Source organism: Carex rostrata, chromosome 15 (assembly GCF_964058835.1).
Source record: "Carex rostrata chromosome 15, lpCarRost1.2, whole genome shotgun sequence".
In the NCBI taxonomy this organism is placed as follows: Eukaryota; Viridiplantae; Streptophyta; class Magnoliopsida; order Poales; family Cyperaceae; genus Carex; species Carex rostrata.
Genome location: NC_135932.1, coordinates 7,293,601 through 7,435,587, shown reverse-complemented (window position 1 = coordinate 7,435,587; position 141,987 = coordinate 7,293,601). Strand labels below are relative to the sequence as shown.

The window sequence follows — 141,987 nt, the reverse complement described above, 5'->3', positions numbered from 1 at the left end:
GTTATAACGTTTTAGGACTTTTGTACAACTGGATTTTACCGTTCTGTCACATCCTTAAAACGTTATAACGTTTCATGTTGTTTCTGAGTTTGATCAAGCTGTCACTTCAGTGTTTCTGACACGTTTAAAACGTTACAACGTTTTATAAACGTTACTAACGTTTTACCTCTGTTAAAACAGCCTCAAACTTACTTTACCAAGTACAAAGTATTACAATTTGCATTCTTGACAAATATCTTCATGATTTCTTCTGTCCAAGCATTTTACATTGCAATTCCAATTCTTCTTGAACCTACATAATCTTAAAGTAGAAGAAATCGTAAAATTCAATAATTGTATATTTTTGCAAATTAGTCAAATAGACGTAAAAGATTATTGTACGAACAACAATCTCCCCCTTTTGGCGATTTGCAAAAACATACAATGCAAGTAAGTGCATAATCCGAGAAATTTTTTTTATTTTTTTATTTTGCATATCTAGCATTCGGTATACCAATTTCTCCCCCTTTTTTGAAAATTGACGAAATGGAGAAAAATTAGCACTCATAGAAGGTGCTCCCCCTCAAAATATGCACTCCCCCTCAATTTAGCAATATAATACCGATAAATCACAAATAAAATAAAATTGAGTATTTACTCTAACATTATACATGACAATTGACAAGTCCATTTCAATTCCCAATTTTTAAAAACAATGATTGTCAATCGACAAATTAATTCATGCATATCATAATGCATATAAAAATATACATATGTCAATTCATTTCATGCATTTCAACATATCATAGCCGGTTATCTAGAAAATTAAAAAATACGGCTATTTTCCACCAATATGCCGATGATACAGTTCTTATTGCTAATTCAGAGCCTACTACTATTATTTCTCTTAAAATCCTATTCAGGTTGTTCACTGCTGTTTCCGGATTGGCCATCAATTATGACAAGAGTACCTGGATACCGATTAATATAGCAACTGATCACCTGTCGGTAATTACTGCTGTCCTTGGATGTTCTATATCCGAATTCCCAATAATTTATTTGGGTTTACCCTTGACTTTGAAAAAACCGAACAAGGATCTATTCTTACCTCTGATCAAAAAGATAGAATCTAAGTTGGCGGGCTGGAAGAGTAAGCTCATCTCAAGAGGTGGTAGATTGCAATTGATGAATTTGGTTGTAAGTTCAATACCGATCTATTTTATGTCTTCTTTCCTTTTACCAATTTGGGTGATTAAAAGAATTGACAAGATACGAAGGGATTTCTTGTGGGGCAAAACAGATAGCAGAAGGTGGATACCATTAATTAATTGGGAAGTTGCTTGTCTTCCAAAAGAGTTCGGAGGTATGGGTGCTGCTAATCTAAATTTTAGAAACAAAGCTCTACTCCTGAGATGGTGGTGGAGACTATACAAAATGCCAGACTGCCTGTAGGCACACACCGTACAGCACCTCTATAATTTAACACCTGATACGCTATCTCACCATATTTGGAAGAAGCAAGGTTCGTTTTTCTGGACACAACTTCACAAAATCAGACCACTATTTGATATGTCGGTTAGTTGGGTCATAGCTGATGGTACATCGATATCATATTGGTTTGACTCATGGACTTACCCGACTAAGGCTTCGCAAACTACACCTGACAATACCACTCGGAAATACTCTCTTCAAATGGCAAACCATACTGGTATTAGCTAGGTACAGCCGGTACTGGTACCAGGTCAGGTACATGATCAAATTCAATGGCTATGGACTAATGACAAGGAATACACAGCCAAATCCTTCTATAAGCAGGTCATAACTGCTGGTACAGTGAAATGGGAATTCCGATTCATTTGGAAGCTCAAAATACCGCCTACAGTCCGTGTATTTGGGTACCTACTCTTGCATGGAAGGCTGTTAACCCATGATGTAATGATTAACAGAGGTTTGAGTTGTGATACACAGTGTGAGGTATGTCATCAGTGTCCCCTTGAAACTGCGAAGCACCTCTTCTTTCAATGCGGTCATGCGAGGCAGGTATGGAGGTTATTGAGTTCGATGCTAGGCTTTAACTTATTACAAACCGGAGACACAGTTCAAGCAGTTGTATCTAACTCAGGAAGGGCATGCCATAGAAGAATTCCTCACTCACAATGGGGAACTTTGTTCTTTGCAGTTTGCTGGTTCATTTGGCGCAGTCGAAATAGGAAATTTTTTGATGGCATTAAGTCAGACCCCCACTGGATAGCTCATCAATCCATCAAAGAATCAAAGCTGTGGAGAAAATTTTGTTGATCCTATTGAAGTAGGCGCTGCTTGGATATTTTTAAAGCTAGCAGTAGATGTTGTTTTTTATTTTGTTGTACTGAAGTTTTTTGTAAACTCCTGATAGCCACTATCAGTACTTTCAAAAAAGAAAGTAAATTTAGGTCATATGAGTATTGGAGTTGTGTTATGCGTTTTAAAACATATCTAAGCTTCAGCCAAAACCTAAATGATCAAAATACCTCTCTTTTGACATATTTTTTTTATAAATAAAATATGAAATGATGTTTAAACATATTTTCTCAAACATAAATCACATAAATGACATGTCTCATGTATTTTCACATGTTTTAAACATATAAACGAACATGCACATGCACAAATGTTCCAAACATATGTCCAAATCATGTCTAAACCAAACGAGAATCTATCAAATGACCAAATGAACCTTACATAAGCCCTCTTTTAGCCCCAATTACTCAGTTTACACTAAAATAGGCGTAAATCCCGGAATGAAAGATGTATTCAGCATGTACCCAAAAGGTCTACTGATGTAATTAATGGTGGGGTTTGTGCCCGTCGGGAATTAAATGTCCCCACAATCAAACAATAAAGCTCCGACAAGCTGATTATGAATCGTAGGTCTATCACAAGGGTGAAACTGAAGGAATGTCGAGAGAAGTTTTCGAAACGAACGTTCCCCTCGCACTAAGGGATCAGCCCATATATCTGATTCGCCCTTTCTTTTTTTAGTGCGGCTCTCAGCGACCCACAACCTCATACCGAATATCTAGATATTTCTATGCCTCTCCTTATCCATTTTTAGATATTTCTTATGAACATTCTAGATATTTTCCTACAACATTCTAGATATTTCACAAAATACAAAACTAAATTTATTAATTCAACAGTTCCAACCACCCTCTTCTCTTTCCATATGGACACACTATTAGTGTGCTACAAAGATTTTTAATTGCAGTGTTGTATTAAGGTTGTAACTGCCCTATTCTCTAGCCATGTGGGGCCATTACTTGAGTATTGCAAACACCTTCGAATGGAGTGTTGTATTAGGGATGGAATCACCTTCTTCTCTTGTCATTTGAGACACTAATAGTGTGTTGCAAAGTCCTTCAATTGGAGAGTTGTATTAGGATTTCAATGACCCTCTTCCCTTGCCATATGGTGACACTACTAGTGTGCTGCAATACCTTCAATTGGAGTGTTGTAATTAGGGTTGCAACTACCATATTCCCTTGCTATATGGAGACGCTACCAGAATGCTATGAAGACCTTCAATTGGAGTGTCGTATTAGGGTTACCACTACCCTCTTATGTTGCCATCTGGAGACACTACTAGAGTGTTGCAAAGACTTTCAATTGGAGTGTTGTATTACGGTTGCAACTACCCTCTTCGCATGTCATATAGAGGCTTTACTGGAGTGCTCCAAATACCTTCAATTGGAGTGTTGTATTAGGTTTGTAAATACCCTATTATCTTGCCATATAAAGACACTACTAGAGTGCTCAAAACACCTTCGATTGGAGAGTTGTATTAGGGTTGTAAATACTCTATTATCTTGCAATCTGGAGACAATACTAGAGTGCTCCCAACACCTTCAATAGGATGGCTGTATTAGGGTTGTTAACACCCAATTATCTTGCAATCTAGAAACACTACTAGAGTGCTCCAAACACATTCAATTGGAGTTTTGTATTGGGGTTTGCAAATGCCATATTATTTTGCGATATAGAGACACTACAATAGTGCTCCAAACACCTTCAATTGGAGTGTTGTATTAGTGTTGTAAATGTCATATTATCTTGCAATCTAGATACACTACTAGAGTGCTCCAAATATCTTCAATTAGAGTATTGTATTAGAGCGGTAAAGGCCCTATTATCTTGTCATATAGAGACACTACTGGAGTGCTCCAAACACCTTTAATAAGAGTGTTGTATTAGGGTTGTAAATGCCCTATTATCTTGTCATCTGGAGATACTACTACAGTGCTCCAAACACCTTCAATTGGAGTGTTGTATTAGGGATGTAAATCCCTTATTATCTTGCCATCTGGAAACACTACTAGAGTGCTCCAAACACCTTCAATTGGAGTATTACATTAGGGTTGTAAATGCCCTATTATCTTGCAATCTGGAGCCACTACTAGAGTGCTCCAAACACCTTCAATTGGAGTCTTGCAATAGGGTTGTAAATGCCCTATTATCTTACCATATAGAGACACTATTAGAGTGCTCCAAACACCTTCAATTGGTGTGTTGTATTAGGGTTGTAAATGCCCTATTATCTTGCCATTTGGAGACAGTACTAGAATTCTCCAAACACCTTCAATTGGAGTGTTGTATTAGGGTTTTAAATGCCCTATTATATTGCCATCATGAGACACAACAGGAGTGCTCCAGACAAATTCAATTGGAGTGTTGTATTAGGGTTGTAAATGCCCTATTATCTTGCAAACTAGAGACACTACTAGAGTGCTCCAAACACCTACAATTGAAGTGTTATATTTGGGTTGTAAATGCCCTATTATCTTGCCATATAAAGACACAAATAGAGTGCTCCAGACACCTTCAATTGGAGTATTGTATTAGGGTTGTAAATGCCCTATTATCTTGCCATTTGGAGACAGTACAAGAATTCTCCAAACACCTTCAATTGGAGTGCTGTATTAGTGTTGTAAATGCCCTATTATCTTGCCATATAGAGACACTACTAGAGTTCTCCAAACACCGTCAATTGGAGTGTTGTATTAGGGTTTTAACTGCCCTATTATATTGCCATCATGGGACACAACAGGAGTGCTCCAGACACATTCAATTGAAGTGTTGTATTAGGGATGTAAATGCCTTATTATCTTGCGAACTGGAGACACTACTAGAGTACTCCAAACACCTACAATTGAAGTGTTGTATGTGGGTTCTAAATGCCCTATTATCTTGCCATATAGAGACACAACTAGAGTGCTCTAAACACCTTCAATTGGAGTGTTGTATTTGAGTTGTAAATGCCCTATTATCTTGCCATATAGAAATACTACTATAGTGCTCCAAACACCTTCAATTGGAGTGTTGTATTAGTGTTGTAAATGCCATATTATCTTGCCATCATGAGACACAACAGGAGTGCTCCAGACACATTCAATTGGACTATTGTATTTGGGTTGTAAATGCCCTATTATCTTGCAAACTAGAGACACTACTAGAGTGCTCCAAACACCTACAATTGAAGTGTTGTATTTGGGTTGTAAATGCCCTATTATCTTGCCATATAAAGACACAAATAGAATGCTCCAAACACCTTTAATTGGAGTGTTGTATTAGGGTTGTAAATGCCCTATTATCTTGCCATTTGGAGACAGTACTAGAATTCTCCAAACACCTTCAATTGGAGTGTTGTATTAGTGTGGTGAATGCCCTATTATCTTGCCATATAGAGACACTACTAGAGTTCTCCAAACACCTTCAATTGGATACTTGTATTAGGGTTTTAAATGTCCTATTATATTGCCATCATGAGACACAACATGAGTGCTCCACACACATTCAATTGAAGTGTTGTATTAGGGTTGTAAATGCCATATTATCTTGCAAACTGGAGACACTACTAGAGTGCTCCTAACACCTACAATTGAAGTGTTGTATGTGGGTTGTAAATGCCCTATTACTTGCCATATAGAGACACAACTAGAGTGCTCGAAACACCTTCAATTGGAGTGTTGTATTTGAGTTGTAAATGCCCTATTGTCTTGCCATATACAAATACTACTAGAGTGCTCCAAACACCTTCAATTGGAGTGTTGTATTAGAGTTTTGTATTAGGGTTGTGTAAATATCTTTAATTAGAGTATTGTATTAGAGCAGTAAAGGCCCTATTATCTTGCCATATAGAGACACTACTGGAGTGCTCCAAACACGTTTAATATGAGTGTTGTATTAGGGTTGTAAATGCCCTATTATCTTGTCATCTGGAGATACTACTAGAGTGCTCCAAACACCTTCAATTGGAGTTGTATTAGGGATGTAAATCCCTTATTATCTTGCCATCTGGAGACACAAGTAGAGTGCTCCAAACACCTTCAATTGCAGTATTATATTAGGGTTGTAAATGCCCTATTATCTTGCAATCTGGAGCCACTACTAGAATGCTCCAAACACCTTCAATTGGAGTCTTGCATTAGGGTTGTAAATGCCCTATTATCTTACCATATGACACTATTATAGTGCTCCAAACACCTTCAATTGGAGTGTTGTATTAGGGTTGTAAATGCCATATTATCTTGCCATTTGGAGACAGTACTAGAATTCTCCAAACACCTTCAATTGGAGTGTTGTATTAGGTTTTAAATGCCCTATTATATTGCCATCATGAGACACAACAGGAGTGTTCCAGGCACATTCAATTGGAGTGTTGTATTAGGGTTGTAAATGCCCTATTATCTTGCAAACTAGAGACACTACTAGAGTGCTCCAAACACCTACAATTGAAGTGTTGTATTTGGGTTATAAATGCCCTATTATCTTGCCATATAAAGACACAAATAGAGTGCTCCAAACACCTTCAATTGGAGTGTTGTATTAGTGTTGTAAATGCCCTATTATCTTGTCATATAGAGACACTACTAGAGTTCTCCAAACCTTCAATTGGAGTGTTGTATTAGGGTTTTAAATGCCCTATTACATTGCCATCATGAGACAATAGGAATGCTCCAGACACATTCCATTGGAGTGTTGTATTAGGGTTGTAAATGCCCTATTATCTTGCAAACTAGAGACACTACTAGAGTCCTCCAAACACCTACAATTGAAATGTTGTATTTGGGTGGTAAATGCCCTATTATCTTGCCATATAGTGACAGAACTAGAATGCTCCAAACACCTTCAATTGGAGTGTTGTATTAGGGTTGTAAATGCCCTATTATCTTGCCATATAGAGACACTACTAGAGTTCTCCAAACACCTATTAGGGTTGTAAATGCCCTTCAATTGGAGTGTTGCATTAGGGTTATAAATGTCCTATTATCTTGCCATATAGAGACACTACTAGACCTTCAATTGGAGTGTTGTATTAGGATTTCAAATGCCCTATTATATTGCCATCATGAGACACAACAGGAGTGCTCCAGATACATTCAATTGGAGTATTATATTAGGGTTGTAAATGCCCTATTATCTTGTAAACTGGACACACTACTAGAGTGCTCCAAACACCTACAATTTAAGTGTTGTATTTGGGTTGTAAATGCCCTATTATCTAGCCATATAGAGAGACATAAGTAGAATGCTCCAAACACCTTCAATTGGAGTGTTGTATTTTGGTTGTAAATGCCCTATTATCTTGCGATAATGAGAAACTACAAGAGTGCTCCAGACACATTCAATTGGAGTGTGGTATTAGGATTGTAAATGCCCTATTATGTTGCTATGTGGAGATAGTACTAGAGTGCACCAAACACCTACAATTGGAGTGTTGTATTTGGGTCGTAAATGCCTTATTATCTTGCCATATAGAGACATTACTAGAGTGCTCCAAACACCATCAATTCGAATGATGTATTAGGTTTGTAAATGCCCTATTATTTTGAGATATGGAGACACTACTTGAGTGCTCCCAACACCTTCAATTGGAATGTTATAATAGGGTTGTCAATGCCCTACTATCTTGCAATCTGGAGACACTACAATAGAGCAAACACCTTCAATTTGAGTGTTGTATTAGGGTTGTAAATGCCCTATTATCTTGCAAGATAGAGACACTGCTAGAGTGGTCTAAACACCTTTAATTGGAGTGTTGTAATAGGGTTGTTAACACCCAATTATCTTGCAATCTAGAGACACTACTAGAGTGCTCCAAACACATTCAATTGGAGTTTTGTTTTGGGGTTTGCAAATGCCATATTATTTTGCGATATAAAGACACAAATAGAGTGCTCCAAACACCTTCAATTGGAGTGTTGTATTAGTGTTGTAAATGCCCTATTATCTTGCCATATAGAGACACTACTAGAGTGCTCCAAACACCTTCAATTGGAGTGTTGTATTAGGGTTGTAAATGCCCTATTATCTTGCAAGATAGAGACACTGCTAGAGTGGTCTAAACACCTTTAATTGGAGTGTTGTAATGGGGTTGTTAACACCCAATTATCTTGCAATCTAGAGACACTACTATATTGCTCCAAACACATTCAATTGGAGTGTTGTATTAGGATTGTAAATGCCCTATTATCTTGTCATATAGAGACACTACTAGAGTGCTCCAAACACCTACAATTGGAGTGTTGTATTTGGGTTGTAAATGCATCCCTATTATCGGGACAGATAGAGACACTAATAGAGTGCTCCAAACTACTTCAGTTGGAGTATTGTATTAGGCTTGTAAATGGCCAATTATCTTGCAATCTGGAGACCCTACTAGAGTTCCCCAAACACCTTCAATTAGAATGTTGTACTTGGGTTGAAAATGTCATATTATCTTTCCATGTAAATACACTACTAGAGTGCTCGCAACACTTTCAATTGGAGCATGTAATTTGTGTTGTAAAAGACCTATTATCTTGCCATATAGAGACACTACTAGAGTGCTCCAAATACGTTCAATTGGAGTGTTGTATTAGGGTTGTAAATGTCCTATTATCTTTTCATATATAGACACTACTAGAGTGCCCCCAAACACCTTTAATTGGATTGTTGTATTAGGGTTGTAAACAACATTTTATCTTGCAATAGAGAGACACTACTACGGTGCTCCAAACACATTCAATTGGAGTGCTGTATTAGGGTTGTTAATGCTCTATTATCTTGCCATATAGAGCCACTACTAGAGTGCTCCAAATACCTTCAATAGGAGTGTTGTAATAGGGTTGTAAATGCCCTATTATCTTGCCATGTAGAAATACTACTAGAGTGCTCCCAACACCTTCAATTGGAGCATTGTATTTGTGTTGTAAATGCCCTATTATATTGCCATATAGAGACACTACTAGCGTTCTGGAAACACCTTCAATTGGAGTGTTGTATTAGGGTTGTAAATGTCCTATTATTTTGCCATATAGAGACACTACTAGAGTGCTCCATAAACCTTCAATTGGAGCATTGTATTTGGGTTCATGCCCTATTATCTGGCCATATAGAGACACTACTAGAGTTCTCCCAACACGTTCAATTGGAGTGTTGTATTAGAGTTGTAAATGTCCTATTATCTTGCTATACAGAGACACTACTAGAGTGCTCCAAACACCATCAATTGGAGTGTTGTATTGTAAAAGCCCTATTATCTAGCAATATGGAGACAATACTAGAGTGCTCCAAACACATTCAATTGGAGTGTTGTATTGGCGTTGTAAATGTCCTAATATCTTGCCATACAGACACACTACAAGTGTCCTCCAAACACCTTCAATTGGAGTGTTGTATTAGGATTGTAAAAGCCCTATTATCTAGCAATATGGGGACACTACTAGAGTGCCCCAAACACTTTCAACTGGAGTGTTGTAACAGGATTATTAATGCCCTATTATCTTGCAAGCTGGAGAAACTAGGAGAGAGCTCCAAACACCTTCAACTAGAGAGTTGTATTAGGGTTGTAAATGTCCCATTATCTTGCTATTTGGAGAGTTGTATTACTGTTGTAAATGCCCTATTATCTTGCTATATAGAGACACTACAAGAGTGCTCCAAACTACTTCAGTTGAAGTATTGTATTAGGCTATTAAATGCCCAATTATCTTGTAATCTGGAGACACTACTAGAGTGCCCCAAACACCTTCAATTGGAGTGTTGTATTAGGGTTTTTAACTCCTTTTTATCTTGCTATATAGAGATACTACTAGACTGCTCCAAACACCTTCAATTGAAGTGTTGTGTTAGGGTTTTAAATGCCCTATTATCTTGCCATATAAAGAAACTACTAGAGTGCTCCAAATACGTTCAATTGGAGTGTTGCATTCGAGTTGAAATGTCCTATTATCTTGCCATATAGAAACAATATTGGAGTGCTCCAAACACATTCAATTGAAGTGTTGTATTAGGGTTGTAAATGCCCTATTTTCTGGCCATATAGAGACACTACTAGAGTGCTCCAAACACGTTCAATTGGAGTGTTGTATTAGGGTTGTAAATATCATATTATCTTTCCATATAAGGACACCACTAGAGTGCCCCAAACACCTTCAATTGGAGTGTTGTATTAGGATTGTAAACAACCTTTTATCTTGCTATAAAGAGACACTACTAGAGTGCTCCAAACACATTCAATTGGAGTGTTGTAATAGGGTTATTAAAGCCCTATTATCTAGCGATATAGAGACACTACTAGAGTGCTCCATACACATTCAACTGGAGTGTTGTATTAGGATTTTAAATGCCCTATTATCTTGCCATCATGAGACACTACAGGAGTGCTCCAGACACATTCAACTGGAGTGTTGTATTAGGGTTGTAAATGCCCTATTATCTTGCCAACTGGAGACACTACTAGGGTGCTCCAAACACCTACAATTGGAGTGTTGTATTTGGGTTGTAAATGCCCTATTATCTTGCAATATAGAGACACTACTAGAGTGCTCCAAACGACTTCAATTGGAGTGTTGTACTAGGGTTGTAAATGCCCTATTATCTTGCCATCATGAGACACTACAAGAGTGCTCCAGACACATTCAATTGGAGTGTGGAATTAGTATTGTAAAAGCCCTATTATGTTTCTATCTGGAGACACTACTAGAGTGCTCCCAACACCTTCAATTGGAGCGTTGTATTAGGGTTGTAAATGCCCTATTATCTTGCAATATGGAGACACTACTTGAGTGCTCCCAACAGCTTCAATTGGAGTGAGGTATTAGGGTTGTAAATGCCCTATTATCTTGCAATCTACAGACACATTAGAGTGCTGCAAACAACTTCAATTGGAGCATTGTATTTGTCATGTAAATGCCCTATTATCTTACCATATAGAGACACTACTAGAGTGCTCCCAACACTTCAATTTGAGTGTTATATTACGGTTGTAAATGTCCAATTATCTTGCCATCTAGAGATACTATTAGAATGCTCCATATACTTTCACTTGTAATATTGTATTAGGAATGTAAATACCCTATGATCTTGCCATATAAAGACACTACGAGAATGCTCCGAACACCTTCAATTGGAGTGTTGTATTAGAGTTGTAAATGCCCTATTATCTAGCCATCTAGAGTGCTACAAATAACTTCAATTGGAGTGTTGTATTTGGGTCGTAAATGCCTTATTATTTTGCCATATAGAGACACTACAAGAGTGCTCCAAACACCACGTTGAGTGCTTTATTAGGGTTGTAAGTACCTTATTATTTTTCAATCTAGAGACACTACTTGGGTGCACCCAACACCTTCAATTGGAGTGTTTTATGAGGGTTGTAAATGCTATTATCTTGTCATATAGAAACACTATTAGTGTGCTCCAAACACGTTCAATTGGAGTGTTGTATTATGGTTGTAAATATCCTATTATCTTACCATATAGAGACACTATTGGAGTGCTCCAAACACCTTCAATCGGAGTGTGGTATTAGGGTTGTAAATGTCCTATTATCTAGCCATTTGGAGACACTACGAGAGAGCTCCAAACACCTTCAATTGGAGTGTTGTATTAGGGTTTTAAATGCCCTATTATCTTGCCATCATGAGACACAATAAGAGTGCTCCAGACACATTCAATTGGAGTGTTTTATTAGGGTTCAAAATGCCCTATTATCTTGCCATCTGGAGACACTACTAGCGTGTTCCAAACGCCTAAAATTGGAGTGTTGTATTTGGGTTGTAAATGCCCTATTATCTGACCATATAGAGACACTACTAAAGTGCTCCAAACATCTTCCATTAGAGTGTTGTAATGGGGTTGTTAATGACCTATTATCTTGCAATCTGGAGACACTACGAGAGACCTTCAAACACCTTCAATTGCAATGTTGTATTAGGGTTGTAAATGCCCTATTATCTTACCATATAGAGACACTACTAGAGTGCTCCCAACACTTCAATTTGAGTGTTATATTACGGTTGTAAATGTCCAATTATCTTGCCACATATAGACATTACAAGAGTGCCCCAAATACCTTCAAATGGAGTGTTGTATTAGGGTTGTTAATGCCCGATTATCTTGCCATAGAGAGACACTACTAGAGTGCTCCAAACACCTTCAATTGGAGTGTTGTATTAGGGTTGTCAACGCTCAATTGTCTTGCCATATGGAGACACTTATAGAGTGCTCCAAACATCTCCAATTGGAGTGTTGTATTAGAGTTGTAAATGCCCTATTATCTTGCCATATAGGCACACTACTAGAGTGCTCCAAACTACTTCAGTTGGAGTATTGTATTAGGCTTGTAAATGCCCAATTATCTTGCAATCTAGAGACACTACTAGAAAGCCCCAAACACCTTCAATTGGAGTGTTGTATTAGGGTTCTAAATGCCCATTTATCTTGCTAAATAGTGACACCACTAGTGTGCTCCAAACACCTTTAATTGGAGTGGTATAATAGGGTTGTTAATGCCCTAATCTTCCAATGTGGAGACAACGAGAGCTGCAAATACCTTCAATTGGAATGTTGTCTTCCATTTGAAAATGCCCTATTATCTTGCTAGATAGAGACACTGCTAGAGTGGTCTAAACACCTTTAATTGGCGTATTGTAATAGTGTTGTTAACTCCCAATTACCTTGCAATCTAAAGACACTACTAGAGTGCTCCAAACACATTCAATTAGAGTGTTGTATTTGCGTTGTAAATGTCATATTATTTTGCGATATAGAGACACTACTAGAGTGCTCCAAACACCTTCAAATGGAGTGTTGTATTAGGGTTGTAAATGTTCAACTATCTTGCCATTTGTAGACACTACTAGAGTGCTCCAAACACCTTGAATTTCAGTGTTGTATTAAGGTTGTAAACGCTCAATTGTCTTGCCATATGGAGACACTTATAGAGTGCTCCAAACACCTCCAATTGGAGTGGTTGTATTAGGGTTGTAAATGCTCAATTGTCTTGCCATATGGACACACATATAGAGTGCTCTAAACACCTTCAATTGGAGTGTTGTATTAGGCTTGTAAATGCCCAATTATCTTGCGATCTGGAGACACTACTAGAGAGCCCCCAAACATCTTCAATTGGAGTGTTGTATTAGGGTTCTAAACGCCCATTTATCTTGCTATATAGAGACACCACTAGAGTGCTCCAAACACCTTTAATTGGAGTGGTATATATAATAGGGTTGTTAATGCCCTAATCTTCCAATGTGGAGACACAACGAGAGAGCTGCAAATACCTTCAATTGGAATGTTGTCTTCCAGTTGAAAATGCCCTATTATCTTGCTAGATAGAGACACTGCTAGAGTGGTCTAAACACCTTTAATTGGAGTGTTGTAATAGTGTTGTTAACGCCCAATTACCTTGCAATCTAAAGACACTACTAGAGTGCTCCAAACACATTCAATTAGAGTGTTGTATTTGCGTTGTAAATGTCATATTATTTTGCGATATAGAGACACTACAATAGTACACCAAACACCTTCAATTGGAGTATTGTATTAGTGTTGTAAATTCCCTGTTAACTTGCCCTATAGAGACACTACTAGAGTGCTCCAAACACCTTGAATTTGAGTGTTGTATTAGGGTTTTAAATACCCTATTATCTTGCCATATGGAGACACTTATAGAGTGCCCCAAACTCCTACAATTGGAGTGTTGTATTTGGGTTGTCAATGCCCTATTATCTTGCCATATAGAGACACTACTAGAGTGCTCCAAACTACTTCAGTTGGAGTATTGTATTCGGCTTGTAAATGCCCAATTATCTTGCAATCTGGAGACACTACTAGAGTGCCCCCGAACACCTTCAATTTGAATGTTGTACTAGGGTTGAAAATGTCCTATTATCTTGCCATGTAAAGACACTACTAGAGTGCTCCCAACACTTTCAATTGGAGCATTGTATTTGTGTTGTAAATGCCGTAAATAAAGACAGTACTAGAGTGCTCCAAATACGTTCAATTAGAGTGTTGTATTAGGGTTGTAAATGTCATATTATCTTGCCATGTTGAAACACTACTAGAGTGCTCCTAACTCCTTCAATTGAAGTGTTGTATTAGGGTTGTAAATGCCCTATTATCTTGCCATGTAGAGACACTACTAGAGTGCTCCCAACACCTTCAATTGGAGCATTGTATTTCTGTTGTAAATGCCCTATTATATTCCCATATAGAGACACTACTAGAGTGCTCGAAAAACCTTCAATTGGAGGGTTGTATTAGGGTTGTAAATGTCCTATTATTTTCCCATATAGGGACACTACTAGAGTGTCTCCAAACACCTTCAATTGGAGCATTGTATTTGGGTTGCTCATGCCCTATTATCTAGCCATACTACTAGAGTGCTCCAAACACGTTCAATTGGAGTGTTGTATTAGGGTTGTAATTGTCCTATTTTTTTGCTATACAGAGACACTACTAGAGTGCTCCAAATACCATCAATTGGAGTGTTGTAATAGGGTTGTAAAAGCCCTATTATCTAGCAATATGGAGACACTACTAGAGTGCTCCGAACACGTTCAATTGGAGTGTTGTATTAGGGTTGTAAATGCCCTATTATCTTGCCATGTAAAGACACTACTAGAGTGCTCTCAACACCTTCCTTTGGAGCATTGTATTTGTGTTGAAATGCCCTATTGTATTGCCATATAGAGATACTATCAGAGTGCTCGAAACACCTTCAATTGGAGTGTCGTATTAGGGTTGTAAATGTCCTATTATTTTGCCATATAGAGACAGTGGTAGAGTGCTCCAAACACCTTCAATAGGTGTGTTGTAGTAGGGCTATAAATGCCATATTATTTTGCGATATATAGACTCTACTAGAGTGCCGCAAACACCTTCAATTAGAGTGTTGTATTTGGGTTGTAAATACCCTATCATCTTGCCAAATAGAGAAATTAGAAAATTGCCCCAAACACCTTCAAATGGAGCGTTGTATTAAGGTCGTTAATGCCCTATTATCTTGCAATTAGGAGACACTACTAGAGTGCTCCAAACACCTTCCATTGGAGTGTTGTAATGGGGTTGTTAGTGACCTATTATCTTGCAATCAAGAGACACCACGAGAGACCTTCAAACACCCTCAATTGGAGTGTTGTATTAGGGTTGTAAATGCCCTATTATCTTACCATATAGAGACACTGCTAGAGTGCTCCAAACATCTTCAATTGGAGTGCTGTATTAGGGTTGTAAATGTCCTGTTATCTTGCCATATATAGACTTTACAAGAGTGCCCCAAACACTTTCAAATGGAGTGTTGTATTAGGGTTGTTAATGCCCGATTATCTTGCTATATAGAGACACTACTAGAGTGCTCCAAACACCTTCAATTGTAGTGTTGTATTAGGGTTGTAAATGTTCAACCATCTTGCCATTTGTTGACACTACTAGAGTGCTCCAAACACCTTGAATTTGAGTGTTGTATTAGGGTTGTAAACGCTCAATTGTCTTGCCATATGGAGACACTTATAGAGTGCTCCAAACACCTCCAATTGGAGTGTTGTATTAGAGTTGTAAATTCCCTATTATCTTGCCATATAGACACACTACTAGAGTGCTCCAAACTACTTCAGTTGGAGTATTGTATTCGGCTTGTAAATGCCCAATTATCTTGCAATCTGGAGACACTACTAGAGTGCCCCGAACACCTTCAATTCGAATGTTGTACTAGGGTTGAAAATGCCCTATTATCTTGCCATGTAAAGACACTACTAGAGTGCTCCCAAACACCTTCAATTGGAGTGTTGTATTAGGGTTGTAAACTCCCTTTTTTCTTGCTATATAGAGATACTGCTAGAGTGCTCCAAACACCTTCAATTGGAGTGTTGTGATAGGGATGTAAATACCCTTTTATCTTGCCATATAAAGACACTACTGGAATGCTCCAAATACGTTCAATTAGAGTGTTGTGTTCCAGTTGAAAATGACCTATTATCTTGCCATTTCGAGACACTACTGGAGTGCTCCAAACACCTTCACTTGGACTGTTATATTGTTGTTGTAAATGCCCTATTATCTTGTCATGTAGGGACACTACTAGAGTGCTCCCAACACCTTCAATTGGATAATTGTATTTGGGTTGTAAATGTCCTATTATCTTTCCATATATAGACACTACTAGAGTGCCCCAAACACCTTCAATTGGAGTGTTATATTAGGGTTGTAAACAACCTTTTATCTTGCAATAGAGAGACACTACTATGGTGCTCCAAACACATTCAATTGGAGTGTTGTATTAGGGTTGTTAATGCTCTATGATCTTGCCATATAGAGCCACTACTAGAGTGCTCCAAACACCTTCAATAGGAGTGTTGTAATAGGGTTGTTAATGCCCTATTATCTTGCGATATAGAGACACTGCTAGAGTACTCCAAACACCTTCAATTGGAGTGTGGTATTAGGGTTGTAAATGCCTTATTATCTTGCCATTTCGAGACACTACTGGAGTGTTCCAAACACCTTCAATTGGACTGTTGTATTAGGGTTGTAAATGTCATATTATCTTGCTATATAGAGACACTACTTGAGTGCTACCAAAACCTTCAATTCGAGTGTTGTAATAGGGTTGTTAATGCCCATTTATGTTGCAATCTGGAGACACTACGAGAGCGCTCCAAACACCTTCAATTGGAGTGTTGTGTTGGTCTTGTAAATGTCGTATTATCTTGAAATCTAGAGACAATACAAGAGTGCTCCAAACACCTTCAATTGGAGTGTTGTTATAAGGTTGTTAATGCCTATTATCTTGCCATATAAAGAAGCTACTAGAGTGCGCCAAATACGTTCAATTGGAGTGTTGTATTCGAGTTGTAAATGTCCTATTATCTTGCCATATAGAAACACTACTAGAGTGCTCCAAACACCTTCAACTCGAGTGTTGTATTAGGGTTGTAAATGCCTTATTATCTTTCCATCATGAGACACTTCAAGAGTGCTCCATATAGGGGTGCAAACGGGTTGGATATTATCCGACCGTATCCGACTCCGTATCCGAAAATTTAATACGGATATCCGATATCCGAATATCCGTGCGGATACGGATACGGATATGGTTTTGAATTTTAATTATCCGTATCCGAATAGTAGATATATATTATATAATTTAATATGAATTATGAAAAAAATTATGTTATTCACTATTATAAAAAGCGGATATCCGTATCCGTATCCGGTTAATATCCGATCTGTATCCGTATCCGTCTAATATCTGATCTGTATCCGTATCCGGAAAATAAAAATGGATACGGATATGGTTTTACCACTATCCGATCCGTATCCGATCCGTTAGCACCCCTAGCCTCCGTACTCATTCAATTGGAGTGTGGTATTAGGATTGTAAATGACTTATTATGTTGCTATCTGGAGACACTAGACTGCTCCAAACACCTTCAATTGGAGTGTTGTATTTGGGTTGTAAATGCTCTATTATCTTGCCATATAGAGACACTACTAAACTGTTCCAAACACCATCAATTCGAATGATGTATTAGGGTTGTAAATGCCCTATTATCTTGCAATATGGAGACACTACTTGAGTGCTCCCAACACCTCTAATTGGAGTGTTGTATTAGGGTTGTAAATGTCTTATTATCTTGCAATCTAGAGACACATTAGAGTGCTCCAAACAACTTCAATTGGAGAATTGTATTTGTGTTGTAAATGCCCTATTATCTTGAAATCTAGAGACACTACTAGAGTGCTCCAAACACCTTCATTTGGAGTGTTGTATTAGGGTTGTAAAAGCTGTATTATCATTCAATGTAGAGACACTACTAGAGTGCTCCGAACACATTCAATTGGAGTATTGTATTAGGGTTGTAAATGTCATATTATTTTGCGATATAGAGACACTACAATAGTGCTCCAAACACCTTCAATTGGAATGTTGTATTAGGGTTTCAAATGCCCTATTATCTTGCCATATAGAGACACTACTAGGGTGCTCCAAACACCTTCAATTGGAGTGTTGTATAGGAGTTGAAAATACCATATTATTTTGCGATATAGAGACACTACTAGAGTACTCCAAATAACTTTAATTTGAGTGTTGTATTAGGGTTGTAAATGCCCTATTATCTTTTCATATAGAGACACTACTAGTGTGCTCCAAAAACTTTCAATTGGAGTGTTGTATTACTGTTGTAAATGTCCTATTATCTTGTCATATAGAGACACTACTATAGTGCCCCGAACACCTTCAATTGGAGTATTGTAGGTTGTAAATGCCTTATTATCTTGCAATCTGGAGACACTACTGATAGGGTGGAAATATTTGCTAATAATATTTATAAACCTAATGTCTATTTTACTGTTGATTCACAAGCGCATGAATCTATCGTATAGTATAGATTGGGGTGTCGATCCGCAGGGATGGTGTATTAAGAGATCTAAGATGTAAACTAAGGTCTAGGTTATCGGTTCCTTGAAGTTAGTTGATTGTGTTTGGTTGTTTGGTTGTTTGATTGTTGTTTTCTCAGTTGTAATGTTGGATTACAACAAAGAAATAGTAGTAGATTAAGTGTTTAGAAGATGGGGCTTCTAGGGAATTAGACATTCTATCATTCAAACTTGTTTAATCTAGGTTCTGGTTGTCATTACAATAGCGCACGGTCTGTCACCAACCGCATGTTACTGCTAATACCTGTCAATTGTAGAGTTACTCTGTAGCATGCGACTCTATCACCATCCGCACACGTTTTGGGTAAACCGTACAAAGTCTGGTTTTCAACTCCAGTCAGAATCGCACACAGTTTGATCAGATCCGCACACGCCATGTACTGGTATCTCTACGATCTGAGAGCTGCTAATCCTATTCTAGTGTTGATCTCCGGTCAGTCTCACAACACCCTAACTGAGTAAGTACCTGTCGGGTACTCGGCACAATTGCATGTAAATTAATGATAAGTCATAATTACTAATATTACAAAAGAATCAAGTTCAATTGGTCGGTCCTTCCTCTAACCTTTGGTAATAGCAACAATTAAGATTACCCCACTATTAGTAATGGAATGTGACATTCGTCTGCTAAACCATTTCCCAATATGTCCCTTAACTCTGGAGACACTACTAGAGTGCTCCAAACACCTTCAATTGAAATGTTATATTAGGGTTGTAAATGACCTATTATCTTACCATCTGGAGACACTACTAGAGTGCTCCAAACACCTTCAATTGGAGTGTTGTATTAGGGCTGTAAATGCCCAACTATCTGGCCATATAAAGAAACTATTAAAGTGCTCCAATTACTTCAATTGGAGTATTTTATTAGAGTTGTAAATGCGTTATTATCTCTCAATCTGGAGACACTACTAGAGTGCTCCAAACACCTTCAATTGGAGTCTTGTATTAGGGTTGTAAATGCTCCATTATCTTGCCAATTGGAGACACTACTATCGTTCTCCAAACACCTTCAATTGGAGTGTTGTATTAGGGTTGTAAATGCCATATTATTTTGTGATATAGAGACACTACTAGAGTGCTACAAACACCTTTAATTGGAGCATTGTATTTGTGTTGTAAATACCCTATGATCTTGCCATATATAGACATTACAATATTACCCCAAACACCTTCAATTGGAGTGTTGTATTTGGGTTGTAAATGTCTCATTATCTTGCCATTTGGAGACACTACTAGAGTGCTCCAAACGCCTTCAATGTGAGTGTTGTATTAGGGTGGTAAATGTTCTATTATCTTGCCGTATGGAGACACTACTAGAGTGCTGCAAACACCTTCAATTGGAGTGTTGTATTAGGGTTGCAAATGCTCATTTATCTTGCCATCTGGAGACACTACTAGAGTGCTCCAAACACCTTAAATTGAAATGTTGTATTAGGGTTGTAAATGACCTATTATCTTGCCATCTGGAGACACTACTAGAGTGCTCCAAACACCTTCAATTGGAGTGTTGTATTAGGGTTGTAAATGCCCTCCTATCTGGCCATATAGAGACACTACTAGAGTGCTCCAAACTACTTCAATTGGAGTATTGTATTAGGGTTGTAAATGCCCTATTATCTTCCAATCTGGAGACTCTACTAGAGTGCTCCGAACACCTTCAATTGGAGTGTTGTATTAGGGTTGTAAATGCCATATTATTTTGCGATATAAAGACACTGCTAGAGTCCTGCAAACACCTTCAATTGGAGCATTGTATTTGTGTTGTAAATACCCTATGATCTTGCCATATATGGACATCACAGGAGTGCCCCAAACACCTTCAATTGAAGTGTTGTATTTGGGTTGTAAATGCCCCCATTATCTTGCCATTTGGAGACACTACTAGAGTGCTCCAAACGCTTTCAATGTGAATATTGTATTTGGGTGGGAAATGCTGTATTATCTTGCCATATGGAAATAGTACAAGAGTGCTCCAAACACCTTCAATTGGAGTGTTGTATTAGGGTTGCAAATGCTGAATTATCTTGCCATCTGTAGACACCACTAGAGTGCTCCAAACACCTTCAATTGGAGTGTTGTATTTGTTAGGTAGTAATCTAGCAGTCAATCATAATTGTACTTTGATCTTGAATTGGATGATTAATATATATATCATTTTGTTCCATGAGTTTTATTGACTTTATGAATCATTTTAAGTTTATGACTAAAATTGTTAAACTTCCTAATATAGATGATAAATACTCTAAATAGTCACTAATCGTGGTAATTAGGAGGAACACTAATTAGCCATTGTAAGGTTAGTATGTGGATTAAATGATGGTTAAGTTTCACAGACCATAGACAAAGAGTTGTCATTTAATCACATAGATATGTGTTAAGAACATGGTATTTGACTGACCCGGAATGAGACGTTATATGGTAATGTGCTTGTGTCATTAACAGTTTCATTCGTGTTACGTTCTACAGTATGAGGTGTTGTCTTTCCTACATGATAAATGTCTATTCGTAAGTGTTATGAAACGCTATTTGTAAAAGGTAGTTATAAAGGTGACATTTCAGTACACATGACTTGTGCGGAGGAAGAGATGCTCACCAAAAGTACTATCGTCCCTCGTATTATTATACGAGTGATAGTAACACTGGGCCCCTTGATAGGAGTAGGATTATACGTATACGGTATGATTAATAGAGATTAATCATATAAAATAATCTACTCAAAGATCAAGAAAAGATTAGGTTTGCAGGGATGACACATACCTACCATGAACCTGATCTATTTCTATGAGACGATGGAATTAACACAAATAAATTAATAAGTTTACTGAAGGATCGTGATATTGTACTAGACAACATCATCTGTGTAATTGGGGGTCACAGTGCACTGCCAGGTGCCAACTATGATCTATAGAAATTAAAACAACTTTTAATTCTATTGCCAACATAACACATATCCTATCGGGTCACACCATATAGGAACCAGATCACAGAATTTTATTATTAATTATAAACAGTTATAATTAATAAATAAGATGGCAAAATATTAATTATAAATGTTATAATTAATATAGAAATATCATAGAGATGATAGGCTTAAATAGATTAAAATTACAAGCGTGTATGACACGTTGTGTAATTATTGTTACAACCGCAAATGAAATATAATTGTTCAGAAAAATTATATATATGGAATAGTATATTTGGGCCTTAATTATTTTTAGAATATAATTAAGAAAGCCCAAGAGTTAAAGCCCAAGTCTGATGCTATTCATTCTGGGCCTTTCTAGGCCTTATACTATTCAGTCTGGGCCATTATGGGCCCTTATACTATTCACATTGGGCCCAAATCAAAGCCCAAAATGTCCAAGCCCAATAACCATTTATTATGTGTCTTTATGGGCCCAGAACTATTCATTTTAGACCCTGTAAATACATTATTAGGCCAAGGGCAGTTTGGTCTTTTCACCCCAAGCCAAAACCGACTTTACACCCTTGGAACCACCATATACACCTGACATCTCCATATTATATCTAAATTACAGCCCTAATTTACACTGAAACCTGTGCTTTATAGCCTATAAATGTGGACTTTTTACTTATATTTCGATGAAATGTGCTACTGCTATGCTTTGTTTGGTATTTTGCAGGAAAAATGGCGAAAAACTGGATCTGACTACTTTTCATACGGCCCGTATGACATTTTGTACGGCCCGTACAGGATCTGCCCAACTACACATAAGGTTCCACAACAGAGGCACAAAGTCTCCAAGACAAAGCACAGGCATACGGCCCGTACGGGGTCCCCTACGGCCTGTATGGGGTCCCATACGGCCCGTAGGGCGCTAATTCGGAAAATCCAGCTGGAATCTGAAATGAGCATAATTTAAGGAGGCCGAAAAGGAAGCCCCTGGGGGCGCGATCTGGGGCATTAAATGAGATATTTCCTCACCAAAAAAAGGAGATTCACCACTGGAACTTGGACAAGCTTTCTTGGAGCAAAAGACAAGGGGGGAGAAGGAGAAGAGAAGTGAAAAACGCGAGTTTGCAACGAATCTTCAGATTTCTCCACTGTTTTGTCATGAACTCTTTTATTTTATGTTATTTGTGTTATCTTATGAACATGAGTAGCTAATTTACTTTGTTTCTAGGGGTAAGATGTAGTTTCTAGTTTGGTTTTGTTTGCATTCTACTTGGATTTTGTGTTGAATGCTTTGTTTTTACTTTGTTGAGTAGTATTTTGATTGCTTTATTTGTGCTTGCTTGAATTGATTAGTCATCCCGTTAGATGAATGCGCACATTTAAGTGTTAGGAGCCAAGTCTATGACATTTAATCCAACCGAATAAAGTATATGAAGTAGGGTTAAACCAAGGAGTACCCGAAAGGTGAAACTTTCCTTGAGGCGAAAGTCCTTGGATACTTTTAGTAAACCAACAAGTAACTTAGATAAATTAGGCCAAAATGCGAAAGTTGAGGTTTAATGCATCTAAGAGGGAAGTATTTGAGTCCGGTAATCGGGTACTAGGCCAAAATGCGAAAGTTGAGGTTAGGTATCTAGATCTAGTCGATAGAAACCCTAAACATTAGTATCAACACAGAAAACAGTAGCTGCAGCATTAACTCGGGGTCCCCTACGGGCCGTATGGGAAGCCATACGGGCCGTATGGGAAGCCATACGGGCCGTATGGGAAGCCATACGGGCCGTATGCCTCGGGGCTGAACAGAAATGAAATCTGAACCCTGGAAACGCCTTTTTTATTAATTGAAAACAACTTTAATTCTTTTTATTGCTTTTTAAACTTGTCATAAATCATTAGAATTGTTAGAACTAAACCAAATCAATTTCTCTCACTTCTAGAATTTTAAGTAACTTTAGGATAAGTCCGGTTATTTTCTTCCGTCCCTGTGGATCGATACCTGAGCATACTCATCGATAGGATAGTACACTTGCTATCTGATTTGACAGAGTGTAACAAAGGTTTAAAAGGTATAGCTTGCTATACTGAAACTTTGTAGCATATATTCTGTGTGAACAAGTTTTTGGCGCCGTTGCCGGGGACGGCAACGAAAATTCTAGACTTTTTCTTATTTTTGCTTGATTCTTGATTTTAATTTTAATTTTAATTTTTTTTTTTTATTATTATTTCTTTTTCCATCTTTGCAGGTACATACTGGAAGAGTCACAGCTCAAGAAGAACTACCATCTCAGAAGCAAAGGGCAAACTTCCAACACATTCGTTCCAGCACCACCACATCTGTCACCTCTCCATACGGCCCGTACAAGATACATACGGACCGTACAAGCCGACAACAGAGGCCAGACAGACCCAGAACAAGACGCCATGGATCTAATGTACAACATGGCGACAAACCAACAGTGGTTTGGCTGTGACAGTTCTCGAGCTGGAGGAGGCGGTCGATCCAAAGTTGATCAGATCACAACTCTATTTGCTAAAGCTGCCAAGCTGGAGGAGGCCATGCAAGAGGCTTTAGCCAAAATGAGCGTGAAGGCAGTCAGAAACCATCAACCACAGCCATGTGACATGTGTGGGGATAGGAGGCACTCTTACGAGTATTGCCCACTGGCGGAATGGGATGAGGAACCCGAATAGGTCAACTATCTCGGCAACTACAATTGCAATTTCTACAACAATGCACCATTCGACACTTCAAACAACTGCACATTCCAATCCGATCCACCCGAACCGTACATCGCTCCCGCTGTGAGTGATTTCATGCATGAGCAGGGAAAAATGAACCAAATGATCTTCGAGCAATTGCAGGCTCTCAATGCCCAACTGGCCGGTTCAGTTGCTCAGAACAGAAGGAATGAACAAATGGGTCATCAAGCTGCCTCTGCACAACCACCTCCTGGAAGACTGCCCAGTCAACCAGAAATGAACCCCAGAGGAGAGGTAAAATCCATAACCTTGCTGAGTGGGACAAACTATGAAGGACCCTCCATGCCTGGTACGGGCCGTACCAAATCTATACGGGTCGTACCAAACCCTGACCATGCAGAACCAGCTCAACCAGTAACCTCATCTGACTCCACAACACCTTGCACAGACCGTACTAACCCAACACAGGTCGTGCCAAAGCCATCTGAAGAGATCCATGACCGTGCAGATCCAACGCGGCTAGTAGTGAATGTTGAAGATTCTTCCGATGCGGGCCGTACCAACCCAGCACAGGCCGTACAGAGAGAGCCTGAGAACCAGAGAAGGAAGGGGGACACTTTGCTTATGCTAGACCTTTTAAAAGAGGCTGAGAATCAGAGAAGGATGTGGGCCAAGAAACCACCTGGCATGCCCAGTGGGACACAGTACCAAGGACCAGCCATACCTGTCGAGCCAGAAACAGACCATACGGTCCGTACGAATCCCATACGGCCCGTATCGACCTCCCCTGAGATTCCCGAGCAGTCAGAACCTGATCCAATTGAAGTTGTGAATGAGAAGACAGACCATACGGTCCGTACCAATCCCGTACGGCCCGTATCGACCTCCCCTGAGATTCCCGAGCAGTCAGAACCTGATCCAATTGAAGTTGTGAATGAGAAGACAGACCATACGGTCCGTACCAATCCTGTACGGCCCGTACAAAATGAAGCTGACAGACAGAAAAAGAAGGTGGTCGAGAAACTACCACCCTACCAGCCACCTGTTCCTTTCCCTCAGAGGCTAGTTGAACCAGAAACATGCTGTGCAGTCAACGTGGAGGATCGATTGGCTAAGGGACAACTCCGTGAGGGATACAGGAGCTCAGTTAAAAATTACTCTGATTATTTATCTGAGTTGCAGGATGAAACAAGCGAGTTTGAGACGATCTGCATGGCAGACATGACGCCTATCTGTCTGGAAGAATTGCCATACGGACCGTACCCAGATCATACGGACCGTACACCAGAGGAATCTCAAACAGAGAAGCTGGAGATTGAGAAGGAACCAAAAGCTCAGGCTGGAGCTGAGGCATACGGTCCGCACAATATTCATACGGACCGTACAACCAGCCAGACAGAGCAGATCACTCCCGAATTAAAACCTCTCCCAGCTAACTTCAGGTATGAGTTTCTAGACCCAAATAAATCCTGTCCTGTGATCTTGAATGCAGATCTCAGCCCTGATCGGACTGCCACGCTCTTGGGGAAATTGAAAGCTCACATAAGCGCGATCGGGTGCTCAATCAAGGACTTGAAAGATATGGGGTGGATTTTTCTTTTGCAAGTGTTTGACAACACGACACTTTGCTCAGATCCGCCCCCGAATCGCACTACTGCACTCTTGGAGGATTTGAAAACTCAGCAAACTGTGATCGGGAACTTAATCAAGGAGCTGATGGGCACAAACCTAGCCACATGCATGCACAGGACCTTACCAGCGAATGATCACAGGCACACGGACCGTGCAGACCAGCATACGAGCCGTGCATAACCAACCCGGTCTATGCTTTCTCTCCCTTGGCACGTTAAAAAGGAAAGAATGGTGTATCCCTTCAACACATTCGACATGGCGCTCCACCAAAAACCATCCGACCCACCTCCCACCAATCGGTGAGGCGCCCCTGCCTCTTCCCTCACTCCATGTCTGGTTAGTTTTCATATTTTCTTCTATTTTATTTTTCTTGTGTGAATTCAAGCATTGAGGACAATGCTTCATTCAAGCTTGGGGGGGTGGAATAGAAGAAAACTGTATCTGCATTTAGGTCATGTTTATTTTTCAAACTTTTTAGGATTTATAACCTTGATTTTTACTTGACCTTGATTAGAATTTGTGATTTTGAACTTAATTGCTTGAACTTGCAAATTTGTCAAGATGTTTTACGAGGTTATGAAAAATAGAGTCTTGCATAATTGGACTTCATTGTCTGAAAATGCATAAAGTATAAAACTCATGTTTATTTTTCAAAAATTTGTGTGATTGTTAGAATTAAGTACTTGTTTGAAAAATTTTGGTAGTGATTTGGATGACTTTGAAAGATTAGAAATAACTCCATGTTTGATCAAAGAATTGCATAGGATGGGATGTTTTGAGACTTTGAGAAAAAAATGAAAACTTGAATTGTATTGAAAAAAGCATTTTGAAACTGAACCGTGCCTTATAAAATAGGGAATTGGGGATTTTAAATAATAGAAAGATTGGGATATCCATGGGTATGAAAGAATACCTTGGATGTGTGTATTCATGATATATGCAAATGAAATAAATGAAAAGATGGAGAAAATAAGAGTACTGGCAATAAGTCCTACTGGGCGCCTTTGAGCTCGTCTCCCAAAGAAAAAAAAGAGTACTGGCACAATCCGACGGGATGCCTTTGAGCTCGAAAAGTTTCAAAAATATTTGCAGTTATCAACACATGAAATCCGCGACTTTCTAACCTAAGCTTGTTTCAAGCTTGGGGGGGCGAAAAAGGAAAAATCACCACAAACGAGGGCATAATTTCAATGTAAGAATGAAAGATTGATCAATTCAAGTAATTAGTTTTTTGCAAATATTAAAGCATCTCAAAATATGAAGTTTGATTAATCGATTAGTGGGGTGAATCAAAATTCATCAAGGAAAATCTAAATTGTATCCAAAAAGATTCTCATGGTTCTTGATAAGAGCAGTTCATGTAAATTTTCATATTTAGGAATTTATTTTCATTTAGGTAATCCAAAGACCAACCCTATACCCATGTTGGGATTTTTGCTTGAGGACAAGCAAAGTTCAACACCTATAAATAGGGGTGGAGGGTGATGGTAAAGGTATACCATTCCATTTCTAAGTTTGAGTGGAAACCTGACTAAACGTCTGCGGAAGTGAGGTTCCTGACATTCTCGGAATCCCTCTCAAATAGTGATTATGTGAGGTTATAAATATATACGTATAGACATATATATTTGAGTGGTAAGCGATTGTAATCTTGCGTAGTTAGCGGTAACTCTGCTTTTACACATAAGCTGTGAATCAGAGTATTTGCCAAGCGCGAGACAACTTGTTTAGCTGGGTGTTGCGAGAATAGTATTTATGCCAGAAGAAATACTTGCTCTCTGATCATTTCTGGTGTACTACTGATAGAGGCACTAGACATCCGGTACTGTTGTCCGAGGAGTAGCAGCAGCAGCAGCGAGGCAAGTGCAGCGGCAGTTCCAATTAGAATTTGGAACCAAGGTATAATGTTATATTAATTTATTTAATTGTTAAATAAATTTAGTTTTAGAAATCAATCATGGAATTAGATCCTCGGCTTGAGTTAGACGTAAAAATTTTTGTTTATCGGTCTTGTTCCGCACTTAAGCCAGTACAAGGGTAGCACCCAAACCCAACAGTATTAGGTTATAAATGCTCAATTATCTTGCCATCTGAAGACACTACTAGAGTGCTCCAAACACCTTCAATTGGAGTGTTGTATTAGGATTGTAAATGCCCTATTATCTTGCAATCTAGAGACACTACGAGAAAGCTCTAAACACCTTCAATTTGAGTGTTGTATTAGTTTTGTAAATATCTTATTATCTTGCAATCTAGAGACACTACTATAGTGCTCCAAACGCCTTCAATTGGAGTGTTGTATTAGAGTTGTAAATACCATATTATTTTGCGATATAGACACACTACTAGAATACTCCAAACACCTTCAATTTAGAGTGTTGTATTAGGGTTGTAAATACTCTATTATCTTGCCATATAGAGACACTACTAGAGTGCTCCAAACAACTTCAATTGGAGCATTGTATTTGTGTTGTAAATGCCCTATTATCTTGCTATATAGAGACACTACTAGAGTGCACCAAACACCGTCAATTGAAGTGTTGTATTAGAGTTGTAAATGTCCTATTATCTTGCCATATAGAGACAATACTATAGTGCCCCAAACACCTTCAATTGGAGTATTGTATTAGGGTTGTAAACGATATTTTATCTTGCTATATAGAGACACTACTAAAGTGCTCCAAACATCTTCAATTGGAGTGTTGTAATAGGGTTGTTAATGCCCTATTATCTTGCAATCTAGAGACAATAAGAGAGAGCTCCAAACATCTTCAATTGGAGTGTTGTAATAGGGTTGTTAATGCCCTATTATCTTGCAATCTGGAGACAATAAGAGAGAGCTCCAAACACCTTCAACTGGAGTGTTGTATTTGGGTTGTAAATGGCCTATTATCTTGCCACATCGAGACAATGCTAGAGTGCTCCAAACATCTTCAATTGGAGTGATGTATTAGGGTTGTAAATGTCATATTATCTTGCCATTTGGAGACAGTACTAGAGTGCTCCAAACACCTTCAATTGGATTGTTGTATTAGAGTTGTAAATACCCTATGATCTTACCACATATATAGACATTAGAATAGTGCCCCAAACACCATCAAATAGAGTGTTTTATTAGGGTTGTAAATGCCCAATTATCTTGCTATTTGGAGACACTACTAGAGTGCTCCAAACACCTTCAATTGGAGTATTGTATTCAGATTGTAAATGTCCAATTATCTAGCAATCTCGAGACACTACTTGAGTGCTCCAAACACCTTGAATTGGAGTGTTGTATTGGGGTTGCAAATGTCTTATTATCTTGCAATCTGGAGACACTACTTGAGTGCCCTAAATACCTTCAATTGGAGTGTTGTATTAGAATTGTAAACGCCTTTTATCTTGCAATATAGAGATATTACTAGAGTGCTCCAAACACCTTCAATTGAAGTGTTGTAATAGGGTTATTAATGCCCTATTATCTTGCAATCTAGAGACACTACTAGAGTGCTCCAAACACCTTCAATTGGAGTGTTGTATTAGGAATCTAAATGCCATATTATTTTGCGATATAGAGACACTACTAGAGTGCTACAGACACCTTCAATTAGAGTGTTGTATTAGGGTTGTAAATACCCTTTGATGTTGACATATAGAGACATTAGAAGAGTACCCAAACACCTTCAATTGGAGTGTTGTATTAGGGTTGCAAATGCTCATTTATCTTGCCATCTGGAGACACTACTAGAGTGCTCCAAACACCTTAAATTGAAATGTTGTATTAGGGTTGTAAATGCTCTATTATCTTACCATATATACACTACTAGAGTGCTCCAAACACCTTCAATTGGAGTGTTGTATTAGGGTTGTAAATGTCTTATTATCTTGCAATATGGAGACACTGGTGGAGTGCCCCAAAGACCTTCAATTGCGGTGTTGTATTTGGGTTGTAAACGCCATTTTATCTTGCTATATAGAAACACTACTAGAGTGCTCTAAACACCTTCAATTGGAGTGTTCTTTAAGGTTGTAAATGCCTTATTATCTTGCAATATGGAGACACTGCTAGAGTTTCCAAAAGACCTTCAACTGGGTGTTGTATTTGGATTGTAAATGTCATTTTATCTTGCTATATAGAGACACTGCTAGAGTTTTCCAAACAGCTTCAGTTAGAGTGTTGTATTAGGGTTGTAAATGTCATATTATATTGCCATCTGGTGACATTACTAGAGTGCTCCAAACACATTCAATTGGAGTGTTGTATTAGGGTTGTAAATACCCTATGATCTTGCAATATATTGACATTACGAGAGTGCCCCAAACACCTTCAATTGGGGTGTTGTGTTAGGGTTGTAAATGCCCCATTATCTTGCCATTTGGAGACACTACTAGAGTGCTCCAAACACCTTCAATGTGAGTGTTGTATCAGGGTTGTAAATGCCCTATTATCTTGCCATATGGAGACACTACTAGAGTGCTCCAAACACCTTCAATTGGAGTGTTGTATTAGGGTTGTAAATACCATATTATTTTGCGATATAGAGACACTACTAGAGTACTCCGAACACCTTCAATTGGAGTGTTGTATTAGGGTTATAAATACCATATTATTTTGCGATATAGAGACACTACTAGAGTACTGCAAACACCTTCAATTGGAGTGTTGTATTATGGTTGTAAATGCCCTATTATCTTTGTTATATATAGACACTACTAGAGTGCTCCAAAGACCTTCAATTGGAGCATTGTATTTGTGTTGTAAATGTCCCATTATCTTGCCATATACACTACTAGAGTGCTCCAAACACTTCAAATGGAGTGTTGTATTAGGGTTGTAAATGCTCTTTTATCTTACCATATAGAGACACTACTAGAGTGCTCCAAACACCTTCAATTGGAGTGTTGTATTTGGGTTGTAAATAACCTAGAGGCTCTCTGTTTACTGTTTACACCTGTACCATAATTACAATTAGTGCCACCAACTCAAAACTTTTAAAAACCCGAAGAACCTAGACTAGTAAATATTGTTAAATATTGAATACACTATCCCTATAGATCGACACCCCAATTATACTACGCGGTATGATCATACGCTTGTGATCCGAACAAAAGTAGAGTTAGGATATAAAATGTATATTAATTTATGCTAAAAGTTAGTAGTTCATTTTGGACTCATCAATATAGAATTGAGATCGCCTATAACATAGAGCTAGGGAGTAGAGTCAAGAGTAGTACAAAATTTGTTCACATATATACGCGAATACAGCATGATGCGTGTCCCCATATTCAAAACCCAAAACCCATGACCTGTTGTGATGTTCTATTTTTACAAAAACAAAATAAAAAGATTTTTCCAATATTACAACATTTACATCATCATATCAAAGTACCCAGAGTCCACCAGTACTACCTACAGAAGCAATTATTTCACAATGAGGAAGAGAAGCTGTGAGATACGGTCAGTGGCACGAGATATATTACATTTGATTTCAGAGATGAAAGCAAGGTTCGCTCGAGTAAAATGAAGGTAACGGTTTAGCATCGGAACTGTCGCACCTCCACTACCGTAGTTATTCTAGCTGAAGATAGTCATGTTGATTCTGGGGGTGATTCGGGGCTCGCCGCCTGAAGCCTCTTGTGAAAAAGGTTGTGTGTTGTGAAATCGGGCAGGTGAGAAGCATCAGGGATGGTGGGATCATCCAGTGAGAGGCTATTTGCACATGCAGTGAGAACAGAAGGGTTCGACTGATCATTATTTGGACGGACGGCAAGGGGGCGGAGTATCGTGGTAGTGGCTCGGAACATAGCTAGTTGTGGGTGTGTTGGGGGCTGCGTCTTCTCCTATACTGATGCCCGAATGGGCCGGATGGGGATTGGAGCAGGTCTGGAAGTGGGGCCCGGGTAGGTAGGAGTTGTAGGTGCTATAGTGGGAGCGGTACGAATGGGCACTGGTGCTAGCAGGGTAGTGAGGCCGAAGTAATGGGGAAATTGATATTGGCGATGTGTGGAGTGGAACGTTGGGTAGCCTATGGTGGGGTAGAGGTAGTAGGAGTAGCAGTTGGTGGTCAAGTGGGGGGCATGCTCGGCAGGAGTTGGGAGTTGTGATGGGACCAATAGAAGGTGCTAGCTGAGGTAATGGGGCAGAAGGCGGGCGAGGTGGGGACGAGGTTTGAGTGGTGCTAGCAGGTGGGGAGTAATGCGGAGAGATAGAAGCGGAAAGCGGTCGTGGGACCAGCATCGGGCAGTTCATCCATGCTCCGCGGCAGAAGTCGTATAGGATTGACAATTCCAGACGACCGACATAGCATGGGACAGTGAAAAGTTGAAGAGTTCTCTACTTTCTTTCATTTTGATAAAAATCTACAGGCATTTACATTGATTCAAAGAGCTACAAGCAGTTGGTACATGATAGTAGACAACAAGTGTCTTTGAAAGCTTTCAGCTGTAAAAACAAATAAAAAACACACAGAGATATGTGCATCTTGTGAATATAAATTTGATAATCCTTGCTTGATTGGAATTAGAGAAGCCTAATGATTGTTTCATCTGTGCGCTTATTTGTCTTGTTTCTTCTGATAAACTAAACTGAAGTACAGTCAAGAAGGCACTGGATCAAATCGGATCAAGAACTGAATCAACCAAACTGGGACAATCACCGTTCAGAGGAATGTGCAGTTGAGAAGGCACTAAATCAAACTAAACCAGGAACTAAATCAACCGGACCGGGACAGTCACCTCTCAGAGGAACAGCCAGTGTGAAAGTCAGAAAAAAAAGCTTGAAAAGAGACAACATCGTAATAGCAAAACACGTACCTTATTCATATATAACTATAATAGATAGTACGAGAATGGAACGAATTGATAGCACCTTCAGTTGAACTCGGATCAAGAGGGCTTAAAAGAAATAGCAAAATAGGAGATTGAGGAGTGGGATCCAAAAACACTGGAGGGAGAGAGGGAGGGTGGCACGGAGAGGGGGGTGCGGATTTTAACAGCAACTTTTTGACTCAAGACAGCATTAAGGTGAGATATTTTTTCTATTTGGACCATTATGTCCATGTTTTATAAAGGAAACTAATAAAAAAGCATTTAATGAAGCATCACCCTTCAATGGAAATATTTTCTTCAAATAAATTTACAGACGTAGGGATAAAATGCAGAATGTTGTATTACCTATTATTGTTAAAAAAAACGGATATTATTTCTGGAATTTTGTTTGAAATTGAACATTATTTTTTACATTAAAAAATCAGACATCACCTCCGTAATCGGACATTCATTTTATATTACATATTAGATGCTACAAGAAATGAAGAATCATTTTATATGACATATAATGGAAATAGAGGCAACAAATGGGGAATCAAGAATCACGTTACATAATCCCATTTTAGTTTTTTTTTAATTATTAATTAGTGAATTAATTAGTGATAGATAGTAAATATTTATCAAAATTTGTTGTATAACTTAAAAATATCTATTATGTACTTTATTTATTTCTATTCAATGACGTTTACATACTTATATAAAAAAAGTCACAAATTGAACTTTAAAAGCACTTAGTTCTCTCAATAAAATTTGAATTATTGTTCGAACTTCTAACTTTTCTCTATAAATCTTTGCTTTCATACTATACATTGTATTAAAGATAGCTTTAAGCTCATATTTCTTTCAGTGTAAAGAAGAAAATTTATTTGGACTGTATTCCAGATCGAGTCATATGGTTCACACTCTCGATATCTAGTTGTCGAAGAGAATGATGACCGAGATATCGACAGATGCTTCATGACTATGTGATAAGTTACGTACTTCAATTATCTAAATTTCTTCATCAGTCTTTTTACTCTTAATTTTAAAAGGACAATTGATCTCTATCACATTGTAAAGCTATATATTTCTCTGGTTTTGAACCACAAATAGATAATGTGTAGTCGAGTAAAATAATATAACACCAATAAATAGATCTTCTCGAATTTCGAGATATTGGAAAATGCTTCATGACTATGTGACAAGTTACGTACTTCAATTATCTAAATTTCTTTATCAATCTTTTTACTCTTAATTTTAAAAGGACAATTGACCTCTGTCACATTGTAAAGCTACATATTTCTTTGGTTTTGAACCACAAATAAATAATGTGTATCCATTAGTCGAGTAAAATAATATAACACCAATAAATAGATCTTCTCGAATTTCAAGATATTGGCAGATGTTTCATGACTATGTGACAAGTTACGTACTTCAATTATCTAAATTTCTTCATCAGTATTTTTACTCTTAATTTTAAAATGACAATTGACCTCTATCACATTGTAAAGCTACATATTTATCTGATTTTGAACTACAAATAGATAATGTGTATCCTTTAGTCGAGTAAAATGATATAACACCAATAAATAGATCTTCCCCAACTTCATACTTGAAATTGAATAATTCAAGTTTTTCAGCCTCTTTTTCGAATAGAATTGCTGACATCAATATCCATCTATAAACAAAAAAGTATATAAATAAATAAAGTAAAAAAAAAATCAGATTACTTTTTAAAATATTGTAGAAAATTATTTTTTCTTATTGTGAAAAATTAGATGGCCACTTCAAGCATCAAAACTTAATAAAAATTACTTAAAAAATAAAAGTTCCGTCAACGTTGATGAGAAAACTAACATTTGTTACTTTAGAAAATAAAATTAATTAAATATTTGTAAATTACCTTTGATTTAAGAGTTGAATGGCAAGTTATTTTAGAGTTAAATATTTGTAAATTACTTTTAAATTATTAATTTGTTTTCTTTCTGGATTTGTTTTGAAGCATGAACTTTTTTGTTCAGCCTAAAAAGCTAACTAGGATTGGTCTATTAAAGAAAGAATTATCAATTGATTATACACAATGAATGAAGTATCTATTAGAGAAAGAGTAAATGGTCATTTTTTAAAATTTCTCTCACCTCTTTGCTGTTTTGAGCAAAAATTTTGCTGTTAAAATCTGCAACGGGGGGGCGGGAATCGCCTTATTTTTCTCGACTCTCAAAGCGGCGCGTTCTTTTTTCAAGCTCGAGTTCTCTACTTTCTGCTGATAGTCTTTGAGCGAGTTTAGCATCACAGCAACATTTGTTCACTGGCCCAAAATTGTTGTCGGACCCCGGTTGGGCTTAGTGACACTGGCCCACTATGAATTTCATTACTTTGCAAATTTGCGGTAGTATCCTACGATAATTTACCATTTTACCATACTCTACCCTGAATCCCGAACAACAGCCCGGACAATCCCAGTAGCATTCTCAGTCAGCGCCTCACCATGAAATCCCAGGCCCCGATACGCCAGAGATCCGATCAGCACGCCACCGCCGTCTCCGGCGTGGCCTCGTCGGAATCCGCCTCCCTGGATCCGCTCTTCCACGTCCTCCGCGTCGTCCCCTTCTCCTTCCTTCGGGCTCCGCGCATCCGCCTGAAGGTCCCCACCTCTATCTCCCTTCCCTCGCCGATGACCGTCTTTTCCCTCATACTCCTCACCTACTTCGCCGTCGTCTCCGGTATCGTCTATGACGTGATCGTCGAGCCACCTGGCATCGGCAGCGTTCAGGATCCGATAACCCACACTGTCAAACCTGTAGTGTTTCTACCGGGTCGGGTTAACGGACAGTACATCATTGAGGGGCTGTCGTCTGGATTCATGTTCGTGCTCGGTGGCCTTGGGATTATCTTCATGGATCTCGCTCTGGATCGGAGCCGGGCGCATAGTGTGCGTGTTTCCCTTGCTTCATTTGGGATTGCTGCCGTCGTCATCTCCTATGTCATGTCCATGCTTTTCATCCGCATTAAGATCCCTGGCTACCTCTGGTGAGGTCTGATTACTCTTCCTTTCTTTTGATCTGTTCGCAAGATCTGTTTGTATTGGTAATGACAGTCAGTCTAATAGCTTTTGTTTTTTATATCTATTATTTCTTTTCAAAATTTTCCCCATGAGAGGGGCTTGTTATGCTGAGTTGAATAACTATCTGAGATTACTAGATCTGGAAGTAGAATTCTTTTTGTTGTTTTGAGTAATTATCCATGGTTATATTATAAGACCTGCTTTTGGTGTCTGGATCAGAACTTGAATTGCCACTAGAAATGTTGCTTTGTTGAGTGATTTTTGGTGAATTATGCAATTCACTTCCATTTTGGAACAACCTAATTTATTTATATTTTATTACACATTAACTGCCATGTACTGTGCTGTGGTTATGCCTAAGATTGAAGCCTCTCCAACCTTGCATCATCCATCTATTGTAGTCAGTAAGAATATTCTGATTGTTTATTTTTAATATTTTAAACCACTAAAACCTGTTTGGACTGCTGTATTCTTTGGTAGGTTTATACGTAATAAGGTATTTTACATTGTTGCACTGGTTCAGATGGTGAAAATAACCTCATGGTTATATAGTAGGTCAGGATTGGTTGGAAGTTGACTAATTACTAGAGCACTTCTAGTGTGACCTAGTTCAGGGTCGGAACTGTCTCTTGGAATGAGCAGAGGGAGAAAGGGGGGGGGGGGGGGGGGGGGGGGGGGGGTGGTGTGTGTGTGTGGCGGCCTCGGAGTTTTGGTTACAAGTCAGCTTAATTTCAAAATAGTTGACCTATTTTCTCTTTAATCAACTTATTTCTTTGAAATTTCTGCAATAAGCAATGCACAACCTTAATCACTCCGCATTTGACTTGATTCCGGTCTGGCCATTATTAATTATATATCTAAATTGGAATGAAGGGACTTATTTATTCCTTGATTTGTCACCAGTTTTTTTTTCTTTTGTTTCATGCAATATGGGATCGTCATAACCAAAACCAATTCTGTATATCAATTATCATTTAACTTTAACCTGAAATCACTAAAATAAATAAAAAGATATTATTTTATTTAAGTAATATCGTGTTTCATGTTTTGGGAGCTACTTTGTAGTTTTTACAGTCACCAGCTTAGTCTTTACCATTGATGGGTTAATCTCTTTACTTCTTAATCTATGTGAAATAAATATTCAAATAACATCTGCTCATTGGTTTTGAAAACAAAAATGGCATATCATGTATACCTCAAATAAACAGTTTATCTTTTAAATAAAATGATCATATCTATTGCACCTAATGAAATTGTGCAAAAGAACAAGATTATTGGAAATTTGAGGGTTAATTTAGTCATTCTATTATTATCAGTCTTACTTGGTAAGGATGAACAATTAGTATGCAAGGGATCGGGGTGACTGTTGAAAGTTTCTATTGTATCTGTTTCATTTCTTAACATGATTTCCCATTTGTTAAAGGTGTGGGGTTCGGTTGGGATTATGTTATTATTAAAACTAGAATCTCATGATGTTAACATACCAGAGCTAAAGAGCGTGATGATTAATAAAACAAGGCATCACTGGGGTATAAACTGTTGTAATCAGTGTTGTGGTTTAGTGAATCTTGTTTAAATTGCATAGGAGACATGGAAAGTTCAAATTCATAAAATCTAGCACAGATATCTACAAATGTTTATGGCTGTAAAGCAGTAGTAATAAAGATACTAATAATATTAATCTACTGAAGAATACTGCCCCCAATAAAGCCATTCATATTTTGGTTTGGCTCCCACATATTCAAGTTTTTATGTTGGATTAGGTGAAAGTATCTCGCAATTTTTGTTGCCTAAAATTTGGATTTGTGATATAAGTTTTTGTTCATTGGTGCTGCATGTGTCATAGCAGGTAATTATGCAGCTGGGTATTAAGGCTCGGTTAAGTTTGTACTAGTACAAGCTCAATGCTTGGAAATTATTTGAACGGAGTATATTATCTTCAAGGATATGACCATCTCCCTAAATTTTGAAGGTGGGATGGAATTTTAGATTGATAAACGTTAAATTTTACGTCCCCAAAATTACATAGTACAGTAGTTGAGGAATTGTCTAGGTATCACTGTTTCATCCTATCCCCTCTTTTCCAAATGGCATTCTAATTTTTGTGATTTTGGTTATTGAGCAAGTCATCAAGATCGGAAATTTGATCATATGGCCACAAATCTTCTGCTCCCTGCCAGTAACTTTTTGGGTCCGCAAATTACCAATGTGTTTCAGGCCAGTGTTAAAATTCGTTGAAATTTTTAAAGCTTACTTAGAATAATGATTGCAAATGAAACTTGTTATTGTTGAATAATTTGCAAGTAGAACTAGGGTGTTTAAGTTCATCAAGTCCTTTGGTGAACTCAAATCTAAAACCCATCAAATTGGCTTCAAATGAAGAATCCGAACCATTGAAACCCGTCTATATTATGAGTGATGCGTCTACATGAGAAAATTTTAAACATTCGAATTAATTTATTATAAAATCAAGTGGTCAAACTTAGAAGATTAATAAATTAATTTTAATGTATTCATTTTTTGATTTTTTTTTTTTACTGATTGACTTTATACTAAATTAATTCGAATATTTAAAATTTTCATATGTAGACGCATCACTCATAATATAGACGGGTTTTAACGGTTCGGATTCGTCATTTGAAGCCAATTTGATGGGTTTTAGATTTGAGTTCACCAAAGGACTTAATGAACTCAGGGGCGGAAGGTAATGGTTTCAAAAGGAGGCTTAGCTACCCCCATCTGTTGAAAATTTGTAATTTTGTCCATTGAATTTTATAATTTTTATATGTATTAATACTTTTAGCTCCCTCTATAAAATAAAATTACACTACTATTTGTTTTCTAGCCCCCGTCATCTCAATATTCTAGTTCCACACCTGAATGAACTTAAACACCCTAGTTCTACTCTGCAAATACTAAATAGATTGTTGATTGAAATGTGGCATGTAAAAAGAGATTTTAAGTGCTATTTTGCTCTAAAACGCAAGTCCAGGACGTGTCATTATGGGAACCCGAATTACTTGAAACTTGAAAGACCAGCTTTTTTCACCTGCTTCCTTGTCTGCTTTCATCAAATTTACACCAAACACGTATTAACTCTTAACATAAAGCAAACTGGGGGTGGGACCTGTTTGTTAGCAGTGAATCTATTTTGCATCTTGTCTTGTCTGCCTGTGCTGCCGCAGGGTAATTAGCTCACATGCTTCAGCTGCTTAATATAATTTATCCCGGCAAAAGCGTCTGTTTACCAACTTAGGCCCAAGCTAGTTATATGTGGGCATGTGGCACTGGTGATTGGTAGCTGAATTTTGTTGATCATTTCAGTAATGCGTCAGGGAAGGCCGGAGGGGTCCGTTTAATATGGTAGAAAAATATAGGAAAATTGAGAAAAGTAGCAAATATTGTTCGATCAATGTTGTTTGATTTATTAGAAAATAAAGAATGTGAAGAAAAATAGCTTATTTTTTCAAATATTGTTTCCTCCAAATTTCTGTAGGAAAACACCAGAAACATGATTCCTAAAAAAAAAATATTCAAATTTTTTGGTTTCCTTTCTTTTTCCACACATCAAACGGGTCCATAGTAACATTTCTCAAACCTTGTTTAAGAGTAGGAAAAAACAATACTTGCGTATTTAATTCCAAAAGAACCAATGACCATGACCCTCAAAGGCCTCATTATCCAGTGCCTGGTGGCAGTGGATATATACTTGTAAAAGGTCCCTGTGGGTTGTGAGGAATTTTTTTTTTTTTTTTGATAGAAATTAATAAAAAGGTAGAGAGAAAAATATAAAGAGTATGGATGTTTTAATATTGATAAAAAAAACAGTACAAATTCTACTGATTTAAACAATCAAAAGAGTTTAATAGATAAGAATTCTACCTATGTAAATTCCAAAAAAATAAAAATAAAAACACACTTTAGCTCAGTAAGAGTTAAACCGTTTTAAAATCCAACGATATTCTATAAAATAGAAAAAAAATATATGTTAAAACCGGTGAAATTCTTACATATCTAAACTCTTTTGAATTTTAAGATCACTAAAATTTATGTCGATCTTTCTATCAATTTTAAAACCTTGGTGCTCTTTATGTTTCTCTCTCTAACTTTTTTATTAATTTTTACCCAAAAAATTTTTCCGGGTTGTGAGGTGCCTGGGAGTGTGCTTTCCATCAAAACTAAATCCAGCTAATCTATTTCAGGAGAGACAATATGCACTTAAAGGGCACGCCTGAAAAGGATAAATGGTCCTATTGCATCTTGCACTAGCAGAGAGATTTAAGTCAATAGCGGTCTTGTTTGACAGTTCGAGAATATATATATATATATATATTAAAGCGAGAATATGAGTTGACCTTTTCAAAAGGGACACAAAAGAGTACGTTTCGTGCTATCTTTTAAAATTGGTCACTATGAAAAGATGATGTTGAATCCAGCTTGGTAGTGTAAGAAACCAACACATCGTGCAAGTATTGGTCACAGTTCATCCATTCAAAATAGGCAACAAAAGCTAAGTATATTAAACCACAAACTAGAACAGAGTTCATTGGGAGCATTTAAGGCCCGCCACAATTCTTTTTTTTAACAAAAAAAAAAAAAAGGAAGGAAAATAAAATAAAATTTAAACAAAGGATCTTTCTCTTCTGCTGCTTCCCTTTTGCCTCCCACTAAATCCTTCCACTATGGAGCATGATCTTTGCACCATGCCTTCATCATGGGTTGTAAAGCCCAAACACACATTGGTTTAAGCTAGCTACATGATTGCAAACAGCTCCTCGTATCAGATTTCAAGAAAAAATACTCTGCTTACCTGTCCGTAATCCTAAGGTCAGAAACGCTTTACCCCAGCCCAAGGAGCAAAGGGAAAGTTTAGACAGGTAAGATAAGTATTTTATCTCTAACAAAAACGCAAAAATCTCTGTTTTTCCCCTGTCATTTGTCTGAATTTCGAGCACCGAGCTTCTTCACCTCAACCTTAAGCGATTTCAGATACCTCACCGCTTCATCGAGCACAGCAGGAGTGTCCATTTGGTCGCCACCGGGAATGATTCCCTTCAATGTTCGCACCATTTTCTTCATTCTCTCCTTTTTTTTCTCCTTACTGCCCGAATTTGTTGCTTTAGACGAAGAACATGAGGAATCAGGTGAGCTCCCATCCCACGAACCTGGTGTCCGTCCGGTGCTCACTACATCATCTTCTTCTCCGTCCTCTGAGCTCAACAGTGCATCGATTTCTGCGGTATCCTCTTTATGCGGTACTGAGTACCCCTCCTCTTGGTTGTAATCCCTACTCTTGCCGGCTTCATATGCATTAGCCCCGTACATGTCAAAGCTTGAGGAACCAAACTTTTGGGCTAGAGAGGGGTGAAACATGACCCGGCTTTTGTGGTAGGTCTGATCAAAGATTACAAAATTCTTCGGGTATATCTCAGAGGACTGGAACTCGACTTGGTTGATCGGAGCGGGAAAGTCATGCTGCATCCTTCCTGCCATGGGATCATTGTAAGCCGGGATTGGCGGGGCACCTCCGTTGGAGTAGTAAGCCCCGCCCATGGGGTCAAAACCGTAATTCCCCATGTCATAACCATGTGGAGGGGGGTTCCCTCCAAAATATCTCGGGTCTCCTTGCATTTGATTGACCTTTTTGTGGTACAAGAGAAGAATGCGATGAAATGGGATTGTTCTTGGTATGGAAGTTAGCAAATGTCTTGGCTTGAAGCAGAGCTGTAATTTTATTTTTTTTGTTTTTGTTGAAAGCTGTTCCTTGTTCGGTCAAGTGTATTCCCCTAATTCCTACTAGTGTTGTTAAGTTGGGTAAATCTACGTAACAGGTTTGAGGAGCTGACGGAAGTATTCGTCCTGAAATTGTAAAGAATTTTAAGTTAGAGAGATCGAAACAACCATGAGTATCCATCAAAGAGAGCTCAATTTTGTCAAAGATTATATATAGAGCTCAACCAATATACACTTTTATGTTTAGTCTTTAGACAAACAGGGTACACAATAGTTCATAATATAATAATTATATCCAATGACTTGATAGCTTTAGAAAAGTAATCTAGTTTTATTATTCACACATGGTTTTCATCATTCGGGCGGGTGCGTATCCTCTGAGATATCTCAACTTTTGCGTGACCGACGTGTCCGGTGCCTATTCGGGGGTGATGTATGGGTCAGTATTATGGGTGCTTTGAGATTCGTGCAGAGAGTATTTAAACGGTTGGGATTTTCCAAAAAGTCGCGCAAAGTTTGAGATATCTCAGAGGATACGAATTCCATTCGGGCAAGGTGAAGCATGAGTAAATGTTTGCTCCTTTTTAGTAACAATGCTTGGAAATTAAATTGACTATTTAGAATTAAAAATATGTCATTGCTCATGCTGGCCCTATAGCTGGGTCCCATGATTCATTTTGCATAGTTATATGGTGACTTGCTAAGAATAAAAAATAATCCATAAAAAAAAGCTAATTAAACTCTTTCTGGCTCTTTAGTACAATTTCTTACATGTACAAACTTGAAAATCATAAACCTGAGTTAAAAACTGTAAAAAGCAATTAAACCAAAATCTTTTAGCAACATATGGACATGTCCCCTAATTAAATTTACACAATGACAGATGATTCTTTCCAGTTTATATACATTAATAGCCAATGACATCCTGTACTATATTGCCAATGTAATTAGAAACATAGAAAACTTGATACATTAAAAAAAAAAAAACAATAATCTTTAAGTCTACTTTCCTAAATTTACTGGAGTATAGTAATTGTTTTACTTTTTTGGCATGAATAATGAAGATAATTTAGCATATTGAACTCCATTGAAGTTTGAAAGCAGTAGAAAGTTTATGGTAGATTTTAGAACTTAAAAACTAAACATGGATGCATGGCCCAAATAAAATCAATAAATTTGAATTCATTTATCAAATCCTCATAAGAAAACTATAGTTTCTTTATGGATATGTCCTTGTGTCTCTTTACGAGTAAATTTAACATTTCAACCAACAACCAACAAAAAACCAGTTCAACCAACAGAAGCAGAGGATTTGCAGAAACAGAATACACTAACAATACAACCTATGCTTATAATTGCAAGAGAGCCAAGAGAAAAAAAATGTAATAGCATGCGAATGAATGAGTACCTGACAAACTTGCATAGGTTGGCAGCAAGCGATAACTCTCTTTCTCATAAAGATTTCTTGAATCGTCTCCAATGCATGTAACTTGCTCTCGTATACGCCAATGTACATTATCAATCCCCACACACCAAAATATATATACCCAAGCAATTCCCGCAGCAGATGAAACTAGTCACCAAATTACCTGTCATGAAATCAAACCACAAACCAACCAATAAGATGAATAATTAGCATGACTCGTAAAGTATCAATCAGGCAAGAGAGAAGAATGAGATATTTGTACACGATCAAAAGAAAGGAAAGGACAGAGAGAGAGAGAGAGGTGGGGGCTCACAGGATAACACGAAAGAAAACGGATAGGGGGACACTGTGCCTGTACCAATCCATGGTACCCCCGAGGTAAGAGAGAGGAGGGGGAGAATTGAACAGGAGAATTGGAATAGTTGGAGGCAGGGTACACGATCCCTTTATAAAGCCCCCACCCGCACCCAGACGAATCGAAACACACACACACTCAAACACTCTCACAGACTTACAGATGCAGAGAGAGAGAAGAGATGAGAGAGGAGAGAGGAGAGAGGAGAGAGAGAGGGAGGATTTGGCTTTCCCTCCTTTTCGTGCATAGTTAGATAATTAAGAGGGTGTGGGGAAATGGGGCGTGGGCACTCAATGGGGTTTGAGGGGGGGTCATTTGGGTCGAGGGGCGTGGGAGGGGTGCACTCGATGGGGTTTTGGTGCGCGTGCCAAGCGCGGCCAGCACGAGCGAATGCAAATGCCAAATCCCCCATCGGATACGGATAGTGGAGAGATCACTGTCGTTGGAGAGAGCATCAGAGCCGTTGGATGTGGGACGCGCGTGCAGGGGAGAATCGAACCCCGTGGCGGGCCCCGCGTGATTCGGCCCGAGTGGGCGTGCTGCGATCGGATAGAGAGAGAAGCGAGGAGAGAGTATCAGAGCAGAGAAGAGGGGAGGAGGAGGAGGCCATCATCGCCGTCATTATATCATCCTCGTGTCGAGGTAAAGCGAGAACCTGTGAGACTGGGAAAGGTGGCCTCCCTGTTCTTCTGTGCTAATGCTCTCTGTTGTCTCTCGTGTGTTTACTTGTTATAAATTGAATTAATGGAAGATCACCCGCCCCACTCAAGTATACAAAAGTTTTACAGTAGAAACATTGGTTCTCATGCTTTTGAGGAACATCGATGTTTTGTGAAGTTTTAAATGACAATGATTTGGTAGACATTTCATGCTAGAAAAATTATTACTGACAACGTAGGACCAGCTGTGAGATAAAATTTAGCTGTTATCAAGATCCTACATGTGGGGTTCTGTTCCTGTTACCTTCTTTCTAGTCTACATAGGTTTCAATTCATGCTCCCCTTCTCTCTACTCTCTACTCTCTAGTCTAGGCTACTGCGGTTGGTTGCTTCTAGGCTTGCTCCCCTTTGTCTTTGTCAGAGTATCTCAAGAAAAGACAAATGGGCCGTGTTCAGGCTATTCATAGGACCTTTCTTTCAGTTTCGTTTGGGCTGAAAATCACGCGCCGGCTACTCAGTCATAGCCCAAAGCCTAAGTAGGCCTACATTAACGAAGGCCCTTTATTAGCTTTATTTCAACGTCAATCAAAGATTGTGAGCTAGAGCTACTTGATTTGTAATTTTAATTGTTTATGGAAGGTCATAAATATTAATGTGCTTGTGAACTGTCAAGTGTTATTCTAATAATAATAATATTTCTTTTCAGTTGAACATGTTGTTTGTAATTTTAATATTTTATTTTACAGACGCAAGCCAGTCGTTGATTTAATCATTTTGTTTGTGTAGCGATCTTACTTACCAATTTAATTTATTGAAACTGACACACAAACATCAACAATTAATTTACAAATAAAAATTATTACAATATTTTCTGTGTCTAGCAAAATTTTGAAAATGAAATATTGCCGTTGAACAAAACTCATTACTAAGATTATATATTAATTAAACTGTTAACCTAATCTGCAGATTATATAAAACATGTAGGAATATATATTGTCGTCAAACAAAATTCATTGCTCAGCTTATAATTTGATATAAATTGAAATTTATTCAATTGTTTTAAGTCAGCTTGACCGAAAAAGGCGGTCATGTGAATTCATATACCAACTTGTGAGATTGACTGATATGTTTCCGGTAGCACTACGGCTGGGCTGAAGTGTTACCGCCTATTGAAAGCATATTAGTCAATCTCCCAACTTGTTCACATCTGATAGAAACAGATAATCAAATTTAGAACGAACCGTTCTAAATTAGCAAAAAAAATATTTACAATATAATAAGAATATATAATTATATATTAATAAAAAGGTGAATTACCTACTAGTTTTCATAAATTAATAAAAAAAAGTATAAAAAAACATTTCGAATGTAAAATAGAGAGAATCCACAAAAGGTACTAGGTAGATAAGTAATTCATATTTGCAAATAATCTAAATTTAATAATTATTTATATAATTTATCTCTTATTTTATTTTTTAAGTCATGACTTTGTATTATTTGAATATCATTTTTTAATTTAAAAAAGATATTATCTTTCACTCTAGTGATTTTATAGACAAACAACTAATTGATACAGTAGGATATCCTATGATAGATAAAAGTTGACTACATACACGAAATAAAAAATAATTTATAAGTCAAATTGTTGTTGAGTAGAAAATGACCATTAAAATAATACATATTTATTTTGACTATTAAACAAAATTTACATATTGGACATATTAGACATCACTGATAAAATGTTTTGTATGTACTGACAATACTAACCTCATCAAAGAACGAATATATCAGACAATATTTTTTTTCTCGATTTTAACAATTATTTTTCACTTCTTAATGCTTCAAGACATCTAGTTATCAATCATTTATTTTAATTTGAAACTTATAATTTATTTAATAATTATTATTTTTAATGATTCACGCCTGTAGGCAAAGGTTTACAATACTCTCTTGTCAAATGATCTCATACATTTTCATTAAGACCCTTCTTTCTGCCCCAATATCAGAATTAATGAAATTAAATATTCTATTTTAGTCGAGTAATTTCTCTATACAGTTATGCAAGGGGGGTGTGGACAAAGATGAATATGATGCTTGGTATCAGTTTCTTGCAAAATGGGAATACAGTACAGACCTCTTTTCATAAATCATGGAGAGAGTGCCGGCGAAGATTCTCAAGGGATAAATGGAGTTCTTATATATTTGCGGTGTGCTGGTTTATGTGGAGGGCACGAAATAAACTGATTTTTGAAGGAGGCGCAACAGACTCAAGATGGCCGGCACAACATGCTTTGAAGGAAGCTAAATTATGGATGAAGCATTGTTAAACAAGTGGTGGATATTGTTGCTGAGTTCGTGTAATTTAAGATGTTTTTAGGGGTGTTTGTGAACTTTTCCAGTTTTCTGTTTTGAAAATGCATAGTTACTGGTATGGGGGATGTATGGACAGGGAAGAAGAGAAACTGAGTTTTAAATATTGATGATGTAATTTTAGGTATTTTTAGGGATGTTTTTGTATTTTTTGCATTTTTGAGTTGGGTGCTGTATAGGTTGGAGGTTCGGTACCAGTACCGAGTTGTATAATTTCCTGATAATTACTGTTGGGTTTTCAAAAAAAAATTCTCTATACATCGATCAAAGATTTTGGTGTTGGTGTTTTGGCAAAGAAATTAATTTTAATTTCAAGTAATAAAAATATAATTTAGTTTTCTCCAACATTTTATTAATACAATTTTTTTAACTTTTAATTCTATTTTTTTGTTTTAGATTTAGATATTGCTAGTAGACTCAAATGAATATTTCCGTATTTAAATAATTCACATGTTATGATTATTCATTCTAATTTCATGTCTTCACGCACTTCTCATTTTTTTTTTTATTATCAACAAGTTTTTTTTTAGATATAATATAAAGAGTAGAACTAGGGTGTTCTTAAGCTCACCAAAGTGTTTGGTGAGCTTGACTCCAAAACCCATCAAATCGATTTCAAATGATGAATCCGAACCGTTGGAACCCGCCTATCTTACGTGTGATATGTCTACATGTGAAATTTTGAAACATTCGAAGTAGTTTAGTATAAAGTCAAGCGGTCAAAATTAGAAGGTTAATAAATTAATTTTAGTGCATTCATTTTTTGAACATTTTTTGACCGCTTGACTTTATTCTAAACTAATTCGAATGTTTAAAAATTTCACATGTAGACGCATCACACGTAAGATAGGTGAGTTCCAACGGTTCGGATTCGTCATTTGAAACCGATTTGATGGGTTTTGAAGTCAAGCTCACCAAACACTTTGGTGAGCTTAAGAACACCCTAGTTCTACTCTAATATAAATACAAACTTTAAAAAGTTATTGGTCAGATTTATCAATCCTAGTTCGGATTTTGGATCAATCCTCTTTTTGGATGTTCGTTGGATCAAAACCGACCTCATAATCAAAATTCAGTCTTTATCTATCTAATATATCTCTTATTAAAAAAAATTAGGCATTACTTGGTATTTATTGAATAACAATTTTGAATTTTTGAAAAAAAAAAAAAACTTTTCCTAATTCTAGTGATTTCGTAGCATTTAGTTTCAACTCTAACATTTTTTATCAGCTTCTTATTAATGCTTCAAGTTATCTATTTTTCAATTTTTTTTTAACTTTCAAACTTTTAATTTAATTAATAGTTCCATTTTAATCAATTAATTACTCAATACACCTATAAATGATTTTGGTGTTTTAACGATAAATTGATTTCAAGTGATAAAAATATAATTTAATTTTCTCCAACATTTTACTGGTACAATTTTTTTAACTTTCAATTTTATTTTTTCGTTTTACATTTAGATGTTGCTAGTATACTCAAATGAAAACTTTCATGTTTAAATAATTCACATTGCATGATTATTCATTCTAATTTCATGTCTTTATCGTACTTTTCATTTTATAATTCACTGGCAATTTAAAAAAATAAAAAACAATCTAATTAACAAAATTGGACGGAATATATCAGTGTTTGGACTTCAGATCAATTCTTTTAATTTGGATGTTCGTTGGAACCTAATAATCATGTAGATGTTTTATTATCAATTTATCATACTTAATTTTCATTTAAAAATCTTCCCAATCGTTTTTTCTAACATCATTAAGCGATAAAAGAAAAAATATATATATCGAGGTTGGGTTTCCTGGAACTATCAATCTAAGGGCTTGTTCGGGCGAATCACTGTTCACGTGGGAAAAAAAAAATCAGTTCAACATTGTTCCCGTGGTGAAATTATCTCCAAAACACTGTTCACGTGTTCGCCTACCTTACGAGTGATGCGTCTACATGTGAAAATTTTAAATATTCGAATTAATTTAGTATAAAGTCAAGTGATCAAAAAACGTTCAAAAAATTAATGCACTAAAATTAATTTATTAACCTTCTAATTTTGACCAATTGACTTTATACTAAATTAATTCAAATGTTTAAAATTTTCACATATTGACGCATCACTCGTAAGGTAGGCGGGTTCCAACGGTTCAGATTCGTCATTTGAAACCGATTTAATGGGTTTTGGAGTTAAGCTCACCAAACACTTTGGTGAGCTTAAGAACACCCTAGTTCTACTCGATTTGATTAGTATTTTTTTTAGTAAGGAATACTAGATTTCATATAGATTTTCAGTTCAAATTCTTTTATTGAAGATATTTTGTTATCTTTATTATAATTCTAATTTTCAAGGTAATTATAAGGACTATTGTTGTACCATAACAAACGGGGGACGGTAGTGAGAGAAAAAAAGGCAGAAGGTTCATCTATAAAATTAAAATTTTACAATTTTATTCATTAAATTTTGTATTTTTTATATTCATTAAATTTTGTAAATTTTTATATGCTTCTGTCAAACACCTGCGGGTTTCTCTAAAAATAAATAAATTTAGCTCCTTTGAAAATAAAATTACAATACACTAGATTTTTCTGCCTCCAATCTTAATTTTATAATTGTGCCTCTCGCTCACAAAAATAATTAATAATAACTTTATATTTATAAATTGTATTTATATAGAGAATTAAATTCACATGCTCATCTTTGCAATGGAGTTATTATTTATAAACCACTTGCGCAAAACACACATTGACATTACAAAAGCTTGTTTTATTTGTTTTATTTTACTTGTAAAGATGATGAAAATATTTTTTTTGGTATAATTAAATCATCAGAATTGAGGAACATAGAAGGCAATTTTCATTAAAAAAAAAAATTTCTTCAAAATAATAAGCGAAAATTCAAGAGAAAGAAGAGTTGTTAAAGGGATAATAGGTATTAATTTTGACAACCTTCATTTTCTAATTGTTTTCTTTATTAACTTTTGTATTAATTGTGATAGATATATGTGAGAGAGAGAGAGTATAAGGATATAATAGGTATTCAGAGAGAAAAATTTCTCTCAGCTATCAAAATTACAATTAATGAGCTCAATATAGCGCTCCCCATAAAACAATAAAATAATATCATTTTATATATTAAAATACAACAAAGTTTGTCTGAAAATTTCTATAAAATTTTTATTAAAACAATAAAATTTCTCATTAACAATATTTTTAAACTGGCCTGATGGGTTTTTCAGTTCCAGAGAGAAACAAAATAATTTTCCAAGGAGGAACAAAACAATTTTCCAGTCTCATATGGTAGAGGCGAGTTATACCCCTGTCAATTGCTAATTAGTAGTGGAGACCTTGTGGAAAGACACCAGTCTAGTCAGGTCTTTCAGGAAAAAGAATTGGTGGTTATTGGTGCTCAATTGAGAGAGTCTGCATCATCTGCATTAACATATTTTGGTTGTTTGATTTTAAACAGAGTTAATATCTGACTATAGTCTATAATTAAGATGTCTTTTTATATTAATGTAAATCTAATCTACACGGATTTTAAAGAAGATCGGACAGTTAAGAACTAAAAAAAATCTGTTTTTGAGTCAATGCAGATGGTACGAATTTCAATTGAAAGGCATCCGTGATTCTTTACATCAGTCTTATTGTGGCCACCCAAATTAATGCTGTTCTGGTTGGATTGAAGAACCCAAATCCATTTTGAGAGCCGAGGTGTATTATCTATAGAATCCCATTATATTTCAGTGCGTATGCTTTTTTTTTTTAAATTAATGGAGCAGTTAATTACCTTACATGTGTCGTGATTTTTTCACAAAAAGTTCTGCTTTATTCTCTTGATGTGATTGATTACCCATTTCGGTATGATCCATATTAATTATTTAGTTATTAACGATTTAAGCTAACAAAAAACAAAGTTTTGAACTGACCAATAATTTTTATAAACCATATGCCATTTCAATGGTCTTTATTATTTCTCGAAATCTATCATTAATAGTAACAATTTGTTAAATTTTTACAAAAGATCATTTTAAAAAAAAATTCGACATAATGGCTGCAATTTGAAGTTCGAACTTCGAAACAAAGCATAGTGATAAATTTGTGATTCGGGAATAATTCGGGTATAATTTAGAAATGATTCAGAATTATCCAGATAAGAAATCTCAATTCTACAAGCGAGTAAAAAAAACAAAAACAAAAAAGTGTTTTGAAAAAAATTCGGAAAAAATTAGCGAATAATTCGTAAAATTCAAAAAAAGTTTCGTAAAATTCGTAAATTATTCAAATTTAATTTGATTAAAGTTTAGTTAACCGAATGATTTAATGTTCGGTTTGATATATAAAAAAATTAATTATTCGAATTTAATTCGCTGAGTCATGTCTATGAAACCAGGAGGCGTGTGAAACGGGACAACCGCATCTTCTCACACTACAAACTTTGTCCTTCTAGACTCCCCATTTATTCCCAAATCACATCCTCCGAGATACCTCATATTTTGCGTGATTTTATGGAAATCTCAACTGTTCAAATGTGTTCTACACGAATCTCAAAGCACAAATAATACTGGACCCCGTACTATCCCCGAATAAAAACCGGACACGTCGGTCACGCAAAATATGAGGTACCTCAGAGGATTGCATTCATTTATTCTCTTGTTTGTTTTTTCTCATCTCTGAGAAATTTTAGACAAACCCCATCACCGCTGAACTGTTTGTTTGTTCTCCTTCTAGACTCCCCATTTATTCCCAAATCGCATCCTCTGAGATACCTCATATTTTGCGTGATTTTATGGAAAATCTCAACTAATCTCAAAGCACAAATAGCACTGGACCCCATGCTATCCCCGAATAGGTACCGGACACGTCGGTCATGCAAAATATGAGATATCTCAGAGGATCGCATTCATTTATTCCCCAGTTTGTTTTTTCTCATCTCTGAAAAATTTTAGACAAACCCCATCACCGCTGAACTGGTTCCCACTTCTACCGCCTACTTTTCCAGGCTTTGCTCCATTTTTACAATTGCCTTCTCTTCGTGTCAGTGCTATGGTACTTCCACGTGTACCCTCTCGTCCCAATTCCGCGCTTTCCTTCCATCGCAATTCACAAATTATCAAAATCAACCTTATTACTTCGAAACACGAACTGTTCATTTCCCTCCCGATCGATCCGCCATGAGGTTGTACGTCTATGTACTGGAAGCTAGTGATCTGGCACCGTGGAAGGCCGCGACTGCTACTTTGTATGTTAAGATCAAGGTGGGGAAGCATAAGAGCCGCACCAGAGCTGTGGGACCCACTGACAATCCTTCTTGGAAGGAAGAATTTGTGTTCAGGCTCGATGAGGACGAGTCTGAGAATGCCGTTTTACAGGTGCTTTTCTGGAATTTTTCTATAATTTTATCTATGAGATTCTCCTAATATATTATATATATAAATTTTTTAATGTTGACACCATAACTTGCTATTTTTGAAACATTTGTTTGGAATTATTTATTTCCAACAATATTTAATAGGGATGTGGTCGTACTGTTAAGAGTTCCCTCCAAATTTGAAATTTGAAATCATAATTATAAATAATTATTAGATAAGTTGACAAGAAGAAGATTCTTACTGGAACAAAAAGTTGGTCTGATGGGATGAGTAACTGTTTTGTATTCATTAATAAAACCCTCTGCTCTTACTTTGGTGTGGAAAATGTTCTTCTTGCTGCATGTTCGGATAGTTACTGTTGTAACTGTAGATTGGTCTACACGACTACACTTGCTTGTAATTGTTTTATTTTGAAAAGATATCCTGTGGAATATCTTCTCCCCGTTGTGCTGAAAACATCTTGTTGCCCGTTGTGCTGAAACAAAGCTATTAACTCGTACATTTCACCAACGGTAAACTACAGTTTCAAACATTTTTAAAAATTGCCAAGCAAGAATGCCATACATTCATAGCACTAAGTCCAACTTTTTAAACTACATTAGAATTATCGTATATTATAAGTTAATTTTCTACAACATTTCTACCGCAATTTATCGATTCCCTCAACATGCTTAATCATATAGAAAATGTGAAAATACAGATTAGTGTGTTCCAGCAGTTTGAAGCTACCAATAAGGAGCTACTTGGCCGCTCAAAGGTACCCCTGGGGAGCATTTTTCTGGACGGGAAGCAGTCCATGCCACCAACTTGGTTCTCTCTTCAACCCAAACACCATGATTCTAATTTGGTGATCAAGGATTGTGGTGCGCATTTACATCTAGCTATTAACAATTAATTTTTAATGCAGATATTAATTTGCTTTCAACAAAATTTTTTACTTCTGAATTATTAGGGAAAATCCTTCTGACTTTGTCATTAATTGGGAGGAATAACTATGTTGAGGCAAGCACTACACTGGATGCTGGTACTGAATTGACAGATGGTTCCTCTATGGATTTGCTAAATTCTCCAAAATTAAAACAATCAATTGATTCTCTCAAAGCAGAGATATCAGTTGAAGACAGAGATAATATAGAACAGGTGGGTTCGGTAAGTGATGACAAAGACCTAAGTACAAGTATCACAGGTTCCACCTTTGAGGAGGCCCTCGAAATCATGAAATCAAGCAGTCAATGTGATGCACAAGAAAGTTTCCAAGGTGATATTGTTCTAGAGAAAACATATATTGTTGATGCAAAGGATCTGAACTCTCTTCTATTTGAATCTAACTTGGAGTTTAAGAGCAAACTAAGAGAAATCCAAGGGATCACAAGTTATGTTGAAGAACCATGGACTATATCCATGGATGGGGATTCACCATGCGTGACAAGGACTATTAGCTACACCAAGAAAACGAAGTTTGTCAAATTCGTTAAAACCACAGAGGAACAAAAATATGTAAAAGCTGATGGTAGAAACTTCGCAATTTTAACCAGAGTATGCACCCCAGAGGTACCTTATGGTGATTGCTTTGAGGTTGTTTTACTGTATAAGATATCCCCAGGTCCTGAAATTCCTGCTGGAGAACCAACCTCTAAGTTGGTTGTATCCTTCAATATAGAATTCAAACAGACTACTGTAATGAAGGGCATGATCGAAAGTAGTGTTCGTCAGGGATTGAAAGAAAATTTTGAGGAATATGCTGATGTATTATCTCGCTTTGTTAAGTTGGCTGATTCTTCTATGCATCCATTAGACAAGGTGCAGTTGTTGGCACCACTGCTTGCTGATCACCCATCAGATGTTGAATTAGCTGTCAAGTACTTCTTCAACTTCACTGTAGTTTCAACTATTGTAATGGGGCTTTATGTACTTGCGCACGTTGTTTTATCTGAGGGGGATATGTCTAAGGGGCTTGAGTTCTGTGGTTTAGACTTGCCCGATTCATTTGGTGAACTTGTTACCTCTGGGATACTCATCCTCCAAATGAAACGTGCCTTTGGTATGATCTCTCATTTTGTACAGGCAAGATTGCGAAAAGGTGAGTTACTTTCTTTTGACTCTTAATGATTGTTCTTGTTATCTAGTTACTTAATTAGTAGTTGTGTTTAGTCCTTGTAAAGGATTACAGCTCAATAAGTGCTTTGACAAGACATAATGGTTTCCAACTGAAGATGTATATACATGTTTAGACTTAACACTGAAAATGTACATACTTGTACAGACTTCATCATATCATTTCTATGATTAATTATGCTTTCTTCAGGTACTGATCATCATGCTTTCAGAACTACTCATGGTGATGGTTGGTTGCTAACTGTAGCTGTAATCGAGGGGATTAACTTGCCGCCTATCAATTCTGATACTTTAGATCCATATGTGATGCTCAGTTGCAATGGGATAACCAAAACTAGTTCAGTTCAGCTTCAGACTCAAGATCCACAGTGGAAGGGTTAGTCTTCGTCATTTTGTTTTCACTTGACTAGTTTAACTAGGTAGTATTCTTGGTGATTGTTCTGTTTATTTTTACTTTCACAGAGGTGATCGAGTTTGATGCAATGCAAGAACCACCTTCAGTCCTGGATGTTGAGCTTTTCAATTTTCACGGCCCATTTGACCAACAATATTCTCTTGGTCATGCTGAGATCAATTTTTTGAAGCACACAATGGAAGAGCTGGCTGACATGTGGGTCCCACTTGAAGGGAAGCTGGCTCAAGCATGTCAGAGTCAATTGCATTTGAGAATTTTCTTGGAGAACAACAGAGGACCTGAAACCATTAAACACTACTTGACAAAGATGGAGAAAGAAGTTGGCAAAAAGGTATTAAAAATTAGAAAAAAATGATAAATAAGGATGCCTAGCTCATTTGGCTACAGCAATGCTCTCCGTATGAGTGATGCAGAGTTAAAACTGTCTAGGTGATTTTGGTAGGGTTTTTAACCTTGGGGCCTGTTCCCTTCTGTTATAACTAAAAAAAAATTGATATAGTCACATATTTCACTTGTTCCTTCTTTCAGTTAAACATTCAACCTCCACATAAGAACTCGGCATTTCAAAAGCTTTTTGAGTTACCGGCCGAGGAATATTTAGTTAAAGACTATGCATGTTCCTTGAAGAGGAGGATACCAATACAGGTTCTATTTATGATCTTGATTCCTTCAGAAGTAGTGAATATAATCTTAGTTACTGACCATGCTTATCAATTTAACAAGCCAATCATTCAACACGGCTAGAGAACTTGGACAAGAATATTTTTAATCTTTGACCTTTCTTAGCAGGGTAGGCTATTTGTTTCGGCACGGGTAGTTGGTTTCTATGCCAATCTCTTTGGTTACAAGACAAAATTCTTCTTTCTTTGGGAAGATGTGGAAGACGTACAAGTGGTTGCGCCGTCCTTGGCAACAATAGGAACCCCTGCATTGCTACTGATATTGAAGAGTGGTCGAGGGATGGAGACCCGGCATGGTGCAAAGTCTCAAGATGAGGAAGGAAGGTTAAACTTCATGTTTCACTCGTTCGTATCATTCAATACTGCTTGCAGGTAATAAATGCACAGTGCATCATGTAATATCTTTAAAAAATTTAACAGTTGTATTTTTGAGGAAAAAAAATTTCTTCAGTTCTCTTCTTGTCCCATACTGGATATTGACGTTCCTTGAAATGGGAAAAAAAATTACTGTGTGATTTTTTTTTTTAATTAGGACCATCAAGGCCTTGTGGAGATCAAAAGCAATAGAACAAAAACCCAAGTTGCAAGAAGAGGCAGAAGGGGATGACAAATCTGACAACCAAAGTGATGGTACTGAATCAGTGTCAAGTGTAGAAGATGTAGCTTTAAACAAGGCATATTCTGTAGAGCTTCCAGTTCATGCAAGTACTTTACAATCCCTTGTTAATGTTCTTATTTCTTAAACAATGTTCTTGTAATTATACTTTCTTTGCTTGTCACTTATTTTGGTCTTTTATATGTTTTTTTTAACTATGTATTACCTTTTTGTTTTGTCGCAGTTTAACAGTCTCATGGAGCTTTTTACTGGCTCTCATCTGGAGATGAAAATCATGAGCAAAGTTGGTTGTCTGGACTATGCAGTTACCCCATGGGAAATGGTACAAACTAATGCTTTTAAGAGGCAAGTCTCTTACAAATTCAACCGTTACATGTCTATTTTTGGTAGTGAGGTTGTCAGCACCCAGCTTAAATTTCCCTCTTCAATTGATAATGGATGGATCATTAAAGATGATATGTCTCTACATAATGTCCCTTTCGGTGACCACTTCAAGGTATTGGGTGTTTCTGAAAAATACTTCTATGGAATGGTACTCTTACAATCTTAATTGACAAAACATGTTCAATGTTTCAGGTTCATTTGAAATATGAAATACTGTGCATGGAGTCAGATTTGTCCCCAACAAGTCAATGTCATGTATATGTAGGGGTTGAATGGCTTAAGAAAACCGGATTTAGGAAGAGAATTACAAGGAATATATTTGACAAGTTAGCTCACAGGTCAAAGGAGATCTTCGAACTTACAGAGAGGGAATTAGCTTCTGTGACCTGAATTTGGTTGTGACAATTTTCTGTTTCTTGAAGATATAGATAACCTGCTATTCAAAGATAGACAATTTTCTGTTGTGCTAACATCTGGGATTTAGATTTTTGTTGGTTTTGTGATAGCTGTATGCATAAGATAAGAGTGATCATAACAAGAATTATGGTTTTGGGTAAATGCTAGCCACTGGTGAAGTACCAGTAGACAAGTATAATATATCAGAAGATTGAGTATCCATCATACCAGAATAAATTACAGTGTGCAAAAAAAATTTGAGATTAGAAAAACAGTATGTTCGATTAAGTAGATTAAAACAGTGATGAGAAAAATAGTATGTTAGATCAAGCAATTTATTTGGGTCATTTGGTTTTGGTTGTTTATTTTCACCTGTGATGAACTTTAATTTGTCCATACTGCTGAGAGCTAGTGTGACAACTTGACCCAAGAAAGATAGTATCTGCCATTTAGTAGCACATTTGTGAGTTTGGAAGAATCACGTTGTTTCTGATGGTTTGAGATACTGGTTTGTTTGAATTCTGAGAGGTTTTTTGCTGATAAACGTGTGTGTGTTTTTTTTGCTCATAAATATCAATAAATATGTGGACACGCATGTCATGGTCTGATTATTGGTCGCACTGCAGAATATAAATAAAAATTGGTCGCAACTATGTCATCAGTAGCCTCTAGAATAACAAAACCTAGACAGTTAAAAAAACCCTAAATCCGTTCGGCAAATTATTGGAATAGAGGAAAAGTGAAAATTGGAATAGGTTCAATTTCTTACTATTTCAATCGTGTTCGGGTGATAATGAAAGAGTGAAATAGTGAAAGAGTATAGGTAGATGAGTCAAATCAATCTCTTAAAAAATACTAATTGCTCTATTTCACATTTTCTATGAAATAAGAAATTGGTTCATGGAGGAACAGAAGAGGGATCCAAATGTAAAAAGTAGGAATTTGACTACAAAAGTTTCAACTTAATTCCACTATTCTCAATTCTTCAATTTCACTCACGTCTTCTTTTATTCGGCAAGAATATAACATTTTTGCCACTCTATTCCTCTATTCCACTCAAGTCTTAATTAGAAACAATTTGTGGGTTACAACTTGACAATGTTGAATTCAAGTTTTAATTTATCCAATGTTTCTCGTACGGAAGAAAAAATAATTGCTGGATCCAACTTAATAGCATTGTTTTTGTAAGCAAATACTAATAATCCACGATCAAATTTTCTAAATTTAAATAAATTTAATCCAAATCCATAAACATATTAATTGGTGCCTTTTATTCTTTTAGCTTCTATTTTTTTCATTTTTGTTTTAGATTCAGATGTTGGTATACTAGATTAATTACTTGTTGTGTTAATTCTAATTAGACCCTTCCATTCAGCAATACTAAAAAATAAATTGGAGCCTTCTATCTAATACGTGTCAACTAAAAATCACTAGTCACTAATTAAGACTTAACAACTATGAAGAACTCACATTATTTGCAAAAATGATCATCAATAGTATTAATGTCAATTTAATTATTAATTATATAACGGAAGGAAAGTTGAACAACACAAAGTTCAAGGAGCCAATTGTATCATATGATAGTTCTATCATGAGTTTTTTTGAAATGTCTATATGTGGTAGTTAAGGGCTTAAATGCAAAGTAAATAGTTAGGGGCCAAAATTAAACTCTTCTCTCTTTTTTTGTTTCTCTTACTAACTACTTAACAATTATTTTGATAGCATTTTTGTTGGAAAGAAATATATTGACACTAAATTTATTTGATATTGTAAAACTTAATATAAAAATTCATTGAAATTGAAAATTAAATATTGACGTGTTACCATCATACAAATGGCACTTGTTTCAAAATTAATATAATTTTGGAAAATTATTTGATCAGTTATCAAGTGTCAATAAAATTAGATATACTTGTTCAAATCACTTGAAGGTTGTCAAGCGATATACCAACTTTCATATTACATCACATTTAATGCATATTTTACCTAAATCATAAAAAACACAATGTTATTTTTGTTATTTCATACGTTATGTTGAATGATACGGTTATTGATCTAACATGTACCATCATTGTAACATCCGGTAATCTTATTTTTCTGAAATTTATTTGGACTTATTTATAAAATTTAGAAACTTAGGGGTTTTTTATTAAATTGCAAATAAAAAGTAACTACAACTAAACCAACGTGGCTTATTTGTCAACGTGGCCCCCATGCATAATTTCTTTCTTACCGCCGTAAATTTCCTTAAATCTTCATATTGATTCAACCATGGAAAACAAATGAAAAATAAAAACCAAAAAAAGGAGAGAGAAAAAAGAGAAAAAATGGAGAAAATGAAAATAAAATATTATGATATTTGATTATATATCTGATTAGAATTTCGACTACGTCGCGTTGATTATGAATTGTCGTTGCAACTCGAATTGGATTCTGGATTGATCGCTATAATGTAATCGGACTTCTCTATAATATGTGTTTTTGATTTGTTTGATTTAATTGAATTTTAAATTGGATATTGAATTATGATGCATATTTAACGAGATAGCGGGTATGAGTTTCAAATTTAATATGTGAAATGATAAGATTGGACATTCTGAGAATTTGTACAATGATATGATTATGTGAAATAAAATTATATTGATATTGTGTGACTTGTTTGACTAATAACTCAGATCAGGTGCTATGTTCGATTAAATATACATACATAATTTGATTTGAAATTGTGTGAATTAATTCAGTATATTAGAATGGTTGTTTTAATAAGTCAATTATAGAGAAATGTGTCGTCAAATAATCGGTTACTGAGCTTTGTAACTGATTCCGTATTGTTTCCATTTGTATTTTTGTTGCGATATAGGTTGACGGGACAAAGAATGAAAACCGAGTTGGAAGCAATTTGAATTCAACTCAATCGTGAGCAAACGAGTCAATAAACTCGAGTCAGTTTTAACTCGAGCTGTTGGAGAGTTGAATCTGAATTAATTTCAAACAAATTATGAGTTGTGAACTTTTTTGTGCACCCCTAATAACTGTTAACTATTTTTTTTTTTGGAAAAATAGACAAAAAGCCCATCCATTATAAGAAAAAGCCATAGAGTATTAACTGCTAATTCCTACGAATGTTTTCTAATTATAGCATCTAATATCTATTCATGAGAAAATTATAAGATAATGCTATATGGTCACTTTTGTTTCAGTAACATGAAACGGGCAATAGCTTTTCATCACCCAAAAAACAAAAGGTAATGCTATAATTAGAAAATCCAAACTGTCCAGTAATAAAAACGAATTCACATTCCCTCAGGTTACCTGACTGAGTACAATTGAATCGGACGGTCTGAAATTGAAATTTTAAACTTGGCACGAATCTCAAAGCACAAATAATACTGTTCAATTGCCCCCTAACGCCATCTCGAGCACCCACCGGCTGAAACTAAATGTGGGTGGTCCATTTCAATTGTGTTGAGTCAGGTACCTGCGAGGATACGGATCCAAAACTGGGTTCCGGTTTTCTAATATCGTCATTCATATGGAAGCTCAAACCTGCCACAGAAGACCTAAACTGGAAATATAAATTTACGGCCTTATCGTTTTAATCAGAAAATCATTTTATTTCTCCTGCTGCTTTATCTCGGTCTCCATCGATCCTCTTTCCTCTCAAAAAATATATCAAAGCCATGGATCCGAACCCGACTTCCCATCCGATCCTCTCCTACGTGCTCAATCGCCTACCCCCTTCCATCTCCTTCAAGCGACCGCAAAAGCCCTCCACCGAGTTCGACATCGAGCAACCACCACCTCAGCCAGAGGACCCCTCCGCCGCCGACCTCCATGGACTTGATCTGGCCGAGCGCATGCCAGGTCTCAAGGATCCAGCTGTTCTGGAAGCCATGTCGAAAGCTGTTGCTCAGGTGGCTCAAACCCGATCGGTGCTGCAGACGCTCGGTCCCCAGCCTGATCACGAGGCCATCGACAAGGCCCGGGCCCGCATTGCTGAGATAGAGGCTGATCTGTCACCACAGATGGAGGAGATCGTGATTACTTCGCCTCGTGCAGGAGATGCTGACGAGCAGCAGTCGCGAGCCGAGCAGGTAATGCGTTTTAATCCACGAACCAAAGGATGATCTATTTAAAAATTCTCAATAATTCTTAAAGCACGAATTCATGGATTTAATGAATATGTCAAGCTATCACGTCACGGGACATCTGTGAGATTTAATCTGTAATTAGGAATTTGCATTATTAACTCGCCTAGTGTATTGGATGGGTTCTATATATAACATTCAAATTTAAGGGTTGATTTGTTATTGGGTTATCTTATGGGTCCAATTTGACAGCAAACCAAATAGTTAATTATGTTTTATTATTGGTGGAATTTTGTTTTGTCTCTAACTAGGTTGAATCAGTACATGTTAAATTATTGTCTAACTAATTAACTTGTCAATTTTTTGTAGGCTCAGAAGGAGAAGGAGAGGAGAGAAGCTGCTGAAAAGGAACTTTTGGGACTCCGTGCCTTGATCCAGCTAGATGAGACTTATGAGGCCTATGAAGCATTGTTGAAGGATTCTGAGCATAAGCTTGACGAGATCTATCGCTCAGCAATGGAGCAAGCTGAGCCCTCTTTGAAAGACGGTTTTGAGGCAGAGGCGGAACAAGAGGAAGAGGAAGTAAATGAGGAGGTAATTGAGCTCTTGGAGAAGGGAAAGATGTTGGATCGGGTTGATTTATCCAATCGTGGGCTGAAGCGTCTCCCTGAGGCTTTTGGCAAGCTCAGCGGTTTGGTTTACTTGAATCTCTCGGGCAATCAGTTGGAGGTTAGTGATGGCTTTATGATATTTGTTGCACTTTGCTTATTGCTGTTGATAGTTATAATTGCTAACTAGATTTAGACTGGTAGGTATTAAAAGTGAGAGGTTTATTTTAAATTTTTAAATTTTTTGCATGGCTTCTGTAAAGAGTATTTCTCTTGCAGCATTTCAGTTTTAACTTTTAAGACCTGAGTGTCAACAAACGAGTACAGTCTCCCTGCTATTGTAGGAGCATTTTTTGACAAGTTTTGAAGTGTCTTTGCTCTACATGTTTTGGAAGGCCTCCTTTGTACAATGTGATTCTTTTATTTGTTTTGATGTCACTTAGGAACATTACAAGAAAGTTTGTGTTGTGCAAACTATGAGGGAACATCTGAATTCTAAGGATAGAAAATACCCCATGTTTAAAATGTGTTCAATCATAATCTTGGATTTTGGTATATTTTGTGTGGTACTGTCGTAATTGTCAGGTTTGTTATTGGTGAGATCCTTCTAACACTGTAACTTGTCGGTCTGTTTGTCATGAAACATGCAAGAAATTTGATGTCACTTGTCTGAAGAAAATTAATTCAATATTTTAGGAAAAGAAAAGGCAGATCTTTTGTTACCTAAGGTGGTTTACTATATTTGGTAAATGACTAATGACAATGTTGCTCTAATTTGTTATTGTGTGGCAGATGCTTCCTGATGCTATAGGAGCCCTGGATAGCCTAGAGGAACTATGCCTCTCTAACAACATCCTTACCTCGCTTCCAGATTCCATTGGTTTGATGTCAAATCTTAAGATACTAAATGTGTCGGGTAACAAGCTGAACTCACTTCCAGATAGCATTTGCCACTGCAGGTACGTCAAAAGGCTGTATCTTATCATTGGACCTTTTATACAGTGTTCAATGCAGTCATCTTGGTTGAAATGTAGCAACTATTGGTTTAGCTTTAGGTTTCATAACACTTTCTTCCCTCCTTTTCATTTTGGCTCAAGTCCTTAATTTGCTGAGTTCTGATTCTAACATATATAACTAAATGCTAGCTGGGACATAAAATAGCATCCAAGTTCCTACGAGCTGGTATAATCCAATATTCTGGTACCACACAATGACTAGTTTTAGGTTTGAATGAGGCTATGGTACTTTGCAATGCGCACATAGGTCCGTGCTATGGATTCATATTTTAATTTTAAAGTTCAACCAGTCGATCCAAACAGTCCAACATGATCTTCATATAAAAATGTACTTGGAGACCAAATTTTGCATTTTTTAGAATTTTTAAACTATTTTTTTTAGATAGGTAGAAAATGACCTGAATTTAAGATTATGGACCATCCAAAAGTAGTGAGTGGTTCAGATCGGCCGTTTGAAATTTGAAAACGTAGATATGGATCCATAGCGCGGACCGATCGGCGCATTGTAAAGTACCATAGCCTCACTCTTTAGGTTTTGTGTATCTGCTTCGAAGTATGGATCAAGTAGGTGACATAAATGAAAAGCATATATCCACTAATTTAATCAGAAAAACTTGAACATCTTTAGAATTGGTTGAGAAAAAAAGATAGATTTCAAAACTAAAACTACCAATATAAATTATGTATGTAAAATATCAAAATTTTGATGAATTGTTTCTTAATCTAGGTCACTAGTCGAACTTGATGCAAGTTACAATCAACTAACCTACCTACCAACAAACATCGGGTTTGAGCTTGTTAACCTGCAGAAACTTCGTGTACACCTTAACAAACTTCGCTCCCTTCCCACATCTGTTGGAGAGATGACATCTTTGCGCCTCCTTGATGCTCACTTTAACGAACTCCATGGCCTCCCTTCTTCCATTGGCAAATTACAAAACCTTGAATCCCTAAATGTGAGCTCCAATTTTAGTGACATGCAAGAGCTTCCTATCACATTCGGTGACCTTATAAATCTAAGGGAGCTCGACCTCAGCAACAACCAAATCCACTCCCTACCTGATACCTTTGGGCGATTGGAAAATTTGGAGAAGCTCAACTTAGACCAGAACCCATTGTCAGAACCACCGGCTGACATCATCGAGCAAGGAGTTGGTGCAGTAAAGGAATACATGTCAAAACGGTGGCTCCAAATTCTGATTGAGGAGGAAGAGAGAGAGAAGAGGATGGTTGAGGAGGCAGCGATGCAACAGGGCCCGCAAAAAATGGGCTGGCTTACACGTAGCGTATCATCAGTGAGCAAAATGGCAGGGAATGTGGCTGAGTATCTCTCTCCTCGGGCTAATAAGCCAAAACAGGATTCTTATTTGGATCAGCAATTTTGATTTGCTTGATTTGCATTTCTTGATCTGCATTGTGTATATTTTTGGATACTTTACCAGCTGTTGATTAAACAGGACACTAGTTAACTGGTGGCTTAACAGCTGCGTTTCCACTGCTTCTGTTTTTGTTTCTATTTTTCATCATTTTTCTTTGAGTAATTAGTTCTCTGAATATTTGGAGTTGTAAAAAAGTTGATATGATATAAATGTGGATGAATGAATAAAGTTTGATGATCCATACAATGAAATTTATATCTTTATCTTTTTGTTTGTCTTTTTGTTACGGTTCTTCCTATTTGCTTGATCTAGCAACAAGAAGTGCCAGTTGTAGGGGTAAAGCTTGTACATGTGATGGTAAGGCTTGCGACATTACAATTTCCTATAACTGGCATCAACAGACCGGGTGAAGTTTTATCATCTTTTTAATCTCATTCCCATTTTATATACTAAACCGCAAGATTATAAATAAATAGAATACATATATCCCTTTCAAGTTAGGAAATTACTTAAAATAGATTTTATTTGAGACATCTGAAAGAACTTTTATTTTAAATTAGCACCAATTGACCAAAAAAAGTGAGAAGTTATTTTTATAATTACTCTCTGTCAGCACATTCTTCCTATAATAGATTTGCACATTATTCCTATAATATATAGGTCTATCTAAAGTTATCTTAACTCAGGTCAGGTCACTTCAAAATCATAAAAGCACATCTAAGAACCAAAAGGAAATGTAATACCAATTAGCATTCTTTTTATGCCATTAATTTTCTATAACTAGTGTATTTTTATATAAAATTCAAAAATATACATCACATTCTGAATTGACGAGAACAGTCTGCCAAAATTTTTATGTGAATTAGTGGAGGGGTTTTAAGCGTTTTTATTACAAAATGTGGTTTTAATCTAATTTTCATGTGAATTTGATATCCATATTACAAAATGTGGTTTTAAGCGTTTTTATTACAAAATGTGGCATGTTTAAGGAGCTAAATTGTTGCTTCCATTCCTTCTTTTACCTGTTCTGCATTGTAATTTCATAGTGTACCTAAAATCATATCGCATTCCACGAGTTACTTGTAGTCAAAACGCAATAGATCACAATAGATCACAGCCAATTGCAACCCTCAAAAGTGTTAACATAACTAATTCAAATTTGCATTTGCACAAGCATTGAAGCATAAACTACACAATTTCACTGATAGATTTGAACAAGCAAGCAATCAAATATGCATAAACTACATAAAATAACTAGCACAGAACTTGCAAGTAGAATATATAAGCAGTTCATACATAACACTGCACACACTCGGCAAGATGAGGTCCATCACAACGAACTCTCATACGCACACCGACAGACACAAACACAAACATAAAAGCAACACCAAACCGTGATCACACTGCTCTACCGAGCCATTATTTTTTATATATAATATTAATATACTATTCTATTATATCTAGACAGCAGGCAGCAAGCGTGTCACTCGGCCTTCTCTCCAGCAATGAGGTCCATAACAACACGCTTGAGGCTCCCACCATTCTTCACCAGCAACTTCTTGTTCATCACTTTGTTATTAAAACCCTACAGCCATATATATTCCATAATAATCAAATGAGTTGTCACCATGCATCTACAAAAATAGAAATTACACTATTTCAGTGGTCTGGCATCATTCACCATTTCCTTCAGCTCCTCAAGGAGTGGGTCCCACTCAGATATGCCGCACAGATCGTCCACAGACTGCTCCAGGTCATACTTGTTCAGCCTGAGAACTTCCTTGTTCAAATCAATCTGCTTGAAACCCATCTTCTCAAGCTCCTTCAGCAGCACATCCTCGTTGGACTCAGGCACTTCCAGCACTGGCACAGAGGGGCCAGCATTAGCTAAGGTTGATGGAATTGGAGTTGGAGAGAGATCAATGAGAGGATAGGAAACTGCAGGAGGAACAGAAGGGTTGGGCCCATTTGCAGTGGTCTCAGGATCAATAACAGGAACTTGGGTTTCATTAATAGTGGGCCCATTTACACTTAGTTCGGATGTATCTTGTACTTCCGTCATTTCCGCATCTGTGTCATTTTCTGGCAGCAGGTTCAGATTTATGGCAGACTTGACATCTTGCTCGGAGTTGCCAGGCTGTTCTACCTGCTCACCCATCAAAACGAAATATTTTTACAGACATTACAAACATGGAACACATTAAATAATTATTTTTTTAGATTGCAAAAGGCAAAAATGAGAGGATATATACCTGGAAAAGAACCCAAACTCTTTGACCAAACTTGTGCCCAGAAGGAGAAACAAGCCTCCAGTATGAAAGATACCTACCAGCTCTTGCCGGTGCACAGAAGTCAACAGCAATGTCAATCTCTTCATCGAGCGGTAATCCATTCACAGGAATCTACAATTGTAGCATTAAAAAAGTCAACTAAAGATTCTCCTAGCTCCAAATCAACTGAAACTTGAGAAAAAAAAATTACCTCAAGCTGATAAGAGATCCGTGTAGTGAGGTGGTCACCACCAACCCAGATGAGACGAGTACCAAAAGGCCAAAACGAGCAACCATTATTTCGCATCCGCCATATTTTTGTGAATGGTGTTGAAGGTGCCATAACTGTTCCATCTGGGATCGTTATGTCTTGAATGAAACGACTCTCAAGCTTTGAGCGCATTTTTGGGCCCCTCACTGGACAATGTGGGGGAGGGATGTTGAACTTTGAATGCTGAAATTAATAAGAAAATAATTGTCACTGACAATGTAACATGAACAAAAACATGGCATCTTTGTACTTTGTGTATTGAAAATATGAGATGTAGAATAAGAGGATTACTGTCTTGAAGTCCCTGGGATGCCGAGGTACAGGCGTGTCAATTTTGGTATACTCGGCCTCCTTGCCAAAGCATGCAAAACATGCAGCACACAAATCATAGTCATCTTTACTGTAAAAGAGGAACAATGTTAATAGCAGGTTATAGAGCAATGAGACTGCCACATAGCACCACTTGAAGAAAAAATATAAAATAAATAAACAAATAAATAAATAAACTAGAGGTCTAGAAGCTTACACAATGGACTTGTAACGTGGTCCAACAATTGGTGTCACATCACAAGCATCACATATGATCCCCCTGTGGCATGCCGGGTACATGCTATCATACCCATCTGCCTTCCTGTAGGGATGCCCAGCAGGAAAGAACCTGCTAGGATAAGGAGGTATGTCTGACAAGGGTGCATTCCCATTCCCATTCACACTGTTCGCAACAGAATCAGGTGCCTGAGGTCGTGGTGGTGGCGGTGGTGGTGCAAAAGGGAGAAATGGGGGAAATGGGAATGGGCGGTGCGGGCCATATGGATGTGGCGGCAGTGTAGGTAGTGGTCCACTAAATGGGCTCTGCAAGAAAGTTGGACTAAGTGGCATAGGTGGCGGCGGTGCAGGTGGTGGTCCACCAAAAGAGCCTTTCTGCGAGGGACTCTGCAACACAGCTTTCCCCTTGCGTTGCATCTCAGAAGCTGTTTTATTGTCTGCATCATTTTTATCCCCAGCCCCCTTTTCACGAGAGTTAGTATTAGGAAACCAGCTCGTAGCTCCCTTGTCTGAGACATGTACCACCTTTGGCTCTTTCATCTTGATCTTAGTTGCATTTTCAGAAGTTCTAGGTGCAGTTTCATTTGTACCACTTGCTGATCTTAAGGAACTACCAGAAGGTACATTAGCTGGCTGAGCAGCTTGTGATACAGTCAGTTTTGATAATGCATTGAGCATCTCAGTCAAAACCGGTGAATGTGAAGCTACAGCCTCTCCCAAAATATCCTCGCTGGCCTTGGAGAACATTCTGTTCAGGGGCTGAGGAAGAGACCTCAGTGCTTCTTCAACTGACGAACGAATCTGATTCAGACCATCGAGCGAAGTTGGGGGAATTGAGTTTGTAGCATTGGGTTTAGGTTCAGCGGCAGGAGCAGCATTAGATTGGGCTCTGAGTTGAACATTTATCCTCAGTGGATTTAACTTCTGGTTAATGGCAGCATCAGATAGGTCCTGGTCATCATCTAGCATGACAGTGTCACCATCTACATCTGTGTATGTCAGAATGACATCAGCGGATGGGTTTAGGTTAAAAGCCAGTATGATTTTCTCTCTCAGCTTGGCAATGTTGACATCCAAAATGTTCCGAGTGACACAAGCAGTGAAACGCTTGAGGGCGTCACCATACTTGACCTACAAATAAAATGTCGGAAAAGACAGATTAGACATCTAAATCTGCAATCTACACAAAACTTCAACAAGTAGACTCAAAAAGATATGTTGAAAAGTATACATTGATTAAAAGAAAACTAAAGATAACTATGGCAAATAAGAATGTTTGATGCATCAATATAGGTTATGCTTATAAAAAAAGGAGTTATGACTGTTACATGATTGATCTATGTGAATGTTTTTCAGATTTTTCATGAAAATTTGAATATATACACAAAAACAGATAGTGAATGAAAACTAATAGCAACCCCCAACTGAAAAAAAAATCACTGGCTTATTGTGCTATTACAAAGGAGATCACTCAGCTGTCAAACTTGGTTATTTTCAGCGTAAACTCAATATACTCTTGAATCACAGATAAAAGGTAAATCATTAATTCTTCCCTAGTGATGGCTCTTTTGTTCTATAAGTGTTTTATTAGAAATTGTCAGGGTTAGAATTTGACAGAAAATCCAAAGTAACATTACAAAGATCAAAAATTTTAATCCATCCCCACTTAATTTTTCTCTTCCTGCTCGTGTGATTTTAATCTAATCAAATCATTTCACCACAAACATTATTATTTTAAGTTTACTCTCTTGTCAACATCTTTCAACATTTATATCCCAGTCAACCCAATAAACTATAGGCTAGTTTGGGAGATTTATTAACACTTTTCACCAAGACCAGCAACAAAAGACAGAAATTGACAACAGAAAACCATACTCCTATCAAGCCCCAAATACCCCCATAATTTGCAAAAAGTTCTCTGACATAATTCGTAATTTAACAACAGCTCTAGAAACCTCACCGACAGAACCAACCCAAGTAGAAAACAACGAAAATGAAAATTTTCTTAGCTACAGAACTAGACCGGGAGATTCCCCAGTCTAAAACCCTAGATAATCTAAAATCGGTTCCATAGGTCGAGAAAACGTGGAAATTATACCTTGATCACCAAATCGTGTTGCGAATCCATCGCTGAAGGTTGTAGCACGGAGGAAAATCAAGAGATGATCGAAGCAGCAGCGTAGCCGTGAGCCGCCGAAAGCAAATTAGAGAAAAAAGCAAAACAAGGGGAGAGAGAATCCGACGAGCGCGTAACCGTAAGCCGCACTTAAATAGATTATAAAGAGGGGAAATGGGAAATGGGAAATAGGAAATGAGAAAGGTGCGATCAATAATTGGGTTGCTCTTCGGTGCTTGTATTTATAGAGGGATAGGCATTGCTTCGGTGCGAAGGCTTAGTTTAATTAGCTAGCCTTGCGGATCAAGTCCAATGGATAATGCATAATTATATAATTTTTATTTTTGCTTGCTTAATTGTTATTATTTCTATTATTGAGATTTAATGACATTGATATGGGACCGGGTCATTTTTTTTATCTAATAATAGTCAGGATGGATCCAAAATTTTCGTCGGAGTAAAAAATTATCAAATTAGATTTAAATCAATGTTCTAAATAGCATTTATAGCAACATAAAAAAAAAAGTTTTAGCGAATAGCGCAATTATAGCGAAAGTTATCATAAATAGCGTTTTTTTTATTTTAAAAATTATATTTTATATTTCTACTAATAGTAAACATGTCTCATAAAAAAAATGATTAAGAAGTTCTAATATTCATATTGAACCAATACAAAGTTCAAATTGTCATTCAAAATATCCCTAAATAAAAAAACTATTGATATATTTTATATTCAAAATATACTACTACCATATATTAATGCATAATACAAAATTTAATTAATATAGCGGTATAGCCCGCACATGTTCTATTATATTGATATAGCTTGATAAAGTAAAAAAAGTCCATATGGACATTAAGGCCCATTAAAATTGCAAAATTATAAGCCATGTAGCATAGCGGACAGCTATTGCCACTACGCGCTATAGCGACCGTAGCTTGATTAGCACAGTTTTACTCCATAGCTTAGTTTTTTATGTCCAAAACCGCTATAGCTAGCTATTTAGAACACTGATTTAAGCCCATTAACTAATTGGGTATTCAAGAAAAAAAATTTAACTTGTACTTTCTAATATTCTTACTTGTAATTTATGATAGTCTAACTTAATTTTAATTACTAATCATAATATAAAAAATTATTTTGATTTTAATACTAAATTTAATTCGAATTACAAATCAAATATTCTGAAAAAGACAAAAAAAAATTTAAAGATGACAAAATCGATCATAACTGATAAATCACCAATAAAATTCAAAATTCAGAGAAGATGATAATCAGCGACTAGTTAAATAAGTTTTATTGGCTTTCGAGGGAATTCTCGGAAAATATAGGTACCCTCATTTTAATTATAATAATAGAAAATTTCTACGGAAACTGCGAATCGATTCTTAATTTTTAGCATAGCTATCGTCATTAATTAACTTTCTTTTCCTTCAAGTCATCTAAAATTAGACTAAATAGATAGTTTCTTTAATTTGAAACGGAATAAAATGTCAATGGCTTGACAAGATGGCTTGTTGTGCTGATTCTAAAAAAAAATATCTTAAATATTGTGCAAATATATTTACAACACATTGCGAATGTTAATTGGGACTGCATCGGAAGCCATATAATCAACAACAAAAACATATATTCGCCAAAGATTATAAAGTAATTGAAGATTTATTAAAAAAATACATCAATTTGTACGACCTATGATGTATATATAAAATATTAGGATCTAAATCTGCTTCTATTCTTAAAAGAATAAGAGATCTTTTCTTATTTTGATTAAGAATAGAATAAGAGTAGATTTGAATCCAAAATATTATAATCGTTTGGTGACGCTTTTTGTCAATTCAACTGACCTTGTAAACAGGAGAGAATGCATTTATGTATTATTTTATTTATTCTTTTAATATAAATCAGAAGAAAATGTTATGGTTATAATAAAATTGACTCTCATTTTGTTCATAAAACTTTTATATGAATAATTTTTTTCACGTTTGATCTTAATAGTTTGAAAGTCTGATTTTCGCAAACGCCCCTACTTATAAGTAAAATATTATCAAGATTAACATATACCTTTAAAATTTTATCAAATAATTATGTCCAAACGTGATGACGCAAATTGTATTTACTAATGTAATATTTAACTTGCTAGTAATTTTTATTAACTTTGTCCATCTTTCATATCATATTAACATCAAAATTAGAAAGACATAACTAAATAGTTTTAAACAAATTGCACGCCAATTTATTTATACTAAATTTAGAGGTGGAGCTACATTCAGAAAATGAGAGTTAATTAACTCTTATTTATTTAAAAGTTTTTTATACTTATACATGATTTTATATATTTTTAAAATAAAATACTATAAATATGATAATATTGACTCTTATTTTTATCATATAAATTTTGTATGATTAATTCAATTTACATTTGATATCATAACTTGAATTGTTGTACCAACTATTAGCAACCGTCTTTTAGGTGAAAATGCATTTATAGCACAACCACATCTCAAGTCATGGAATCATCAAGCTGATTGATATTTTCCAAATATTATTAACCACTTGAAAATTAAATTTATTCGCTAATTTGATAAGTCAAATCAAATTTTGGGCAAAACCATATATTATTGGTATACTGATACATTTTGGACAAAATCAGCGATTGAACCATCGGTTCGAGCAGTAAACCGTTGAACTGAAGTTTTAACGGTTTGATGTCCGATCCGGTTCTGATAACATTGGTTATATGAGTTGGGCTGTGTTTTTAGCCAATTCGGACAATATTTTAAGCTAAACAGACACTAAATTTGATGGATTCTCTAAAATTATCAAAACGAACTGATTTTACTTCAAATAGTCTGCACAGAGTTATAATTATGATATATTCTAAATGAACGAGATGGCGGATCAATATCCACCGACTAGAGGATTAATTTTGCACGCCTAGGGCATGCCCGCCCGTGTACCCGTGCCCGGGGTACCCGTGTCCAAGCCCGGGTATAGGTCGGGTACTCGGGTACACGGGTACGGGCAAAAAAAGGGTCGGACTCGATTTTTTGGGCAAATACCCGATCATACCCGGACCGACCATACCCGTACCCGACCATACCCGTACCCATGTACCAGTGTACCCGTGCCCGTACCCGTTTACCCGTTGTACCCTACACGGGTACCCGTACCCGTTTAAATTCAAAATTCCCCCCAACCCATTTAAATTCTGTTTTTTTTTTCTGTTTTTTAAATCTGTTTTTTTATTTTTCTTTTCTAATTTCTGTTTTTTAATTTCTGTTTTTTAAATTCTGTTTTTTAAATTCTGTTTTTTAAATTCTGTTTTTTAATTTATGTTTTTTAATTTATGTTTTTTTATTTCTGTTTTTTAAATTCTGTTTTTTAAATTCTGTTTTAATTTCTGTTTTTTAAATTCTGTTTTTTAAATTCTGTTTTTTAATTTCTGTTTTTTTATTTCTGTTTTTTAAATTCTGTTTTTTAAATTCTGTTTTTTAATTTCTGTTTTTTAAATTCTGTTTTAAATTCTGTTTTTTAATTTCTATTTTTTAAATTCTGTTTTCTAATTTCTGTTTTTTTATTTCTGTTTTTTAAATTCTGTTTTTTAAATTATGTTTTAATTTCTGTTTTTGAAATTCTGTTTTTGAAATTCTGTTTTTTAATTTCTGTTTTTTAAATTCTGTTTTTTAATTTCTGTTTTTTAATTTCTGTTTTTTGATTTTATATGTTAGATTCATTTTTAATAGGTTAAAAAAATTGGTTTTTTAATTTATGTTTTTGAATATGTGAAGTAATTAGATTTGTTTTTAATAGGTTAGATTTCATTTTTGAAATTCGGATTTATTTTTAATAGGTTAAAAAAAGATGTTAGATTTATTTTTGTGAATATGTTACATTAGATTTTATTTTAAAAATATTAGATTTATTTTTAAATAGATTAGATTTATTTTTAAATAGATTAGATTTATTTTTGAAAATGTTAGACCTATTTTTGAATATGTTAGATTTATGTTGAATAGGTTAGATTTAATTTTGAATATGTTAGATTTATGTTGAATAGGTTAGATTTATTTTTAAAAATGTTAGATTTATTTTAAATAGGTTATATTTTTAATTTATATTTTATTGTTTTAAAGTAATTGATTTAAGATATTTTTTATTTATATTTTATTTAACCTATTAAATATAAATGAACGTTTACAAAATATATTATCAATTTAAAATGAACGTTTAGAAAATATATTATCAATTTAAAATGTAAACTAAAAATTTCAAGATATAAATAAATTATGAAACTATATAGTTAGAATGAGAATTTGAAAATAAAATAAAATGACTCGTGTAAAGAAATAAATAAACACATTTGTACTTTGCCGAATAAACATACAAATTTTCGCAAGAATAATTTTTATATATAAGTTACAAATTTTATTTATTTAGGAATTATAAAGATGTGACTTGATAATTTTATGTATATATATATATACACTATTTGATATTGAAGTATTGAACTATTCAGATTTTAAAAGTCGAATTATAAACACGTAATAATATTTATACGACACTGTTAAAAAAAACAGAAAAAAAATATACTAAAATTAAAAAATATATTAGAAATTGATCAACTTTTGATCTATAAAATAGTTTTTTTAGACAAAATCAATTGTCCTAATCTGAAAATAGTTTAATATTCTAATTCTCAAAATGAAAAAATCACTTTTATGCCTGAATCTCTGTCTTTTGCTCTCTTCAATGATGGAAATTAATTGTTTTGCTAATATTTTGTTTTGAATTTATTTGATTAAATATTAAGTGATATTTGACAAATTTCAAATTAAGTAATGAAAATGTTGAGTTTAAGAGTAGAAGAAAAAAGATAACAAAAATAAACTCAAATATTAGTTTTAGTGAAACTAAATAATTTGTCAAATATCACTAATTGACACAAATGTGATACACTAGAATTGCATAACACTTTTTATTATAACATTAAAAAATACACAGAATTGACATAAATTTCAATTTATTTGGATTTTTCTACAATTAGTTATGAATTTTCAAAGTTCTACCGTAAGAAAAAACTTCAAACATCTATAACTTTGGCTACGAGTGTCGGATTCACGCGTTCTTCGACTTTTCGGAAAGGGGAGAACGAGACGTATCCGATTTTGCAATAATAATTAGAATGAGAATTTAAAAATAAAATAAATGACTCGTGTAAAGAAATAAATAAATACATTTGTACTTAGCCGACTAAACATACAAATTTTGGCAAAAATAATTTATATATATAAGTTACAAATTTTAATTATTTAAGAATTATAAAGACGTGACTTGATAATTTTATGTATATATATACACACTATTTGATATTGAATTATTCATATTTTAAAAGTCGAATTATAAATACGTAATAACATTTATACGACACTGTTAAAAAAAAAACCAACAAAAAAACCAGAAAAAAAACAGCAAAAAAAAAAAAAAAACCCGTATCCGTACCCACCCTACCCGTACCCGGACCGCCCTACCCGTCAAGGGTACATGGGTACGGGTATAGGACGGGTAGGGTATGGTTTTGAAAAAAATACCCAACATACCCGTACCCGTACCCGTACCCGTATACCCTAGTACCCGTCATACCCGTACCCGAGACGTACCCGTACCCGTGCCCGGGTATACCCGGGGTACCCGTACCCGCCCGACCATTAATACACTACCACTGACAATATACTCGTTTAATTTGCGAATAATTAGTATATTAATTATTAAATGTTTTTTTTTTACTTTTTCGAACCAAACTCCGAATAAAACGCAATATATATATATATAGAGAGAGAGAGAGAGAGAGATTGACTAATATGCTTTCGGTAGCACTTCGGCCGAAGTGCTACCAGTTTAAATTTGAAATTTCAAAATCCAAAAAGTCGATCTGAACCGTTCATCTTGTTCTCCATATTAATATGTGTTTGGAGACCAAATTTTATATTTTTATGAATTTTTTTACTATATATTAAGTCACTTTGAAAATCGCTGATCCAACGGTGGCTTAACAAAACAGTGCTACCGTTGGATCAGCGATTTTCAAAGTGACTTAATAAATAGTAAAAAAATTCAGAAAAATGTAAAATTTGGTCTCCAAGCACATATTAATATGGAGAACAAGATGAACGGTTCAGATCGACTTTTTGAATTTTGAAATTTTAAATTTGGACCGGTAGCACTTCGGTCCATATGCTACCGAAAGCATGTTAGTCAATCTCTCTCTCTCTATATATAATACGTTTTATTCGTGAATAAAATGTGAGTCACGAATTATTTACAAGAAAAACGCGAGTCACGAATTATTCACAAGAAAAACACTTTTTTTTTGCTTCTTTATTGTACCGAATCATTCCCGAATTATACTGAATTATAAATTTTTGACTCTACTAAACCGAATTCAGACTATTTATTTGTCACTCTGATAACCATTAACCACTAGAATGCTAAAATAAATATGCATTTTTCACCGTATTACTTGGACCCACTAAATATTGATCGCAGCGATGGATTTTTTTTGTTTTTTTAGTCATTTCCCGTGATTAGATTTTTCACTGAATCTAATTAATGGGAGTCCTTATTTTCCTTTTTTTGGGAGGCTCCGATGGGCTTCTACTTGGATTAAAAAAAAAAAGAAGAAGGAAAAACTCTTCGTAGGCCCATAATTCAAGGAATGAAATCTGTTCCTTTTCTCAAGAAAAGGAGGACCCTCCTATTCTCCAATTCAAACCGTTTAAAATCGATCAAACGGTTTCAATTACATCTGATTTATTTTGTGCTTTGAGATTCGTGCCATGTTAAAAAGAAATTAAAACTGTTTGATCAATGTTGAACGGTTCGAATTGGATAATATGAGGGCTCTCCTCTCCTCAAGAAAAGGAGCGCTTCCATAATTCAATTCCGAGTGTATAAAATAATAGCAGGCCATTAGCCCAACAAAGAACCTATCGAGATCCCGCGAAATGCGGCCCAATGAAACCCAATTTGATTCCCTTCCCACAAAACCTCTTCGTGGTCCCGTAATTCAATTCCGAGTGTATAAAATAATAGCAGGCCATAAGCCCAACAAAAGAACCTGTGGAGATCCCGCGAAATTCGGCCCAATGAAACCCAATTCGATTCCCTTCCCACAAAACCTCGTCTTCATCCCCTCCAAACCCGGCCATCCATCCATCCATCCATCCCTCCCTTCCTTCCCGGTGGCCTCCGAGCGGCGCAAGACCTCCCTCTGACTACAGCTTCCCCTCTCCCCCTTTTTCTCTTTCAGATGGAAGCTTCGTCTAAAGGGAAGAACAGACGGAGGGGGAAGAAGCGGCGAAAGGCCTCCGGTAATCAGCCGCCGGAAGCCTCAGTTGACGTCTCTGAGCAAGCTCCGTCGGCCTTGACGTCAAAGCGGAGAAAGTTGGGGGCAGCAACTTCCTCCAAAGTCAACAAGCCTACTAGTTTCCTCGATAAGGTACCCAGTGAACTCAGTTTTTTTACTTCCTCGATAAGGTACCCAGTGAATGATATGGTGTCTGTTTATCTTAACCTACTGAGCTCCAAATCATAGGCATTGTCAGGTTGGGATGGATGTAGATGTAGGGATTTTGGGTAGGAATTAGCTTTGAGAATAGGCTATTGGGAATAGACTATTCGGTGTTTGATTGGGTTAGAATAGCTAGAATAAGGAATTCAAACTTTTTGTCTTATTAAAATAGGCTATTCGTAAGGGTTTTGAGATTTGGCTATTCTAATAAGACAAACAATAGCTATTCTTGATTGGCTATTCTAGCTATTTTTGTTTGGCAACCAATAGTATCTCTCGTTTGGAGTAAGAAATGTAGTTGGAAATTTGGTATACTGAGGTACAATTTTTGGCCAGGGTATGATTACTTCTCTGTGTATAGGATTAGTCATTAGATACTTTAGAGAGAGAATTTTACTAGGAATTGTATGGCTCTCATTAATACCAAAGCTAGCACTTCCGAGTAATGAATTTTTTTTTATGGTTTTTGTACCTTATAGTCTTTGGGTTTGAATTGCTAGTTGGTTTTTTATGTGCAAACTAACTGCATGGTCTTGTTTTGCATATTATTCTAAAATTTGTTAGTTTGCTCTCTTGTAATATTTTAATGCGTAGATGCGAGCTAGGCTATCTGGAGGACATTTCAGGATGTTAAACGAAAAACTATATACTTGCAGGTATTCATTTCCATCTGAACTGTATTTTTTTCTTTGTAACCCAAAGCTCTTATTGGAATTGAAGTATAATTCAAAATGTTCCTGTAGAGGGATAAAGTGGAGGGATAAGAGGACAACTCTTATAGCATATCCGGGCGGTGACAAGAGTTGTCACCTTATCCTTCCATTTTATCCCTTATTGAACATGACAACTATAGGTGTATGGTAGTTGCAAGAAGTTCGTGCGCAATCTAATTTTTGTTTTAAAATGAAATTTATAAAAAATCCGGTACTGTAATGGATGTGCAGTATAGTCATCTCCTTTTAACACTCGTCCTGCCCCCCAACCCAAAAAGCAACCACCTTAGGAAAAAAACATAAGAAAAAGAGAGGAAAACAACACAAAATTTACACACACAAGCACTGGCAGTAGTGTTTTGCTTGAAGGATTGCTAAGACCAGACAATAGTGAATTTCTTTTTCAACTTTTATCAGTGGCAATGAGGCATTTGATTACTTCAAGGAAGACCCGGAGCTATTTAGTGTGGTATGCATTGTCATTAATTTTTATTTGTACTTTTCTTTTAAGTTGGTTGGAGAATACTTTCACCTTTTGTATATCATGCACTTTGTACTGACTCCATACCATCTAGTATCACACAGGTTACCAAGAGCAGATGTCTCGTTGGCCTGAGCAACCAGTAAACATCATCATCACATGGTTAAAAAGCCGCAATCCTTCCTTGACTGTAGCTGATTTTGGCTGTGGTTAGGAATTATTTTTATTATTTATTGATTTACTTCCATCTATTTCAATGCAATATATGTTTTTAGGTGTAAAGTTCACTTATTATGTTACTGATACCTCAACTGTGTCCATTTTAGGGGATGCTAGACTAGCAAAAAATGTGAAGAACAAGGTTTTCTCCATCGACCTGGTTTCTAATGATCCATCTGTTATTGCTTGCGACATGTCTCAGGCAAGGATCGTTTTTCAATCCATTAGTTTTAATACTTCTTGAAATCTGACTACTCACTCTCTCTTACAGTATTCTTTCATGTTCTATTTTATTTAAAATTCTTTTACAGACCCCACTGGAGTCTTCGAGTGTTGATGTAGCTGTTTTTTGTTTGTCACTGATGGGAACCAATTACCCTAGTTACATAACTGAAGCTACTAGGGTTCTGAAAACAGGGTATGTTACAATAGTTTTACTATTCCAAGTGAGGTAAAATTTTTTTGGGTAACGTTTTGGTCCGTGCTTTAAATTATTTTATATGCAGTGGTTGGCTTCTGATAGCTGAAGTGAAGAGTAGGTTTGATCCAAATAATGGAGGGGCCGACCCAGTTGAATTTTCTGAGGCTATCAAAGATCTTGGTTTTTCTCTTGTTTCTCAGGTTTGCTTCTCTGGAATAGTAATATATTACTTCCAAGTTTCATTATTTCTTGTTGCAACTTCTTTAATCTGACAAATTTTATTTTGTAGGACATGAAAAACAAAATGTTTATTCTATTTTACTTCAGAAAGAAGGTTCTTAAACACTTCCTTTATTTGTCATTTGTTATCCCCTTACAGTTTTTAACTTTTTTATTAACAATTTGACTGAAATTTCATTTTAACAGCGATACTTCATGACCTTTGCAGGAAAAATCGGCGTCAGCTAGAAATATTAATTGGCCAGAGCTGAAAGCATGCATCTATAAAAGGCGCTAATAATTTGTATGTTATTGCATGGAATCCCTGCTCTTTAGTTCTATGTTTGTTGCAGGAATTTGAATTGTATGGATATTACTTAATAGTTCTCTGAAAGTTTGTAAATCATGTTAGACAGCTCGGATCCCTATCCTCCCAGGTACCTGACTCAACACAATTGAAACGGATGGCTCAGATTTACTCTCAGCTGGTCCTTGCTCGGGATGACAGAGGGGGCAGTATTATTTGTGCTTTGAGATTCTTGCCAAGTTAAATAAAACAATTTTGGACCGTCTGATTCAATTGTACTGGTAACCTGAGGGGATGTGAATTCAGACAGCTCAATCTACTTTATATTGATGTACATTCAGTTATGTTGTAGGTGTAGTCTATTTAAAATCATTTTTTTCAGTTAAATTTTTGTTAAGATGATTAAGGCCAAGTATGTTTAGTTAAATTTAGCATTCACTCTAGTCTATTATAGATGTTATAATAGAATATTACCTTTTCTTAAGCTGTTTCGGATTCGATTAAAGCTCCATTAACTGTTGTGAGGTTTTGTTTTCTTCCCTTAACTAAAGAAAGCAACAAACTATTTTATTTGCATTGACATAAAAGTTTTATCAAACTCTCAACTAGGGGTGTTCATCGGTTCGGTTGAAACCGAACTGAACTAGGCAAATAAAAAAGTTATAATTTGGTTTCAAAAATATTACCGAATCAAAGTTTTATTTCGGTTTGTTCAGTTTGTTTGGTTCAAATCAAAATATATTAAGTTTTTTATTAAAAGCAATTGATTTATAATAAACCGAAGTATATTAAGAAATAAACTGCGGTATTAAGAAATAAATTGGATATTAGAAAATAAGCTGAAATATTTAAAGCAATTGATTAAGAAATAATTCAGGGTATTAAGAATAAAACGGGACTGTCCGAACCAAATTCATAATATATAAAAATTCGGTCGGTTCAGTTATTTTGGTTTTGAAAATTTCCAAACTGAACTGTTTGGTGTAAACTAATTCAATTTGGTTCAAAACTGACTAAACCGGACCCACTAAACACCCCTACTCTCAACCGAATAATTTTGTGGATTTTACTGTGATAAATGGTATGTGAAGTACTCAGCTAGAGTTTTGTTGTACGACCATTTTAAGTCTATTATTATTTGAATTAGGAGTTGTCAAAACCTGGGATGTGGAAAAAAAAGATTTATGATTATTTTTTTATAAAAACAATTATAAGAACTACAATGTCATTTTGGTCTCATTTTTTTTTTTTAGATCAAAATGGTAATTCTGTCCGAGGTATTTTCACAATTTTTCAACGTATTTTTTTTCGAAATATGAGAAAACGCTTGTGACCGAAATAGCAATTTGGTCCAAAAAGAAAAAGCGGGACCAAAATGATATCTCGGTTTTTATGATTTTTGTAAAAAACAAAACAATCAAGTTGGTTTGGTATATAAAATATATATTTTTTATTTATGGTTTCTAAAAAAAATTCTGGGATGTGAATAACCTAGAAAGGGAATGTAAATAGAAGTCAGTCAATTTAGCTAGCTCTCTGCAAAAGGCGATGTGAAAACAGTATGTGAACCTGTCAATTTGAAGAGACGGAAATTATTAGGAAAATGTTGTAAATAACAAAAAAATAATTCATAAGATTCTTGTGTCAGGCAAATATCTCCGATCTATATTAAAACAAGCTCTAAAAATCATGAAAGTGTGCCTACATCTCGTATAAAATTGAACAGGGTCAATGATTTAGATTTTATATCTTGATTTAAAAAAAAATGTAAATATAAGTGAAAAATTGAATTTGTGACATAAAAAACTTGCGATTTTTTTTTCTTTTATATGAGAATTCCTCGAGCTGTGTCATACTTTAATAGAATAATTATTTTTAAATGTTCGAACTGATCATATTTTATGTTCAAAATAATCATTTTTTTGGTCTACATTAAGATTAAATAGAGTGGAAATCAAAATTTATATTAACTTGTATAATGATATGCGGCCATTTTTATTAATAACCAGAAAAAATAGTTTTTTACAAAAGTAACCCCAAAATCTGAGTTTTTCCAAATATAACCAAACCGCCAGGGATGCTGGCGGTCCAGTTCCTTACCAGACCGCCAGCGTTCTGGGCAGTCTGTTTTTTTTTTTTTTTTTAGAGATCTGATTTTTTTTCTTAATATTTTCATTTGTGAAGTTTTAGTTTTTTTTGCTTAGGGTATTTGCCAAAAAATAAAACATTTGATATATTTATAAGTGATGTCGTAACTCTTTATAACTTTCAATTGATTTGTCAGTTGGATATCACGAGTCTAAAGATAACACTAATTAAGGACTTGGTCTTGATTCACAACTTTTTTTTTAAGAGAATAATTGGAGAGCGAGAGAGAGAATAATTGGATTATTCACTAGTGGAGAACTTGGAATTAGTGTCGGCTGTTTATGGGTATTAGTGTCAGACATTAGGCGACACTAATCGAGCTGATACTAATACTTTGTAAATAGCCGACACTAAAAGTAAGGCATTAGTGTCGGCTATTTATTAAAAAACCGACATTAATAATATTAGTATCGGCTTTTTAATAAATAGCCGAAACTAATGTTTTTTTTTTTTTAAAAAAAAAATTTCAAAAATTCACTATAAATCATAGAAAATTCTAAAAATGAAAATTTTTGTTCTGGAATGCTCATATATTTTTGCTGAACTATATATAAAACAAAGATATCAAATAATTCATCATAATTTACAAATAACACTCACTAAATAAAATATCATCCAAATTGCTCATTTATTGTTATTCTTATAAATGGTTTGTGCAAACCCTAAAACAGAAAATACATAAAAGACATGACGTCTGTTTAAATACAAACCCTAAAAACAGAAAATACATAAAAAAAAAAAACATAAAAGACCCTAAAAACTCTAAAATTATAAAGAAAGGTCCAAAAGTCCATGAAGGAAGACTCGGATCGCGAATCTGAGCCCAAAAATGGGCAAAACAAATTATAGATTGTTTCGGATCCGGTTTTGGGCTGTGGAGTTCCTGTCAAAATTTCAGCCCGATCCGACGGACGGATCAAAAGTTACGCCCCTTTTCGTGAAGCATGCGCAGGACCATATTGCATCACATCTTCTGGTATTTGCCTAGAAGAAGCGGCTAGGTTTGAGAAGATCAGATCGGAGAGAAGCGTGAAGCGAAGTGAAGGCTATGTTTTAAACCCTAGGCGTGCGTTTGAAAGAGGTGCGCAGGACTTAAAATGAAATTTTTTTAGCTTTAGTGTCGGCTGTTTATAAATAGGCGACACTAATAACTGAGAATTTTTTTTAGCTTTAGTGTCGGCTGTTTATAGATAATTCTTGAATAATCTCTTAGGCTTTTAACTAAACAAAATACTGATCGTTGTACTAAAACTTAAACTGCATTTTTGAGGCACTAAACGATGTTTTTTTTTTTTAATTCTGATGCTTCGGATATTCAGGGGTTCTCCCTAAATGACGTTATTTTTTGGCAAATACTCTAAGCAAAAAAAACTAAAACTTCACAAATGAAAATATTAAGAAAAAAAATCAGATCTCTAAAAAAAAAAAAAAAAAAAAAAAGCGGACCGCCCAGGTTTCTGGCGGTCTGGTAAGGAACTGGACAGCCAGCATGCCTGGCGGTTTGGTTATATTTGGAAAAACTCAGATTTTGGGGTTACTTTTGTAAAAAACTTTTTTTTTTGGGTTATTAATAAAAATGGCCGAATGATATGCAGCTTTCATTCACCGCATTCTCCTCATATTCTGCAACTTTATTTCATCAACTTTTTGTCATATAAATCTATTATGAGGAGGGATCGGATGACAACCTTTTTTAGTGATATCGGATGACATCGTGCATTTTCAAAGTCCAAACAGTCGATCTAAACCGTTCAACTTGATGGATATGTTAAAATGTGCTTGCAGGTCAAATTTTACATTTTTCTGAATTTTTTTACTATTTATTAAGATGAGTACAAAAATTCAATGGTATGAATATAGTGATTTTGTTAAGTACTTAATAAATAGTAAATTAATTTTAAAAAATGTAAAATTTGATTTGCAAACACATTTTAACATATTCATTATGTTGAACGGTTTGAATCGACTGTTTAAACTTTAAAAACTTTAAAAAAACACGATATTATCCGATGTCACCTAAAAAGAGTGTCATCCGATCCCTTCTCATCTATTATATGGATGAGCAAACTTATTGTTTCATTCGTGTTTTTTTAATCTAAATATCAAGCTATGTCGTCAAATACTGATTCGAGTAGCTTTTTAATTTTTAAATTAAATCATTCTAACTGAAGCATTACCTGCTCTTTTTAGTATTACCTTTGTCTTGATGTTGTTCTAAGCCATATTTAGTCGTATATCAAATTTACCATTTATAGTATTTAATTAGTCGTATCGGTTTAAATTATTGTGGTCTTTTATGGTACTGACAGGACAAATTCAGAATTTTTGTCAGGATAAGATACTAATTAGATTCAAACTCATTAATTTATCGGATACACAATTATAATTCATTCTCTATAACTATGTTTATTAAAAAAATTATTATAAACATAAAATCAATTGACACGGTATTGAAAGCCGTGGGCGAAGAACATGCCGTGCATTTTTTTTTTCTTTCTGAAATTTTCAAAAATTATGCTTCTTTATCTTGTTGTCATCTTTTTCGCTCTTTCTTGAAACCAATTTATTAATTTCTTTACTTTTGTTAGCCACATTATAGTGAATTGTAAACGTATCGTGTCGTGGCACGCCATGCATGCCATGTCTTGTTCGAAGCTAGTACCATACCGTGTTGTGCCGTGTTCGTCGAAATTAAAAGTGTTTAGCCATATTCATGCTAGAAATATCGTACCTTACTATACATAAATTCGCAATCACGACTTAAGAACACAATTCGTAAGATAAACACAACACTCATAAGAACACAGCACGATCACGACTTAACACGGTACATGCATCCTGCCATAACCCAATATTCCGTACATGCCGTGTTTACGTATTACGTGTATTTTTGTTATTCCCACACTGCCACACAGCTTGTTGCAGAGGAATAGCAACAAACAATCATAGATTGTACATGTTAAAAACTCCAGCGTATACTTGATTAAGATTAAAAAAAAAAAGGAAGTCAATTTTATACTTCTGAGTCTAATAATGCCCTGATTACGAGGACCTTTCTAATACTTTTTTTGTATTTTTTTTTGGCAACAAAAACATAGGCTTGGAAAAAAAGAACCAAAAAGTAAGTTATTGATTAAAGTGTGCTTCACTTTAGAATTTTCTTTTCCTATAATATAAAACCAAATGCAGTTATGAAGCAATAACTTACTCTAAAGTGAAGCACACTTTAATCTTTTTTTTTTTTTAATTTTGACATTGATTGTTAAGTATAATTTTTATTAATTAAAACGTAAGATACATCCATTGTTCTACATCCAAAATATCATCCAAACTACATCAACATCTAAAAAACATCAACATCTAAACATCAACATCTAACAACACAAACAACTAAAACAACAAAAAAACAAACCATATCCTTTAGGCTTTAGTGGTAGACACCGATAACCTTCAGTATTGGCAGGCTAGCGACCAAAGGAAATGAGACATATATATATATATATATTTTTTTTTTTATTTGGGTTGTGTGCGGAGAAGGCAGGGTGCCACGGTGGTGGAGTGCAAAGAGAGAGGAGAGCTGACGATTAGGGCTATATACTGCTGCCAACTGTTCTTAGTTCTCCCAACAATGGTGAAGGAAGAGAAAGTGCCGATAGACAAGAGAGATGATGACTAGGGTGATTATCGTCAACTTTCTCTTCTCCCGATGGATAGGTGCTGGGTAGTGGGTAGGAACGAGTAGCGCTTGCTGCCGGCTAGGATTTTTTGAAGAGAAAGCGGGGTGGACGAGAGTGGAAGAGGGCGGAGGAGGAAATGGAGAAGGCAAGGAAAAAGAGAAGAGGGTTGTCGGTGAGGATCTCCGCTCCCCTCAAGGGGGAGCGGGAGGCGAGGACGGGGCTGAGGAGTTTTGCTGGCAGAGAGATGGGAGGAAGGAGATGAACAGGGTTGAGGAAACTTGCGGCGCGAAGTGAAGCACACTTTAATCAATATGGATTTCCAACTAAATATATGTAGATTTTTTCTGTGACTACCGACACATGCAACGCAAATTTGTTGCCAGCCTAAACAATTAGAACAATTCTAATCATGAATTTGCACATTTTTAGGTCCTATTCGGCTACAGTAAAAAATTTACTGTTCATGTGGGAAACAAAAATTCTCTCAGAGTGAATTTTTATTTTCCCACGTGAATAGTAAAAATTAGTTCAAAAATTTTGCAATCCCATCACCATTTCCTTTCCCCTCCGTCCGTGGAGCAGGTCCTTAGTACATAATTTTTGATGAATCTTGAAGGTCATATTAGCACAAAATTATTCAATCGTCAAGGATAGTAACGAATTAAGTTAATTATGAATGATCCATTCAAATTCATTTATACTAAGTGTATATATTATGCAGTAAGATAGCTTTTTTCTACAAACGAAAATGTTGTATTTAATTATTGAACGAATAAATTTAATTTAGTGTTTTATTAAATATTAAGATGTCATTAGAATATTGAAAAAAAAAATTGAGGTTTAGAATTGTATATGGAAATACCTAGGAGAAGAGTATTTTAGAAAGTTAGGTAAATATCTAAATCTAGAGTACTTTTGAAAAATATATAGATACTCTAGAAAAATATATATAGGAAAATGATAAGGATGGGAAGCAAAAATATGTAGATATTCTCCCGATTTTTTATTAATAAAAAATAAAAATAAAATAAATATCAGGAAAGGAGATCTTGAAAAATCAAAATATAAAAATGAGATGGTTTATTCTGTTCTACACCGTAGTTAGACGGGATAAAGTATCCTGTCTCATTAATGTTATCGTAACTAACAATCTAACTAAAAAAAAAAGCTAGACGGGACAAACCATCCTATACATTACTGTAGCAATTTTTTTGTTTTTATTTTCATTCTCTTATATGAAAACAAACCCCAAAAAAAATATTGCTGTAGTGCTGAACAGAATAATCTATTACGTCCAAGATTTTTTTTTCTTGTTTAGCGGGGTTAAGGATTTAAATTAGTGGGCCGGAAAATTTTATATCGTCCGGAAAACAGAATAATCAATTCCAGATTTTCTATATTTTAATTTTCTAGCAAAACAATATTTATTTTATTTTATTTTCGATTGTCATGGAACTAAGATGTTTTTAGAAGTAGACAAGACAAGTATAAATGAAAGTGGAGTAGAACTAGGGTGCTCTTAAGCTCACCAAAGTTTTGGTGAGCTTAACTCTAAAACTCATTAAATCGATTTCAAATGACGAATCCGAACCATTGAAACCCTCCTACCTTACGTGTGATGCATCTACATGTGAAATTTTTAAACATTCGAATTAATTTAGTATAAAGTCAAGCGGTCAAAATTAGAAGGTTAATCAATTAATTTTAGTGCATTCATTTTTGAACGTTTTTTGACTGCTTGACTTTATACTAAATTAATTCAAATGTTTAAAAATTTCACATGTAGATGCATCACACGTAAGGTAGGCGGGTTTCAACGGTTTGGATTCGTCATTTGAAATCGATTTAATGAGTTTTAGAGTTAAGCTCACTAAAACTTTGGTGAGCTTAAGAGCACCCTAGTTCTACTCATGAAAGTGATATATATTTTAGCCTTGACTGCATCAGTCAATTTTTCAAAAAATAAAAAATAATATATATATATATATATATATATTTTGATATGTAACTAACAAATCATGAAGAAAACTAAACCACCTTTCGAGAACAATCTTGTTTCTTTCCTTAGTTTACTAAGTCAAAGCGTCAACTCCACCATATATATTAATAAAAAAGTTGAAGAGTAAGCTTGGGTAACAAGAAAGGCACGGACAAGCAGGGTGAGGGTTTTAAGCTTCGCTGTCATTTCTCGGGTGCTGCATAGTGGGAGACCATAAAGGACAAATCATAGCATCGCTTCCCAAATGTTTTCTCCATTTATCGTATGGAGCCTTAACAGTTAAGGGTCAAGGATACTCCAATGGAGGAGTTGAAAATGGAGACGATGATGATCTCATGGAGATAGCGACTCCGAACCTCTTGGTCCGAATCAGCTTTTCCAACGCGGACCCTGGCTTACTCCGAATTCGTATCCTCTGAGATATCTCAAACTTTGCGTGACTTTATGTAAAATCTCAACCGTTTAAATACGTTCTGCACGAATCTCGAAGCACACATAATACTGACCCCCTGCATCGCCCCCGAATAGGCATCGGACACGTCGGTCACGCAAAAGTTGAGATATCTCAGAGGATACGCACTCGGCTTACTCCTTCAGTGTCCTACTGGCGATCTCGTATCCTCTGCATTAACCCAAAAAGGAATCTTTTGAGTTAATACATTTAAACCGTTAGATTAGCTTTGAGATTCGTGTAAATTAGATCCGCGCTGTTTTAGGCGAGGGTCGGATGCACTAATATTAAAGATCCCTACTGGCCTAGCTCCCAAGCCAAGCGGGACCCACCAAACCCGGGTTCAGACCCTAACCCGATACGGTCTTTCCTCTAGGCACATTTTCCCGCCTATATAAGATTACTTAGCTCAGTGGAGAAAGGGAAAGGGACCCGAAAGACTCGTAATGACTCCGTTAAGGCGTTAAACTATTTATAAGAGCTTCTCGTAGGTTCACACTAGCGAGCTGCTTCTCAGACAAGGTGCTACTCTGATTATCGCTTCAAGCGGCTCCGGAGCAATGGCAAGGTACTGATTTTGAAGTTTCGACGCGTATCGATTGTGATATCTACTCTTTCCATTTGGGGACAGCTTGAATTTGGGATCGATTTGATCGCTAATTGGTTTTTGTTAGACTGCAATGTGATTGATTTTCCCTATTATTGTCGATGCTTTGAGTTTGCTCGGATTATGAAATTTGGACTCGCAAAGGAAAGGGAAAGGGAAAGAAAAAGCTAATACAAACAACACTGCTCTCTGTTATTTTGGGGGCTTAAGGCCTAAGCTGGCATTGGTTTCGGGTTTATTAGCTGCGAATTTTAGGATAAATATATTTATTTTGGTCATGTGATTACCTATTACTTAATTTGGTCGAAGTTCTTTTATAACTTGAGTTTTGCAAAATATATATATATATATATATATATATATATGGTTTTTATGGTAACAACCTTCTTAATGTTATACTGGTGTAGGGGTTTAGGGTTTCGTCCAATGCTTGAACTGAAAATCAAACAGAAATTTATTGTCATTTATATTAATACTTTTGGTCGAACTTGAATTTTACTCTCAAAATGAAGTGTTGCTAAGGAAATTTAATTCTTTGCATTTTGATCAATTGTTCTTGTTTGCTAGTAGGGTTTAACCACGAGATAATTAATTCTGTTAGAAGATGTTTATTATGTACAGTTTAGGGATTGGCATTTATCAATCGTCACATCAGACATACCTTTTTAATGTAATAATTTGATTAGTCATTTTACCATCTCGAACTGGTTTAATTTGCTAATAAGATTTATTAGCATGTAATGTATTTGAGTCTTCCCTTATTTGGGATTATGTTCAAAGAAGGAAGCTTTTGGTAGTGCAGAAGTTCTCATCACAATGATTCTAGACAATTATTTCTACAAAGGACATAGAAAATTTAATTCATGGTTTTGCTGCATTGAAATTGAAGTTTATTGAATTTAAAACAGTCAAATATTTTCATTACAGCCCAGAACTTGTTATTTTTGGATATCACAGCTTAAATATTTGCATTACAACCCATATATGTGGTTTATTTATTACTAATAATACCTGAGGTTTGTTATAAAGGGACTTGAGAGTTGAGACTGGTGCATAGTAGTGTCGAATGAGTAATTTTCTTTAGGGCTCAAAGTACAGGGGTACCTCCAAGAGGAAAAATATTATATTTGGGGTTGAATATGGAAGTTGATATGTTGACTGAATATTTCCTATCACTGAGAGAAACTTGATTTGTTGGAACTTTGGTGCATAATGATATTTTTGGTCTTCAAAGAAAGATAATTTGGGTAGTCTACCATTTTTCGTTGCAAATATAGTAATTCATATTCTCCTACAACATACAATTTGATAAATTATGAATGGCTGATTATTTAGGATTTCCTTTTTGTCAAAATTTGTATCAATTAAGCAATAACTCAATGACCTTTTTCCCCTTCTACTGCAGAGCATGGCTTGTCACTAGCAGAGGAATTGCAAAGAAGATAAAAGAACCTGCTCAATTTTCAAGCAAACAAATATTTGAACCGAGTGAAGAAGCAAAACGGGAATGCCCCAACTGTAATCATGTGATCGATAATAGTGATGTAAGGTTTTGTTACAATATAATGCACTTCTCTGCTATTTATATATAATTGATTTAGCACCAGTTGGTGCATGTAGGTTCCAGGCTTTGAGCCATGACCGATCCCCAATTTGGCATGGATTACAATTTGAGTTAGATTTCCATTGAGTTTTAGATGAAGCAAAACAGAAAGCAAAGTACGCAATATTATATTAAAAAAATAAAATAACGCAAACTACTGGAATTATAAGAAAAATGAAATGGTGTACTGTACTATTATGTCAAAATCCGAACATGCTAGTGTGATATAGTAGCTGCAAAACTTTGTCATATAGCTTGTCTGTCCTACTTAAAATTACCAAGTGCATAACTGTTTAAAAAAAAAAGTTTGTTGAATTCATGCCTTGTTTATGTCAGTAATCGCATTTCTAATTATCTTATCGTTTTTTTATATTTAGGTAAACATAGAATGGCCAGGCCTCCCGGCTGGTGTCAAGTTTGACCCATCTGATCTTCAATTGATCAAGCACCTTGAAGGTAAAGTGGGTATGGGTAACTCAAAGCCCCATATGTTCATCGATGTGTTCATTCCAACTATTGAGGAGGAGCAAGGTATTTGCTACACGCACCCTGAAAATCTGCCAGGTGATGATGCATAATGCTTGTTTTGTGCTTTTGTTAGCTAAATAAAATGTGCATTTGACTCATTTTCTTTTGTTCTCAGGCATCAAGAAGGATGGAAACTGTGCTCATTTTTTTCATAAGATCTCTAATGCTTATGCCAGTGGAGACCGCAAGCGCCGAAAAATCAACACTGAGGACAGCAGTAGCATCTCTGTTGGGCATGTTAGGTGAGTTGCACAATAGTTTCTCTAAAAGCTTAAGCTAATAGATGGAAGCTGGTTTTAATATTATGTGTTCATAACAACCTTTCCCTGCATGTAATAGAAGTCAATTTCTATCTAAATCAGTCTCTCCTTCTTCAATATAATCTTAATCTATCAAAATCTCTTGCCCTCATAGAACAAGAAACTAGATGATTATATTAATTTACATTGTATTTTTTAAAGGCAAATTTCACTTTTTATTAGGTGAACAAGATTGCGAAGACAACCAATTATTGACAATAGCATTCAGAAAGGCTTCAAGAAAACCTACCAAAATCTCTTAACACTTACGCTCAAAGAAAAATAAACCTAGATGTTTAAATTAATTTGCATTGTATTTTTTGAAGGCAAATTTCATTGTTTACTAGGTGGCACAAGACCGGGAAGACAAAACCAATTAAGGAGAATGGCATTCAGAAAGGCTGGAAGAAAATAATGGTTTTGTACAAGAGTGCACAAAGGGGGTGCAGGGCTGATCATAAGGCCAATTGGGTGATGCATCAGTACCATTTGGGTACAAAAGAGGAAGAGGAAGAGAAAGATGGCCAGATGGTGGTTTCAAAGATTTTTTATCAACTGGGCAAAGAAAAAGAGAAGCTTGAATCGGAATCTGTGGAGGGCGAGGATGACAATATAACCGTGCATGCAACTACTGTGAGTCCCAGGACTCCCATGCCAAAGGCTCCCCAGCCGCCACATCAGAAGAAAAGTAGCCAAGTTGAGCTACCAGTGCAGAATGTGGAACTAGTGGTTGGTCAGGTATGATGTTTATTATAGCATGTTATTATGTCTTATTCTTTTTCCGGGCCATTGTCAATTTAATTTTAGCAATGTTTGCATCCAAATGAGTAATATTCTTGACAAGTAAGAGTGATTCGAGAAACCAATGTCTCCTGTTTGAATACAGAAATGTAAAATGTTCAAGTTAATACAATATCGTTAACATAGCTCCAGACCTTAATCTGGGAAGCTGAACTAAACACTATACACCATCTAGATAAATCTAAAGTAAATTGTTCAAGTACTGTTATGATAATGCTGATGTATCATTGAAACAGGACATGCAGCATCAAGAAAAACCGACATCACCAGTTGTGTGTCTGAAAAATGAAGGAACCTCTGTTTTGTGGGAAAATGAGTCTCAAGCTGTTGAAGAATCTGACCCAAATAAACTGGACCACTCGTTGTTATGCCATGAAGTGCTTGATTCATTTCCCCTGGATAATTCTCTGGATTTTGGCTTGGATGGTATTCTGGATGCATATTGTGTTCGATCTGACCTTAGGTGCGGAAATTTTACCTCGCCTCCAGATCTTCATATCTCTGTAAGACAAATGCTTCCATTTTCTTATTATTTATGGTTTTACCAATAGTTTTTGTAAGTAATCCACAACTGGTAGTGCTTCTACTTGTGAAAATTTTCCCAACCTGCATTGTCAACCAAATACCCAGAATGCCAACAATTACTGAAATAAGATAAACAAAAGGTGATATTCAAGAAGTTAAACAGGGAAGAAGAACCAAGTAGCCAAGGAAGATTAAAAAAAAAGGAAACAAAAATCAATATGCTCTAAAATCCTATTAGTAGGGGTAAGCCACCTCACTGTAGTCCACAATGATTATGTCAGTTCTTACTAACATTGTAATAATTTTGATTCTTTTTCATTTTTTCTTTCCCATTTTCAAACTGTGCATCTCAGTCATAGTTGACAGATAGGTGACATGTACCATGTCCATCTACCATAATGAACCAGAATTCTGGGAATATTTCATGTATATAATTTCTTTTATTTTAATATGATGGCAGGAGTTACCATTTGGCTCTCAAGATAGCATCTCTTCCTGGTGGCAGGACCATGATTAAATTTTGTACAGGTGCATGAAGCAAAATGTGAAAACAGAGACCCAACTTTTGTGTGTTCTTTTGTGTCACGACAGAGACCCAACTTTTGTGTGTTCTTTTGTGTCAGAACAGAGACCCAACTTTTGTGTGTTCTTTTGGGTCTTGTGACAAGTTGTATAGGACTAATTTTGGAACCCGTTATTTAGTTAGACAACTTAATTACTCTTAAAATTTTCTTAGTTTCATTTTGTTTCTTTTATTAAGACTTACTGAGCTAATGTCTAAAGCAAACTTAATTTGCCTTCTCTGCCATTACCAAGGACTACAATCTTATGGATCCGAATCTGCTGAAATTCGAGATCAGTACTGTTCACCCTGAAATCCCTGCAATCCGAATCCAGCCGTCGAACTGTTTTGAAATACATGCAAAGAAAAATCAGCTGTTTTGAGATGCGTTCTCAAAAAAATTTGATGGCTAGATTTCGGATTGCAGGAATTTCAGGGTAAACAGTACCCGATTTCAGAATTTCAGCTGATTTATCTCCCAATCTTATTTGTTTGAGGCCCACTGTTTTGTTCCTGGCATGTTATGGGCCTTTTTGGGCCTGAAGGAAAAGCTGATGCTTTCCTTTTTATCTTTATATAATTTTCCCCTCATTGGAGTCATATCTGGTCGATCATGATCTAGACCACTTTAGCCCAAAAAGGCCTTAAATTGGAAGGAATTAGTCAAATAGCTCGAGAATGGATATTTTGTTCCTCCTTATTTCATTCGTTAGTACCTTTCAAATCCCAATTAAATGAGGTGCAAATGTATACATCAACATTGGTACATTCAACCCTTTTCAACTAGTACTGAAGGCAACATGCAACCCATCTAGGCATTGCTAAAACAACCCTTTGCCATCTACTTCAATTCATTGTCCCACTCGTGCACAAACCCACATCTCTCCGTGCAACAATTCACCATCAATCAGTGTCATGATCATCTTCACTGAGCGACCAAATTTCCATGCATGGACCCATGAAATGGATACCTCCATTGAACTAACTGGAAGAAGATCCAATGTTTGTAGCCAAGTTTCTTCTTCATAATTTTGTGCTTTAACTTTGATTACAAGATGCCAACAGACATGCTTCATGTGGATCTAACTATTGTTGGCGGTTGAGGAGACCTGAAACAGCTACGAGTCGAGGCATCAAAGTCTTAATGTGTTATTATGGGTGCATGAATTGAACAAATTAAGAACTTATCGCTATCATAATCAATGTTATTAGATAAAGTTCATGGCTAGTATGATACTGCCAATCTAACAACTTAATTTCTTAATTAATTAGTGAGGTAAGCCAAATTAAGCAAGAGCAACACCACTAGTTAATTAGGTAATAATTTACACTGTCAGAATACACAGGAAAGAACAAAACAACCAGGTTGTTGTTCCTTCGGATGCTAACATGTAACAGACAAGTATCAATGGAGATTCAGGTCATGCATATGAAGCTGCTGCTCCATTTTTTTTTTAAGGAAAAAAATAGAAAGGAAAGACATTGCCAATACATACACTGTTTTTATCTTAGGGGTATACATGAGGTGTATACAGATCGTAGATTTAAAGTACTTAGCTGTAAAGAGCCCACACGAGCTGGCATGTATGTGTATACATCTAGTATAATGTATTTTTGTGCTTTTATGAAAAGACAGTACAAATCCGGGACTGTATTGTCTAGGTACTGTCGGTGTGCTTTGTGCTTGCCACTTCTGGTACCAAACTCTGTTTCATCTCAAACTATTTAATGTGCAAAGTGTGTTGCCTACATGTACACATCTACAGCAAAGAAGGCCTCCTATGATTAATGAACAATTGAACATAAGTATATAACCCATATTGTTCTGCTTGCTTTTATGAAGTAATCTTATTGTAGCTCCATACTTCCATTCTTGGAAAAACAGAACACAAATTAACACCAAAAAAGCAAATTTCAGGAATTCCTCGTCTGATTTGATTCAGTGCCTCTCTTGGAATTGCTGAGTGGCGACTGTCCTGACCCGGCTGATTTAGTGCCTTCTACGATGAAGTTTGCCAGCAGACAACTATGCGCACAGAGAAAACCATCATTAGGCTCCTATCATTTCCATTAAGCAAGGATGACTAAAATTGTATCCACAGGATGCACATACCACTGTGTATTTTTAGTTTGTTTATAGCTGAGTGTTTTTTAAGACATTTTCTGTCTAATATTGTGTAATAACTTAAATTAATAAAATCGTCTACGGATTTTACTGTAAAAAAAAAGTTGATGGGTCAGGAGACAAGAACAATACATTGCAATGGCGCCCATATCAATTACACTGAGGCAATCTTATTCCCACTATATATCTCCATATGTATGTAAATCATTCAATCCAATAATGAGATAAATGAATCAATGAATGAATGAATGAATTTTATTTAGACCCCAGAGAAGATCCATCGCATCACAATCTGTACTGTCACCTCATTCCTGGGCTCTACCATGCTACCTTCTGTGTGTATCCAATGCATTTCTTTCTTGCAAAAGCATATAATACAATCAATATTATGATAATTGTGCCGATTTTTTTTCTTGGTAGATGTCAACTTTAGTATCATCAAATTTTAGATTGCAGCACTGGCTGTGTTTCTTTGGGACAGATTTGGGACAATGCTGGGAGCCATGAATCAGTACTCTTTTTTATCTTTTCAGTTTTGTTAAAAATTTCTGAGGTGTACTTTTTGTGCAATTTATGTCTGTTTATTATTTACTACTGTTGCTGACAGGATGGATCTGGTATCACTTTCTTTTGTTTGATGGTTGAAATTATTGTTAATTAATTACCAAAAAATTTCATTGCTCCAGTATATTTAGGATTGGTCTGCTATCAAATGATAGAAATAATAAAATCGTAACGTGTTTTGCACTTAGAACACGAACAATTCAGAATTCATAAATCTAAAATAAAATAGCAAATGTAATTTAAATCTTACAGTTTTGCAGTGACGACATCGTTAAGCAGAAGCATAAATACTAATCATTAGTGGTTTTTCTTAGACGTGATAATGGAGACCTTAGGTATTTTTCTTTTGATTCTCTCTTTCAATAAAATAAATGAATGAAGTTTCTAGAATGAGATGAGTCTCAAAAAGAGACGAAATATTTAATAATTATGAGGCGGCCATTTTTATTAATATCCTTAAAAAAAAATTAATTTTAAAAATACCCCCACATTGAATTTCTTTTTAAAAATGCCCCAACCGCCAGGCCCACGGGCGGCCCAAAACAAAAGCGGACCGCCCGTCCCACTGGCGGGTCACTTTAACTAGCGGGGCGCCCGTGGCACGGGCGGTTCACTGTTCACATTTTTTTTTTTTTTTTTTTAGTATTTAGTATTTTGATTTGAATAATTTTGTGAAAAAAAAGTTTTCTTATTTATAGTGTATGCCAAAAAAATAAAATATTTGATATAAGTGATGTCGTAAATTTTTATAACTTTAATTTTTTAATTTTTATTTTTTTGGTGAACTTTGATTTTATTTGTCAGTTGGATATCACAAGTCTAAATATAACACTAATTAAGGACTTGACCTTTATTCTGGTTTTTATAATATATGTATAATATACACATATACACATATACACATATACACATATACACATATAAACATATACACATATACACATATAAACATATACACATATACACATATACACATATACACATATATACAATTTTTTTTTATAAACTCATTTATTTATAATATATATATATATGAGATGGGCTACGGTGAGTTGTGAAGTAAAGCGACTATTTTACTTCACGCTCATATTTTGTAATTTTAAAGTTCAAAATGTCGATCCGAACCGTTCATCTTGTTCTCCATATTGAAATGTGCTTGGATACCAAATTTTACATTTTTTGGAATTTTTTTACTATTTATTAAGCAATTTTGAAAGTCACTGATCTGATGGTCCAGAAAATTTTACTGTTTTTCACTGTTCACAGCAAAAACAACAATTTTCAAAAATACTTAATAAATAGTAAACAAATTCCAAAAAATGTAAAATTTGGTCTCCAATCACATTTCAATATGGATTAAACATCTAACGGTTCGGATCGGTCGTTTGGACTTTCAAAATAAAAATACGGCGTGCAGTAGAAATGCGTTTTACTTCGCAACTCACTGTAGCCCATCTCTCTCTCTCTCTCTCTCTCTATATATATATATATATATAATAAATATATACATATACATATATTATATATATAATATACATATATATACATGTAGAGTAAGGCTACGCTACTTCATGAATTAAACGGAGCACTAGTGGAGCGCCCGTGGGATGGACGGTTCTCTAATTTTGAAGTTCAAATAGCCGATCCAAACCGTTAGATGTTTAATCTATATTAAAATGTGCTTGGAAACCAAATTTTACATTTTTTTTGATTTTTTTTACTATTTATTAAGATGGTTTGAAAATCGCTGTTTTTTAATGCCTACCATCGAACGAAAACTTAAACTAAATTTTTGAGATCCTAAACGACATTTTTTTGAAATTCTGATGCTTCCGATACGACGATGTCCGGTGTTCCACCGGGGCAAAACGGATCCGTCTCGTTCTCCCCTTTCCGAAAAGTGCTCATACGCGTAAATCCGAGTTTCCTAGCCAAAGTTACAGCTGTTTAAAGTTTTTTCAAAAATTAAACTTTGAAAATTCTTAACTAATTGTAAAAAAATGCAAATAAGTTGAAATTTATATCAATTATGTGTATTTTTGAATGCTCTACATGTGTATATGTGTATGTGTATATTATACATATATTATAAAAACCAGAATAAATGCCAAGTCCTTAATTATTGTTATATTTAGACTTGTGATATCCAACTGACAAATAAAATCAAAGTTCACCAAAAAAATAAAAATAAAAAAAATCAAAGTTATAAAGATTTACGACATCACTTCGTAAATATATCAAATATTTTATTTTTTGGGATACACTCTAAATAAGAAAAAAAAAATTCACAAAATTATTCAAATCAAAATAATAAGATCTAAAATAAAAAAAAATAAAAAATTGTGAACAGTGAACCGCCCGTGCCACGGGCGCCCCACTAGTTAAAGTGACCCGCCAGTGGCACGGGCGGTCCGCTTTTGTTTTGGGCCGCCCGTGGGCCTGGCGGTTGGGGCATTTTTAAAAAGAAATTCAATGTGGGGGTATTTTTTAAATTTTTTTTTTTTAAGGATATTAATAAAAATGGCCGATTATGAGGCAACATTTGAGACCAGTATATTTATAAATAGCAATCTGATTTTTTTCTATCAAAAATTTAGATATTTTTTCATTAATTATGTAAATTAAATTAGTGTACAATAATAACATAAACCACATAATAAAATAAAAACTAACATAACTTTCTTTTGATGGGTGAAATTATTGTTAATTAACTATAGCTAATTTTTTTTTAAATCAAATAGCAAATTTAAACCTCCCTTAAATTATTAAACTCAATGTACATCATTTACTATTTTTCTATACATGTTTTGTAAATAACAATTCTAATGGACTTTTTTTTTAATATTAGTAGTTCAAATCAATTGCAAATCCAAAAGTTCTGGATCAGTATTTCTCATCAAGAAAAAAAAACATTTTATACTCTTTTTCTGTTTTGATAAATCTAGATTCCAGTAAATTAGTGATAAATAATAAAATTAATTTTAATTTTAAATCTGCACTCGTGGCCTCTGCTTGGGTTCACGTGGGGGGGACAAACTAAAGAATCAGCTCCTTTATTGGTTCCTACTACTAATTTTGGCTCAAGTAGTGTTACTGGGTGCTGTTTGTTTGGATTTATCATGTGCATACTAATGATGCTACAGATGAATATACCTGATACGTACCTTCATAATCTGTTTAAAATTAGCTGAACAGTTGTCATGGTTGTTACTTTTTTCTTTATGAGTATAACTTTTGATTCAGTATATACACTAACGAGGAGTGTTCAAATGTATCATGTTTTTTGTGCTCCAATATGTTTCACATTCTTTATTTTTATTTTTAAAGTCTGAATAATTGATCTAAACCGCTCAACATGAAATTCATAATAAAATATACCTGGAGACCAAATTTTATATTTTTTAGAATTTTTTTACTATTTTTTTTTTTAGATATATACAAAATTACTGTTTTAATGAGATTCTAGACCATCCACAAAAGTGATATTGTATGTAAACAAATAGTAAAAAAAATTTAAAAATATAAAATTTGGTCTCCAAGAATATTTTATTATGAAAATCATGTTTAGCAATTTGGATCGACTGTTTGGACTTTAAAAACATATATAAAATATGTGGAGCATATTGTAGAACAAAACCGTGATGCATTTGAATCCTCCTCTATAATAATATCCTCTTAATTTCCAAGGAGCCCAACATAACATGAAAATAGAATAACAATCTATATTTTTTTTATGTTAAGAATAACTACAGCATACATCTAAAATACTTTGGATCCTGAATAGTCAATCATTCATTGGTAAAGAGCACACAGTCAATCTAAAATTTCAATAATAGTATCAAGTTATTTTTTATTTAAGAAAATTTTGTATCATATTCTCATTTGTTAGTCTATAATTTTTTATCTTAAAAAAATGTACACAAAATCTTATATCAATATTTGTTAATAAATTTTCGAAAATATTTTTTCCTGGATGAAAAAGAGAAAAAAAAATTCTCTCTCAAATGTATATTTCAATTCTCAGATATACACTAATAATATAAGATGTACCTTAAATCTTGAATATACAATTGAAAAACCGCTATTTTAAATAAACCATGAAAAAAAATTAAGAAGGTAATATATAAATATTTGCGTGGAAACGCCTTGTGTTACAAAGCACTAATTAAATAGTCTGTTTTTCAAGATACTGGATTATAAATTCATAGATCAAGATGTAAATACAATTAAATGTAAAATATAATTATCAAGAATCACATTAAATGTTAATATAAATACAATTATCACATCTAAAATGTAAAATATAATTTCATAAATCAACAATAAGATATTTTTTTCTATATTTTTATGAAGATTAAATATGACCTTTAAAAAAAACTAACGCACATAATTTTATAATAAATATGACAAAATAGAAGGACATTAACTGATTAACTCCATCTATGTCATACTTATTTTTAGTTATCATCTTGTACAAAAAAAATACATAACTGACATGGGTTTTGAAAAAAAATCATTTTTACTAGGAACTCAGCTAATAGTCATGTGCAAATCAGATATGATAATAACACATTTTTTAAAATACTGAAGCAATAGTCATGTGCAAATAAAACATGGTAATAACACATTCTCTAAAATGACATTCCCTAGTATTGCATTCTTCGATCGAATGATCTATAGCGCGAACTAAACACACACACACAAAATAGATGCCGAAATTTTTATTAATATCCAAAAAAAACAAAAAATCTACATCCAGAAGCATAAAAATTCGAAAACTACTCAAACTGAATTTTTTTTTTTTTTTTTTTTACAGTTCCAGACTAATTTTCCCACCTCTGAGTAGAACGCCGCTATTAGCTGAGTCCCCGGTTATTTTATTTTCTAAAAATTGTGGCAACTTTGTTTATTTATTTATTTTATGAAAACCGGCGGAGGCAGTAGGCAAGATCTTACTGGTGCGAGAAGATATATAAAAACTTACAAGAACGGTATAGATAATAGAGATTTTTTTTTTTGTTAAATAGAATTAAATTTAAATATTTCAATCAAACAGGTACGGTGGATTTAAATTTTACAAAAAATAGCTGGATCGGTGAAGACAATTTGCATGCAGTAAACTTAATGGTATAATGTATTTCTGCCTCGAGAATTGGTGGAGTTTTTTTTTTAAAAAAAATCAAATTTAATGTACTTGTTTCATTGAAATATGTGCTATTTAAAAAATTAATAATAATAATAATAGATATGTGTAGAAAAGAAATGAGCAGAGAAAATGAAAAGCTGACGAAAGAGAACATGTTTTGTCAGGCAGTGGAGGTAGCCATCGTTGCTGCCCACAAAGGGGGCCAACCAACAAACCCTCCCCCACACGAGTGCCAACTGCCAGACTTTTCTTTTCTCTTTATCTCTTTATCTCTTTTCTCTGCACCCAAATCCTTCCCCAGTTCTACACGAATCCTCCGCTATTTAATCATTGAAATTGATTGAAAGCTCCATCTTTCACCAGTTATCTGTCATTTGATGTAACAAATTATATATCTCAATGAAATAATTTTTGGTAATTCAATAAATAGTTAATTTCAGCTCCGATATATTAACTTCAGGAGGATTTCATTGCTATCCAGTATGTCAACTGATTATTGGTTCCATTTAAAGATTTAAATAGCATTTATTGCGTTATAGCGGAACGGTTAAAAAAAATATTATGCTCATATTGCACTGCTATAGTACTAATATCGGCATAACTTTTATAGTCCGAAAACGTTATAGCGCGCTATTTAAAACACTAATTCTATTTATCAAGATTTTTCATTTTTTACAAATTAAACAGAATTACATCAAGAATTATGCATCAGTTTTGCAATTAAAATTGTTTCATACAAAGTTTATATCATATATTTGTATGGAATCATGCATTTACTAATCAGTAATTGGGGGTATTTTCTGTCTTTTTTTATTTTCTCTACAATATTTAAAAAAAATATTATATTTTTTTTGCAACAACATTTTATCAAACAACATTATCACTGTTATGAATAGTTGAAAAATAGCTCTTATATCACTCATTGGGGTTGCACCCTTCTAGTACTATTCTAAATTACGATTCCAAATAGCACTATTCCTGGGATTTGCCGAACAACTCTTGGATCATATGGTCAATCAACTAATATAGAGGCGGAGCAAGACTGTCAAACTATGGAGATCAAATGTTATACATAACATAAAATAAAAATAAAAAAAATAAATGGAATCAATTGATCCCATTCACACAACATGCTTCTTAACCAACATATGGTTAGCTAATTTTTTTAATTATATTTCTTTTTTTTTGTCAAAGAAATATATTGACATTAGTGAGAGAGGTTATTACAAAGATAGTTATATACAGTGTTAACTAAAGATCCTTATTAATTGTGTTATTTTTTAATTAAAAAGTAAGATATCATTTTCCCAAAATACTAAAAATAGCAAATGTGTTTGAAAAAAAAAATTCCTGACTGAAAAGCTTCGCATATGGTTGTCTACCAATAAGAGAAGTATATGCTTCTCTCTATAGTTTTTTTTTCTCCTTGTCAGATTTCAATTTCATTGAAAAATTGACACTTAAATAAATTGATGATTGAAAATAATTAGTCAATACATGATTTATTTAAGATTGACATTTTAGTTGCCAAGTTAACATTTTTAGACCACTATTGGCACTTCTCAAGGATAGATGCCAAAATTTATTTAATTTAGATTGACAATGAAATTAACATTACATCTATTTGCTACTAAAAAAAATACATATTGGCAGGGGAGCTATAGGTGAAATGTTTTTGGAATTTTTTATCAGCCCTTAAAAGTTTATGAGACTTCTAAATTATGGTTTGATCTTTTTTTTTTCTTTTCTTTAACATGACTAGAAGAATATTGCTTCGTGTCTCCTCAGGGAATGCCCTACAAAAGTGTGTCAAAGTTTTTTGTTTTATCAAAATTAATTAATTTTTAAATGATGTATCCGAAACAAAAAAATTCAAAACAAAATTCAAATTGCCTACAAGCTTGATTTCTAAATAAGTTGCTTACTGAGCACAAGTCAACTTGAGCATTTTACAAACCGAGCACGAGCACCGCTGTCAACTCAGTATTGTCTTCTCAACTCAAATCGACTCACTCATTAAGCTAATGAACCGAACACGAACATACCCCAACTCGCTCGAACTCGCTCATTAATCATCCCTACTTAGAAACAGTAATTGTCATGCCATAACTATTAATTTATTATATATTTGTTTCTCGAGAAGAAATTAATTCCTAATGTCTAATTTTCTATCATGTCATACTAAAATTGCGTTAACATATATCTCAATTTTCAAAACACTCTACTTCGCTTCTAATTTTCAAAATTCGGTAACCTTTGAAAGTATGTTATCTAGCATACAAAATGAATGAAGTAATTAGCTCATCTCACAAAACATGTGAATGCATGAGATACACATCAGATACACATGGTATATATGCTTCAAATGCTGAATTACATGATTGGATGAATTATGAGTTAATTTACATTTTAGAGTCATCAAAAAATGATAAATATAGAAAATTAATATTATGTATGTCATAACAATCTAGCTCCATCAATCACTTTTGAATATTTTAATTGAATGATAATTGAGCATTATTAATGAGTTATTGGAATGAACTAAAAAACAATAAAAGAAATGACAAAATTTTGCAAAATTGGAAACTTTTTTGTGTCACAAAAGAAGTGGAAAAATTATTTAGAAATTAGTGGCAAATTTATCAAAAATTTATTTAACTATTCAAGCATGAAAAGAGAGTGTAGACTTAAGTTCATATTGTATGATATTCATAATTCGTTTTGAAATTAATGTAAAAAGAAAAAAAAAACCATGTTGAGACAATTTGATTTTAAAATAAGAATAAGTTTGACATATCATCAAAGATGAAAAAAACTTATAAATAACTGACTTAGGTCCGGTCGATTTATTATATTTGGAAATTTAGCTAATTTAAAAATGGAATATCATTTTGAAAATAATTATTATAAAGTCAAATGTTATTATTGATAAAAAAAATATTCTGATAAATTTTGTGTTTTTTACTCTTAGAAAATGTCAAATTATATTGCATGATATATTGGTTATTGTGATTTTAAAAAAGTTTTGCAAGATATATCTATTGTTTTTAGTTTTTATGAATAATACTATAAAATATAAATGACAAGATTTATTTTTTGTTGGACAGATTTTGCTATTTATACTGTATAAGATACTTTCTCAATCGTTTTTTGTGTATTGAATTGTGTTGCTTTGTCGAAAGAATATAATTTTCTTGTTTTAATAATTACTTTCATTCGATTAAGATATTTTTAAAGTCCCTAATCAAATTTTGAGAGTTTGAATATTATAAAAATGTTTCACATAAATATTGCAAAAAATTGCTCACTTTCAATTTCAACGATTTTTTTTTTCTGATCATTATGGAGGCAAAGAATTGAAGTAATTTTTTGTGGCTCTAAATTGCCAACATGGCTAGTAACTAATCGGGCAAGAGAAGATGCGGGTTTTGGACCCGTTACTGTGGTAACTCAAATGTAAGAAGGACTTATCAAGTGAATGGAGGGCGGAGGGGCTATAGAAGGGGTCACATAGCTTTCATTGTAATACTTAGTGTTGGATGTTATAAACACATTTATTAATATAATTTTGGTAGCCGCTACTAAGCTTTCAAAAAAAATATAATAATAATAATTAGTCAATACATGATTTAATTAATATTGACATTTTAGTTGTCAACATTTTATAGACTACTATTGGCACTTCTCAAAGATAGATGCCAACATTTACTTAATTTAGATTGACAAAGAAATTATCATTACATCTATTTGCTACTAAAAAAAATACATATTAGCAGGGGAGCTATGAGTGAAATGTTTTTGAGACTTTTATTAGACCTTTAAAATTTATGATACTTATAAATTATGGTTTGATCTTTTTTTTTCTTTAACATGCACAATAACTAGAATATTGCATTCGTGTCTCCTCATGGAATGCCCTACAAAAGTGTGGTAAAGTTTTTCTTTTTATCAATGTTAATTAGTTTTTAAATGATGCATTTGAAACAAAAAAAAATAAAACAAAATTTAAATTGCCTACAAACTTGATTTCTAAACAAGTGGTTTACTGAGCAAAAATCAACTTGAACATTTAACGAACCGAGCACGAACACAACTGTTAACTCTGTATTGTCTTCTCAACTCAAATCGACTCACTCATTAAGCTAATGAACCGAATATGAACATACCCCAACTCGCTCGAACTCGCTCATTAACAACCCCTGCTTAAAAATAGTAATTGTCATGCCATAACTACTAATTTATTATATATTTGTTTCTCGAGAAGAAATTAAATCCTAATGTCTTTTCTATCATGTCATACTAAAATTGTGTTAACATATATCTCAATTTTCAAAATACTCTACTCCGCTTCTAATTTTCAAAATTTGTTCTATCATGTCATACTAAAATTGTGTTAGCATATATCTGAATTTTTAAAATACTCTACTTCGCTTCCAATTTTCAAAATCCGGTAACCTTTGAAGGTATGTTATGTAGCATACAAAATGAATTAAGTAGTTAGCTCATCTCACGAAACAGGTGAATGCATGAGATACACATGATATATATGCTTCAAATGCTAAATTACATGATTGGATGAATTATGAGTTAATTTACATTTTAGAATGATCAGTTTCATCTTTCTTTCAAAAATGACCATCTGGAAAAATGATAAATATAGCAAATTGATATTATGTATGTCATAGCAATCTAACTCCATCAATCACTTTTGAATATTTTAATTGAATGATAATTAAGCATTATTAATGATTATTGGTATGAACTAAAAAAACAATAAAAGAATTGACAAACATTTAAAAACTTGGAAACATTTTTTTTTTTTAAATGGAGGTATTTGAACCTTTAAAAATCCTGTAACCTTTAAAAGGTATGTTATCTAGCACACAAAATGAAAGAAGTAGTTAGCTCATCTCACAAAACATGTGAATGCATGATATACACATGGTATATATGTTTCAAATGCTGAATTATATGGTTGGATGAATTATGAGTTAATTTACATTTTAGAGTGATCAGTTTCATATTTCTTTCAAAAATGATCATATGAAAAAATAATAAATGTAGCAAATTGATATTATGTATGTCATAGCAATCTAATTCATCAATCACTTTTGAATATTTTAATTGAATGATAATTGAGGATTATTAATGAGTTATTGGAATGAACTAAAAAACAATAAAAGAATTGGCAAACTTTTAAAAACTTGGAAACATTTTTGTTTTAATAAATGGAGGCATTTGAACCTTTGAAAATCATGTAACCTTTGAAATATATGTTATCTAGCACATAAGATAAATGAAGTAGTTAGCTCATCTCACAAAACATGTGAATGCATGATATACACATGATATATATGCTCCAAATGCTGGATTATATGGTTAGATGAATTATGAGTTAATTTACATTTTAGAGTGATCAGTTTCATATTTCTTTCAAAAATGATCATCTGAAAAAATAATAAATGTAGCAAATTGATATTATGTATGTCATAGCAATCTAATTTCATCAATCACTTTTGAATATTTTAATTGAATGATAATTGAGGATTATTAATGAGTTATTGGAATGAACTAAAAAAAAATAAAAGAACAGGCAAACTTTTAGAAACTTGGAAACCCTTTTGTTTTAAAAAATGGAGGCATTTGAACCTTTGAAAAATATGTTATCTATCACACAAAATTAATGAAGTAGTTAGCTCATCTCACAAAAAATGTGAATGCATGAGATACACATGAGATGCACATGGTATATATGCTTCAAATGCTGAATTATATGGTTGGATGAATTATGATTAATTTAAATTTGAGAGTGTTATGTTTCATCTTTCTTTCAAAAATGACCATCTGAAAAACTGATAAATATAGCAAATTGATATTATGTATGTCATAACAATCTAACTCCATAAATCAATTTTGAATATTTTAATTGAATGATAATTGAGCATTATTAATGAGTTATTAGAATTAACTAAAAAACAAAAAGGAACTGACAAAACTTTAAAAACTTTAAAAACCAATAGCCATCGTGATCTTTCTTGATGTTTTTTTTCCCCCTTGAAACCTATGTTGTTTGCAATTTTTTTGTTTAAAAAAAAAGCAAAATTTTTGTTTAGAAATTAATGGCAAATTTATAAAAAATTTCTTTAAAAATTGAAGCACGAAATATAAGTTTTATAAAAAAGAGTGTAAACTTAAGTTCAAATCGTATGAAATTCATAATTCATTTTGAAATTTATTTAAAAAGAAAAAAATAATGTTGAGACAATTTGATTTTAAAATAGAAAGAAGTTTGACATATGATCAAAGATTAAAAGAAAAAAAAAACTTATAAGTAGCTGACTTAGACCTGGTGGATTTGTTATATTTTAACATTTAGTTAATTTAGAAATGAGATATTATTTTAAAAATAATTATTATAAAGTCAAATATTATTATTGATAAAAAAAAATATTCTGATGAATTTTGTGTTTCTTACTCTTAGAAAATGTCAAATTATATTGTATGATACAGTGGTTATCGTGATTTAGAAAAGTTTCACAGAATATATTTATTATTTTCAGTTTTTATGAATAATATTATAAAATATAAATGACAGGATTTATTATTTCTTGGACAAATTTTGCTATTTATACTATATAAGATATTGTCTCAATCTTTTTTTGTGTATCAAGTTGTGTTGCTTTGTGGAAAGAATTTTATTTTCTTGTTTTTATAATTGCTTTCATTCGATTAAGATATTTTTGAAGTCCCTGATCAAACTTTGAGAGTTTGAATATTATTAAAAATATTTCGCATAAATATTGCAAAAAATTGCTCACTTTCAATTTCAACGATTTGTTTTTGTTTGTATTTTTATTTGGTATTTTCTTTTAACTTATTGTATTGATCGGTATGTAATATCAATAAAATTTTAGTAAATGTGGTTTCCATCCTTCTCTCAACCTTTGCGTGCCTAGTTGAAACAAAAGTAAAACAAAAAAAATAAGTTACTGAGTTAAGTACTAGAAGACATTGTGTGTACATCAAATTATACTAAATAACCATGCTAAAAAAAAAAAACCTCAAATACTAAAATGCCGTGTAATTTTGCAAGTTGTGTGAGCTCTGTCACGCATAGCCACAAGATTCACGAATATATTTTTTTTTTTTTATGATGATGAACCGAACGTCGAATTATTCAGTTGACCGAATTTTAACTGAATTATTTTCAAATAATTCACGAAATTTATGAACTTTTTCCGAATTATTTGCGAATTTTTTTCAGAACATTTTTTTTTGTTTTTGCTTCCTTATAAGACTGAGATCTCTGATCCAGATAATTCCGAATCAATTCCGAATTATATCTGAATTATTTCCAAATTACAAAACTTTGACCTCATCTCACCGAATTCGAATAATTCATTTGTCACCATGCTGTCAGTGCAACGTCATGGAGGTCCACAGATGGTTGCTACAGAGAATCCTACTCAAATTGACATTGGCAACTTGTCAGAAAAGCTAAAGAGCTCAAATTGGGTCCCCACCAGGCGCACCAAACTTGGGATCCAGAGATTAGAGAACCATCCTAGGGAGCACAAAAGATGAGTTAAAAACATACACTCACTATTTAATTAGGCAACAGAGCAATAAATAAAATAAAATAAAATAAAATAAAATAAAAACAAACTTTACTATCTGATCTAGATCTGTGCCAATTTATATGAATCACACTCCAGCGCAAGTCTGATGGAGAACACATAAGCAATTTTGGGTTGGTACAAGAAAAGACATGCAATAAGTCAAGAGCTATTGATATAAAAGTTCTTGTCTGGGCCTCTGGGGCATGAAGGGGATTGATCACAATTAATTAATATTTGGATTATCTATTTAGATTTCTGTGCCGGATCAAAGCTTCTGTGTGGTCCTCTGCTGATTCTTTGATTCTTCACAGATTAACAGAAAAATAAAACAATATGTTGCATACATGTTTTTATATAGAAAATAAATCTGTTGCAATCTCGAATCCAGTGAAAATACTCTAAAATCTCTGCAATTCTGGATTCATATGTTGGATTTTACATTTTTTGTATTTTTTTACTACTTATTAAAATGGTTTAAAAATCGTTATTTTTTAATAATACAGAATTTTAATAAAAACAACGATTTTCAAACCATCTTAATAAATAGTAAAAAATTTTCAAAAATTGTAAAATTTCGTCTCCAAGTACATTTTAATATAGATTAAATATCTAACAGTTTTGATCGATTATTTTGATTTTGAAACTAGAGATATGAGCGCGAAATAAAACAGCCCATTTAATTCGCAAATTAGTGTAGCCTTACTCTCTCTCTCTATATATATATATATTTTCCCCCGACAACCCTAACCGTTTGGAAACATTTTGGAATTATGTTTAACCATCCTAGTATAAGCAATTGACAATGCATGCCAATTGTTAACGATATATTGTTTGCTTGTGCTTTAACATACATACTTTCCATGGAAACAATCTTCGCATAAATACATTTTAAAAGGGACATGTCCTTGCTATGTAACCGTATATATATATACACACACACACAACCAAATATATCATGCAAACGGATCTTCTCAGTGGTCCCCTTTTGGTGATTTCTCATCCGATAAAAATTGATAGATAGATCAAATGAGAATCTATATTATTATTATTAGTACATTATATAATAGCAAGAAGTAGGTTGTTGTCTGTACGAGCTCGAATCTATGTCAAGAGAGAGCATTAATTAATTAATAATTATTAGTGGGCTAAAGCGATGCATGCATTTCATTGGTTAATTTTCTCATTTGCAATTCTGGAATTGGTTGTCAGTTTTGTCATGACTCGTATGGGCTCTGCTCTGGGAGGAAAAAAGGGTAAAGATTTTAACGGAGCAGTTTTAGCTTAATACAGCGCACGGACTATAGAATCAGAACAGCACTGCATATGGTTCGTGCACTGCATGAAGTCATAATTAATCTGTTAAAAAATTTACACGGAAAAGTTGCTCAATTATGTAATGGACCTAAACCAGTAAAGGACCACTCACACGTGTAAGTGTTACCGTGCAGAGCAGTTTTAGCTTCATACAGCACACGGACTATAGAATCAGAACGGCACTGCATGAAGTCATACTTGCTTTGTTAAAAAATTTACACGGAAAAGTTGCTCAATTATGTAATGGACCTAAACCAGTAAAAGACCACTCGCACGTGTAAGTGTTACCGTGCAGAGCAGTTTTATCTTAATACAGCGCACGGACTATAGAATCAGAAGAGCACTGCATATGGTTAGTGCGCTGCATGAAGTCATAATTGCTCTGTTAAAATTTTACCCGGAAAAAATGCTCAATTATGTAATGGACCTAAACCAGTAAAGGACCACTCGCACGTGCAAGTGTTACCGTGTGAATTGAAGGGTATGTTCTATATATTGTTCATTTGTTATAGCCATTTTTAAATTTTGGGTAGACATAAAGAATAATGGAGCTTAGATGCACGTAGCAGATGTTATTATAGGAAAGAAATTTAATTTTATAACGTGGGTAGGGATGAAAATGGGTCGGGTAGGGTCGGATTTTTGTGCCAGGTATGAGGTCCGATTTTTTAGGTTAAATTAATCGGAAATTGTTTTACTTGATATTTTGGATTCTTTTTAGAAGAAAAAATTACAAAAGTTTTTTTAAGGTAAAAAAATCTTTTTAAAAGAAAAAATTCTGTTTGACCTGATATTTTGAATTTTTTACCTTGAAAAATCTTTAAATAAATCGGAATTTTTTTGACTTGATATTTTGAATTACAAAAGATTTTTGTAAGCCGAAGTATGGAAAATAGAAAAGAAGAAAGGAGCAAAAGAAATATAAATATGTTTAAATTCTATAGAGCTGAATGAACTAAATCCAAATTATAAATTAATCAAATTTAAGAGTGAAGCTATGGTACCATGCATAGCGCATATTGGTCCGTACTACGGATTAATATCATTTTTAGAGCCCAAATAGTCTATCTAAAGTTATGAACCGTTCAACTTAATTTTTATATGAAAATGTACCTGCAGTTTAAGTTTTATATTTATTAAATTTTCTTACTATTTTTTTAGATAGATAGAAAATCACTTGATCTAAATGAGGTCATTCAGAAATAATGATTTTCTACTTATCTAATAATATAGCATATAATATTTTTTTAAATGTAAATTTTGATTTTACAAATATATTTTCATACGGAAACCATGCTGAATTGTCACACCCCGGAACTAGGGGTCGTGCAGTTACGCCGTGAATATATAGATGACTATACATTCACAAGGCAATTACGGTGTAAACCTAACATAATATCGGTTTACAACATCACCACTTATCATTAAATTCGATTTAAAATCATGTTTATACAAATACATTTATAGATTATCAAAATATACTCAATAGTATATATAAATTCGTGCAATAACTATATAATTGAAAGATTAAACAATCTCAAATCAATTCCCATTTAAATCAGACTTTGAAACAACAAACAACAATTTCTGCACACCTCTTGCGGCCCGCAAGCCCATTTTATACCATTTATTTTCCCCGATTTCAACTCGATCGATCCCCATATTTCCAAATCAATATAAACCATTCTCATTAACATTTTATACACAGTTTAAAACATAAAAGAAAATTCATATTAAATCACAGTAAACGTTTAATATACAATTAGGTTTACAAAACCACTCGACACGGTTCGATAACATGGTTATACACAAATACCATACCAAAACCCTATCGACATCAAAATGGACTCAATGTGAGGCATACCCTATCGCTATGCGGCTTAAACCTCACTGGTCGAGCACTCGAATCCCTTATATTCGCGTTTACCTGCAAACACATACGAAAGAATAAAGTTCCCCGAGGGGATAGGGGGTGAGAAAACTTGTCAACCGTTTTCTCAGTGCGGAATTTAGTCAGGGCTACTGGATTTGTAAGAAACCCATTACCGGAACTAAATAAACCCGCAACGAGTTTCAATTCAACAATTCGATAAAAGAAATGCATATGCAACATATATAGAAGCAATTGAAATCCAACTCATATCACAATCAAATGAAATCGAAGAATTCATAGAATGGTTTGGTATAACAGATACAATTGCTAAGTCCGGTTACAATTGATAGATATCGACTATCCATCTCATTTGGCTTAACATTTCTCTGGTCTGGTTTATAGTCAAACATCCATATCAATTCGTCAATTTCCAATTTAGGATTGCATATCTCCCGATCATGCAATGGGTTGTCACTCTTCCAAAGAGAGACCAATAACAATCAATTATCCACAGTTTCAATCCTCCTGCTATACTCTACCTTTTTGGTATCAGTTAACCTAGCTCTGCCTTTCTCCTTGGTTACTGATACCCTCCACAATTAGGGTTATTCACCGTATGCGCATATGGGCCCTGAGACAAAGTCTAGTAGCTAGCTAGACATTGTCCCTACAATTCACTCATTTCATTCACAATTAACTTATCCTCTGCCCTCTTCACATTTCAGTACTGTGGTTCCATTCAATTATCAAAACAATAGAACAATCAATCGAATAACAATACCAACATGCTAGATCAACAATATCATATCAATTCAATTATATCATTACTTATTTTCATGCAATGCTGCAAATAATGCTAACAATAGAGATCCAACATGAGGTCATGCACAATACGTCAATTAACAATTCAATCGGTATATATATATAAGCACATATATATATATATATCCAAAACAGATCCCGTGAACCCCCGCACCTGATCAAGTAGGGCACTTGGGTAGGATCCGGTATCGCTAAACTCGACGACCTCGTCTAATCCGCTAATCCTCGGTTAATCGGGTCTATGCCTAAATTACATGGCATAGCAAGTCAATTTCAATATAATTCACAATTCCTATACCCAATCGCATTCTAATACTCGTAAACGGTCAATTCAACAAATTCGGACGTTTTACCATCTTACCCTTGCAATTCACCCCTTTTTTTCTTTAGGGTTTAAGTCACATTTCTTCTCAATTGGGGTTTATATCAAATAGATAGCAATACAGAAGTCTCAATTCACTCAAACTCGTAATCACGGTCATTTACAATTCAATTCGTTCGAAAGTTGGTTCAAAACCCTAATCAATTTGGGATAATCTCACCATTCGGGGTTTAGTTGGAATTGAGACATGAAATCAATCAAATAACGCTCAAGAAGCAACAAAGACATTGATTCTCGAGTTTGGTTCAATTTGGTCGGGTTTCACCGAAACCCTAAAAATCAAGGGACGAGAAAATAGAGCAAACGAGAAGAGGGATTACCAAACCAAGTGGAGGAAGGGGCGAGATTCGAGCTCCTCTACGATTTTCTCAAGTTTCGGCCAATTCCGCGGGAAATCAAACTCTCTCTCTCTCACTCTCTATCTCTCTCTCGTGTCTCTCTGTTGGGGCGGCCAAAGAGAAAAAGAGTAAGGGAGGGATGGCGCAGGAAAGGAAAGGAAAGGAAAGGAAAGGAGGGGAAGAAAAGAATGACAAGGGGCCCCACTTGTAAGTGGTATTTTTGCAAAATAAACCCTCACTTTGTCGGATAAAACGTTATGACGTTTTGTTAAATCGTTATAACGATTCAGCTAGTGAAAAACGCAGGAAATAGTGTATAAAACGCATAATTTGGTGTATAAAACGTTATAACGTTTTCTGAAAACGTTATGACGTTTTAATTGAATCCAGTCTTCATAAAATCGTCGTTTTTCATCAAGTTTTACAGTGAAAAACGTTACATAACGTTTTAAAACGTTATAACGTTTTAGGAAAATTTTTTTTTTTTTTTTTTTTTTTTTTTTTTTTTTTTTTTCACGATGTTACATTAATACTTCATATTAATTGTGTAAATTTTAAAATAGAAATATTGATCACTATGAAGTAATATGCCCTGTTCATATTAGTATATTATCCAATCCTTGCTCCAAATTTAATATATGTTCCTTCTCAAAATATTCAAGTCGTAGACTATAGTTTTGTAAACAAAAATTCTAAATCCTAGAATGCAAAATTCACATCCGAGTCTATTCATAAATCTCAACGTTATAACATATTTTTCGGGTGCATTATCCGATTTTGACAAGCTGTTTGTATTAAATGGCACATAGTTTTTATATATCACATTTCCTCTATTAAAAAAATATCTTAAAAATTAATATTTAATTTTGAGCAGTTCTATTAAATGGTACATAGTTTTTATATAGAGTAAGACTTAGGTGCTATGGATAGTATAAGACCTTCCGTACTACGGTCTGAAAAATCTACACATAAATTTTTTGATCTAAATAACTCAGTAAATTGGTTACATAATGAACTTGTGGAATACCAATTTTTACTGTTTTTGGAATTTTATTTTTATTTTTTAAGAATTATGAAAAATAGTAAAAAATGACTTAAAAAATAAAAAATTGACAATATTTTAAATCATTTTTTTGCTATATTTCACATATTTAACACATAACCAAATTACTAAACTACTTAGACCGAAATTTTAAATTTATATAATAAATTTTTAAAACCATAACACATAAAATCTTATACTATTCATAACGCCTAAGTCTTATATCACACTTTCATAAACAGCTACGCAATCTTAGAAGTTTACCAAACTATATTTAGTTGTTCGCATACAATAAGTAATAATTTCATGTGTGACCAGGATGTTGTGTTCACATAATCACAGGACCCCTGCTTACCTAATCGATAATACATGATTAGGTATTGTTGTGGCCCTATAAAACTAATACATAATTCTACGTTTTTTTTTTTTTTTTTTTTTTACTTCTATGTTATATTTTTAAATTATGTATAACAACATTAATTTTTGATCTAGTGACAAAGAATAACATCCTTTGTGTGAGAGGTCGTAGATCGGAACTCAGATAACCCAAATATATAAAAAAAAAATTCTCTTTAAATTTTCAAATATCATATTTATTCTTCTAAAATACAAGAACTCTCACCTTTATCCATTTTTTAAATATGAAAATTACATATTCCCCTCTAAAATTATAAGAATTATCATTATTAACCTACTTAAAACATCAAATTTACATACTTAAGCAACATGACCCAAAGAATCACCAACTCATAGACAGCTCTTAACAAGGGAACCGAATTTCCTGTGAAATTTCTGCGCCTAAAATCACTAACACGTGGGTTTGAAATGAATTTTGAGGTAAAACTATATTCAATATTTAAATGTCAAAACTAAATTTGAATTCATGTATCAGTGATTTTAGAGACATAAATTTTCTACCAACAGAGAAGCAGATGATCCGATTATCTTGTTAACTAGGAGGTACCTCCTTCCCTCTCCAAACTTTTCATTAATGAATTTCTCAAAAGGAGCCTAAGTACTTTACATAATCAATGTATGCAAAAAAATTTAGTAAATTAGTCTCCTCCCTTCAAAAAGGTCTTAATTTGTATATAAAAAATTGTTCATTAATAAATCAATGTAGTGGTTAATACAACTCTTCAAACTCCGCCACTGCTAGGGTGTTTATCAGATTAATTGTTCGGTTAAGTTTAGCAAATTTTAATAACGGTTAGATGAAATCGATTAAAAAATTTAAATCTGTTTCCGTCTGAATTAAATATTTAAAAACATTAAAAAATTTATGATATAATGTTGATTTAAAACCATTGAACCAAACAAAAAAATTTAATCAATCTTAAAAGAATTCTAAAAATTAACAAGAAAATACTTATTTTTACAATTAATATTCTTATTTCAGTTAAATCGAACAAACAAAAATTTAATTCAGTTTAATTTTAATTGGTTGATAAATTTATTTCAATCAGTTCAATTATATTTTGAAAAATCAAATAAAATTTTAATTATTTTATTTCAGTTTTAACCGAACCAACTGGTAAACACCCTAGCCACTACACTTAGGGGTGTTCAGATGGTTCAGTTTGTTCGATTTTCAACCGAACCAAAAAATTTCAGTTTTAATGGTTCATTTTTTCGGTTTGATTGAAATTTTGCATTCTTTCGGTTTAAATGGATCAGTTCGGTTTAGACTTTTGAAAACCAACTAAACCGAACCGACCAAATTATATTAGTTCAAGTATGATTTATATTTTGTTTGGTTCAATCATTGCTTCCTTTCTTTCATTTTTTTAGTTTAAATATTTTAGAACATCTACATATTTTGTATAAAATTGAACTAACTTGTGTATAAACATGTATAATTTCGATAATAATATAACCAGTAGGTTTACTTCGGTTTCGGTTCTATTTTTGAAAACCGAAAAAAAGATTGATTTAATTATTTTAATTCGATTTCAACCAAACCGACCGTTTGAACATCCCATTCTGCACTAGTGTAATATTTGACTTTATACAGTGATAATGAGGGAACAGAAGAAAAAACCCAAAGAGAAGCAATAAAATATGAACTAACCCATACTTCCCCTTTGACATGTAGAACCTCAAAATTCAAAGAGAAGCAATAAAATATGAACTAACCCATACTCCCCCTTTGACATGTAGAACCTCAAAATTGGAAGGACATAAATTGAGTTGGGTAGAATTCTGACTAGACAACCTACTCGGGCCGCTACATAATGTCACAAATTCACAAGTCAATTGGAACGCCTACAGCTGGGACCCTGTGCCTTCAATTTTAGAAGACTAAATTCAATCAATTAAACTAATTATGGATGAATAATTAACGGTGTTCTTTGTCAACCTAATGCAGCTTCACTGCTTCAGCAAGTTGCTTCATTTAAAAATTCTCGACAGTTTAATCAAAAGATGTGCTTATATTCAAACTGGTCTGTGAAATTAACTTGAATAATAGATTTAAGTACAAGCTAAGTATACTATATTTTTTATGTTTTTAACCCTCTTTTAACTAACAACTGACACTACAAAATGTCGGTTACCAGTTTTTATTATATGTGTTAATCTTTGCATCATCTAGTCAGGATCCGAATCTGATGCAATCTTTACATGTGAACAGTAGCCTACAATCTCTGCTTTTTTAAATTCAATTGTTGATTTGTTTCGAGGTACATGCACAGAAAAATCAGTTGAAACAAGAATTTCAGGAACACTGTTCATGAAATTCAGATCGCAGCAGATTTATTTCCCATCTAGTCAGCAACCACTTGATTCTCTTTTTCTCATAGTTTTTTTTACTGTGAAATAGATTTCAAATCTAATTCAAAAATACATCTAGTCAGCAAACCTGAAGTGTTTGTTTTAGAATTTATTACTGATTTCCATGATTAAGCTTTTTTATCTATTTCTCTGACAAGAGTACCCTACTTGTTTATACAACAAAATTCACAGACAACCAAGATTTCAAACAAAAAAATTAAATACCACAGCAGCACTAATTTGATCATAACATTCAACCTACACATCACCATTGAACCCAAACAGGATCTCTAATTCCTCTCTGTAACACTTTTATTCATTGTCCATATTTTGTTCATCATTTTCTTTGGTTTTGTGGGGATCACACAAAATGCAGCCTTAAGCCGTGACGAGCCGTTCCTAGTGAGGCGGCCTTTGCGCGGCATGAACACGTCGTCACTGTCAGAATCACTGATTCCGTCCTCCTCTAGCTTCATCCTAAGTGTGTCGCTCTTTTTCGACTCCTGTCGTTGCAACTCGGACATGTCATGTTCATCGTCTCCGCCGGAGTTTGATTTGGAGAGGAGCGAGTTGATGCCATTTGGCAAATTTGTGACTTGGGAGCCCGAAATGACAGAGCGAGCCTGCTCGAAGAAGAGAACCTGAACCACCATTCGTAGGGGAAGCATCTCGTTTTGAGCCGCATGCATGCATGCTTCCACCGACAGTTTCTTGCAATCGAGAACCCGGCATAACTTCTTTCGCGCACTCTTGTCTAGACCGGGATGCATCTGCTTATTTTCCAGTTTCATGATTAAAAAACTTCCAAATCTAATTAGCTTTTTTGCTATGAAATGAAAAATTTATGGTGTAATTAATCAATTACCTTGAGATAAATGTCAACAACCCTGTAAAGATCATCATGATCGGTCCTCGCAAACTCTGGTACAGCTTCGGCGAGTGCAATCAGCTTGTTCATCGGCAAATTAGGATCTTTTGCAATCTCCTGGAGGTATTCATCTATTAGTTTTGCAACTCTGATCTTAGACCCGTGAGAGGCCGATGAAGACCGGCGGCCGTTTTCATGCAACTCAAACTCCACATTTTCTGTCGAGCGGGACCGCCTTCGCTCGCATATCAACCTCTCCCGAGGCGGGCTAGTAGGCGGGCTCTGTGACTGAAGCATAAACTCTTCAAGCATAGTTATGACAACATCCACATCATACAAAGTCTCACTATCGTATGAAACAGACGGGATAAGTAAATCGGCAACCGTCGCTTCGTCAAGCTGAAGCCCGACACGTCTCGCCAACTCCATCTTGCAAGAAGCCGATGCATTTAATATGGTTCCTGCCTTGAGAAGCCTAAGCAAGAAGCTACATGAAACCGAGCCCTTCTCGGTCGGCAAGAGAGTTACGATCTTCTCTAGTAATAATCTTTGTTTCATGGTTATCTCCTTTACAGATTCACCACCTGAATCATCGTCGCCTTCCGAAATTTCTCCCGACTTACCGTTCTTTCCTATGTCAGGCAGCCATTTGCGTGCATAGGCCTTCAATGCCTTGCCGACACTTTTAGCCGGCACAACCCCGCCTGATTTGACAGCCAGCATTACTCGCCAGTAAAGGTCCATACCAAGCTCTGAGATATCGTCACCCCAAGAGTCTCGGCTTTTTGACGGGTTGTTGGTTTTGCAACAGTGACTGATAATCATCGAGGCGAGTGCATCAATGCACCGACTGGTGATGCCGAGCTCCTCACAGAGCGCTGTGTATTGTCTCGTCTGTTGTAGTGTGACGAGTGTGTCTTTCCACCGGCGAAGGATGCAGGAGTTGAGAAATGCATCAAGTTTTCCGGCAAGGTTGCCACGGTCCGCGCCATCAGTCATACCTGTTACCAGAACAAGCAAATATTTAATTTCTTCCTAATTATTTATTTATAAAAATATTTGGTTCCATGTTAAGAGTCTGGAGTATTATTTTGTATGAAAATTTAAAAAATCAAGGAGAAGAAAAATGAGTACCGAGATAGGCAGCGGCACATCGGACAGGTACAATGTTGAGAGCACTGATGGTAACAGTGATGCCGTAGCAGAATTTGGCGCATGTCTCAAATGCTTCGATGCCACCCGGGAAGTTGCTGAGTTGAATAATTGCTTCATCTGGGATTTCTGCCCAGAGCGCCTGAAGCCGTAGACACTTCGACAGGAGAGGGAACTATTTTGTTCAAAAACACAACACAGAAAAAAAAGGAGAACTGGTATGAGAAAAACAGAGAGATATTAGAGAGGAAAAAACAGAGACGAGGTTTTGTTTCTTTTGTTACCTTGTGGAGATGATACATGGAGTTATCAACCTGGATTTGAAGGTCTGTGGTAACATCTGAAGATATAGACCTGAAACAAATAAAAAAAAAATTCGTTAGTAATGGAACTATTTGAATTTTAAAGCAGGTATGAACAATTTTTCCATAGAAGAGAACAGAGATGTAAACCTAGCTGCCTCTGTAGTAAAAAAGGTATCTGGCCTGGTTCCCAATTTCATGAACTTCATCTTAATCAGCTTTTCTTTCAAAGCTTTTTTGCTTGATACACACTCTCTCTTTCACCACCTTCTTCTCTAAATCTCGATTTAGATGAGTTGAGTTCCTTTCTAGTAGGCTTTTACTCTCTCTATGTGGATCCTTTGTGATAGATATATGAGAGGTGGTTTGGCACTTTGGCTTCAATAGAAGGCATTGAAAGAAGCGACAGAATCCAAAGCTGAGATGGAATGCGTGGGATAGATGATTAATATTTTGATTAATTGATTAACACAAGTGGTGATGGCCTGGTGGGTAGGGGTGTCAATGACACCCGTTTACCCGTTTACCCTACCCATATCGTATTCGATAAGACGGGTATGGGTAAGGTTTTTTTTTCGTTAGTCTATTGGGTATGGGTATGGATAAAGATTTTTTTTCGTTAGATAAACGGGTATGGGTACGGGTAAAGGTTATTTCGTACCCGTTGGGTAATGGGTAATTATATGAAATATATTATATATAAATATATCAATATTATATCCAATTTTTTTTTTTTTTCATATTGTTGTATGCCTGTATCAACGCTAGAGACATATATATCAACGAATTCATTTTCTTGTTTTCTTCCTTATTCATCGTTATTGCCTTTTTCTCAATTCTACAAATAAAAATATTCCATGTTTCAAAGAAAATATTTCCTCACCTTATTTTCTGGCAATAATGTATTGTTTGGTATAAATAAGTAATCCATTAATGTCAGCTCAGGTGTTAGCGTCTGAATTTTGCATTACATGTCAGCTTTCTCAAGGTTATACTATGAATATATATATTTAATAATTGAATGAGATGGAATGAAATGTTAGAAGAAATAATGTAACAAATGACAAAATTGACCATATGCTGTCCAAACCATTATATTGGTATTTTCGTTATTCGCCCACTACCGTTTCGTTATCCGTTAATCATAACGGGTATGGGTAGGGTAGGGTAAGACAAATTCTTAACGGGTATGGGTAGGGTATGGGTAAGGTCAATTCTTAGTGGGTATGGGTATGAAAATGGTTCCACCCTCCCCGTATCGTACCCATTGACACCCCTACTGGTGGGGGAGAAAAATGGGAATTTTTTTATCCGTAGAAATTATTAAAATCAGATTTACGGAATAGAAAGAGTTTCTCGTTTTTAATAAACATAGAAAGATTTAGCTTACCGAGTCCAATACTCCGATTCAAATGTTATGAATCTGACTCAATGATTCAGATTCATATTTGTTTTTCTTTATTTTTTTTAATTTGGATCTAGACCGTCCGATTAAAGAATAATTCTGCTCTGGTCCACAAATGATCTTAGAAAAACATAATATTTGGATCTGAATTATTGAGTCAAATCCAGATGAATCAGATATTTATGTATTTGTTAGAAACGAGTTACTCTCTATATATTTATGTATGTCTGAATTTAATAATTTATATGGATAATTTTTTTTCAGAAAAGTGAGCATGTGGATTGAGCGTTAAATTATTGTCAAGAGTAAAATTGACTCACACACACTCCTTGGGTCAATTTTTAGATTTTAAGCTAATAATCAATCACCAAAATAAAAAATTTAGAGCCTTATCAGATTAGACCTCTGACCTAAAAAAATGATCAGAAATTTTAGTGGAAGGCAAAAAAAAAAAAAAGGAATTCAAAGAGATACGAAAGGTTTTGTGGGTCCCATTCCAAAGAGAATTAATACTTAGCTTTTTATCTAGACCTTCCTTTTTAATTTCTTTTGTTAATGATATCATGTCATATCTGAATGGAAGGGCCCACCATTAAGAATGATAAAGTATCATACGGATCCTTTGATCATGAATGATGGATGGATGAACCAAAAAAAGTTTTAAATGCACAAAATAATGTTGGAACTTGTAAAAATAAATGGTTTGTTGTACCGATTGAAATAATGACCCGGCGTCCTCTCAGTATCAGAAAGACTATCATTAAAAAGATCTACATCGTTGAACTGCACTCTTGCACAGATACCCATACCAAATTAACAATGCCAAATTGGTACACATCCCTCCATTATGATCCAGTACTATGCCAAAGGAGAGGAATTGAGGAATCCAGATCCTTCCCGGCACCGTAACAGAGAATCTTTTCCAATTACTACATCTGGAATGTTCTTTTTAACTTCGCACCAATCTAATACTGCCCCTACACTAGCTTGAATCTCAAAGCGGATGGGAGTTAATCAAACCGTAAAGTGAAGGGAATTTTTTACAGTAATGGAGACGATACTATGCATAGGTCCGTATTATGCTTTAATATGTTTTTTTTTTAATTTAAATATCGATTTGAGGTGTTAAATGTGATCTTTGTGTAAATATGTACTTGTAGATCAAATTTTAATTATTGTTTTTTCCGCATCTTAAGCAAATAAATGAGTTTGAACAGTCAAAACCCCAATAGATTTAACTAATGAGTTTGAACCGTCGAAACCCAACAAAAAATAGTTAAACGTGACAAATGTGACCAATTACGTTTTACCACCCCTCGACATTTTGGTCATGGTACGGCATGGCATGAGTCACTGTTCACTTGGTCGCAGCATGAGACCAGAGTCACAGTGTGTTAATCACGTCATGGCACGGCACGTTTTTTCCACTCTAGTGGGAACTATATATTATTGAATGTTAAGCATGATATTTATACGAAAATTTACTTAGAGATCAAACCGTATATTTTAAAAATTTTGTTTACTATTTTTTAGATAAATAGAATCATTATTTTTGGATAGTCTGATTTTTAAAATCAAGTAAAATTAAAGAAATTATAAAAATATGTATAATTTTTTTTCCAAATATATTTTTATATAAAAATCATATTTAACGGTTTAAATTCGTTATTTAATTTTAAAAATAAAAATATGAACTAATAACACGAATCAATCCGTAATATATATATTACCATAACGTTCTAACAGGTTTGTTCAGAAACTCTCAAAGAAAATTCCCCTGACAAATTAAAAATTAATAAAGAAAATGATGTTCAAAACAAAGAATAACTGAATAAATTCGACAATCAAAGCCTCTACCATTAGAACCACGGTACTCTGTTTTTCCTTTTCTTTTATGGTTTCTAAACAATGGTACTTTCAATTGTTAAAATTTGTATGAGACAGGTTTTCTTACGAAGAACTCACCTGGTACGGTTGTGTGTTCCATTTAGGACCGACAAAAAAGCTCGTCGTTTATGGTTCGATTGTGACTTGCAGCTAACTCGCTCGCTTGTTACTGGATCGAGCTAGAATCTAACTTGATTCAGAACTAACGAATTCAAGTTGGAGTCTAGCTCGCTCGTTAGTTCGCGAGCTAGTCGGCTAGATATCAATTTGTGAATTTGTATGAATTTGTGTACATTTTATACTGTATATTAAAACTTAATAAATTTTTTTAAAACTTATTTGTAAAATTTGTAAAACCAGCTCAGTCCAGTTCAGTCTAAAACGTTTGTAAAATTTATTTTCTTTTTAAAACAAGATCTAGTCAAATCCAGCAAGTCAGCTTGTCAGCTAGCCCAGTTCTAGTGTTGTAAAAAATGTCCGTTTAGACCGATTAATCGGCTGATTAGTCATTGCCAGTGATCAAACTGTTATGAATTTTTCCGACTAATCAGTCGATTATTTTCGATTAATCACTTGGCGGTACCATGTCCGTCCAATGACCGTATACCGTTATTTATAACGTTACTCGGTCTAGCTTGTAATGATTTCAAACTTCAATTTCAACTCGAACTTCTAAAATTAGCTCACTTGTAACTTAGACGAGTCAGCTCGTGACAAGTTCAAACTTGTATCCAGCTCATTACCAACCTTAGTTCCAGACTTCCAGTGCTAGTTGCCAATATAGGAGGGTAACTAGGAGTATCGAATAATTGAATAGATTTCGTAGGGCTGTGTTTATACGATTTCGATGTCTTTTCTTTCTTTTCACAGTAAATGTCAATCTTTAAGATTCATCTACCGCCGAAAGTCTCTATTACGCTTCAATGCTCTTTAATGGTCTCATCGCTTCTATTTCTATTTTCTAGCAGTAAACGAATCACCTCTTTTTGGGGTGGCACTTGAAATTACTACCTTTCCGGTCAATTTGGTTAACCAAATTATTCTTTGTCGGAGGTGTCTATCGGATATTCGGATCCAGTTTAATTGGTTTAAAAAGGAATAAGAGAGCTAGAGTGTCCTTCAGAACTGAAGGGTAAATATCTCATTAAAATGAAACCCTCTGCACAGTAAATTTACATCTCAAATCGGAGATATTATCAAAACAAAGCATTTCTCTCTTTTACTCTGGCTCTGTATAGTAGCGCGTACCCTCCGCTCCCTCTTTGATTCTCCCTTTTGAAATAGATGCATACACTCGGTCAGATCCGATTTGACGACGTTGTAACTTCTGCACGGTATTTTCTTCTTCCCTCCCTCCGCGTGTCCTCTTCTGAAACTGGCTCTTAGAGTTAAACCGTTCGGTTTTTTTTGTTAAATAGATCAGTTTGATACATTTTTTAAAATTGGTTTAGACATTTAATTTAGTTCGGTTTAGAAATTTTTAAAATCAGTTAAATCGAACATAACAAAAAAATCTATAACTCTTTTGTGCCTATAAAATAATTAATAACTTTTTCTTTCTCTTTGAGTATGAAAATTACTTAATTCTAATTTAATTTTGTGTATTGAATAAATAATTCTTTGTGCCTATAAATTTTTAAAAAAAATTAACAAACAAATATTTATATATTTTTTTTATTAATCTTCTTAATTTGATTCAACCAAACTCACCGCAATTTAGTTCGGTTTTTTTAATTCGGTTTTAATTCGCTTAATAAATTTATTTTGATCGGCTTGATTTTACTTTTGAAAACCGAATAAAATTTCAGTTTGTTTATTTTATTTCAATTTCAACAGAACCAAACTGATGAACACACCCTTTCTATTTCTTATGTCTTGATTCGCGTTAAACTGTCTAAAATACTTTCGTTGTTTCTTTTAATTTTTAATTAAAAGTTAGATCATAAATAAAATAAAAAAATTATCTAGCTAACCCTCATCTCGAAATTCATCAAATTCCTCTGTATACTCCCTCGTTCAATTCACATTACATTTTGTATTTTGTAACTTCATTTTTTCTCAATAAATTGTCAATTGATAATCGTTAGCTGACAAATAATAAAAACAAACACATGATAAATATACTGTTCTTTCCACAATAAATTCACTATTAACAACCATTAAATTCTAAATAATTGTATCGTTGTTTTGCAAGGCCCACTTAAAATTTTATTTTATTCGGTCGGAATTTTTGTTTTTATCTCTACAAAAGAAAAAAAAAAAAAAAATTGTACCTTCACTTAACAAACACTATGCATGCTGTAGAATTATGATGTGGTCCTTGATGCTTTTTTATTTTTTTTTATAAATAAACCAACTTTGTCATATAGCTTTGATGAAAATTCAGTTTTTAATGATGATGTCGTTTATTACACAAACCAAAGGTTTCATTTCAAAATGCTATGAAGTTCCTGATAGATATAATCAGTCCCTAGCTAGGCTTATAGTGAGTTTATTGATCAACAGCTGTGGCCATTTAGCCTACTCAGATCACTTTTGATTTTCTAAATTTTATTGCTATTTAGACCCAAAATTTTTAAGAGCGATCCAATTAGACCATTTCTTAGTGACACTGAATTACACTTTATATTTTCAAAGCCCAAACAGTCGATCCAAACCGTTCAACATGATGAATATGTTAAAATGTACTTACAAATAAAATTTTACATTTTTCTGAATTTTTTTTACTATTTATTAAAATGGGTACAAAAATTCAATGGTCGAAAACAATAATTTTGTAAAATACTTAATAAATAGTAAAAAAATTCAAAAAAAAATATATAATTTGATCTGCAAGCACATTTTAATATATCAATCATGTTGAACGGTTTAGATCAATTGTTTGGAATTTGAAAACTTTGAAAATAGAGAGTGTAATTCAGTGTCACCAAAAAAAGGTGTAATTGAATGCCCCCCTCAATTTTTAAATATAACAGTCCAAAATTTAAAATTTTAAAACCTACACCTGTTTTTGGAAAAATTCAGAAATATAAGACATGCTGGATAAACCAAGGTTATCCAGCAGGCCTAGTATTTTTGGAATATTCTCAAAATCAGATGTAGATTTTGAATTTCAATTTTTTAAACTGTTATACATAAAAATTTGGATATCTAGACTGTACATTAAATAGTTTAATTAGAAAATCACTTGTCTTGATTTTCCTGATATTTTAATAATCTCCGTAGCAATACATCTGAACTAATGAGATTTTGAATCTTTCCATACATTAAATTAATCTAGATGCCTTAGCAAACAAGTTAAAAGGGCATCTAAATAATCCAATTACAATCTTAATCATATATTCTGACAAACTCATGGATGGTGTTTTTCCTTTTCATCTTGTTTATTTTGACAGTCTTTCCTTAAACCACAAGTTATGCTACATAGATTTAGGCCTGGAACCGGATCAACTGTTTCTCTGTGGGCAGAAAAATACCTCTAAAGTTCATTGATACGTGCGTTCGGGGGAAATTTTAACATTCAAATATTAGATATAATTTTGTCTCAAAATTTACTCCGGATCTACACAGATTTTGATAAAAATGATACAGCGGAGCTGGTTCCGTCACGGAACGACACGACACGTGTTACTGTTCTGTGACTCACCTGTCCCGTGTCGTGACCATTCACGTGTCGTGACCAGTTTGTAGAAAATTTGGTCCGACACAATTTTTCCACTCTATCTACGCATCAGTAATTTTAGAGGCAGGAGGTTCGGTTTGGCCTAAGGATCAGGACATGCTACACTTAGTGCAAAGCTATGATTGAACCCATGGGCCATGGTTGGATTGTGGGGTTGAGAAATTGGTAAAATATAAACCCAAAAAGTTGAAATCATTCACACAAATATTCATCATTTTGCATATATGCTTTTTCTACAAGACTACAAATGGGTAGTATCCTAGCACAGCACAACACTTTCTTGGATGTAACAATATATACTTAGATAGTTAGATGAGACTACCTGACGATTCATGTGCTCAAAAAAAGTGAAGGATAGATATCAAGATCACATATTTTGGGATATGTCATGGATAAAGTAATAGGTATATAGTATGTTCCTAGTAGCCATGCACTAGGATCATGGAAATTTTTTATCCATAAAAATTATAAAATTTAGACGTACAGAAATAGAAAGAGTGTCTCGTTTTTATTACATATAGTAAAATTGAATTCATTGAGTTTAATTCATTGATTTTTTTTAATTGCGGCAGAGGAAAACATTTTTTTTGGACCGGACTCAATGATTTCAATCCATAAAGAGATTGATTTTTTGTTGCACAAAATCCTATGTAACCATTAATTTTCTACAGATACAGAGGATTTGTGCCACAGAAAATCAATCTCTTTATGGATCAAAATCACTGTTCACGATCCATAAATTTTGTAATTGATTTTCTGCAGCACCAAACACTTTGTATTCGTAGATATAGAGAGTTTTGTGCCACAGAAAATCAATCTTTTTTGCAAATTCTCTGTACATTAAAAAAAAAAATCAATAGATCAGACTCAGTAAATCCGATCTGACTATATTTGACTATATTTAATAGAAACGAAGAACTCTTTCTATTTCCATACATCCGAATTTTATAATTTCTATAAATAAAATTTTTCTCAAGATAACTTGCATTCATGGGATAAACCCTAGACAGTGTTGTCGATGTCAATTGATGTACGGAGAGAGATCTTTGTGTTTGTCTTCTTTGACAAGTCTGTGCTTGTTTGCTTGCTAAATGCTAATCACGCCTTAAAAGTAATCAATTTCCTTGCTATCCTAATTGAGATTGTAAAACGGTAAGGTGCGAACTCTATATAGACTGTGTGCTCTGATCAATTGGTGCCACTATTATTGGAGTGAGGGGGGTGTCCGATGGGCATCGGACCAAATAGGGTTCGATGAGGGGTTTAAACCGTCGGATCTGCTTTAGGATTCGCACTCGCAATTTCGCGTCTGCTTTAAAATCCGTACACACGAATCCTAAAGCAGATCTGACGGTTTAAACCCCTCATCGAACCCTATTTGTGTCCGATGCCCATCGGACACCCCCCTCTCCCCTATTATTGACATCTTGAATTGTATTTCATAGTATAATACTGTTTTTGTTAGTTGGATTGATAGATCGTTTTGTGTTGGGTGCTAATTATTTTTTTTTTCTTTTAGAATTGTTATCTTCTAGTATATCCATTTGTATGGTGTTGTGCTAATTACTGGGAGAGACAAGTGTAATGAATGATGGTCAATTGATTTTTATTTTTTGTTGTATTTATGTATGATTTTTTTTTTTGATAGAATTTAGTATACAATGTCATGACTCATGAGTACTATAAATTCGATCTTCATTTTTAGTAAGAATTTTTTTTATGTTTTACCCTGTGACACGCACAATAGAGCTCACCGCGAGCGTCACAGTTGAACAGGGAAATAAATTACCGAGCAACGAGCACACACTAAATAAATGTAAGAAAGAAGAAAAAAAAAAAAAAGGAGCCCCACAGATCCCATCATTGCTGAAGGCCTTTCTTTTTCTACGGTCGAGGAATTGATTCATTTTCTCTTCGAAGCACCACTTTCACAATTCACACGCGCTGCCTTCGATGGAATACAAGACCAAATTGGCCAATCAATCAAAAAGGCCACCTTGGCAAGCCTTTCCCTCTTAAATTAACTTTTGGTTATTTGATCACTAATTGCCCACATCACCTGAAAAGATGCAGGATATTTAATACAAAGGTGATTAGATGTCTCTCTGGATTATTCCCTTGTACTGTCTTGTGTTAATCTAGGTTGAACCGTTGAAATGTACTCCACAGAAAGGAAAAAAAAAAAAACTCATCTCTATTTATGTACATTTGACAACGAAATTACTCATTGACAGTGACGGACTCATAATTTTTGTCGAGAAAAAAAAATATCTGTGTTTAAATATCTCAAATTTAAATCTATTAACTAATTAAGTACTCGATAAAAAAAACATTGTTTTTAACTTGTACTTTTCAATACTATGATTTGTAATTTATGATTCTCTAACTTATAATTCTAATTATTAATCATAATTTAAAAATATCATTTTAATTTTAGCTCTAAATTTAACCTGAATTACAATTTAAATATTTAGAGGAGAACAAAATTTTTCAGAAGACGACAAAGTTGATCGTAACATAATAATCTCTACTAAAACTCAAAATCCAGGGAGACAGAACTCTAGGTCCGCCCTTGTCATTTGAGATCAGATGTATCACATATACCGAAATAAATCAGGCCTGATGTCTGGTACATTATTTTTAAGATAATTTCATGCCTTTTGCATTCCTTCCCAGCTCTTATTTTTCCCATAACCAAAGGTTATCGAGCTCAACATCTAACAAGAAAATTACATGTTATTTTTATACGCCCGATCACTTCGATTTTCAAATCGGTATAATAATAATTTATTATTCTATTTTCTAAGAGAGTAGTAATGGTGTTTTGCGAGTAAGAAAAGCACAAATCATGATTTTGTTCCATTATCTATTTATCCACCATTTTCTTTTCTTTCTTTTCCTCCAAATTGTTATCAATAATTTTATAGTATTGCCTTGAAAAATGAATATTAGATTATCCCTCGATTCATCTTTCTTGAAAGCACCTCCAACCAATTAAAAAAGCCCGCAACTAGCTGCAATGCATCAGACAAAGCAACTTTTAACCAAGGTTCGCCTGGTCGCAGTCACTTTTTGTATTTATTATCTTTGACTTGAAATGCCATAAAAGTTAACCATTCTAAGGGTGGTGGCGCCTGTTCTAACCACAAGCAACTCAAAAGAGTTGTGCATATATACTGAAAAGAATATATGTGATAGTAGTTTTCACAACAATCCACTTAAAAACGAACACAATTCAACCCACACAAACATTAGCTCCCATACAACCCCATGAACAAATTATCACATCAAATTACACCTTCCAAAAGGAGCCCTAAATAACTAGAATGTATATGTAACAGAATTCACAATGCCTAAGACATCTCTCTGAATCTTGCAATAGCTTTCTTCTGGATAATGGTACGATAACTATCTCCAACTTGAGTCTCCAATACGGGATCTACTTTCCTCTGTTGACTTCCCAGGCCGGACCTATCACCCGAAGCTTTTGCTTGAACTGGTTCCTTGATGCCACCACCATCTTTTCCCAGTCCCTTTTGTTTAAAGAGAATATAGCACACCGCAAAAGAAAGAAAAAGAAACAGACAAGTATATTGCATGTCAGTTCAAAGTGACATTTATGTTTACAAAAATCTCCAAAAGGTCCCTTTTCCATCCTTCTGGAAGGAGTATGTGGTTCCGTGAGATACTAGAATAGGGTGGAGAATTCCATGCCCAAAAAGATGTTCAATGTATCAAGGAATTTATTACCTGGTCTGATATTTAGATCAAAAAGATAGATTTTACTAACATTCTTCTTTATTAATATCAATATTATTATTATTATTATTATTATTATTATTATTATTTTGTCTCATCTCAATTTCAATACCTTCATTGTACCTCCATCACAAATTCGGGTTGCTCGGAACAACCTCATCCCTGAATCTAATAAAACTTCCCAATCTATAAAAATGGGAGAATGAGAACCTTGAAAGATAATAGCCTTCAAACTATGCTTTCTCTCACTCCCTAGAAAGACAAGGACCTAGACTGAATCAACGTTCTATAATTCTATATTTATCAATCCAGACACTTCTTTTTGTTGGATCAAAGCAGATCCCTCGCATTCAATCAATTGTCTGGTCAACAAGTAATTGGAACCCTCTGGTAGACTGGATCAAATGTGGAATTGACCAGACTGCTCAAACACTTCCCCCAGGCTTCTCTCCTTCAAAGGGTGCCATATGCCTCCGCAACTCACAATAACACCCTTCAAGGCTTCCTTCCCCAAAAGAGCAACTAAAAATAAAATAAATAACCGTGTCTCCGTGCTTACCAAAACTCAAACAGTATTGGACACCATCTCTGCCATATTTATAGGGATGAGGTGCTATTTGTGTTGATGACAGTAGGAGGTTATGTTATGGAACTTATGGTCACCACAGGTAAGGTATCACTACGTCAAGCTAGTGAACGCAACGAAGTAGGTACCAAGCGAGCAAGATCAAAAAAAAAAAATCTTTCTCCAATCGATAATTATAAGCATAATAAGCAATGAACCCATCTACCCAAAACCTCAAAACCGAACAGGCAATTCCAAGAGATTTAAAAAAAAAAAAATCAATATCCGTATACTTCTAGGTCAATTTGATATATAAGAAGAGTGTGCCCAAACAAAAGCATTGGAACAGCAACAGAGAGAGAGAGAGAGAGAGAGAGAGAGAGGAAACAAACGTACCAGGCCTTCTTGCCAACCCATGTTGCGAAGAATACGGTTACCAACATTGTTCTCGTCAAGGGCTCGGTCCGCAGTTATGACCTCATAACTTTCAGTATCCGGAGGTGCTTCACCTGTGGACCTTACACCAACTCCAGGTGGGAAAGGCATATCTAATGATGAACCCTTCCGGCTTGTATATTCCGAAGCTTTGGCAAAAATAGATTTCCGAACAATTAATATATATCTAGAGTACAAGTGCATTAGCCTGACAGTCTGACTCTTCGCGTAAGGCAAGAAACTATTCGCTCTATAAGTTAAAACTACATAATATATGAATAATGAAGTAGAGAATGCTTACTGGGATCAGAAACATCGTCTCCTTTGGAGGAAGATGAGCCATAGAGGTTGCGTCTCTCAGCAGCACGATCTCTGTATCCAGTCTGAGATTGATCCCTGTTGATCGGCTGAACCGGCACCTCAGAAAATCTCCTTCTGCCGGTATTTACAGAGCCAGAAGGAGCGAAGGAGCCCAGTGCTGATGCATCAGTTTTGAAGGGTGTGCTAAGAGAAACTTCACTTGCAGCAACAGGAGGGGCACCAAAAGTTGTATCTGACTTGATAAGTCCTCTCCCAGATGAACCCCTTACTACACTGGTGACAGCACTGTTAGAACTGCCACTTGCTGGTGTAGACCTTATCTGAGAACTCGGGTCCAATGTTTCGACCGATGCTGCTACAGATGGAGCATTTCCCCAGCCAAGACCTCCAAATTCAGATTTTGCTTTAGGTTCCTTTTCGTCGACAACAACACGTGCAGGTTGAACTTGCGTCTCCTGGTTCCTCTGCTTCCACATGTTCAATACATTATTCATTTTTTTCTTATTGGCTAGAAGACTACTCTTTGATGTGAATTTGATCTCCTTTGCTTTCTCCTTCTCCTTCTTCTCAGCTGCTAATGCAGCATTTGCAGCAGCTTGAACTGCATCCGGCAGAGATGTATTGTCATCTGCCTTTACAGTTTGTGCCGGAGCTGATATGATCACCTTTTTGTTTTTGTTTCCCTCCGATGGTTTGGCTGATTCACTTTCTGGCTCGATCTCTCCAGTAGGGTTTCCACTGTCACTGTTGTGGTTGTTACAAGGGACATACTGTTGGGTTTGTTGATCATAGGAGTACCAAGCTCCAGCATTACCATCATAGTACAGGCCTACACGATAATTAGTTTGAAATGTGCCAGATTAAAACCTAGTAATGAGAGCACCCATAGAAAGCATTTTTCCAAAAGATCATAATGCAGATTGTGGTCATAATAATACTAAATTTCCACCTATATGCCGATTTGGAGGCTTCTTCATCTAATTTTCAACAGAAGAATGTAGATAAAAATAGTACAGTACTGGACTTCAAACAGTTACTACAAATATTACTTCTAAAAAAAATGCTAACCAGTATTTCCATCATAGTAGAAGCCAGAGGAAGCATCATAATAGTAACCAGACTTCTCGTCCCAAACAAAACCAGCCTGTACAGCTGAAGTGCCACCTTGCTGGGTTGCAGTGCTTGCAGAGCCAGGCTGTGAGTTATCAGGGTTGTACTCCTTTGGTGTCCAACTAACAGCATCATACTGCAGAAATGGAAATAACAGCACAGTACATTAGCTATTAAAGGCAACATGAACGCAAGAATTAGGAAGGAACTTTCAACTTCACTAGTTGAAACAGAAGCACTTCAACAGATCCTATGATCTCTTATGGAATCTTGATACAGTACGCCATCATGGGTACCAGCACTGTCTGGTTAATCATATTTCATTAAGGCCTCTTTTACAGGCCTCTTTCAAATTTCATTAAGGCTTTTGACTCAGGGTCAAGGACGTAGGGCTTAGGACTTCGGCCCCTACGATTTATAGTGTAGGAATAATATTGTTAGTATTATTACTATTATTATAGGTACCATTATTACTATTAGTATTATTACTATTGTTGTTGTTGTTGTTACTACTGCTACTACTATTATCTACTATGGGTTTTGTGACTACGGTTGGGTTTCATTTCTAGCCTACCCCAACTTGTTTGGGATTAAAGGCTTTGTCGTTGTTGTTGAGTTTCATATTTCTTCAAAATTTAGACCATAAGACCTTTTTTTTCCCTTCACTGAACCTCATAACAAATATTTGTAGCAGGTAAAATACTACTGATGCCAGATACATATCAGATCCCAGAACTTACCTGTTGAGAAAAAGCAGCAGCCTCAATAGCAGCTGCTGCAAGACTGCTTGACTGAGAAGTGGCAACACCTGGTCCATGAATATTTTTTGCAAATGCTACACGTAACAGCTGGCCATTTCTCTCAAGGGTCGTGCCATTTGTAGCTTCAAGAGCTTTTGTCGCATCCTCTACCTGATCAATATAGTAAAGAAAGATTACTAACTTCATCCCAACACAGAAAAGAAGATAAATAGCAATACAAAGCTTACCGAATTAAAGTGAACAAATGCGAAACCCTTTGATACATGAGTAAACCTATCTCTGACAAGGCGTAGATTCTAGAAAAGAGAGGCGAGTTAGTAAATTAAACAATTTACATCCAGTGCTACATAATATTGGTCTCAATATACACAAAACAAAACAAAACAAAACATAATGGTATTATCTCTTTCCTACCATTACAGGAGCATACTTGGCAAATTCGTATCTCAACATCTCCTCATCAGCATTTTCATCTAGTCCACGGACAACTAAAACATGTGTAGCACCTTTACAGATAAATGGCAGAGGCAGATGATAAGTAGTTGCAAAAATGCAAAATACATATTAAATTATGAAATGCGTTAATGAGAATACCTAAATCACCTCCTTTTTTACCAGATGGGTTTGCAGAAGATGCAGCATCAGCTGGCAGAGCATCTTCGGTCCGTGGCTCATTGCACTACATTGATTTGTCAATAATACAAAAATTAACATCAGCACAAAAATTCAAATGAAAAACAACATGTAAAATGCAAATCAAGCTTATCTTAACATCATCAAAACAGTTTGCAAAGGGATGCAATACTAGAATTTTGTATAACAGCAGGATAAAATATAATATTACATACTGACCCAAAAAGGACTTCTGGAGTAATAATATTGAACTAAAGAATTGGCAATAATATAATTACATTTAGTCGCATAACTTTCAGATCCGATAAGCATCGTGACAGAAAATGATTCATACAAGAAAAAGTGTCACCTGGAAACACAATGCACGGCGTGCGAAATTGAGACATCCACATATAGCACAGATCCAATCACTTGGAGGAGCAAGGTTTCTGTGTCCCCCAAAGCCTGATCTTGCAGCATTATCAGGCTCTCTACTGCTAGAACAACAGCAAGAATCAGGTAATAAAACAAAAATACTACAATCATAGCATTGTAGATCTAGCAGGTGATAAGAAAGTACCTGTAGTCAAAAAGAAGCCTTCTTCCATCAGCCACTACACCTTTCTCTCTCACGCCATTCAACATTCTTGTAGCATCTTCCTGTTGATAAAACATCAGAAATGTTGTAGTAGTTGTTATTACAAATTAACAATAACAACTTTCAAAACATGATCAACATGATTTAAGTCCGGTACTGGTAACCCCCTTTGATGTTGGTTGCACCGATAGAATTTTCTCATCAGCATATCAGCCAGGTTCGGAATTGTACATCCTGGCGTGAGAAGGACACAGCATTTTCCATTCCGGTTTAAAATTTGGGGAAAAAAATTTAGATGGGTTGAGGATATCACACTGAATTTGGAGTACTAGACAAAACTTCAATCCAGAAAACCATGAGATGCTGAGCCTATACAGCACCATGTCTTAACCATATTGTTAGTTGTATAGGCTGGCGGATACAAGCATATTGCCAAGTACAAACATGTTAGGAGTTCAGGTTCAACATTAAACCTACCACACTTGGAAAATCAACAAAGGCAAATCCACGAGAGATGCCAGAACCTCGCTCTCTGATTACACGTACATGACGAAGAGGCCCCCACTCAGCCTATAATATATTAGACAAGAGATATCAAACTAACTTATTTATATAAAATAAAAGAAAGCCATCATACAACAAAACAATGTGATCAACTGCAACAAATGGTAAGTACCAGAGCTTGATATAAATCATCTTCTGTTGTCCGTAATGACAGTCCCCTTATAAGAATGGTTGCTGAGGGTACCTGCAGTAATCAAGTATTGATTGTAATTTCTTCAGTAGAGTAGGATGGTACTTGTGAGAATATAGGGGACATGCATATAAATATTGCTTCAAACCAGTACAAGTAATTGGATAAAAGAGAGCTAGAAAAGCATGTCCAGCGGAACTCATTCTCTGAACTTTAATTTCATTTATATATTCCTGAATAATGGAGCCTCATTCATCACTATCTTTCATATACAAAGATGCATAAAAAGATCAGTACTATGTTCATGTGCATGTTGGTGTGACCGGGTACTAGGCAGCCTCTATCAGTTGATTAATCTTTGCATGCAAAAATTTTAGCCTCTGCCTTGTATTGGTAGTGATCTATATGTAAATATGTGTTCTATGGTATTTTTTCAGATGGTGCACTTGTTGTAGAAAGACTATTTTCTTTAAATAAGAGGTCCACTTTTCCAACAATCTTATACAAGCCAGTATAGCATCCAAAGTAAAAAAAAAAAATTAGTACCACTGAAGAATTGGCGTTGCTTCTCTCATCCAAATAGTGGTCTCTGTATCTATCACTTGATCTCTCGCTCCTATACTCGTCATAATTATCTTCTCTATAGCCTCGTCCATGGCTCCTACTACGAGGTGATCGTGATCTCGACCTTGATCTCTCCCCATGACCAAGTGACCTAGACTGGTCTCGGTCACGGCGCCTATAAGGACTCTCATCTCTTTCTCGACTTGAACCTCTTCGTTCTCGGGACCCACGCCTCCGCCAGCTATCTTCTCTCCTTACTCTGTCGTAATCAGAATCACTCCGTCCATAATCCCGATCATGTGACCCTCGACGGTCACGATCTCTACTCCCTCTCCTTTCATGTCTATCAAGATCATAATCACGGGACCCGCCAGATTCATAAATGGAATCACGGTATCTATCAGGGTCGTGTCTTCTCAAGTCCCTGGCATGCTTGTATTCATCTTCAAAATTTCTTCTCGGGTCAGGCCAAGCACCAGCAACAGGTGGAGGCCGTCCATATAAATCTCTCTCGTGCACAGGCCTGTCAAAGACATTCCTTGGATACACAGGATCTCTGGGGAATCGTTCATCCAAAATTCTTTCACCATTGTACGAACCGCTAACCCTGCAGCATTTACAGCATAATAGGAAACAACTAAACAGACAAGCTACAAAATATTTTCATCCGATGAGGCTTACTTTTAAATCAGCTATGTGAAATGGATGATCAAATTTGACCAGTTATGGCTTTGACCAGGCACATAGATCAGAGGGGGACTAAATTCTAAAACAGACAAATGCAAAAGAAGAAGAACTATAACAGAAGGGAAATAAGCTTGCTTCTACCAAAAAAACTCTATATGCAAAATGGGGAAACAATATTTTCTCGTATCTAATACTATAATAGAAAATGATCAACTTATGTTTGTTCCTAAACTACAAACACTGTCACCCGTGCATGATGTACCTGAAATCTGGCTCAGGGATTGCACCATACCCCTCGGGTGCCTGTAGATTGAACAGAATAATCAAGTCAGCAATTTTATCTATTCAAGAGGTGGCAAAAAACCGACACCATATCAACATTGGCTGAGGGATAGGGATAGCTGTGTAAGCTCTTTGATATAACCGCATGAGCCGTATATCTTAGTCTTGTACATCATCCTGGATTATACTAAAGGAGAAACTTCAATTACGCTGTAGTTATTATCCCATTCGTGGGGCAACACATATCGTCTTGGCTCCATTTTTCTTCTGTCCTTTGTTTTATTCTATGTTAGGCTTGATTGCAAAAGTATCCTGTAATGGTTGCAAAAGGGCATGCAGAGTTATTATGGTGTAATAAGTACAATATGCATTGTTGTCAACCTCCTCAATCTGTTCTTCAAATGGTTCAATAGTCACAATTATATTATCAGCTGTTCAATGCTCAGTTAGTGCCCCATCATGAGATACAGACCATTAACATTTAATTGATGAACTTTGAAAGATCTCACGTCAAGACCAACCTTACAATCTCTACAACTATTGACAGTCTTGAAGATTTCAAGGTGTACAAGTATTTATCAGACACTATCACGCTAATAAATAATATTGCATCATCTTGACAAAAACAAAAGCAGAAAAAAAATCTAAAAATGAAATAACAGCGAACATAGTATTATATTTCTGTGTCACTTTGAGGAATTGGGAAGCTATAGAATTGAAAGTTATTGATAGAATCTGAGTTAGTATATAGCAATCATTTACAATCTTATAATCTACTTTCAGGAGTAAATTTTCAATCTATTGCAACAGATACAGCAGTACTCCCAATAAACACGGCAACTTTCTTGTACAACAAGGGATATATGCGCTTAAAAATCCAAATTAATATCAATTTTATCTAGGAGACACCAAAATTCGGATCAAAAGATCGAACATTACTAACTCCGGTTAGATCGTTACTGATTAATAAATGATAGCAATAAAAGCACAAGCCGATAAGCTATAATACTGATGAATTGGGTCGGAAGAAAAATGTAAAAATTAGAACCGACTACAAATCAAAGACTCAAATCAGGAACTCGTATCCACTCAAAGAATTAAATCTAATTTAACCCGTGACAGACAGACTAACATCATCTCCTGAATACCTATTAGACTGAGACGAGTATCCAGAGCCTTTCGACCTTCTAGGTTATTCGAATTATCTTCTTCAAAGGTAAGCCAAGCTGAATTGATCGATCGACGCCGAGCAACGTTGCACAATTAGTCGCTGCACGCGAACTAGACTGCCGCCTAGGGTTCTTCTAGCCTGAGACCTGAGCGGAGGTGCGAAACGGAAATGCGAACGGGTTTGCTCTGTCCGGAAGCTTCTGTTTTAAATGGTGTATCGGGCAATATGAATTCACTTCTACTGCAATATCTGACTCAATATATTTTTTCAATAAACGGTCCAGATTAACCTGGAACGAATCTCGAAACGGACCCTACAGTTTCTATAGGCACTGGATTGAATTAGATCCGGATGGAATTAATCTGAATCGTCCATTGACAATTGTCTTGAGTCAGGTACCTTAGAGGATACGGATCCCGGGCAATATACGGTGTCCATGGGATTGACCGATTGGGTCGTCCAGCCTACAGCGTATATTTATTATTTTTTATCAGCCGTTGGATCTACAACTCTTCAATCTTTGCCGTTCAATCCGGTTTTGCGTTTTTTGGGCATCCGGAAGCGGCCCAGAAACAGAGCCCATAATTCTATATCTCCTGATTTAACAGAATATTTCTGTTTAGATCGGGACTGTTCGAATCCGGACCAATTCGGTCCAATTACACGGAGATCTCTTAATATTCGTGCAAAATATTGATCGGGTGGTTCAAATCGAGACATATATATTTTGTTAGAGCATCTCCTCAGCTTTTAAAAAAATATATATATATCTCGCTGTTGCTTTTTAATTTCACTCTCAAGAATGCAACAATTGCAAATTAAAGCTTTAATCTCCTCTTTTATTCACTAAACAGCCAATTAAATTTATTTTCGTGACATTTAAAGCAAATGTTAATCAATTGTATAGATCTAGAAGTTGTGAAATTGACTTTGAAATTAATTCCTCTTTACTCTTTAACAACTATTTGATATTGTTAATCAGTTTTATTAATGGAGATGTTTATACTATTGTAAAAAAAAAAAAAAATCAACTAGTCTGCTCTCAGAATCCATATCCTCTCAGGTAACATAATATTTCAATTTAGATTTGAACTATCCAATCAGAATTCGAGCCAATTTGATCCGAGATGAAATACATAGAGCCCATATTCATTCATATTCAGAATTAAACAGTCTGAATCCAAACATAAATATTATGTTACCTTACGTGATACGAATTCGCGCTCTTGCACATATGTACCGCATGTCTTGATGTCGATGGCTAACTTTTTCTTTTCATTCAACTTAGCAGCATCTACTAAGCTTTCAAAAAAAAAAAAAAAAAAAAAACTTGCCAATGGATAGGATTTTTAGTGAATTCACTGAAATTTACAGAATTTGATAGAAATTGAAATTTGAGGATCTGAAGTTCTGAACGCAAATTCGTATTCACCGTCTTAATAAATTCAAATCGAATTGGTATCATGTATCGCCGATTTTTTTATTTTTATCCAAAATTTAAATTAAATTTAAAAAATTAACCGGTTTGACACTGAAATTTTAAATCTATCCAAACCGGTTAACCGTTAACCGGACCAAATTTCCGGTTAACGGTTAACCGGACCCTTGGTTCGGTTAACGGTTTAGCGGACCGGTGGGTTCGGTTAACCGTTTAGCGGACCAATGGTATGGGTTCGGTTAACGGCTTAGCGGAAATATGGTTTTGGTCCGGTTATCCAATAACCTGTTTTTTTTTTTTTTTTTTTTTTTTTAAACTCGTTTTTTTATAACCATATTTATATGCATATGTATATGTGTATGTATATTTTTCTATAATTTTAAATTTCAGATTTGATTTACAAATTTTTTTTGTGTAAATTTGATAAATCTAAATACGAATTTTATTTTATATGTATATGTAGATTATATAGAATATATAGTGTTTAGGGTTTAGGGTTAGTGTATATAGATTATATAGAATATTAATAAAATAAATATTCCGACAGAATATATATAGTTTACATTAAAAAAAAATTATTCACTATACAAGAAACATTGAAACTATATAGACTAGAAAATTTATACAAGTCGTATATATAATAAACAAGAATCAAGATGGTAACAAGAAAGTTAATCTAGTATAGTGGTTAGGGTACTTGGCTCTCATCCAAGTGACATGGGTTCAAGCCCTGGTGAAAGCAAAAAAAAGTTCTCTTTTTTCGCAGTTCATGAGTAAGGTATGGACCAAGTCTATTTAGGTTGAACCGGTTCATAGACCCCTCAATTCCTAAAGTAATGGACATGTCCATTGCCTCCATTTGAACCAGAAATGGATTATGTACAATCCAGAAGTATAAAAATGGTGCACACTGATCATGAACCATCAAATCCGAAAAACACTAATCATGAACCATCAAATTCGAAAAAATTAAAATTCAGCAACTTCTGAGAATTCTTGAGAAAAAATGGTTCTTTGAATGGTTGTGATTAATTTGGAGCAAATAAATGTCCAACCCAGTTGTATAAGATCCGTAAACAACTAAAGATGCATGGTTTTGCTTTGCATCTCCCATTTCCACTATACAAGATTATTGTTTTGCAATACATCTCCAAAAGATACATTTAAAAAATCTCCAAAACAATGAATCTCAATTAAATACGATTTACAAAAATAAACATCGTATTGATATCTATCAAATTTACGAATAAAATTTATAAATTAAATCTGAAAATTAACCATGATACAGAATAAATAATTTTATAATTTCAAAAAAAGTAAAAAAAAGTAAAAAAAATTGGTAACTGTATATTATTTATGTATATGTATATGTGTATGTGTATGTGTATGTGTATGTGTATTTTTCTATAATTTTAAATTTCATATTTGATTTACAAAAATTTTTGGTGTAAATTTGATAAATCTAAATACGAATTTTCATGTATATTTTCAATAGAAAAAAAAATTGAAAATTTTCTGTTTTAAAAAAAAGTATAAATAAAAAATAAAAAAATAAAAAAATTGGGTTCGGTTAACGGTTCAGCGAACCAACGAATCCGGTTAACCGTTAACCGGACCCATGGTTTGGGTCCGGTTAACCGTTAACCGGACCCATGGTTTGGGTCCGGTTAACCGTTAACCGAACCATTTCAAAAGGTCCGGTTAACCGTTAACCGGAAATTTGGTCCGGTTAACGGTTAACCGGTTTGGGTAGATTTAAAATTTGACATCCGGTTCGGTTAGTTTTTGAAATTTAATTTAATTTTTGGATATAAATAAAAAAATCGGCATGTATCGAATCCTTTATAGAAAAATATTTAAAATAACAAAATGTTTGCATACCGATCATATGATTGGATACATCATTATTTTATAACCTCTCTTCGATTTAATTAATATTTTCTTATGTCGTATAGGTTAATTAAATTAAAGTTAGGTAAAAAAAGAATTCCTTTATAATAATAGGTTAGGTGAAAGTTATATGGCATATTTAACTGTCAGATGAAATCCTAGTAATATCTATAGCATTGGTTTTTAATTATTTCATCACATTTGTGATAATGTATATATATATTTTTTTTTTCCAAAAGCTAACTGTCAGATGACCGAAATGCATTACTGCAAAGGATTTAAAAAACATAGAATATTAATTATTGTGAATCATATAAGATATATAAGATATGTGTAGGGGCAGAATTAGAAAACTTTAATAGAGAGAGCTGAAAATTAAAATACATAAATGTAGCAAGTAGGATTTGAACTCAAGACCTCTCATCTACAAAACAAAAGCTCTAACTACTAGACTATAAATAAACATTTGTTTAATATCGAGGGGGGCTTAACTATATAGAAAGTTATGAAAAAATAAAATTTAATTAAATTTCAATAAATATAATTAAAATTTTAAAATCATAAGGGTGGCTTAGCCACCTTTCCAATACACTAAAATCCGCCCCTGGATATGTGGGGAAAAAAAGAGAGCCAACTTTCTTGATAGGATTCAAACCCCTCAAATTATACCAATTCTTTTCATTTCTACGTTTTTCATTTTCTTTGAGTGACAAATACTACCAATTCCGTTTAGCATTGTAATAAAAGTTCTTATAAAATAACTGCTGTAAATTTCTAATTAACCAACCAACCTCTGTGGACCTCCTAAGGAGAATTCATATCACCTAGGGTAACATAATATTTCTCTTTAGATCCGGACCGTCTGATTAAGATATATACGAACATTTAAAAAAAGTTGTACAATTCATCTTTGATTCAAATTCTGATCGTACAATCCTGATATAATCTCATCTGACAGTCTCTGTCCGATTTCGAAAAAAACAATCCTGATATAAACAAAAATATTTTGTTACCTCAGAGGATATGAATTCCAAGGATATCAATAACTAAACCAACACTGTGTCTTCAAAATGCACTCCAACATCTATTATGCCAATTTTTTTTATTAATAGAAAAAAAATAAAAAAAATATCGGGAAAAGTAAAAGAAATGGGAGAAATTTCAAATTAAAAAAAAACTGTCATACTTTACAACATCCATTCAAATTCCCACCTCATTCTCAGCCCCTAAAAAAAAATTGTAGCTATACGTTATAGTCTATAATGCCCTCCTACAGTAACTTCTATTTTTTAGGTTTTTTTTTCTATTTTTTTATAATATATAAATGTCAACAAAATAAAAAAAAACACTATAACTAAATATTATGGACCATAATATCTAGCTACAGTTTTTTTTTTTTTTTTTACGGGACTGGGCTGAGAGTAATGTGAGAATTTGACTGGATGTTACAAACATAACGATTTTCTTAGATTTAGAATTTTTCCCACATTCTTTTTTATAATTTTCTATTAATAAAAAAAAACAGTCTATTATATATTTCGATATCACATCACACTATCACAGTCAATAAACTGCAACTACATTTGTACAGCAAGTAAGAACATAAAATTAAGCTAGGATAATATCCATAAGCAATAGTCTCAAGTAGAGGTGCTATCGGGTCGGGTCCGGTCCGGGTACTATTATATTTGGATCCGGACCCTAAAAGTGTTCGGGTCCAAATTTCGATCCATATACTTATTTGTTTCAAATCGGGTCGGGTCCAGATCCGGATACCTATCTACCCGTAGATATTTCGGGTCCAGTCTTTCGGTTCCGGGTAGATAGATACCCGTAACTTGTTTGTAGATTATCGGGTCCGGTTCGGATACGGGGCGGTTCCGGATCCAAAGCGGGTATAGGTCACAACTCCAAAGTATTCGAGAAATTATTTACATTTAAATATAATTATAATTTCTTAAACATCTCATATAATAAATCATTACAATATAAATTAAAAACTACTTCAAAATAAAAATTATACTATTAATCATGTTTATAAA

General features: G+C 34.8%; 9 protein-coding genes across 21 annotated transcripts; 5 read left to right on the top strand and 4 right to left on the bottom strand.

Annotated features, from left to right (window-relative positions):
- Positions 1–35,164: 35,164 nt before the first annotated feature.
- On the top strand, positions 35,165–36,046 carry LOC144566212 (uncharacterized). The gene has a single exon (XM_078316162.1). It carries the CDS (start codon positions 35,253–35,255, stop codon positions 35,796–35,798), a length of 546 nt encoding a protein of 181 aa, XP_078172288.1. The 5' UTR covers positions 35,165–35,252; the 3' UTR covers positions 35,799–36,046.
- Positions 36,047–40,298: 4,252 nt separating this feature from the next.
- On the bottom strand, positions 40,299–43,934 carry LOC144566210 (transcription factor bHLH144-like). Its single transcript, XM_078316161.1, has 3 exons — positions 43,301–43,934; positions 42,970–43,150; positions 40,299–41,687 (listed from the first exon to the last, which is right to left on the bottom strand). The coding sequence occupies exon 3, from the start codon at positions 41,457–41,459 to the stop codon at positions 40,761–40,763; it is 699 nt and encodes a 232-aa protein (XP_078172287.1). The 5' UTR covers positions 41,460–41,687; positions 42,970–43,150; positions 43,301–43,934; the 3' UTR covers positions 40,299–40,760.
- Positions 43,935–51,320: 7,386 nt separating this feature from the next.
- Positions 51,321–56,431, top strand: LOC144566189 (C2 and GRAM domain-containing protein At5g50170-like). 4 transcript variants are annotated; one of them, XM_078316129.1, is made up of 10 exons: positions 51,321–51,734; positions 52,435–52,597; positions 52,687–53,814; positions 54,040–54,225; positions 54,312–54,595; positions 54,793–54,909; positions 55,051–55,316; positions 55,477–55,645; positions 55,784–56,056; positions 56,137–56,431. In XM_078316129.1, the coding sequence occupies exons 1-10, from the start codon at positions 51,537–51,539 to the stop codon at positions 56,332–56,334; spliced, it is 2,982 nt and encodes a 993-aa protein (XP_078172255.1). In that variant the 5' UTR covers positions 51,321–51,536; the 3' UTR covers positions 56,335–56,431. The 4 variants fall into 4 exon arrangements, 2 of the variants coding, with proteins under 2 accessions (XP_078172255.1, XP_078172254.1); XR_013515154.1 differs by having other exon boundaries at positions 51,400–51,734; positions 55,054–55,316; positions 55,477–55,649; XR_013515153.1 differs by having other exon boundaries at positions 51,400–51,734; positions 55,477–55,649.
- A 3,533-nt stretch (positions 56,432–59,964) lies between these two features.
- LOC144566209 (plant intracellular Ras-group-related LRR protein 3-like) lies at positions 59,965–63,694 on the top strand. Its single transcript, XM_078316160.1, has 4 exons — positions 59,965–60,434; positions 60,798–61,157; positions 61,829–61,995; positions 62,780–63,694. Exons 1-4 carry the CDS (start codon positions 60,021–60,023, stop codon positions 63,435–63,437), a joined length of 1,599 nt encoding a protein of 532 aa, XP_078172286.1. The 5' UTR covers positions 59,965–60,020; the 3' UTR covers positions 63,438–63,694.
- A 988-nt stretch (positions 63,695–64,682) lies between these two features.
- Positions 64,683–88,950, bottom strand: NBR1 (ubiquitin-associated (UBA)/TS-N domain-containing protein / octicosapeptide/Phox/Bemp1 (PB1) domain-containing protein). 2 transcript variants are annotated; one of them, XM_078316158.1, is made up of 8 exons: positions 88,941–88,950; positions 68,617–68,714; positions 66,499–67,649; positions 66,264–66,372; positions 65,913–66,155; positions 65,684–65,833; positions 65,113–65,577; positions 64,683–65,016 (listed from the first exon to the last, which is right to left on the bottom strand). In XM_078316158.1, the coding sequence occupies exons 2-8, from the start codon at positions 68,644–68,646 to the stop codon at positions 64,915–64,917; spliced, it is 2,250 nt and encodes a 749-aa protein (XP_078172284.1). In that variant the 5' UTR covers positions 68,647–68,714; positions 88,941–88,950; the 3' UTR covers positions 64,683–64,914. The 2 variants fall into 2 exon arrangements, with proteins under 2 accessions (XP_078172284.1, XP_078172283.1); XM_078316157.1 differs by lacking the exon at positions 88,941–88,950 and having other exon boundaries at positions 68,617–68,804.
- LOC144566198 (S-adenosyl-L-methionine-dependent methyltransferases superfamily protein) lies at positions 75,795–79,073 on the top strand. 2 transcript variants are annotated; one of them, XM_078316139.1, is made up of 11 exons: positions 75,812–76,133; positions 76,800–76,861; positions 77,336–77,387; positions 77,494–77,608; positions 77,726–77,820; positions 77,930–78,036; positions 78,125–78,239; positions 78,329–78,373; positions 78,488–78,604; positions 78,643–78,677; positions 78,879–79,073. In XM_078316139.1, exons 1-9 carry the CDS (start codon positions 75,945–75,947, stop codon positions 78,554–78,556), a joined length of 849 nt encoding a protein of 282 aa, XP_078172265.1. In that variant the 5' UTR covers positions 75,812–75,944; the 3' UTR covers positions 78,557–78,604; positions 78,643–78,677; positions 78,879–79,073. The 2 variants fall into 2 exon arrangements, with proteins under 2 accessions (XP_078172264.1, XP_078172265.1); XM_078316138.1 differs by having other exon boundaries at positions 75,795–76,133; positions 78,488–78,677.
- Positions 87,275–91,992, top strand: LOC144566208 (SUPPRESSOR OF GAMMA RESPONSE 1-like). Its single transcript, XM_078316159.1, has 8 exons — positions 87,275–87,408; positions 88,853–88,991; positions 89,428–89,614; positions 89,694–89,820; positions 90,225–90,615; positions 90,915–91,181; positions 91,664–91,782; positions 91,832–91,992. Exons 1-7 carry the CDS (start codon positions 87,401–87,403, stop codon positions 91,718–91,720), a joined length of 1,176 nt encoding a protein of 391 aa, XP_078172285.1. The 5' UTR covers positions 87,275–87,400; the 3' UTR covers positions 91,721–91,782; positions 91,832–91,992.
- Positions 91,993–115,881: 23,889 nt separating this feature from the next.
- Positions 115,882–118,539, bottom strand: LOC144566206 (Phototropic-responsive NPH3 family protein). The gene is made up of 5 exons (XM_078316156.1): positions 118,235–118,539; positions 118,067–118,136; positions 117,765–117,957; positions 116,628–117,631; positions 115,882–116,532 (listed from the first exon to the last, which is right to left on the bottom strand). Exons 1-5 carry the CDS (start codon positions 118,291–118,293, stop codon positions 116,053–116,055), a joined length of 1,806 nt encoding a protein of 601 aa, XP_078172282.1. The 5' UTR covers positions 118,294–118,539; the 3' UTR covers positions 115,882–116,052.
- Positions 118,540–128,201: 9,662 nt separating this feature from the next.
- SUA (suppressor of abi3-5) lies at positions 128,202–136,798 on the bottom strand. 8 transcript variants are annotated; one of them, XR_013515158.1, is made up of 16 exons: positions 136,595–136,796; positions 135,656–135,758; positions 135,427–135,467; positions 134,460–135,084; positions 133,896–133,967; positions 133,697–133,789; positions 133,202–133,281; positions 132,992–133,115; positions 132,625–132,688; positions 132,424–132,515; positions 132,237–132,305; positions 131,989–132,159; positions 131,207–131,384; positions 130,119–130,967; positions 129,779–130,004; positions 128,202–128,591 (listed from the first exon to the last, which is right to left on the bottom strand). XR_013515158.1 is itself a non-coding variant. In XM_078316149.1 (16 exons), exons 2-16 carry the CDS (start codon positions 135,704–135,706, stop codon positions 128,412–128,414), a joined length of 2,898 nt encoding a protein of 965 aa, XP_078172275.1. In that variant the 5' UTR covers positions 135,707–135,758; positions 136,595–136,798; the 3' UTR covers positions 128,202–128,411. The 8 variants fall into 8 exon arrangements, 7 of the variants coding, with proteins under 7 accessions (XP_078172275.1, XP_078172274.1, XP_078172276.1 ...); XM_078316149.1 differs by having other exon boundaries at positions 129,779–129,966; positions 132,604–132,688; positions 136,595–136,798; XM_078316148.1 differs by having other exon boundaries at positions 129,779–129,966; positions 132,604–132,688; positions 132,992–133,118.
- Positions 136,799–141,987: the final 5,189 nt, after the last annotated feature.

What these genes read in the sequence shown, in the direction of transcription:
- LOC144566212 (XM_078316162.1), top strand. Translation starts at nt 35,253, where the DNA reads ATGAAATCCCAGGCCCCGATACGCCAGAGATCCGATCAGCACGCCACC.
- LOC144566209 (XM_078316160.1), top strand. Translation starts at nt 60,021, where the DNA reads ATGGATCCGAACCCGACTTCCCATCCGATCCTCTCCTACGTGCTCAAT. An exon ending in TCTCGGGCAATCAGTTGGAG is followed by an intron (nt 61,158 to 61,828) that starts GTTAGTGATGGC and finishes ATTGTGTGGCAG; the next exon opens with ATGCTTCCTGATGCTATAGG. An exon ending in GATAGCATTTGCCACTGCAG is followed by an intron (nt 61,996 to 62,779) that starts GTACGTCAAAAG and finishes TTCTTAATCTAG; the next exon opens with GTCACTAGTCGAACTTGATG.
- SUA (XM_078316148.1), bottom strand. Translation starts at nt 135,706, where the DNA reads ATGGAGCCAAGACGATATGTGTTGCCCCACGAATGGGATAATAACTAC. An exon ending in ATCCCTGAGCCAGATTTCAG is followed by an intron (nt 135,085 to 135,426) that starts GTACATCATGCA and finishes TAAATGCTGCAG; the next exon opens with GGTTAGCGGTTCGTACAATG. An exon ending in AGACGATGTTTCTGATCCCA is followed by an intron (nt 129,967 to 130,118) that starts GTAAGCATTCTC and finishes TTTTTGCCAAAG; the next exon opens with CTTCGGAATATACAAGCCGG.
- LOC144566208 (XM_078316159.1), top strand. An exon ending in TGGAACTAGTGGTTGGTCAG is followed by an intron (nt 90,616 to 90,914) that starts GTATGATGTTTA and finishes TCATTGAAACAG; the next exon opens with GACATGCAGCATCAAGAAAA. An exon ending in CTCCAGATCTTCATATCTCT is followed by an intron (nt 91,182 to 91,663) that starts GTAAGACAAATG and finishes ATATGATGGCAG; the next exon opens with GAGTTACCATTTGGCTCTCA.
- LOC144566189 (XM_078316129.1), top strand. Translation starts at nt 51,537, where the DNA reads ATGAGGTTGTACGTCTATGTACTGGAAGCTAGTGATCTGGCACCGTGG. An exon ending in TCAAGATCCACAGTGGAAGG is followed by an intron (nt 54,226 to 54,311) that starts GTTAGTCTTCGT and finishes TTACTTTCACAG; the next exon opens with AGGTGATCGAGTTTGATGCA. An exon ending in TCATTCAATACTGCTTGCAG is followed by an intron (nt 55,317 to 55,476) that starts GTAATAAATGCA and finishes TTTTTTAATTAG; the next exon opens with GACCATCAAGGCCTTGTGGA.
- LOC144566206 (XM_078316156.1), bottom strand. Translation starts at nt 118,293, where the DNA reads ATGAAGTTCATGAAATTGGGAACCAGGCCAGATACCTTTTTTACTACA. An exon ending in CCATGTATCATCTCCACAAG is followed by an intron (nt 117,958 to 118,066) that starts GTAACAAAAGAA and finishes TGAACAAAATAG; the next exon opens with TTCCCTCTCCTGTCGAAGTG. An exon ending in TTGTTGACATTTATCTCAAG is followed by an intron (nt 116,533 to 116,627) that starts GTAATTGATTAA and finishes GAAAATAAGCAG; the next exon opens with ATGCATCCCGGTCTAGACAA.
- LOC144566198 (XM_078316138.1), top strand. Translation starts at nt 75,945, where the DNA reads ATGGAAGCTTCGTCTAAAGGGAAGAACAGACGGAGGGGGAAGAAGCGG. An exon ending in TTGCTTGCGACATGTCTCAG is followed by an intron (nt 77,821 to 77,929) that starts GCAAGGATCGTT and finishes ATTCTTTTACAG; the next exon opens with ACCCCACTGGAGTCTTCGAG. An exon ending in ACTAGGGTTCTGAAAACAGG is followed by an intron (nt 78,037 to 78,124) that starts GTATGTTACAAT and finishes TTTTATATGCAG; the next exon opens with TGGTTGGCTTCTGATAGCTG.
- NBR1 (XM_078316158.1), bottom strand. Translation starts at nt 68,646, where the DNA reads ATGGATTCGCAACACGATTTGGTGATCAAG. An exon ending in CCACGTTACAAGTCCATTGT is followed by an intron (nt 66,373 to 66,498) that starts GTAAGCTTCTAG and finishes CCTCTTTTACAG; the next exon opens with TAAAGATGACTATGATTTGT. An exon ending in TTGAGGAGCTGAAGGAAATG is followed by an intron (nt 65,017 to 65,112) that starts GTGAATGATGCC and finishes ATATGGCTGTAG; the next exon opens with GGTTTTAATAACAAAGTGAT.
- LOC144566210 (XM_078316161.1), bottom strand. Translation starts at nt 41,459, where the DNA reads ATGCAAGGAGACCCGAGATATTTTGGAGGGAACCCCCCTCCACATGGT.